Below are 127,934 nucleotides of genomic sequence, written 5' to 3'. Positions count from 1 at the left end.
CAAGATGAGATTTGAGTGGGACACAGCTAAACCGTATCATGTAACCATCACCACAATCAAGATATAGAACTCTTCCATCACCTCCGCAACAGGTGGACCCTTTGTAGTCAACCCCTCCTTACACCCCCAGTCCCTAAAAACCACTGATATGTTTTCTGTTTCTACAGTTTTGCCTTTTCCAGAATGCCATATGAAGGGAACCATGCAATATGTAGCCTTGTCTTTTTTCACTTCACATGACTCATCTGAGAGTCTTCTATGTGGTTTAATATGTCAGTATTTTGTTCCTTCTTCTTCTCCTTTTTTTTTTTTTTTTTTTTTGAGACAGGGTCTCCCTCTGTCACCCAGGGTGGAGTACAGTGGTACAATCTCTCCTCACTGCAACCTCTGCCTCCCGGGTTCATGCGATTCTCATGCCTCAGCTACCTGAGTAGCTGGAATTACAGCCACGTACCACCACGCCCGGCTAATTTTTGTATTTTTAGCAGAGATGGGGTTTTCCCATGTTGGCCAGGCTGGTCTCAAACTCCTGGCTTCAAGTGATCCACCCACTTTGGTCTCCCAAAGTGCTGGAATTCCAGGCGTGAGCCACAGTGCCTGGCCTTGTTTTATTTTTTTTATTTTTTATTTTTATTTTTTGACAGTGTCTTCGTTCTGTCACCCAGGCTGGAGTGCAGTGCTGCAATCATAGCTCACTGCAGCCTTGAACTCCCAGGCTCAAGTGATCCTCCTGCCTCAGCCTCCTGAGTGGCTGGGACTACAGGCATGTGCCACCATGCCCCGCTAATTTTTTACTTTTTTGTAGAGATGGGATCTTGCTATGTTGCCCAGGGTGGTCTCAAACTCCTGGCCAGAATCCATCCTTCTGCCTCAGCCTCCCAAAGTGCTGAGATTACAGGCATGAGCCACCACGCCCGGTCCCAGTAAATTCATTTCAAATGTACCTGACCTATACAGAAAGAACATGACAAAGAGATAGCATTCACTTGCTTTCACTTGGCACTAAGCAAAGTCCACAGGTGTTGTCTTCCAGGGGCAAGGGACAGGATCTGTGCGTATTCTCGCTTGTGATTCATCATATGACTATGTAGCCGTGTCTGGTTTCTCTTTAGGGTGGCATTTGACTTTCAGCAAGCTCCTATTAAACTGTAAATGAACTAAACACAATGCTGCTTCACTTGGCCATCGCTATGTCAGGATCTCTTCATGAAAGACGAACAGCACAGAGTTAGAATTCAAATACTCTACAAGAGGGACAATACTGGGCCGGGTGGTGGCTCACCCCTGTAATCCCAGCACAGTGGGAGGCTGAGGCAGGCAGATCACTTGAGGTCAGGAGTTCCAGACCAGCCTGGACAACACGGTGAAACCCCATCTCTACTAAAAATGCAAAAATCAGCTGGGTGTGGTGGCGGGTGCCTGTAATCCCAGCTACTTGGGAGGCTGAGGCAGGAGAATTGCTTGAACCCGGGAGGCAGAGGTTGCAGTGAGCTGAGATCATGCCCACTGTACTGGATGCCACAGCCATCTTGAAGAAAAAAAAAAAAAATGTGTAGCCCAGGATGCTCAAGGGCGGGGCTTTCTCAACATTCCCACCATCCTCACGGCAAACCCCTGGATCGGAGAGGGATTCTGCTTCTCTTTCCCCTCCTTTTTTGCATTTGAATTTGGATTACAGGGTTTTGTTTCTACCCCTCCCCTAGCAGCAATAGATCTTTGCCCATTCCCTGAGACAGAGGGAATTTACTGCTTTTGCTTGCTTGCTTGCTTTTTTTCTTTCTTTCTCTCTCTCTCTCTTTTTTTTTTTTTCTTAGCAGCAAGTCCTCTGTCGCCCAGACTGGAGTGCACTGGCTTGATCCTGGCTCACTGCAGCCTTCGCCTCCCAGGTTCAAGCAATTCTCCTGCCTCAGCCCCCAAGTAGCTGGGACTATAGGTGTGCACCACCACACCCAGCTAATTGTGTGTGTGTGTGTGTGTGTGTGTGTTCTTTTTTTTTTTTTTTTTCTTTTGAGACGGAGTCTCGCTCTGTCGCCCAGGCTGGAGCGCAGTGGCCGGATCTCAGCTCACTGCAAGCTCCACCTCCCGGGTTTACGCCATTCTCCTGCCTCAGCCTCCCGAGTAGCTGGGACTACAGGCGCCCACCACCTTGCCTGGCTAGTTTTTTTTTTTTTTTTTTTTGTATTTTTTTAGTAGAGACGGGGTTTCACCATGTTAGCCAGGATGGTCTCGATCTCCTGACCTCGTGATCCGCCCGTCTCGGCCTCCCAAAGTGCTGGGATTACAGGCTTGAGCCACCACGCCCGGCCTAATTTTGTGTTTTTGGTAGAGACAGAGTTTCACCACGTTGGCCAGGCTGGTCTCGAATTCCTGGCCTCAGATGATCTGCTTTCCTTGGCCTCCCAAAGTGCTGGGATTACAGCCATGAGCCACCGCACCTGGCCTGCTTTTTTAGAAGAGAAGGGTCCAGAGGAAGCAGGTGGGGTCTGTGCCTGTTCCTAAGCAGCTAGATGCCTACCCCACAGAAAGGTCTCTCTCCAGGCTCTTTGCCAGTCCCCATCTTCCTTGTGAAGTACAGTTTCTAGGGGAGGTTTATTAAAAAGGGCTTATAAATGAGTGTGAATTCCCTTTGTATCTGAGGCCCCCAGCTAGTCCAAACTCACATGCCAACCTATACTTGGCCTTTAAGACTTAATTAAAATTATAGCGGATTTCCTGTTGCCAACTAGTTTGGCAGTAACCTCTTTCTCCTGTGCCCTGCCAAAGGTGAAGGGGTTCTTGTGTTCTGTCTTTGGAGGGGCTTCTCTTGTCTCTCTTTGGCATTGAGGTTACTTGGTTGCCTTGCAACCTCAGCTTTCTGATGGGCTCAACAGAAGTTACAATTTGGTAGATTATGCAGATTTTCTCATTATGATATTGGGAGTGATAGCCTTTGTCGCTTTCTACATTCTAAGCCCATTCCACAAATCTTTATTGAACGCATACTATGTGCCAGGCATTCTAGGTGCTGGGGATAAAGAAGTAGAAAAAACAGGCTGAGCACAGTGGCTCACACCTGTAATCCCAGCACACTAGGAGGCCAAGGTGGGTGGATCACTTGAAGGAGTTTGAGACCAGCCTGACCAACATGGTAAAACCCCATCTCTACTAAAAATACAAAAATTAGCCAGGTGTGGCGGCAGGTGCCTGTAGTTCCAGCTACTCAGGAGACTGAGGCAGGATAATTGCTTGAATCCAGAAGGCAGAGGTTGCAGTGAGCTGAGATTGCACCACTGCACTCCAGCCTGGGTGATAAAGCAAGACTGTTAAAAAAAAAAAAAAAAAGGTAGAAAAAATAGATCTGATTTCAAGAAATTTATATTCAATTGAGGAGAGGCAGATACAAATAGATAGACTATTATATTTTATAATATTAGATGCTAATAAGTTCTATGAAGAACACTTAAGCAACTGACAGATAAGACAACTATAGTGTACTGGCCAGGTGCGGTGGCCCACGCCTGTAATCCCAGCGCTTTGGGAGGCCAAGGTGGGCAGACCACCTGAGGTCAGGAGTTCGAGACCAGTCTGGACAACATGGTGAAACTCCATCTCTACTAAAAATATAAAAATTAGCCAAGTGTGGTGGCACGCGCCTGTAATCCCAGCTACTCAGGAGGATGAGGCAGGAGATTTGCTTGAATCCAGGAGGCAGAGGTTGCAGTGAGCCAGGATCGCACCACTGCACTCCAGTGAGACTCCTTCTCAAAAAAAAAAAAAAAAAAAAAAGAAAAAACAGATTTGATTTCAATATATATCTATATTTTTTGTTTGTTTGTTTTTGAAACAGAGTCTTGCTCTGTCGCCTAGGCTGGAATGCAGTGGTGTGATCTCGGCCCACTGCAACCTCTGCCTCTCAGGTTCAAGTGATTCTCCTGCTTCAGCCTCCTGAGTACTTGGGATTACAGGTGCCCACCACCACGCCTGGCTAATTTTTGTATTTTTAGTAGAGACGGGGTTTCACCATGTTGGTCAGGCTGGTCTCGAACTCCGGACCTCATAATCCACCCACCTCGACTTCCCAAAGTGCTGGGATTACAGGTGTGAGGCACTACACCCAGCCAGAAGCATGTATTTTTGTATTCAATTGAGAGCCAGATACAGAGAGATAGAATATTATATATTATAGTATTAGATGCTAAATTCTATGAAGAACACTTAAGCAACCATAGTGTATAAACGGTACCTCCTACCCCTTCCTCCCCTATTCATGTAGATACTGTCTATAATTTACTGCTTTTTTTTCCCCTCTCCTCAGGGATCTCTATGGTGGAGAACGGGCTAGACTGCCCTACTCTGTTAATATAACTTAGTAAGATTTCAGCTCCAAGTAGTAAATGGGACCGTCATTCCCATTCCCATCAGGAAGGATAGGACTGCTGCTCGTAAACATGCCAGGTATTCTGTATAAGGCCAAACTAGGACCTGGTGGACACAAAGCACAAGTGTTATACTTCGACTCAATACAGGAAGAACTTTCAAACCCTCAGAGCTGCCTGCAAAAGTAATGTACTTTTCTGGAAGGTAATGGATTTCCCTTTCTTGGAAAAGTTGCAGCTTTGGGTTTATAAGTTACATTGTCTGCAAGCTCCCAACTGCCCCGAGGGTATCTAAGCAGACGGGTGGAGTGTACATTTCCTGACTTCTAACAGTAGAAAGGCTCCACCAAAGGCTCTTCAGGACAGCCAGCCCTAGGAAGTTGCTTGCCTGTGCTACTCAGCACTGATTCTTTAATTTCTTTGTACGGATGAATAAACCATGCTTTGTTTTTTTTGAGACAGGGTCTTGCTCTGTCGCCCATGCTGGAGTGCAGTGGTGCGATCTTGGCTCACTGCAGCCTCGACCTTCTGGGCTACAGCGATCCTCCCACCTCAGCCTCCCCAGTAGCTAGGACTACAGGTCCATGCCAGCATGCCTAGCTGATTTTTGCATTTTTTTGTAGAGACGGGGTTTCACCATATTGCCCAGTCTGGTCTTGAACTCCTGAGCTAAAGTGATCCTCCCACCTCAGCCTCCCAAAGTGCTGGGATCATAGGCACGAGCCACTGAGCCTACAAATAAACCATGCTTTTTTTTTTTTTTTTTTTGAGACGGAGTCTTGCTCTGCTGCCCAGGCTGGAGTGCAGTAGCCGGATCTCAGCTCACTGCAAGCTCCGCCTCCTGGGTTTACGCCATTCTCCTGCCTCAGCCTCCCGAGTAGGGGAGACTACAGGCGCCCGCCTCGTCACCCGGCTATTTTTTTTTTTTGTATTTTTTAGTAGAGACGGGGGTTTCACCGTATTAGCCAGGATGGTCTCGATCTCCTGACCTCGTGATCCGCCCGTCTCGGCCTCCCAAAGTGCTGGGATTACAAGCTTGAGCCACCGCGCCCGGCCATAAACCATGCTTTAGATAAGGTAAATGTCTTGACCAAGGCCACAGAGTTAGGAAGCAGATGGCTGAACTGGGATTGAGGCCTAGGTACTGTCTGTGATGCCAAAACGTACTATCCTTCCTCACTATCACCCAACCTCTTTCCAGTGGCTCCACACCCATTGTGGGGACAGAGGCACCTTCTGTTGAGTGTAAACTCTTCTGGCTGGAATTGTTTCCCAGAGAGTAGGGTGCAGCCCCGAGGGCTGGGGTTAGAAGTCAAGCTTCTCATCTGGACTCATTAGTTCTGACTGAGCACTTCTGCCTCAACCCGCACCGCTATCTCTCCATGAACGTGACACAAAAACCCTTGGTTTCAGAAAGCCAGTTTCCAGGCAAAGAAAGCTTTCCACCCAGGGCCTGGAGTGAGCTGAGGGCAAGAACAAAAAGAGTCGGGCGCGGTGGCTCACGTCTGTAATCCCAGCACTTTGCAAGGCCGAGGTGGGTGAATCACCTGAAGTCAGGAGTTAGAGACCAGCCTGGGCAACATGGTGAAACGCCCCTCTCTACTAAAAACGCAAAAATTAGCCGGGCGTGGTGGTGGGCGCCTGTAATCCTACCTACTGGGGAGGCTGAGGCAGGAGAATCGCTTGAACCCGGGAGGCGGAAGTTGCAGGGAGCCGCAATCGTGCCACTGCACTCCAGCCTGGGGGACAGAGCGAGGCTCCGTCTCAAAAAAAAAGAAAAAGGAAGGCGACCAGCTAACGTCCGGCGTCAAGGAGCGGGAGCCCACCATCCGTCTCGTGCCAAAAGATGGCGCGTGGGCCCCTTCCCCTGCCTCTGATATTTCCATGGAAGCAGCCGGTTAGGCGAAATGGCGATCAACCAGACTAAAGGTTAGTGGATCCTATGGCAGTGCGCGTGGCAGCCAGCCACACCCGGGACCGGCTTCGCCCAGAGCTAGGGGCGTGGAGCCGCGCCGCAAATGGCGCGCGAGCCTCCTGCGCACGCGCGTCCAGCGTCCGGGGTCTGGCCAGCCGCGCGGCCGAAGCGAGGGCAGGGAGCGAAAGCGAGCGGCGCCTGCGCCCCGGCGGTGAGCGGGCCCGGTCGTGGGCGGGGCTTGGGGCGGAGCCTGACCGTCACGCGCAGCACCGCCCCCGCGGCCTCGTCGCTCCTGCTGAGGCGGCAACCGCTCTCCGTCGGTTCTTACCGGTTGGCTGGGCCAGCAGCACCCGGCTCTCAGCTGAGGATGGGGGACCCCAGCAAGCAGGACATCTTGACCATCTTCAAGCGCCTCCGCTCGGTGCCCACTAACAAGGTAGCGGCCGTGAGCGAGTGCGGGCCTGCCTGCCATCCCTGCGGGAACCGGCGGGCGGCCCCTGCGGGCGCCAGTGACCGTGGCGTGGGAGGCGGGGTCGGCGCGGCCTGTGACACGTCGCACTGTGGGGCCGCGGCAGCCTGGCCGGGACCGGGCGGGCGGGGCCGGGCAGCTGGGAGGCCCGGGTGGGAGACCGGAGCCCGGGGGTCCTCACGCGGGCCGGGGAGCGTTCCCGGGGGCGACGGCGCGGGCACACCCCCCAGCGAGCTCTTGGGGCGGGGGCGAGCACCGGGGGCTCTGAGCGGGGGCGGGGTCTTCCTCGGGGCCGCTGCGAGGAGGGACTCCCGGCTCAGAAACCCCGGCTGCTGGCGCCGGATACGGGGAAAGCGCGGCTCCCCCCGGCGCCACCCTGGAGCTCGACGCCGCCTGTTGGAGCCGGCTAGGCTCCTCGGGCCTTGAGGTGCCTGCCTCAGTTTCTCTTCTGATAAAGCTGCCGAGTAGTCTCCGCTCTGGCTTCCAGCTTTTGTCGCTTTGGCCAGGGAGGTTCACCACAGCCTCCTCCCTCCCCTCGGCTCTCTTTGGAGATGGGGGTTTTCTTTTTTTTTTTTTTTGTCTCCAGAGACTGTTCTGTCCCTGGAACTTTTACAGCTTTGCGCAGCTGGCTGGAGGTGTTGGGGTGACGCAGGGGGCTAAGGTGACAAGTCGGGTCGGAGAGGGACCTGGAGAGTGCAAAGGGCTGTTGCGTCAGCGTGGACTCTCCCCACCCCTCCGGTGACACGAATTTTGTCTGGTCCCCACTGTCACTTCCGAAGGGAACAGCTGTTACTGAGCATGGTCCTGAACCTCCACATGCTGGCATAGAAAGTGTTATAAGATAAGTGTTTCTGTTGGTTTTAAGTCTTGATGGTACAGGGGAGCCCATATTTTTTCCAGCCTAGGTGAGGAAGGAAACAGTTTATTGGGGGTGATGTCTGATTGGATGTGGGAAAGTTAAGAGAAAGGCTCCAGGAATTCTCCAGTGTCCATTTCTTCACTGTTTTCTTGATTTTCACATTTTTATTTATTTATTTTTTTAGAGACAGGGTCTCACCCCGTCACCCAGGCTGAAGTGAAGTGTCTTGATTCTAGCTCACTGCAGCCTTGACCTACCCAGCCCAGGCCATCCTTTCTTCCCAGCCTCCTGATGAGGCTGAGACCACAGGGCTGCACCACCATGCCCAGCTAATTTTTATTATTAATTATTTATTTATTTTTGTAGAGACAGGGTCTTGCTATGTTGCCCAGGCTGGTCTCAAATTCCTGGGCTCAAGCAGTCCTCCTGCCTCCCCCTGCTTTGGCCTCCCAGAGTGCTAGGATTATAGGCATGAGCTGCCATGCTGGCCTTAATTTTCTTTTTTTATTTTTTTTAATGTTTTAATTTTAATTTTTTTGAGACAGAGGCTTGCTCTGTCGCCCAGGCTGGAGTGCAGTGGTGCGATCTCAGCTCACTGCAACCTCTGCCTCCTGGGTTCAAGCAGTTCGGCCTCAGCCTCCTGAGTCGCCAGAATTAACAGGCATCCACCACTACACCCAGCTACTTTTTGTATTTTTAGTAGAGACAAGGTTTCACCATGTCAGTCAGTCTGGTCTCAAACTCCTGGCCTCAAGTGATCCACCCACCTTGGCTTCCTAAAGTGCTGGGATTACAGGCATGAGCCACCGCGCCCAGCCTTGATTTTTAAATTTATATTGATGGGTTTATGAAGAGTGGGTCCCGTATAACTAGACAAGATTAGGATCTGCGGTTAGCAATGTGTAAACTATATATTTTTTGTCAACTTTATCTCAGAAACATCAACATGTATTCTCTTTGATTTAATTCAAAGATAATTTTAAATAAGAAGTCAATGTCTTTATATCAAGAGGCTTTTGAGAGAGAGGCTCGTATGGTCCAAACTGCTACTTTCTAGGTGTGTCACCCTTGGACAGGTTACTTGACCACTTTGTCTCTTTTTTCATCATCTGAAAATGGGGCATGAACTGGACCTAATTCAGAGGGTTATTGTGAAGATTTAATGGAATAATCCAAGGAAAACGCTTAGAGTAGGAACTTCATATAATAGTCTTCAATAAATGGCAACTGTTTTTATTATGAAGAACACACATATGAAAAAGTTTACATTCTGTAATAAGATTAATAAAAGCAATGATCAGAAATGTTTTCTGGTAATGTTTTCCAGTAATGTGCTATGTTTCTTGGTTGAGACCTTGTATTTTATCAACTGGTTTGAACCCTTACCTAAAAGACAACAATAGCGTTTTAAAATTGGGGTTCTAAAAGAGAGCCCTAAGATACATGAGCCAGGAAAGGTGATCAAAGAAAAACAAGTTGGCTTACTTTTAGAATATGGTATCCAATTTCTTCCTCTCATGTATGATGATTTACTCTGGATGAAAGGTCATGAGGGTCAATTTTCTTTTTCTTTCTTTTTTTTTTTTTTTTGAGACGGTCTAGCTTTGTTGTCCAGTCTGGAGTGCTATGGTGCGATCTTGGCACACTGCACCCTCCTCCTCCCAGGTTCAAGAGATTCTCTTGCATCAGCCTCCTGAGTAGCTGGGACCACAGGCATGTGCCATCAAGCATGGCTAATTTTTGTATTTTTAGTAGAAATGGAGTTTCACCATATTGGCCAAGCTGGCCTCAAACTCCTGACCTCAAGTGATCCGCCTGCCTCAGCCTCCCAAAGTGTTGTGATTACAGGCGCGAGCCACCGCACCTGGCCAAGGGTCAGTTTTCTAGTTTGTGAAATCCTTCTTTGTTGCTTTACCATTCCTTACTTTTATATAGATTGGATTATTCATTCAACAAGTATTCCTCAAGCCCCTATGGTATGCTGGGCACTGTGTAGAGCATTAAAGGTATGTACACTGATGGTGTGTTCCTGTCCTCTGGGAGCTTACAGTCTAGTGGATGGATGAAGGGCAGATGCAGGACAGCAAGCAGGTGGTGTGTTTTCTGCTCTGAAGCACAGTGTGGTGGAGCGGGAAGAGTGGCTCGGGGAACAGACTGCATGGGATCCAGTCCCCACTGTGGACATTTCCACTAAGGAATTACTAAGAAGTGGCCACTTCTTATCTGTCATACTTAATTCAGTAATTCCTTAGTTTTCTCTGAAATGGAGATCAAGATTTACTGCCGCCATCCCACGACCGGAAGGACTCCTCATGCTCTCTGCAGCATGGTGCTTCTGTGGCTTACAGAACAATTTGCCTTTGATGATTTTTTCAAGAGAGTTGTGCTGTGAGGTGGCAACAGTATCCAGGAAGCAGGATGCCAGTGCCTCAAGGAAAAAATGGTCCTTTTCGGCAATGTGTTCGGTAACTGGGGGCTTGGCCCTTGTGTATTACCTCATACAAAAGACTTTTCCAGGGCTTCGTGTTACCAGTTGGCATTGGAGCAGGTGCATCCCAAGGCACAGGGTGCTCTGGGCCCTATTCTCGACATTCACTGTCTCAAACTCACCAACAAGCACAACTTCGTGGACATGGCTGATGCCAAGTTGAAGATTCCTAGCTCTGGATCCAAGTCAGAGAGCCGTCTCCATATCAGCTCATCCAGAAGTGCACCCTTCAGAGGTGGCACCTTGATGAGGTCTTCCTAGAGCCCAAGGATTGCCAACAGGTTCCTATGTTCAAGCTCAGTGGGGAGAATGGCGAAGAAGTGAAAAAGAAGTAGAGACGATCCAAAAGACCCAGCTTTCTTCTAGTCTGGCCTTCCCTCATCTCCACCATGTGCCCACCAGGGGTGATGGCTTGTCTGAGTGACAGACACTCCCTTAAGCCAATTTTCCGGCCACCAGTGGGATGATTGTACATGCTGGCATATGGTAATTTTGGCATAATTCTAACTTGGGCACAACGAATGCTATTGTCATTTTAAAACTGAATCAGAAAGAAACTCTTATTGTAAGATAATTTATGTGAAAGTTCTTTGTGTAAGAAAGCACATGATAAAAAGAATCAGAATTAAGAAAATGTTCATTGATTTAAAAAACAAATAAATAGGCCAGGCGCGGTGGCTCATGCCTGTAATCCCAGCACCTTGGGAGGCTGAGGCGGGTGGATCACCTGAGGTCAGGAGTTCAAGACCAACCTGGCCAACATGATGAAACCCCTTCTCTACAAAAATACAAAAATTAGCTGGGCATGATGGCAAGTGCCTGTAATCCCAGCTATTTGGGAGGCTGAGGCAGGAGAATCGCTTGAACCCGGGAGGCAGACGTTGCAGTGAGCCAGATCACGCCACTGCACTCCAGCCTGGGCGACAGAGAGCAACTCCATCTCACACACACAAAAAATAAAATAAAATAAAATAAAAAATAAATAAAATGGAGATCAAGACTAGCTACATAATTTGTGAAATGTACAAAATGAAAATTCAGGGCCCTTGTTTGAACAGTATTAAGAGTTTCGGGTCGGGCGTGGTGGCTCAAGCCTGTAATCCCAGCACTCTGGGAGGCCGAGACGGGCGGATCACGAGGTCAGGAGATCGAGACCATCCTGGCTAACGTGGTGAAACCACGTCTCTACTAAAAAATACAAAAAAACTAGCCGGGCGAGGTGGCGGGCGCCTGTAGTCCCAGCTACTTGGGAGGCTGAGGCAGGAGAATGGCGTAAACCCGGGAGGCAGAGCTTGCAGTGAGCCGACATCTGGCCACTGCACTCCAGCCTGGGCGACAGAGCCAGACTCCGTCTCAAAAAAAAAAAAGAGTTTCTGCCTACACAGTGGCTCACGCCTATAATCCTAGCACTTTGGGAGCCTGAGGTGGGTGGATCATTTGAGCTCAGGAGTTCGAGACAAGCCTGGGCAACATGGTGAAACCCTGTCTCTACTAAAAATACAAAAAATTAGCCGAGCGTGGTGGCATGTGCCTGTAATCCCAACTAATCGGGTGGCTGAGACAGGAGAGTTGCTTGAACCCAGGAGGTGGAGGTTGCAGTGAACCAAGATCATTCTACTGCACTCAAGCCTGGGCGACAGAGCAAGACCCTATCTAAAAAAAATAATAATTTCAAGATGAGGCTGGGCGTGGTGGCGCCTGTATTCCCAGCACTTTGGGAGGCCGAGGTGGACAAATAGCTTGAGCTCAGGAGTTTGACACCAGCCTGGGCAACATGGTGAAATCCCATCTCTACCAAAAAAAATAAAATTAGCCATGCATGGTGGCGCGTGCCTGTGGTCCCAGCTGCTCAGGAGGCTGAGGTGGGAGGATTGCCTGAGCTCAGGAGGCAGAGGTTGAAGTGAGTCGAGATCATACCATATACTCTAGCATGGGTAACAGCGTGAGACCCTGTCTCAAAAAAAAAAAAAGAATTTCAAGATGAGACAGCAGAGCATTAAGCCAATTACACGCTCTTTTCTTCTAAGTGTGGGGCCCTCTGCGACTGCATAGATCACACACATGACCAGGAAGCTGGCCCCGATGGGGATGACAATAGTACCTTCTACTAGTAACCCTACTAACGAAAGCGTTGTTAGGAAGATGAAATTGGCTAAAGTGCCAACAATAGTGCCTGACTTAAACACTCAATATTAGCTGTTACTATTTGTATACTAATTATTCTCATCATTAGGCAAAACAAATTGTCAGTCAAAAGCTATTTCTTATTCATCACCATAAGAACTGATGTTCTGCTTCAAAAGCCACATCTTGACTTGGGTTTGGGATTGCATATCAAATCAAAGCACAGTCCCTGCTTCCAAAGCATAGCCTCCTGGTATAGCAGGAGGATCAAGGCAGCATTTATGGGAGCCAGACCTGTATTTCTCACCACTTCTGACCTCCACATGTCCCAGTCTCCACTTGTTAGCTCCTCTACCCTTACAAACTGCTCCACCATGTGCATTTATTTGCATTTAGTGAGCACCTGTGTTGTGCCAGGCATGGTGCCAAGTTCAAGTGAATAAGGTAGACGTGGCCCCTCCTCATGGGGCTACATTTTAGCAATCTCTTAGCTTAGGTGATGGGTCAGGAGGATGCCAAAGCTGCCTCCCTCATTAGGAACCTCACTGCTCTCTTCTTGTAGCCAGTCTGGTGACCACCTTAGAAGTGATTCTCAAACTTGGCCCGCTCTGGGCTGTGTACCCAAAATCTCTGCCATCACCTCTACCAAAAACCCTTTGCATCCTGTCCTTGCTTACTAGGAAACAATCTTGTAACCAATTGTCTTGCCCACTGGACTGCTAGACTGTAGGCTCCATGTGGGCAGACTTCCTGAACCACGCTGGTATGTCCACTTGGTATGTGCCAGGTACACTTGACAGTAAGTGCACAGCAACTGATAGTTGAGTGACTAGGTGAGAAATTACACACAGCCTGATGGGGAAGAACAGCATCTTTTGGCAGAGTCTGTCGTGTTGTTTGATGCCCCATAGAAGAGGGTTCCCCTAATGGCCATCACCACAGGGCATTTGAATTTGCATGTCTTCCCCACTTCTCAGTGAGCTCTTTAAAGACTGGCACCAGTAGGGGTTCTCCTAGTATTTGCGCTGCTACTTTTTCATACCTCATCAACTGTCACATGTCTGACATACAGCAGGTGATCAGTAAACACCGAAGTGAATCCCCTGGCCTCTTTTTGTGTCATTTGTCACTCCATCCCCATTATTCAATGTGCCATCAGTGTAAGCGTATCGTGGTGAGGGGCTTTAGAAAACCCACTCGTGTTTCCTCTCTTGTACTGCCCTCAAAAGACCAGAAGCCAGATTTTGCTTGATAATGATAGGTTGGACAGCCTTCATGTAAGTGGTTCTGCCTATAAATTTTTTTTTTTACATTTATTTATTTATTTATTTTTTATAGCAGAGTCTCACTGTTGCTGAGGCTGGAGTGCAGTGGAGTGATCTCAGCTCATTGCATCCTCCGCCTCCCAGGCTTAAGCGATCCTCTCACCTCAAACTCCTGAGTAGCTAGGACTACAGGCGTGTTCCACCACGCCGGCTAATTTTTTTTTATTTTTTTGGTAGAGGCAGGGTTTCGCCATGTTGCCCAGGCTGGTCCCAAACTCCTGAACTCAAGCGATCTACCTGCCTTGGCCTCCCAAAGTGCTAGGATTACAGGTGTCAGCCACTGCACCCAGCCTATGTATCTAATTATCTAATACATTTTTTTTTTCCTGCAGAAAGATTAAAAACAATTCTATTGGAGGATTTTTTTTCCTATTCTGAGTTTAATGAGTTATAAATACTACTTTCCACAACAAGCACTGTGTATTTTATGGGCCCAGCACACTTCCCATGTGTGACTCTGCTCGTTAGCACTGTGTATTTTAAAGTACTTTTATGCTCCTGTTGGTGAAGAATGTTGGGCTTCAGTGTCAATGTTGAAGGGGCAAGTAATAATGTTTGAGCTGGCAATAAGTTTTTAAAGTTTTTCTTTTGATTAACAAATATTTACTGAATGCTTACCATACCATGGGTAAGCCTGTTTTTCAGGCTGTGTGTGAGATTTAAAAGTACACAACTATTCAACAAACACTTATTGTGCATTTACCATGTGCAGGTTCTGTGCTAGTAGACAGGAAAGCAAGGTGACATGACGGGGCCAGACGTGGTGGCTCACACCTGTAATCCTAGCGTTTTGGGAGGCCGAGCGGGCCCAAATTGCTTGAGCCTAGGAGTTCAAGACCAGCTTAGGCAACATAGCAAGACCCCTGTCTCTACAAAAGAAAAAAATTAACTGGGCGTGGTGGCGTACACTTGTCCTAACTGCTTAGGAGGCTGAGGTGGGAGGATGGCTCAAGCTCAAGAGTTCGAGACTGCAGTGAGCTAGGACCGTGCCCCTGCACTCCAGCCTAGGTGACAGAGCCAAGAAAAGCCATAAAGCAGCAAACCAGGGCCATGCCACTGCACTGCAGCCTAGGTGACAGAGCTGAGAAAAGCCATAAAGCAGCAAACTAGGACCGCGCCACTGCACTCCAGCCTTGGTGACAGAGCCAAAGAAAGCCATAAAGCAGCAAACTAGGACCATGCCACTGCACTCCTGCCTAAGTGAGAGCCAGACCTTGTCTCTTAAAAAAAAAAAAAAGCCATAAAGATTGGCGAAAGGGAAAGATTTTACCCCTGTAAGAGCTCTCAGGGCCCTCAGTGGGCAGGGGACATAGTCCTTGGTTATGAACATGCATCTAAGAGTTATCAAAGTGACCTGGACAGAGTGAGGTGGTGGAGGTAGAGAAGGGCACAGCATTTCATAAAGGAATATCTCTCTGTATTAGTTATCTATTGCTGTGTATCAGATCGCCCCCAACTTAGCATATGAAACAACAGATAGTTCTGAGGGTCAGGAATTTGGGGTGACTTAGCTGGCTGCTTCTGACCCAGGGTCTTTCATGAGGCTGCAGTCAAGCTGTTGGCCAGGGCTGAGGTCATCTGGGAGCTTACATGGTGGTTGCAGGCCTCCTCTCCTCGCTGGCAGTTGGACCGAGGGCCTCAGTTCCTCAGCACTTCACCCTCTCCACAAAGCTACCTGAGTGTCCTCAAGACATGGCACCTGGCTTCCCCTACAGCTGGTGATCCAAGGTGGGGGGGGGGGAAGCAGGGGGAGAAAAAAAGGAGGGGGAGAGAAGAAAAAGCCATAGTGTCATTTGTAACCCAGTCTCAAAAATGACATGGTCATTTCTGCCATACACACACATAGACACACAGATCACCTTGGTAAAGTGAGGATGGAGATTACACAGGACGTGAATACCAGGAGGTGGGTTTCATTGGGGCCATCCTGGAGTCTGGCTGCCACAACTTCTTCCTCGGGCTGGGGAGAGAAGAAATCTGTGCAACAGCCTGCCATCTGGTATAGCCGGTGCCAGGAAGGATGGTAGGTCTAGAGTGTTCCCAGGCAGGGCTGCTTCCCTCACTAGCATTCCTTTACATGACTGGCAGGGTCCCTGCTGAGGCTTCAAGGATAAGGCATGTTTGAGATAGTAACAAACCTAAATTATCTTCACTACGTATAGTGTGCGTTTTTAAAATATGTACATGATAGGCCAGGCGCGGTGGCTCACGCCTGTAATCCCAGCTCTTTGGGAGGCCGAGGTATGCGGGTCACGAGGTCAGTAGATTGAGACTATCCTGGCGAACATGGTGAAACTCCGTATCTACTAAGTATACAAAAAATTAGCCAGTTGTGATGGCGGGCGCCTGTAGTCTTAGCTACTCAGGAGGCTGAGGCAGGAGAATGGCATGAACCTGGGAGGCGGAGGTTGCAGTGAGCCGAAATCATGCCACTGCACTCCAGCCTGGGCGGCAGAGCAGGACTCCATCTCAAAAAAATAAATAAATAAATAAAAATAAATAAATAAATATAATAATCTGTAATATACTATATAAATCTTATAGTAAACTGGGCACAGTGGCTCATGCCTGTAATCCCAGCACTATGGGAGGCTGAGGCTGTCACATCACCTGAGGTCAGGAGACCGAGACCAGCCTGGCCAACATGGTAAAACCCCATCTCTACTAAAAATACTAAATTAGTCGGGTATAGTGGCGCGAGCCTGTAGTCCCAGCTACTCCGGAGGCTGAGGCAGGAGAATCAATTGAACCCAGAAAGCAGAGGTTACGGTGAGCCGAGATCGCACCACTGCACTCCAGCCTGGGTGACAGAGCGAGACTGTGTCTCAAAATAAAAAAATACATAATATAGTAATTAACTATACTAATTTATAATTAATAGAATTAATAGAATTATATATAATAATAAAAGAACATGAAATATGAGGCTTTTAAAAAAAACCTAGGTGAGATATTTTCTAATATTACAATCTCAAAGTTTACATTATAAGGCTAAGCAGTTTTCAAGCTAAGTCATTTACTATATCTTATAGGATAATTTATTTGGCTAACATAAGTTAGTAACTGAATTTAGCATTTTTTTTCAGGTGTGTTTTGATTGTGGTGCCAAAAATCCCAGCTGGGCGAGCATAACCTATGGAGTGTTCCTTTGCATTGATTGCTCCGGGTCCCACCGGTCACTTGGTGTTCACTTGAGTTTTATTCGGTAAGTGAATCTTCTCTCGTTGGGGTGAAAGTGATTACATTGTTACATGGGTGGTTTTTTTTTCCCTTTTTTCTTTTCTTTTTTTGAGACAGGGTCTTGCCTTGTCACCTGTCACCTTTGCTGCAGTAGTGCCATCATAGCTCACTGGGCTCAAGCGAACTCAGCCGGTACAAAAAAATAAAAAATGTTGTGGTGTGATGATGTATAACTGTAGTCATCGTTACTTGGGAGGCTGAAGTGGGAGGATCACTTAAGCCCAGGAGTCAAGGCTGCAGTGAACTATGATCATGCTGCTGCATTCCAGCCTGGGCGACAGAGTGAGACCCTGTCTCTTAAAAAAAAAGAAAAGAAAGAAATTTAATTTTCAGTGTTGCCATACAATATTAAAAGGTGAGGCCTTTAAGAAGTGATTGAGCCCTCATGGATGGATTAATCCATTCCTGGATTAATGGGTTATCATGTGAGCGGCTTTATAGGAAGAGGAAGAGAGACCTGAGCTAGCACGCTCAGCTTTCTCACTAGGTGATGGCCTGTGCTGCCTCTGGACTCTGCAGAGTCCAGCCAGCAAGAAGGTTCTCACCAGATGTAGCCCCTTGACCTTGGACTTCTCAGCCTCCTTAACTGTAAGAAATCAACTTCTTTTCTTTATAAATTACGCAGTTTCAGGAATTGTGTTACAAGCAATGGAAAACCGATTTATGACAATTATCTTCTAATAATTCAGCAGTACGAAGTACCGACTCATGGGAGAAGGGGAATCAGGTGCTGTGGGTCTGTCCTATGTCCACCAAAGTGCAGAGTTTATGTCAATGATGAGACGCTCTCCTTGTATCAGGACTTCACTTCCAGCGTAATCTTATAGATCTGGCTTCCAAGGACACTAATATCACAAAGCCTGAGTGAATGATTTTTAGTGGCAGTTTCAAATGTTTATAACATGAAGGTCTTTTTTCTCCTTTTATCTGAAGACTTGGGTTGCATTGGCCCCTGTGGTGAGTAAACCATCTTCTACTTCTGATACTCTACGGCGATAGCCCATATGGGGCCTATGCAAAGCATCAGAAGACACCACCTTTGGACAGACAGTCTGATGGGATAACCCCACAGGCCAGTGGGAGGCTGCACTATTTGTGAAGTGAAATAAATTGAAATAATAAAAGAAATGATGGAAAGATCCCCGGGGCTTGGAAGCCAAGCAAGGCCTGCATGTCAGCTGCCACAGGCCCTTGCCAGGACAGCTTCTGCAGGGCACCCTCAAACAGCCATGGCTTAGTCATTGCTGCGTTCCCCAGACAATCCAGAGATTTCCCTACTGCATCTTTTCTAGGGAAGGAACCAGTTAGGCTGCCCATTTGGAATTGTGGCAAGCAATCTTATATTATGACTTAAGGAATATTGAAATATTGGTACAACGTGATTATTAAGAAGGAGCATTTGTTCCTATAAGGTAAAATCTATTATAATTGTTTGTTTGTTTTTTTGAGACGGAGTCTCGCTCTGTCGCCCAGCCTGGAGTGCAGTGGCCAGATCTCAGCTCACTGCAACCTCTGCCTTCCGGATTCAAGTGATTCTCCTGCCTCAGCCTCCTGAGTAGCTGGGATTACAGGCATGTGCCACCATGTCCGGCTAATTTTTGCATTTTTAGTAGAGACGAGTTTCTCCATGTTGGCCAGGTTGGTCTTGAACTCCTGACCTCAGGTGATCCGCCCACCTCGGCCTCCCAAAGTACTGGGATTACCCCGGCTGAAGCTTGTTTTTAGTGTACTTTGTTTTCCAGATTGATCGTTACCAGTTAACTTACGGTAACCTTCCCTGCCCAGAGCAGGTGAAGACTAGACTCCAATACCTAGTCGCTTCTCTTCCTTCTGTCTTTACTGTGTTCTTTCCCTCCTTCTTTCTGCTAAGTCTTGCCCATTATAATCTGGCTCTTACTTCTGGGTTAAGCCATTCCAGGAAACTGGGTGGTTTTATGATGTGTTCCTCCCTGAGGCAAGGACTGACCTAGAGCCTGAGGGTGGTACAGCAGGATCTGTTTGGGCCATTGCAGGTTTAATCACTGACCTTTTAAAAGTCAGATAAATAGAACTGTATGAATCACTGTGCTTGTAAATGATTCAAAAACAACAATTGAAATTCATGACACAACCTTAGGGCAGGAGTCTAGGATTTGGGCAAGAGAAAGTCAAGGATGAGAAGGTACTCGGTATGGTTTTTGTTATTTTTAAGGCAGAGAAGAGCTATTCTTTAAATTTTTTATTCCTAAAAAAAACTGCGGGGCCGGACACAGTGGCTCACACATGTAATCCCAGCACTTTGGGAGGCCAAGGTGGAAGGATCACTTGAGATTGGGAGTTTTTTTGGTTTTTTTATTTGCTTGTTTTTTTTGTTTTTTGTTTTTTTCTTTTAGACAGTCTCATTCTGTCGCCCAGGCTGGAGTGCAATGGTACGATCTCAGCTCACTGCAACCTCCGCCTCCTGGGTTCAAGCAATTCTCCTGCTTCAGCCTCCCGAGTAGCTGGGGTTACAGGTGTGTGCCAACACGCTCAGCTAATTTTTGTATTTTAGTAGAGACGGGGTTTCACCATGTTGGCCAGGCTGGTCTTGGACTCCTGACCTCATATGATCCACCCGCCTCAGCCTCCCAAAGTGCTGGGTTTACAGGCATGAGCCACCACACCTAGCCGAGCCTGGGAGTTTGAGGCTGTAGTGAGCTATGATCTTACCACTTCACTTCAGTCTGGGTGACAGAACAAAGACCCTGACTCAAAAAAATAAAATAAATAAAAAATAAAAAAACACCACTAGCTAACTGGGAAAAAATCCAAGCAGTCCCAAAACATGAAGTCTCTCCTCTAGAATACTTTTCCCCTCTTCTTCCCCTCCCACTGCCAGACACACACACACACAGACACACACACAGCTTCCTGTGTGGCATGGGTGGTGTGCATGTTTAAATGGAGTTTTTTTCCTTTAACTAGAATTTCAAGTCAATAAATTTACAGAGGAAAAATAATTTATAAGTTATGGCTTTTGGCCGGGCGCGGTGGCTCAAGCCTGTAATCCCAGCACTTTGGGAAGCCGAAACAGGTGGATCATGAGGTCAGGAGATCGAGACCATCCTGGCGAACACGGTGAAACCCTGTCTCTACTAAAAAATACAAAAAACTAGCCGGGTGAGGTGGCGGGCGCCTGTAGTCCCAGCTACTCGGGAGGCTGAGGCAGGAGAATGGCGTGAACCTGGGAGGCGGAGCTTGCAGTGAGCTGAGATCCGGCCACTGCACTGCGGCCTATGTGACGGAGCGAGACTCCGTCTCAAAAAAAAAAAAAAAAAAAAAGTTATGGCTTTTGCCAAGCAAAAGGGGAAAGGCAGATTAACAGTATATGGGGAGGGCAAGCTGCATTGATTGCTGACTGCTCCCACAGTGGACCTGATTGAACTGACCTCTGCCCCTTTTCACCTCCATTGCTGGGATCTCCATATTTCAGTCTGCGCTTCCCCTCTAGCTCTGTTTCTTCTCAAGTTTGCCATTATGTATTTCATGAGCTTATTAAAGGTGAATGGGATCCCTGCATCTATCTTGTTGGCATGGGGTTAGGGACAGGCTTAAATACAACGTAAATAAGAAGATGGACTGCAAAGTTATGTATCAGAGTTGGAAACTAAGTCCTGTGCCCACTTCTGGTTGGAAAATTAGGCAAAGTTTAAAAGAGGTAACGTTTGCGATGAACTTGGAAGGTTTGGTGAGGTTTTGATAATGGAGACAAGGCTGCGCATGGTGGCTTGTGCCTGTAATCCCAGCACTTGGGAGGCCCAGGTGAGAAGATAGCTTGAGCCCAGGAGTTTAAGACCAGCCTGGGCAACATAGTGAGACCTCATCTCTACAACAACAAAAAAAGATAATGGAGACAAGGGAGGGAATATTGAGGTCAGCGCTCGGACCTTCAGATATAGAAGTAGGAAAAAGCGAAATGCCTCGTAGTGAGTTTTTGTATGCATAAGAAAATAAAGAGAAGTGAGAGTGAAAGGAGAGGATCTGTGTCATATTGTGGAGCTCCTTAGCTTCCAGGCTGGAAACTAATACTCACTCCTGAGGCCCTGGACGGGTGAGGCATGCAGGGAGGCTGACTTAGCCTGGGCAGAACAGGAGACAACGTCAGAAAGAGGTGAGGATGCAGGAGCTGGGATGCAGTGGGGGAGGGCAAATCTGAGCTGTCCTTTCCTGGCCTTGGGTGTGTTCCTTACCTCTAAATGTCTTACTTTCCTTCTCTTGAAAGTGAGGGTAAGAATACTAGGACCTGCCATATAGGGTGTTGGCTGGAGCGAGCAAGAGAGTCCCATACAGCATGGCACATAGTGAGCCCTAGAACACATTGATGATGACCAGGGCAGAATCTGGGCTCCTGCTCGGTGGACACTGGGGAGAATCTTTTTATGATGTTAGTGTAGAAAGGGTCTTTAGTAGAGACGCTCTGTCACCCAGTCTGGAGTGCAGTGGTGTGATCTTGGCTCACTGCAACCTCTGCCTCCCAGGTTCATGACCTTATAGAGTTAATCAAACAAGTTATAAACAAAGGGCTGCTGGGAAGTAGTTACTGAGCTTGTCTATAAGTAAAACTCTAGATTAATAGTGGTATGCACTTTGGGAGGCTGAGATGAGGGGATTCCTTGAGGCCAGGAGTTCGAGACTAGCCTGGCCAACATGGCGAAACCACGTCTCTACTAAAATTATGAAAATTAGCCAGGCGTGGTTCCGCACGCCTCTATTCCCAGCTACCTCTGGAGGCTGGGGCACAAGAATTGCTTGAATCCAGAAGGCAGAGGTTACAATGAGCTGAAATCGCATCACTGCACTCTAGCCTGGGCGACAGAGTGAGACTCTGTGTCAAAAAAATAAAAGGTATGGTTCACTGGGCATGGTGGCTCACACCTGTAATCCCAACACTGAGAGGCTGAGGTGGGAGGATTGCTTGAGCTCAGAAGTTCTAGACAAGCTTGGGCAACACAAGACCCTATCTCTAGTAAAAAACAACAAAGAACAAACAAACAAAAGGCCGGACACGGTGGCTCACGCCTGTAATCACAGTACTTTGGGAGGCCAAGGTAGGTGGATCACCTAAGGTCAGGAGTTCAAGACCAATCTGACCAACATGGAGAAACCCTGTCTGCTAAAAATACAAAAATTAACCAGGCGTGGTGACACATGCCTGTTATCCCAGCTACTCGGGAGGCTGGGGCAAGAGAATCGCTTGAACTCAGGAGGTGGAGGTTGCAGTGAGCCAAGATCGTACCATTGCACTCCAGCCTGAGCAACAAGAGCAAAACTCCGTCTCAAAAAAAAAAAAAAAAAAAAAAAAAGCCAGGCATGGTGGCTACCATCTACTTGGGAGGCTGAGACAGGAGGATTTCTTGAGCAATCCTGGTTGAGGCTGCAGTGAGCTGTGATCACACTACTCTATTCCTAGGTGACGGAGTGAGACCCCGTCTCAAAAAAAAGAAATTAGTAAATATAAGGGCAGCACAAAGGAAAGTTTTGGTGCACCTGAAACTTCTTTTCTTTCTTCCTTGCCCGTTTTGTAAAAGGTATTCTACGTATACGCATTCTAAAATAGCCACATTCCTTACGGTTAGTGTAAGGCAAGCTATTACTGAATAACAGCCTCTGCTTTTTGCTCATTTCTGTGGATTCAGTATAAAGATTCTAACATTGTTGCTTTACAGTCGACCCCTTGGTGAATGTACATTGTTGAAGCTGTACTCACTGCCTTGTTTCAGATTTACTTGTTTTACAGTGGAGAGAAGTCAGGCATAAGGTGTGGCAGGGGCAGGAAGTGCTTGTAGCTTTCACTTCAGGAGCATGAAATCTTGTGTTTTCTCTCCCTGCCGGTCGTGATGTTGGGTAGGTCTCTTCTACCTTGTGATGAGAGAATGAGCACCCTCCAAGCTTCTGGTAGGGATCAAACTGGACAAGTAGATCACCGACATGAAAACATCCAAACAGTGCATCTGTTTCGAGTAGAGACGCATTAACAAATTTTAAATCATACCCAACCAAGGATAGGAGGCAAAGGGTTGGTGGTGTTCCTCGGAGGCCGAGGCGGGAGGACCACTTGAGCTCATGAGTTCAATACCAGCCTGGACAACAAAGTCTACAAAAAAACTTACCATGTCCCCGTGCCCTGCATTCCAGGAAGGACGACAGGAGCCAGGGGTTGCTCACACCAGCCATCATCCACTCTGGAGTCCTGGCATCCCAAAAGTGTGGGTCCTTGTTGACACAAACGTAGAATTCTTTAGAATCCTAAAAAGGAAACCTTGTTCTCAAAAGCTCGCTGATTTTGATCCTGGGGATAAAAAAATTAACGTTTAGTAATATTCTTTCCATTTAGATCTACAGAGTTGGATTCTAACTGGTCATGGTTTCAGTTGCGATGCATGCAAGTTGGAGGAAACGCTAATGCAGTAAGTTCATCTCAAACTCATCATTTTCCTTCTTGTTTAAATATTTGTTACGCTATAATAGTAAAGAAGCTCAGGCTAGGTGCAGTGGCTCGTGCCTGTAATCTCAGCCGTTTGGGAAGCTGAGGTGGAGGATCCCTGGAGCCCAGGAGTTCAAGACCACCCTGTGCAACATGGCAAGACCCTCTATTTTTTTTTTTTTTTTTTTTTTTTTTTTTTTTTTTTTTTTTTGAGACGGAGTCTTGCTCTGCTGCCCAGGCTGGAGTGCAGTGGCCGGATCTCAGCTCACTGCAAGCTCCGCCTCCTGGGTTCACGCCATTCTCCTGTCTCAGCCTCCCGAGTAGCTGGGACTACAGGCGCCCGCCTCGTCGCCCGGCTAGTTTTTTGTATTTTTTAGTAGAGACGGGGTTTCACCGTATTAGCCAGGATGGTCTCGATCTCCTGACCTTATGATCCGCCCGTCTCGGCCTCCCAAAGTGCTGGGATTACAGGCTTGAGCCACCGCGCCCGGCCAAGACCCTCTATTTATAAAAAACAAAACAGGTCGGGCGCAGTAGTTCACGCCTGTAACCCCAACACTTTGGGAGGCTGAGGAGGGCGGATCACTTGAGGTCAGGAGTTCGAGACCAGCCTGGCCAACGTGGAGGAACCCCCGTCTCCACTAAAAAAAAACAAAAAAACAAAAAAAAAACAAAAATTAGCCAGGCATGGTGGCACACACCTGTAATCCCAGCTACTCGGGAGGCTGAGATGGGAGAATTGCATGAACCTGGGAGGCAGAGGTTGCAGTGAGCCGAGATCAGACCACTGCACTCCAGCCTGGGTGACAGAGCGAGACTCCACCCCAAAAAACAAACAAAAAGAGTTCAATACTTGCAAGTTTGGGAGGCCCTATGAGATGAAGCAGAGAGCCTGATGGGTTTTGGAGTTGGACAGACCCAGTTGACTTGTTTATTGAAAAATCTGTTAAACACCTAATAAAATGGAAACGTTGGCTACGTGCTGGGGATACAGTGACAGACAAGACAGACAAGATCCCCACTGGGCACAGTGGCTCATGCTTGTCATCCTAGAACTTTGGGAGGCTGAGGCAGGCAGATCACCTTGAGCCCATGAATATAAGACCGGCCTGGACAACATGGCAAAAGCCTGTTTCTACAAAAAATACAAAAATTAGGAAAGCATAGTGGTGCATACCTGTAGTCCCAGCTACTCAGGAGGCTGAGGTGGGAGGATCTCTTGAGCCTGGGAGGTAGAGATTGCAGTGAGCTGAGTTGGTGCCATTGTGCTCCAGCCTGGGTGATAGAGTGAGACCTTGTCTCAAAATACTACGCAGAAATAACCAAGATCCCCTCTTAGAGACAGAGGCAGTCAGAGAGTGATCAAAGAAATATGTTCACAGGAAAATAACAGGCAGTGATAAGTGCTTTAAGAAAATTAAAACAGGAAGCAAGGGTACAGAGAAACTGGAGACTTCTTTATGACAATAGTTTTTTAATAACTGGGGTGACTTTTGTGGTTAGGATGGAATGCTTGTATTTGAATTAATATTTAACTTCTTAACTATAAATTACAAAACCCATTCTTTTTTTTTGAGACGGAGTCTGGCTCTGTTGCCCAACCTGGAGTGCAGTGGCACTGTTTTGGCTCACTGCAACCTCCACCTCCCGGGTTCAAAAGATTCTCCTGCCTCAGCCTCCTGAGTAGCTGGACTATAGGCGCACGTCACAACTCCTGGGTTTTTTGGTATTTTTAGGAGAGACAGGGTTTCATCATGTTGGCCAGACTGGTCTCGAACTCCTGACCTCAAGTGATCCGCCTGCCTTGGCCTCCCAAAGTGCTGGAATTACAGGCGTGAGCCACCGCGCCTGGCCAAAAAACCCATTCTTCATGTCTTTAAATATAGCAAATATTGTGTGTTAATTTCTAAACACAAATATAAATATTGTGTAAGTTCTGTGAAAAAATAACCTTAAAATATTAATTTATAATTTTAAAAGAACTGATTTCCTTAACCCCATTTACAAACCTAATTAAGGATTTTCAAACATTGTAAACTTTATTTACAAATTCAGTATATTTGATTATCTCAAACACTGAACTGGCAGCCTCACAAATCTAGCCAGCCAAATATTGCACAGCACTGGTAGCCTATTTATCAGGACAAAATGGTGTAGATTGAGTAAATGGAATTCCTTTAGGCGTTTCTTATATGCTAAAGAATAAGAAATCAAATTTGTATGCATTTCAAATAAAAATTATGACCAGGCATGGTGGCTCATGCCTGGAATCCAAACACTTTGGGAGGCTGAGGCAAGAGGATCACTTGAGCCTAGGAGTCTAAGACCAGCCTGGGCAATTTAGTGAGACCTCATCTGTACAAAAGACTTAAAAATTAGCAAGGCATAGTGGAACCTGCCTATAGCCTCAGCTACTCAGGAAGCTGAGGTGGGAGGATCACTTGAGCCCAGGAGTTCCAGGCTGCAGTGAGCTGTGATTATGCCATTGCACTCCAGCCTGGGTGACAGAACAAGACCCTGTCTCAAAAAGAAAAAAAAAAATTATATATGTGTGTGTGTGTATCAAATAAAGTCAGAAGTCTATAATAGCAGTTTCAAAAATGCTAGTTTCTCAATCTTTTTTCTTCGTTGTCCCTAAGCATAAAAATCAATTAATTAGATAACTTTCCATTTAAATTGGATCCAATGTTTCCCTAATGAGATAAATTAAATACTAAGGAATACAGTTTTGTCAGGTAGAGGTGATCTTTGGAAGGCCATAAACCATTGTAATAACTAAGATTTTTTTTTTCACTTTTCAAGAAACAATTTTTGCCCCTCTTAATTAAAAAGATATGCCTAGCCAGGCATGGTGGCTCACACCTGTAATCCCAGAACTTCGGGAGGCCGAGGCGGGAGGACCACTTGAGCTCATGAGTTCAATACCAGCCTGGACAACAAGGTCTACAAAAAAAAATTTTTAATTAGCCAGGCATAGTGGTGCATGCCTGTAGTCCCAGCCACTTGGGAGTCTGAGGCAGAAGAATCACTTGAGTCCAGGAGGTTGATGCTACAGTGAACAGTGTTCACCGTGCCACTGCACTCCAGCCTAGGTAATTGAGCAAGACCATCTCAAAAAAAAAAAAAGAAAGAAAGAAAGAAAAAAGTATGCCTTAGATGTTTCAAGCTTATTTTTTGAGATAGAGTCTCACTCCTATTGCCTAGGCTGGAGTGCAGTGGCAAAATCATAGCTCACTGCAGCCTCAACTTCCTGGGCTCAGGTGATTCACTCAGCCTCCCAAGTAGCTGGGACTATAGGCAAGTACCACCAGGCACAGCAAGTTTTTTACATTTTTAGTAGAGACAGGGTTTTGCCATGTTTGCCAGTCTGGTCTTGAACTCCTAGGCTCAAGTGATCTGCCTACTTTGGCCACCCAAAATGCTGGGATTTACAGGCATGAGCTGCCAGGCCTGGCCAGTGTTTCTTATTAAATTTTTATTAATTTTCTGGGTTTTTCTAGAGACGTGGTCTCACTTTGGTTCCCAGGTCGGTCTCAAATTCCTGGCCTCAAGCAATCCTCCTGCTTTGGCTTCCCAGAGTGCTAGGGTTACAGGCATGAGCTACTGTGCCCAGCCTCAAGCATCTTTTTAGAAACTTTTGCCCATTATCATGATGTTCACAAACTTGTTCCTAAACTTAGCCCTGTTGGTTTGACTTACCTGTTCTTATTTCTAAGCCTTCCCAACGTTGCAGAGTCACCCTCCAAACTCCAGAAAGGAGCTTTCGCATCTCAAGCCAGCAGGGGTCAGGGGACATGGGGAGGGAAGGCTCAGATGAGTGGTCATTTCAGTTTACCCAGTGGAGCTCTAAGTTATGGGCTTGGACCCATCCTTTTGTATTTGAATCCTAACTCCGTCCCTTGCTACCCATGTGATCTGGGGCACGTTGTTGAATCTCTCTGTGCTTCATTTTCCCTATCTGTAAAGTGTAGACAGGAGTAGTGACTGTCTGATAGTGTTGCTGTGAGGATTGAATGCGATGATGCCCATGAAGCACTCACGACAGGATCTGGAACATGTGGGTGACCAGTATCATTATCAGTCAAATAAGGTTCATCAAAGGATCGCTTGTATAGGTTTTTAGAAGACCTGTTTTAATTAAGATATGAATTCTATAATTCATGTCTGTACATGGATCCTCATGAAGTGGGTAAAAGCAGTTTCTTTTAATTGTTTAAATACTTGTCTTAACGTCTTACTTATATTGTAGTCTCTGTTAATGACAGAATAGTGTTGAACGAGGTAAATGTTACTGTAGCTCCTCACTAATTTGTCAAAAAATCTGATTTACTGGAATCCATTTTGAGATCGATTGTGGACTGGGCATGGTGGCTCACACTTCTAATCCCAGCACTTTGGGAAGCCAAGGTGAGAGGACTGCTTGAATCCAGGAGTTGGAGGCTGCAGTGAGCCATGATCATGCCACACTACACTCCAGCCTGGGTGACAGAGTCAGACCATCTCAAGAAACAAAGAAAAGGGCCAGGAGCGGTGGCTCACGCCTGTAATCCAGCACTTTGTGAGGCCAAGGCAGGTGGATTCTTTGAGCTCAGGAGTTCAAGACTAGCCTGGACAACATAGCAAGACCCCATCTCTACAAAAAATACAGAAATTAGCCAGGCGTGGTGGCACACACGTGTAGTCCCAGCTACTTGGGAGACTGAGGTGGGATCGCTGGAGCCCAGGAGGTGGAGGTTGCAGTGAACCGAGATGGAGCCACTCCATTCCAGCCTGGGTAATAGAGCAAGACTCTGTCTCAAAAGAAAAAAGAAAAGAAAAGAAATGGATTGCTCATGAATTAAAAGTAGTCCTGAGAAGAAAGCTTCTCCCCAAATAAAGTTCACAATGACAGAGGTGGTTTAATGGACAAATGAGGACTAGTTATTTCATTTTGTAATGCAAGTCTCATAGCTAGTTTTTGTGTGTTTTTTTTTTTTTTTTGAGACGGAATCTCGCTCTGTCGCCCAGGCTGGAGTGCAGTGGCCAGATCTCAGCTCACTGCAAGCTCCGCCTCCCGGATTTACGCCATTCTCCTGCCTCAGCCTCCGGAGTAGCTGGGCCTACAGACGCCCGCCACCTCGCCCGGCTAGTTTTTTGTATTTTTAGTAGAGATGGGGTTTCACAGTGTTAGCCAGGATGGTCTCGATCTCCTGACCTTGTGATCCGCCCGTCTCGGCCTCCCAAAGTGCTGGGATTACAGGCTTGAGCCACCGCGCCCGGCTCATAGCTAGTTTTTGGTTTGTTTTTTGTATGCTTGTTTGTTTGTTTGTTTTCTGAGATGGAGCCTTGCTCTGTTTCCCAGACTGGAGTGCAGTGGCAGGATCTCAGCTCACTACAAGCTCCGCCTCCTGGGTTCACCATTCTCCTGCCTCAGCCTCCCAAGTAGCTGGGATTACAGGCATCTGCCACCATGCTTGGCTAATTTTTTGTATTTTTAGTAGAGGTGGGGTTTCACCGTGTTAGCCAGGATGGTCTTGATCTCCCAACCTCGTCATCCACCTGCCTTGGCCTCCCAAAGTACTGGGATTACAGGCGTAAGCCACCGCACCTGGCCATAACTAGTTTTACCAAAATATTAATCTGCATGCTTTTCTCCGTAGTCTTCCTTTTTTCATCAACATGGGTGTTCCACCAGTGATACCAATGCCAAGTATAACAGTCGCGCTGCTCAGCTTTACAGGGAGAAAATCAAATCGCTTGCCTCTCAAGCAACACGGAAGCATGGCACTGATGTAAGTCACTGGAGGCTGGATTGTCTCCTTTAGATACATGTTCACTTAGTAGAAAAAGTGATTTTTATCCTGAATAGTAAAACTTTTCTACCTGAGTTGTCTTACAGGGAATTAGTGTACAATAGATTCTTACTATTTGAAGTAGTTATGTTCTGTAAATTCATCATGAGTACTGGATTAACGAATACTAAAACATTGCTCCTAGGAGAAATACAGGATTAGGTTCCTATGAGCTCTGGTTTCATTTTTGTCAACTGATCAATACATAACCTTATTTAACATGTGTTTCTATTTAGAGACACCTTTTTAAATATATATTGATGGCTCATGAATGTTGAACTCACAGCCAAGGACTGTAACTCAGCCCTGAATGAAGCTTATTTAATGCCTGGATTTTCTCCGCATGAGGCACATCACAGCCTTCATGTGCTTCAGAACATTAGCTAGCCCTTCAGGACTGCACTTGAGAGTCATCTTAAAAAGTGATATCCTCAATGAAAAGCACGGAAATGTGAAGATCGTAGCACGAAATAAGCTACAGGAAGGACATTTGTTATGAGAACTGAAACAAGAAGGCAGAGTAGTGTGTCCTGTTTACCTCAGCTGAGAACGGGGCTCTCAGGCAACTCGTTTTGCTGCACTATTCTCCAAATGACAGACACCACAAGGACTGAGTTTGGGTTGAAAGTAAATTTTAGCAAGTAGGTAAATTCATAAATATGGAATCCGTGAATAACGAGGATTGATTATCATTGGGAACCTGCGTTTAGATATGAAGTCTTTGATCTTTCCTTTTCAGAAATGGTTTGTGTGTTTGAGGTACTTGACTTCCTCAAGGTTTGCAAGCAAAATTTACTGGATGATAGATTACTAAAGTGCACTCAGAGGTCCTCTGTAGGGATGTTACTGATTTTATAAGAATGGAAAGCACCAATCTTTAGGAAACAGGTCTCTATAAGGGAAATGAAGGGTATCAAATAAAATCCTTTACAGGCCGGATGAAATGCTCAGCCCTGCATTGTGTTTTTTTCTAGCTGTGGCTTGATAGTTGTGTGGTTCCACCTTTGTCTCCTCCACCAAAGGAGGAAGATTTTTTTGCCTCTCACGTTTCTCCTGAGGTATGTATTATGCTTCACCTCATTTTAAAGTGTGCTTCCTCTGACAGTTAACAAAAGGTACATATTTAAAATGTTAGGATACAGGCTATGCTGTTGTAACAAGAAGTCCTGAAACATAACTACTGAAGAGAGAAGTGACATTATCAACAATTCTAAGGTTAGGCTATCTGCCGTTGACTGATGGACTTTGCTGTTCTCAGCGTGTGGCTTCCATCTCAGGGTCTAAAGCAGCTGCTTCAGTTTAAGACTCTCCCAGCTTAAGAGAAGAGTACAAGCATCCTTGAGAGCTAATGCCCTATTCTTTTATTTCTTTCTTTATTTTTGGGGGGACCGAATCTGGCTCTGTTGCCCGAGCTGGAGTGGAGTGGCATGATCTCAGCTCATTACAGCCTCTGCCCCCTGAGTAAGCAATTCTCCAGCCTCAGCCTCCCGAGTAGCTGGAACTACAGGTGTGCACCAACACACCCAGGTAACTTTTTTTTTGAGATGGAGTTTTGCTCTTGTCGCCTAGGCTGGAGTGCAATGGCGTGATCTTGACTCACTGCAATCTCCACCTCCTGGGTTCAAGCAATTCTTTTGCCTCAGCCTCCCGAGTAGCTGGGACTACAGGTGTGTGCCACCATGCCCGGCTAATTTTTGTATTTATAGTAGAGACGAGGTTTCACTATATTGGCCAGGCTGGTCTCGAATTCCTCACCTCAGGTGATCCACCCACCTTGGCCACCCAAAGTTCTGGGATTGTAAGTGTGAGCCACCTTACCCTGCCACAAATGCCCTATTGTTTTACAGAAAAAGTCTAGAGGTAGCTCCCATCCCTTCTGCTTAATGTCCTGTGAGCTGGAATTTAGTTGCATGTCTTATCTAGCTGCCAGGGAGAACTGAGAGTTTATTACTAATACTGTGTCACAGTTCAGTTCAGAGCTCTGAAACTGACAAAAAATGAAGACATTTTTCATAGGGGTTTCATTCTCAGTGCCCCAGTTTTGCTGTTTACATAGTATATATCTCAAAGCTGTTGCATGAGTTAATAGTACTGGTAAAAGTACTTAGTACCTGGCACAAAGTAAGCCTTCAATAAGGGCTCTAAATATCACACTCCTCATCCTTGTGACCTGATAGCAACAGTGACAGCAATCCGTAGTACTCTGTGGCCTCTCCTCGGATCACTTAGATCTAGGGAAAGTAAAGCCTAAAAAGCCACAATATTTACTATTTGGCTCTTTCTTTTCTTTCTTTTTTTTTTTTTGACGGAGTTTTTGCTCTTGCTGCCCAGGCTGGAGTGCAGTGGCACGATCTCAGCTCACTGCAACCTCTGCCTCCCAGGTTCAAGAGATTATCCTGCCTCAGCCTCCCGAGTAGCTGGGATTATAGGCATGCGCCACCACACCTGGCTAATTTTGTGTTTTTAGTAGAGATGGGGTTTCGCCATGTTGGTCAGGCTTGTCTCGAACTCCTGACCTCAGGTGATCCACCAGCTTCAGCCTCCTAAAGTGCTGGGATTATAGGCATGAGCCACCGTGCCCGGCCTACTATTTAGCCCTTTAAGGTAACATGTGCCTACCTCTGTCTTGGAGCATCATATGTTCTGCCAGCTATCCTAGCTTCGCCTAGTCCCATTGGGTAAGGAGCACGATTTGGTGAACTCTTGCTCAATCTATTCTTTAATTTTCTTTCTTTCTTTTTTTTTTTTATTTTGAGATGGAGTCTTGCTCTGTTGCCTAGGCTGGAGTGCACTAGCACAATCTCGGCTCACTGCAACCTCTGCCTGCCAGGTTCAGGTGATTCTCCTGCCTCAGCCTCCCCACACCACCACACCCGGCTAATTTTTTTGTAATTTTAGTGGAGACACGGTTTCACCATATTGACAGGTCTGGTCTCGAACTCCTGACCTCAGATGATCTGCCTGCCTCAGCCTCCCAAAGTGCTGGGATTACAGATGTGAGCCACTGTGCCCAGCTTATTCTTTAATTTTCAATTTAAAACTATGTAAAGTCATACAGGTTGTTAAACCTTGTTTTGTTGTTGTTGTTGTTGTTGTTTTTGCTATTATAATTTGCACATACTTATTAGCATTGTCACAGTCAGTAGTTACCCAAAAAGGTTATCAAGAAAGAGGAGAACAGGCCAGGCATGGTGGCTCATGCTGTAATCTCAGCAGTTTGGGAAGCCAAGGTGGGAGGATAGCTTGAGCCCAGGAGTTTGAGATGAGCCTGGGCAACATAGACCCCTTCTCTACAAAAAATTTAAACTTTAGCTGGATGTGGTGGCACATGCCTGCCGTCTCGGCTACTCAGGAGGCTGAGGTGGAAGCATCACTTGAGCCTTGGAGGTCAGGGACACAGTGAGCCATGATTGTGCCTCTGCACTCCAGCCTGGGCAACAGAGCAAGACCCCATCTCTATAAAAAAAGAAAGCAAGAAAAAAATAGATACGCCTTCCTTTCCATGAACAGGGACTCAGAATGTGGCTGTTTAAATTGTTAGGTTTTTCCTGTGCTTTGATTTGTTTTTTATGGCTGTTTTCTTGCTTTGTCTGCTAATGACTTTTCTCACTTTGTTTCAGTTGAGTGACACAGCATGGGCATCAGCAATAGCAGAGCCATCTTCTTTAACATCAAGGCCTGTGGAAACCACTTTGGGAAATAATGAAGGTGGAGTCCTTATAACTGTCATGTAATACTATTCTATGGTTCAGTGGCATGCTATGAAACTATTAAAAATTGGCCGGGCGCGGTGGCTCAAGCCTGTAATCCCAGCACTTTGGGAGGCCGAGACGGGTGGATCAGGAGGTCAGGAGATCAAGACCATCCTGGCTAACACGGTGAAACCCCGTCTCTATTAAAAAATACAAAAAACTAGCCGAGCGAGGTGGCAGGCGCCTGTAGTCCCAGCTACTAGGGAGGCTGAGGCAGGAGAATGGCGGGAACCTGGGAGGCGGAGCTTGCAGTGAGCTGAGATCCGGCCACTGCACTCCAGCCTGGGCGACAGAGCCAGACTCCGTCTCAAAAAAAAAAAAAAAATTAAGATGGGCCAGGCACAGTGGCTCATGCCTGTACTTCCAGCACTTCGTGAGGCTGAGGTGGAAGGATCACCTGAGCCCAGGAATCGAAGACCAGCATGGGCAACATAGTCCCCATCTCTACCAAAAAAAAAAAAAAAAAAAAAAAAAACCCTGAAACCTAAATAAATTAAAATGTAGATCCTTCTGTCCTTTTTTTTTTTTTTTTTTTTTTTTTTTTGAGACAAAGTCTTGCTCTGTCGCCCAGGCTGGAGTGCAATGGCACGATCTCGGCTCACTGCAACCTCCGCCTCCTGGGTTCAAGCAATTCTCCTGCCTCAGCCTCCCTAGAAGCTGGGATTACAGATGTGCACCCCACGCCTGGTTAATTTTTGCAACATGGTTTCACCATGTTGGTCATGCTGGTCTCGAACTCCTGACCTCAGGTGATCCACCCGCCTTGGCCTTCTAAAGTGTCGGGGTTACAGGCGTGAGCCACCACTCCTGGTCGACCCTTCTGTCTTAACAGGAAGAAATATTCGTAATAGACTGTAAAGTGGGGGAACAATATTACTGAACATGGAATATAATAATCATTTTTGTAAAAAAAGAAAAACATACCAAAAACATCCTGGAAAGCACACAGCAAATTATTAAATAGGGAATGAAGTTACTGAGGATGTTTAGTTCTTGCTTGATACAGTGTTGAAGTATCTGAACTTTTTTTTTTTTTTTTTTGAGATGGAGTCTCGCTCTGTCGCCCAGGCTGGAGTGCAGTGGCGCGATCTCGGCTCACTGCAAGCTCCGCCTCCCGGGTTCCCGCCATTCTCCTGCCTCAGCCTCCCGAGTAGCTGGGACTACAGGCGCCGGCCATCTCACCCGGCTAGTTTTTTTTTTTTGTATTTTTTAGTAGAGATGGGGTTTCACCGTGTTAGCCAGGATGGTCTCGATCTCCTGACCTCGTGATCCACCCGTCTCGGCCTCCCAAAGTGCTGGGATTACAGGCTTGAGCCACCGCGCCCGGCCTGTATCTGAACTTTTATAATGGGTTACTTTTATAATCAAAAAATTTCAATTTTAAAACTTACAAAAACAGTTGATACATAATGATTCACATTTAGTGACTTTCTTATAGGATTACATTTATTGTAAATATATCAGTTGCTTACATATTACAAATCACTTGTGGCATGAGTAATCAGCTCTTTCTCTTTTAAAAGTGCATCCTTTGTTAGGCCAGAATGTTATTGTAAATTAACAACAAAAATGTAACTTTGGACAACTAAACAGTGAGCTCATGGGGTTTGATACCATAAGAAGTGCTGGCTTGTATAAACTGAGCCTTGACCAACTCTAACTATCATAGCATAACAGGAAAGACGAAGCAGTCACCAACCACGGGTTGGGTGATAGTATTGAGAAAATTTCTGGCAAGGATTTTGCTGGAGGGTGGGAGAGTAAGTGGTATTTATCAAGAAAGTAGTCCTAGGAGAGAGAGACACTCAGCTCTATCCCAGAGTGGAGTCATGTTGTAAAGAAAAGGAGTCGCATAGCCAGGCATGGTTGTGCATGCCTGTGATCCCAGCTACTAGGGAGACTGAGGCGGGCAAATCTCTTAAGCCTATGAGTTTGAGGTTGCAGTGAGCTTTCATTGCACCACTGCACTCTCCAGCCTGGGTGACAGAAAGAGACCCTGACTCTAAAAAAAAAAAAATAAGAAAAAGAAAGAAAAGGAGTCACTTCCTTTGTATTGAGTTATAGGTATAAGGGTGGGAATGTCTGAGATTTCCATCAAACAATAGACTGCTGGTTTTTCATTTTACTGGTGTAGGAGTAGGCATATCAGTGAATCGGGATAAGAACATTTCATATCCTAGGTAACAATGGGTTATTTGGTTAATGGAATTTGGACTAGTGTCTGGCATTTTAGAAACAAATAATAAAACAAAGTAGAATTCCTTCTTTACTCTTTTTTTTTTTTTTTTGAGACGGAGTCTTGCTCTGTCGCCCAGGCTGGAGTGCAGTGGCTGGATCTCAGCTCACTGCAAGCTCCGCCTCCCGGACTCCCGCCATTCTCCTGCCTCAGCCTCCTGAGTAGCTGGGACTACAGGCGCCCGCCACCAGGCCCGGCTAGTTTTTTGTAGTTTTTAGTAGAGACGGGGTTTCACTGTGTTAGCCAGGATGGTCTCGATCTCCTGACCTCGTGATCCGCCCGTCTCGGCCTCCCAAAGTGCTGGGATTACAGGCTTGAGCCACCGCGCCTGGCCTCCTTCTTTACTGTTTACACACCAGGCTAAATTCAGGTAGTTCAAAGATTTACTTGAAAATATGATTATCCTAGAAGAAAACCTGGGTAAAGCTTTTTTTATTATCCTGAATTGGGGAATCCCTTCTATGCATATTCAAATCTCATAAAAGGAAAAGGTTAAGAAATCTGATGACATAAAAATGTAACATTTCTGTTCTGAAAAAGTACTTTAAAGTGAAGACAAATGATAAACATTTTGCAATTCATGTGTAGACAAAAGCGGCTTGTTTCCTTACTATGCAAAGAACTCTGATGTGGTGATTTTGTGGATGATTTGCACCCTGTCATTTTTTTTCACATTCTTTTTTTAGGCATATGACCGAAGATGCCTCCAAAGAAGACATTTATACACCTCCGACTGGGGTTTAGTTTTTTGATTTCTTAGCCTTACACTACACTGAAGCCGCAGTGGCCCTTGGGTGTTCCTCTGCCTGTGTTTGCTTTCTATTTTGCTTTTGGCATGGGCTCCCTCTTTATTGGGATTCAGCTTTAAGACCAGCTGGCGAGCACTCCCAGTCACAACTGCATTTGTGTGTTTTTTCTTCCTCATAGCATAGCAAACACCAGTTCTGGAAATTACTGCGTCTGTTAGTTTGCATGCCCACTGTGTGTCCCCTCTGCTGAGCTGTGAGCTCCTCCAGAGAGAGGTTCTTTTTTAAGATGAGAGATCTACCTGAGGCATTGATTGATATACCGTTATCAGAGAGAAGAGAAGAAAGAATTCCCACAATCTCCTAACAAACAGGAACAGTGACTTACGTATCTTTTGTGAAAGTACAAATGATAATTTAACTATTTTTATTATTATAATTTATTAGCATAAAAGGGCTTTGAGGCCAGGCACAGTGGCTATCACCTGTAATCCCAACACTGGATGGCTGAGGCGGGTGGATCACTTGAGGCCAGGGGTTCAAGGCCAGCCTGGCCAACATTGCAGAACCCTATCTCTACTAAAGATACAAAAATTAGCCAGGCATGGTGGTGCATACCTGTAATCCCAGCTACTCGGGAGGCTGAGGCAGGAGAATTCCTTGAACCTGGGAGGCAGAGGTTGCAGTGTGCCGAGTTTGTGCCACTACACTCCAGCCTGGGCAACAGAGCAGGACTCTGAAAAAAAAAAAAAAAAGGCCGAGGACTTTGAGATTGAGGGTTAGCCCCAGGAGATACATGTAATCTCTGAAGTCTGGATGTCTCAGTTTTTTTTTTTTTGAGACGGAGTATTGCTCTGTCACCCAGGCTGGAGTGCAGTGGCACGATCTCGGCTCACTGCAAGCTCCACCTCCCGGGTTCCCGCCATTCTCCTGCCTCAGCCTCCTGAGTAGCTGGGACTACAGGCGCCTGCCACCGCGCCCGGCTAATTTTTTGTATTTTTAGTAGAGAAGTGGTTTCACCATGGTCTCGATCTCCTGACCTTGTGATCCGCCCGTCTCGGCCTCCCAAAGTACTGGGATTACAGGCATGAGCCACCGCGCCCGGCGTCAGTTTTGTTTTAACAGAAACCCCAGTAACTAACACAGAACAAGATGTTGCCCAGGCTGGAGTGCAATGGTGTGATCTCGGCTCACCACAACCTCCACCTCCCAGGTTCAAGCAATTCTCCTGCCTCAGCCTCCCAAGTAGCTGGGATTACAGGCATGCACCACCACACCTGGCTACTTTTTTGTATTTTTAGTAGAGACAGGGTTTCACCATGTTGGCCAGGCTGATCTCGAATCTCGAACTCCTGACCTCAAGTAATCCACCTGCCTTCATTCCTTTTTATAGTTAAATAATATTCTGTTAAATGGCTATATATATTTTTTTTTCTTTTTTTTTTTTGAGGTGGAGTCTCGCTCTGTCGCCCGGACTGGAGTGCAGTGGCCAGATCTCAGCTCACTGCAAGCTCCGCCTCCCGGGTTTACGCCATTCTCCTGCCTCAGCCTCCCGAGTAGCTGGGACTACAGGCGCCCACCACCTCGCCCAGCTAGTTTTTGTATTTTTAGTAGAGACGGGGTTTCACCGTGTTAGCCAGGATGGTCTCGATCTCCTGACCTCGTGATCCGCCCGTCTCGGCCTCCCAAAGTGCTGGGATTACAGGCTTGAGCCACCACGCCCGGCCTTTTCTTTTTTTTTGAGATGGGAGTCACTCTGTTGCTCAGGCTGGAGTGCAGTGGTGCGATCTTGGCTTACTGCAACCTCAGCCTCCCGAGTTCAAGATACTCTCCTGCCTCAGCCTCCCAAGTAGCTGGCATTACAGGCTTGCATCACCATGCCCAGCTAATTTTTTGTTTTGTTTTGTGTTTTTGTTTTTTGAAATGGAGTCTTACTCTGTCACCCAGGCTGGAGGGCAGTGGCATGATCTCAGCTCACTGCATACTTCGTCTTCCGGGTTCAAGCAATTTTCCTGCCCCTAGTAGCTGGGATTACAGGTGTCTGCCACCACACCCAGCTAATTTTTGTATTTTTAGTAGAGACGGGGTTTCACCATGTTGACCAGGCTGGTCTTGAACTCTTGATCTCGTGATCCATCCCCCTCAGCCTCCCAAAGTGCTGGGTCACGCCACCGTGCCCAGCCCTCATCTTTGTATTTTTTAGTGGAGACGGGGTTTCACCATGTTGGTCAGGCTGGTCTCAAACTCCTCACTTCATGTGATCCGCCTGCCTCAACCTCCCAAAGTGCTGGGATTACAGGCATAAGCCACCACGTGCCCAGCCTACACTTTATCTATTTTTAAAGTAATAAATAAAGTTAAAATTAAGTATGGTTGGGCATGGTAGCTCACGCCTATAATACCAGCACTTTGGGAGGCCAAGGTGGGAGATCTCGAACTCCTGACCTCAAGCAGTTGGCCCAACTTGGCCTCCCAAAGTTCTGGGATTACAGGTGTGAGCCACTGTGCCTGGCTTTTAATGAAGGCTGTGTTCACAGAGTTGCTAACCAGGATGACTTTTTAGGTAAAATAGAATAAGCAAGACAGATTTCTGGGCAACTGAAAATTTCGATTTCCATCATTGATGTAATTGGAATTTCCACATATGAGGCTGGGCGCGGTGGCTCACGCCTGTAATCCCAGCACTTTAGGAGGCCGAGGCGGGTGGATCACCTGAGGTCAGGAGTTCAAGACCAGCCTGACCAATATGGAGAAACGCCATCTCTACTAAAAATACAAAATTAACTGGGCATGGTGGTGCATGCCTGTAGTCCCAGCTACTCGAGAGGCTGAGGCAGGAGAATCGCTTGAACCCAGGAGGCGGAGGTTGCGGTGAGCCAAGATTGTGCCATTGCACTCCAGCTTGAGTAAAAATAAATAAATTCCGTCTCCAAAAGAAGGAAAAAAAAAAAAAAAGAATTTCCACATATTAACATACATTGGGTATGTATAGTCCACAGAGGTACTAAGTATCTTATGACAGGTCACATTAAATCACCAGATCATAAGGCAGAATTTTGAATTACATTAGATGAAGAGACCACTAACATTTTTATTCAATAAATCCATTGGATTAAAAATACACTTCTACTTTAATGGACTTTTAAGTCAAAATTCTTAAAACTGTAAAATAGAACATACAGCTAAAAAGGTAGGTGATCATTGACAAAATTGGATAAAATATGTAGCACTGAGCAGGTTGAATTATTATACATTTGAAAGCAAATTAGCTGAGTATATTTTCTGCACTAATAATAATGTTTTGAATTTTCAGGTGGACAAGAGCAAGGACCAAGTGTGGAAGGTCTGAATGTACCATCAAAGGCTGCTTTAGGTAATAAGCTTAAAATCCTACATTCTGATTTAAAGTGTATGACTCATTAAGAAAAAAGTAAATCCTCTTGCATGTGGCCTAGGCGTCTCACCTGATGGAGTAATAGCATCATGACCGAATCCGTTAGTAATATTTTGTTAAGCAAAAGGTGCCATAGATAGATAGATAGATAGATAGATAGATAGATAGATAGATAGGTATCTGTTTTTTATTCATCTCTCAAGCTTCCAACAAAGACACTACATTTTAACCAGCTTGATAATATAAAGTGCGGCATTGTGGCTGAGGGCAGTGGCTTACGCCTGTAATCCTAACGCTTTATGAAGCCAAGGTGGTCAGATTGCTTGAGCCCAGGAGTTCAAGACCTGCTTGGGCAACACGGCGAAACCTTGTCTCTCTAAAAGAAAAAAAAAAGTTAGCTGAGTGTGGTGGCATACACCTGTAGTCCCAGCTACTTGGGAGACTGAGGCAGGAGGATCACTTGAGGCTGGGAGGTTGAGGCTGCAGTGAGCCGTGATCACACCACTGCACTCCAGCCTGGGTGACAAAGAGTGATACCTTGTCTCAAAAAAAAAAAAAAAGCGACAATGCATATTTAGCCAATATGGCTGCTGATGGTTTTGGTTGGTGGGTTTACGTTGGGCTGGCTCACATTACCGAAATAAGCAGTGGTCAGAACATCTACACCATTCCTTTTTACTCAAGAACTCAGCATTTTCTTCTCTTTCTAATTTTATTATAGGTGAACTTAAATTTTTTATTATCAAGGAATTTTAGTTTGTAATTGTTACATATTCCATTGCATTAGTTGGAAAGCAGCTGCTTTGGTAAAAAATAACTAAACTGTTAGAAATGTCCCTGACATTTTCATCATGTATTAGACTCGTCAGAAGTTGGGAGCAGGTGATGTGACTACTACAATACAAATCTAAAAAAAAGTGATGAAAAGGAAAACTCCCACGAGCATCGTTTTCACACTTGAAATGTAATGATGCTATTCTGCACTCACGGCTAAAGATTGTAATCTTTTGCTGTTTGTGGTTTTATGCCGTCTTTTCCTATCAAAGCATGTTCTTATCTTTGTATGAAAAAATTAAGACTTTAATTTTGCTGGGTTTCTTAAACATAATTCTAAAAACAATATATAACCTACAAGTAAAATGTACTTAGAAAATGATTTTTAAAAAACTTTCTCTAAAAGTATTTTTGTGCAATTTGGAAAGTACTGTTATTAAAATAAGAGAATGCTTTATATTTCTTCTTTTTTTGTTTTGTTTTTTAGAGACAGAGTCTCACTCTGTCACCCAGCCTGGAGTACAGTGGCACGATCTCGGCTCACTGCCTCCTCCGCCTCCTGGCGCCTCCTGGGTTCAAGCGATTCTCATGCCTCAGCCTCCCAAGTAGCTGGGATTACAGGTGTGTGCCACCACGCCCAGCAAACTTTTTGTATTTTTAGTGGAGACAAGTTTTCACCATATTGTCCAAGCTGTTCTCAAACTCCTGACCTCAGGTGATCCGGCCGCCTTGGCCTCCCAAAGTGCTGGGATTACAGGCATGAGCCACCATGCCTGGCCGAGAATGCTTTATATTTATTTTGGCTAATGTGATAAAATATATATATAAGCCAAGGTGAAAAAGCACGTCACTGGCTGCTTTAGTTGTATACATAATGCCTAGCTAACTTTATTTTTATTATTGTTATTACTTTTTTGAGATAGAGTCTTGCTTTATTGCCCATGCTGGAGTGCAATGGGTTCTATCACAGTTCACTGCAGCCTGGCCCAAGGGATTCTCCCACCTCAGCCTCCCAAGTAACTGGGACCACAGGTGCATGCCATCACACTGGGCTAATTTTGTTTGTTTGTTTGTAGAGATGGAGTCTCCCTTTGTTGTCCAGGCTGCTAACTTTATATTTTCAAAGAAGTTTTGTGCAGCCATAAAAAAGAATAATCACGTCCGTTGCAGCAACATGGCTGGAGGCCATTATCCTAAATAAACTAATGCAGAAACAGAAAACCAAATATCACATGTTTTCACTTATAAGCAGGAGCTAAATCTTGGGTTCATACGAACATAAAGATGGGAACAGTAGACACTGAGGACTCCAAAGGGAGGGAAGGAGAGAGGGGAGCAAGAGCTGAAACACTTCCTGTTGGATACTGTGCTCACTGTCTGGGTGACGGGATCAAGAGAAGCCCAAACCTCAGCACCACACAATATACCCTTGTAACAAAACTGCACATGTACTCCCTGAATCTAAAATATAAATGGGAAATTATAATGATTTTTAAAGCTTTTGGGATGGGCATGGTAGTTCATACCTATAATCCCAGCACTTTAGAAAGCCAAGGTGGGAGGATCACTTGAGGCCAGGAGTTTGAGACCAGACCAGGCAACATAGTGAGATCCCCCCATCTCTACAAAAAAAAGAAAGCCAAGCATGGTGCCATATGCATGTAGTCCCAGCTACTAGGGAGGCTGAGACAAGAGGATCACTTGAGTACAGGAGTTCAATGCTGCAGTGAGCTCTGATCACACTACTATACTCCAGCCTAGGTAATGGAGTGAGAACAACTCTAAAAGATTGTTAGATTTTTTAAAGTTTTTGAAGAGCAGAGCTTAACAAAAGAGTTGTGGCATGGTGGCTCATACTTATTTTCACACTTTGAGAGGCTGAGGCAGGAGCATCACTTGAGCCCAGGGGTCCAAGACCAGTCTGGGCAACATAGTGAGACCCCCATCTCTTTTAAAAAAAAAAAAAAAAAAAAAGCCAGATGTGGTGGTGCGCACCTGTGATCCTAACTACTCGAGAGGCTGAAGTGGAAGGATCCCTTGATCTGGGAGGTAATGCCACTGCACTCAGCTTAGACGACAGAGTGAGACCCTGTCTCAAAAAAAAAGAGAAAAGGAAAAAAAAGTTGTTGTAATATACTTTTTAAAATGCTCCTGAAGAAAGTACTGAGTGGGGCAAGCTCAGGCTCTGTTTCTCTTCAATGTGCTGTTAAAAAAAAAAAAGGCATTTTTTCTGAGTTTGGAGACTGCATGGAAATACTGAGGACTCCATTTCAACAAAGCTCTGTCAATCTAAAATATGCTCATCAACTTGAGTCTTCTGGATGACAAACTAATGTGAAAAATGTTATCTCTTAAATAATAAAGTGCTGTATGTTAGAATTTTAAAAGACACACTAAAAAAGAAAAATTTCTATTGGTCTGACTTTTTAATTTTTATTTTTTGGCAGAGGTTTCCTCTATCATAAAAAAGAAACCAAATCAAGCTAAAAAAGGCGTGAGTATTATGTACTTTATGTATAAAAATCTGGTAGTTAAGCTTTAAAACTAAAAAGCTGCTTTGTCATTTTAGTTTTATTCTTTTGAACCATCTTGTAATAAATGTGGCTTTGATATAAGGAGTCTGTGTTTTGTTCAAAGAGATTAATGTTATACTTACTGAATTTTTTCTAGAATAATTTAACATTTTTTCTGTCTATGACAAAATTCTGAAAAAATTAACAAAGGTCCCCTGGGAATTTCTCTCCTGCTTGCATAGATCAATAAGCAGTGACATCTTGTGAGGCTTAGAGGGTAGTCGTCTGGTGAGCTTTCAGATACAGCGATGCATTGCAGAGCACCAGCTCTGGAGGCAGGTGCAGGGATTGAATCCTGGCCTTGCCATTTATTGGCTATGTGGTCTTGGCCACATTGCTTAACTTACATGAGCTTTACTTTCCTCAGCCCTCTGTATCCAGGGGTTCTGCATCCTGGGATTCAACCAACTGCAGATCAAAAATATTTGGGGGAAAAAAAAAAAACCACAATAGGCCAGGCGTAGTGACTCACGCCTGTAATCCCAGCACTTTGGGAGGCTGAGGCAGGTGGATCACTTGAGCCCCGGAGTTCAAGACCAGCCTGGGCAACTTGGCGAAATCCTGTCTCTTCAAAAATTACAAAAAGGAGCCGGATTTGGTGGCCTGTGCCTACAGTCCCAGCTACTCGGGATACTATGGTGGGAGGATCGCATTACCCCAGGAAGCAGAGGTTGCAGTGAGCTGAGATTGTGCCACTGTACGCCAGCCTGGTCAACAGTGTGAGACCCTGTCTCAAAAAAAGTAAAATAAAATGAAAAGTAAGAATACAACAGTAAAAACAATACAAATAAAAACACAGAATTAGTAACTATTTTCATAGCATTTACATTATTTAGATATAATAAGTAATGTAGAGATGATTGAAAGTATACTGGAGGGTATGTGTAGGTTAAATGCAGATACTATGCCATTTTATATAAGGGACTTGATCATCGCAGATTTTGTTATCCACAGGGTCCTGAAACCAATCCCCCCATGCTGAGGGACTCCTGAGATAATACTAGCTTCACAGAGTTTTGAGGACTAAGCCAGAGAACAAATATAAAGTGTTTGTGACAGTGCCTGGCAGGTCCTAACCCTTAGGAAATGTTAGCTGTAGTCCCAAAAGCTTTCAAACAGCTCATGTAGACTGTAGTTTTATGTATCTTCTAGCTTGGGGCCAAAAAAGGAAGTTTGGGAGCTCAGAAACTGGCAAATACATGCTTTAATGAAATTGAAAAACAAGCTCAAGCTGCGGATAAAAGGAAGGAGCAGGAAGACCTGGCCAAGGCGGCACCTAAAGAAGAATCAATGTAAGTTTAATTTCATTATATTAATATGTTTGCAGGGAATAAAACTATGAACTCCAAGGTGTGCTTTCCAAATGCCATGTATTTTTGTGTGTCGGGGGAGGGGAGGGTACTGCAAAATTTAGTTTTAAGAAAACTGATATTGCATTGATATCTGGATTGGAAAGGAAAGACGATGGGGCAGCAACACTTTCTGCTGACGCTGTAAGGGCAGGACTGGGGTGGTGTCAGTGAGAAGGGAAAGACAGAGATGCATTGAGGTGTTTACATATGAAACAGGCTTCACATTATTAGCGTTAGGAAAATGCAAATCAAAGCCACAATAAGATACTACCATGTACCCTCTAGGGAAGCTATAATAAAAAAATCAGACAGTAACAAGTGTTGGCTAGGATGTGGAGAAATGTGAACCCTTGTACATTGCTGATGGCAGTGTGAAATGGTGCCACTATTGTGAAAAACAGGTTGGCAGTCCTTCAAAAAGTTAAATGTAAAGTGTTCATGTGACCCAGCAAATCTACTAAGTATATACTCAAGAGAAATTAAACTTACATCTGTGTAACCACACAAAAACTCGTGCATGAATGTTCATAATGGCATTAATCCTAATAGCCAAAAAGTAGAAATAACCTAAATGTCTACCAACTGATAAATGAGAAACAAAATGTGGTGTGTCCATACAATGGACTGTTAGCCACAAAAAGGAATATAGTCCTGATATGTGCCACAACATGGATAAACCTTGAAAAGTTTATGCTAAGAAAGAAGCCAGTCATAAAAGATCATATGACATGATTCTGTCTCTATGCAATGTCTGGATTAGGCAAATCCATAGAGACAGAAAGCAACTTACTGGTTACCAGGGCCCGGGAGGAGGAGAGAATGGAGAGTGGCTGCTAAAGGGTCCAGGCCTGCTTTTTGGACTGCTGAAAATGTTCTGGAGTTAGTGGTGATGGTGGTACAACTTTGTGAATGTGTTAAAACCACTGAATCATGTACTTTAATAGGGTGAGTTTTACAGTATGTGAATTATATCTCCATAATGAAAAAAGTATTTATAATCTGAAGCCCTGTTGGACTCTGTGACTAAATTCTAAATACATGATGGAAGACTATGGCTCTGGTGGTGTCTCCAGAGGTTCTGAGCCTGGATCTTGGAGAGGGAGAAGGAAGAGTTTCAGAGAATGAAGAAGGTGGAATGATCATGTGTGTCGGGGGCCTGCCTGAAGTGGAGGAGTTGGAACGATAATGTGGAGGGCCTTAAAGTCAGGCTGTGGTTGTCCACTTACCTGAGAGTCAGAAACAGCTCCTTCAGCAATGCTGTGATGAAGGGGCATCTCGAGAAAGTGAGTTTGGTAGTGATATCCAGGCCAGGAAGAGGGGAGGAAACTGGAAGCCAGGAAGCCAGTGAAGAGACTGGTTTTCTGTAGACATTTGTAAGGCTCTTGAGAGGTTTTCATTTGTGTTGAAATCAGAAGAGAAAGATGGCCGTCCAGAAACTGACTGTGTACCAAAGATCAGGAGAGAAGAAGGGCGGGGGGTGCATGCCACACAGAAAGGAGAAGTAACCTGGATCCCTGTTTTTTATGCATGTGTTTTTTAATGGTGTTTTCTCTTACTGTCATGTGTATTTTATCTGTTTTAGCTTGAGTTACTGTGGACTGTATGATGAAGAAAATAATACCTATTTTATGAGGTGGTTTTAAGGATTAGTTTAATAGCTTAAATGCTCATTGAAGTGCATCAAACAGTACCTGGCACACAGTAGGTGCTCAATAAATGCAACTACTTTTCATACCATCTTACTGTTCATACTGACTGACAGTTTGCTAAGGTGGAGTTTATAAGGTAAACCCAAATAATTTGAAGTCGATAGTTATTTCTCCTTGTCATTTAACTCACAGAACTTAGGGGGCAGCACTGAACTGTATTTAGGTTGAATATGGTTTGAAATGCTTTGTGTAAAAATTTACATTGACTTGTCGCAGACTTTAATTTCTCTTACTAAGCTAAGTTTTTGATCCTGGCAAAGGGAAAGGTTAGATTTAAGTGTCTCCATGGCTTCTCTTGGTATTTGGGAGTAGGTTCTGTCCAGATTACTCATGTTTGAGGTTTTCCCAGAGCATGTATAAAATCAGGCCCTGATCAGCTCCCTTCCTGCAGGTAAACTGGGTGGAGAAGCTGCAGGTAAGCTGGGTGGAGTGAGGTCTGGTTGTTACTTCTAATATTAACATGCTAATCTTCCTGAAAACAGGAAGCAACAACCAGCCTTCACTTGTATCTTTCATTAGGAGTGTTTAATACATCACAAAAACAAAGATGCAGATCGGAAAATTTATGAATTTAATTTGGGAAGCCAATTTGGCAACTTTCATGGCCTTGTTCAGAACAACCACATAACTATGCCTTAATGACCACCACTGCCACTCAAACCTGTAGAAAGTACAGGTGTTTTATCATTAATACATGAGTGTTATTTTGCAAGTTAGTTTTTTTAATGGCTATAAATAAAGTTATTTCAGCTTAGTAAACTGTCAGAGCAGTGTTGTTTCTTATACTGTCAGAGTGTGAAACTAAACGGCCCATGAGGTGTCCTGGTCTCCTTCTAGCAGTTTCCTAGCCCGTCCTCAGAGGCTCTCTGTGTGCCCACTTGGTAGGAAGGAAGGAAGAGGCAGAGCTGCCTTGAGCTGCTTCGCTTGTTTGATCTGTGTCCTGTAGTCTTCCGTTGAGCCAGTACCCGTAAGCGCTCCTGAAGTGCTGAGAAACGCGTGTTCTGACGTAACTCTGCTGGTTCTTCCAGAGAGATGTTCTCGTAAGCTTGGATATCAAAGTGCATGCTTTTAGTGAGTGACCCAGTCCCACGTCAGATTACCTAGGAAGGAAAACTTTTCCATCTCTTATCTTTCCAGTAGAACCTTTTCATCCCCATGCATCTTCTCCAGAGGAATCTGTTGCTATAATTATATGTATTCATGATTTTAAACAGAGCTATTGTGTTCCTCCAAAAGAAAGAGTAGTATTTATTTGTTAAGGAGTAAAATAGCCATAACCTGTTCTGTAGGAAGAGTAAGGAAAACAAACTGCCACATGAAAACCAAAGAAATCTTGCTTGACTCATTAAAGAAAAGAATTTTCCTAGTAAGAAATTCTGTGCCAGGCACGGTGGCTCACACCTGTAATCCTAGGACTCTTTGAGGCAGAGGCGGGCGGATTGCCTGAGGTCAGGAGTTTGAGACCAGCCTGGCCAACATGGTGAAACCTCGTCTCTACTGAAAATACAAAAATTAGCTGGGTATGGTGGCAGGCACCTGTAATCCCAGCTACTCAGGAGGCTGAGGCAGGAGAATCACTTGAACCTGGTAGGTGGAGGTTGCACCACTGTACTTCAGCCCAGGCGACAGAGTGAGACTGTATCTCAAAAAACAAAGAAATTCTGTTGTCCTTCCCTGTTACTACACAGAAATTTATTTATATTACTAGGAATTTATACAGTGCCTCTTTTGCCAGGAATTCGTGACACTTTACATGTTTTGTAAAGTGGATGATAACTTAGAAATCCTTGTAAGGTAGATAGATTATTTTTCAGGGCCCTGAAATATTGCTGTCTCACTAAAATATGATGCAAACTGCTGTTCTTGCTATATAGGCATAGTTTTTTTAATGAAAAATTAAGTCATTATTGCATTTTTAGAAATCTGAGAACAAGGACAATGTTTTGTACACCTTTTTACCCCTTTGGTATCCTGCTTGTGGCAGATATTTGATTTTAAATGGAAGCGTGGTATATGACTGACTAGTAGTGCTAAAGAGTCTATTAGCTGATGAGTGACTATGCCATTTTAAGCACTCTCAGAAGCCTGATTGCATGGAGATACCCTACAAGAAATTATTTTGTAAATGGAAGGATCCTTTTACAATTAAGTAACAGCCCCTTCTTTGATCTATTCGTAAAGTCAAATTTATACATTTCTTTATCTTAAGATAGACTAGCGAGACTAACCTCATGCTTTGTTATGTAATGTGGAAGTGTAATAAAATATTAATCCAAGTAAGAAATTCTGCTTTTCACTATCCCAAATAGAAGTGATTTGGGTATACATTATGTTATTATACAATAATAGGTAATGTGAACTAAACTTGAACCAGTGGCATAGGTTGAGCAGCGATGAGAAAGGGGCTGTAAGCTCATTCAAATTTTCTTAAACGTCTATTCAAAAAAGGCAGGTAGAAAAAACGCCAACTTGCCTTCTTAATTGTTAATTATGGAAAGAATCATGGAGCTAAAAGTATAAATTACATGTTTAATTTTGCTTGGTATTTTAATGTAAGAACAAAGGATTAAAGCTAAATTAAGGAATATTTGGTTTTTCTGGCAGTGTTTCATCATTACGATTAGCCTATAAGGATCTTGAAATTCAAAGGAAGAAAGATGAAAAGTTGAACATTAGTGGCAAAAAACATGTTGACTCAGACAGACTCGGCATGGGATTTGGAAATTGCAGAAGGTACGTGAGACTGCTTTCTTGAAGTTAGAATTTAAAACAGTGTGCCAATCATTGGTGGATTTTTCTTGGACTGTGTTAGTTTCAATTTTAGAGGGTTTTTTTGTTATTCATTAACTTCTCTAATTATTTTTGCTTTGCTCTGGTATTCACTATAACATGAAAAATTTCAAATTTGGCTCTTTAAAAGAAGGAAAAAGGTCTGGCTCTTCATGAAGCACCTACTGGAGAGGAAGCCATGGACATAACCAATATTTTTCTTTTCTTTTCTTTTCTTTTCTTTCTTTCTTTTTTTTTTTTTTTTTGAGACAGAGTCTCGCTCGAGCCCAGGCTGGAGTGCAGTGGTGCGATCTCGGCTCACTGCAAGCTCCACCTCCCGGGCTCACGCCATTCTCCTGCCTCAGCCTCCCGAGTAGCTGGGACTACAGGCACCCGCCACCATGCCCAGCTAATATTTTGTATTTTTTAGTAGAGACAGGGTTTCACCGTGTAGACCAGGATGGTCTCGATCTCCTGACCTCGTGATCTGCCCATCTCAGCCTCCCAAAGTGCTGGGATTACAGGCGTGAGCCACCGCGCCCAGCCCATAACCAATATTTGTGACTGTATTTTGTGTAGACACAGTCCTCACAAAATTTTAACATTTTTGAAAGCTTGCACCAGAAAAAAACTTTGTTTTATTGCTTGTGTTTTTAACCCTTCTAATAAATTTGTTTTTGTTCAAAATAAAAAGCTTTGTTTATTTTGGTGAAACAAAAGTTTGTGAACTTACTAATATATATATTTTTCTGTTTTCTCAAGTGGTATTTCACATTCAGTGACTTCAGATATGCAGACCATAGAACAGGAAGCACCCATCATGGCAAAACCAAGAAAAAAGTATAACGATGACAGTGACGATTCATATTTTACTTCCAGCTCAAGGTACTCTATGAGAAATCATCATTAAAGTGTCGTTTTGAAAAGCAGTGATTAGTGTGGACTGATTAGTTTATCTGCATTAGGAGACATTACACATCAGTTTACTTCACTGTTTTAAAAGCTTTGACTGAAGCCAAAGGTATTCTGTGGAATAAAAATGAGAGAAACATTTATGAAAGGACCATGTTTGCTCATATTAAAATGTTTGATAATAAAATCAGCAACTGTGAGTTAAAATTAAAGGTAGGAGAGATGTGTTTATTTAAATTATGAAATTGGAGAAAACTGCAAAATCCTGAAGATGTGTGTTGTTTAGTTTTAGTCCAGCAGTTGGAATATTTCACAGCTCTTTCTCAGGGCTTCAGCAGATTTCTGTGCTTCAGAATGCCAGCTTCAGAAAACTCCAATTGGTACAATCGTACATTAAATAAACTCTATGGGTGTGTGTATTTATTAATAAGGAACATGACTGCACCTTGAGGGGATCCCATAGTAAAGCCCAGGTTTCTCTCCTTCAGCACCCACTATCTGGTTGAGACAGAATGCATAACTCTAGTGTGAAGCCGACCGTGGAGATCAGTGCACGGTCAAGTGGCCTGCCAGAGCAAAGAAAACAAGTTTAAACTTGAGTCAGTTCACTTTGTAAGGACCTGCCCAGCCCAGGGAGAGGTCTGCTAAAAAAGTACCAAATGAAACTGTGATTTCACTGGAGAGGGCACAGCTAAGGAACAGAGGGGTAAGAATATGGGCCCAGGGGCCAGATGGCATGGATTTGAATCCTGGCTTTCACTTATGTGTGACCTGGGGCAAGTTATTTAACTTCTTTGTGCTATAGCTTCCTCATCTGTAAATTAGGGACTCTAGTAGTACCTACCTGATAGGGTTGTGCGAGGATCAAATGAGATACTGCGAATACTATAGCACATTTAGAATAGTGCTTGGCTGTTACTATGTTTAGCTGCTATATGATAATGTAGAAGCTCAGTTTAAGAGACGTGTGATTCGGTCTAAATGTTTTTTGTTTGTTTGTTTATGAGATAGAGTGTCACTCTGTCACCCAGGCTGGAGTGCAGTAGCATGATCTTGGCTCACTGCAACCTCCACCTCCCAGGTTCAAGCAATTCTCCTGCCTCAGCCTCCTGAGTAGCTGGGACTACAGGTGTGTGCCACCATACCCGGCTAATTTTTTGTATTTTTAGTAGAGATGGGGTTTTGCCATGTTGGCCAGACTGGTCTCAAACCCCTGACTTCAAGTAATCTACTGGCCTCAGCCTCCCAAAGTGCTGGGATTATAGGCATGAGCCTCCATGACCAGCCTAAATGTTTAATTTACTATTGTTAGGTAGTTAAACTAACCACATTGAGGACCACCTTTGGGTTAGCAGTTCATGAAAACTGAAGGTGTGCCTGTCAGTAATGGGTGGTGCTTACCGGAAGGCTCCCATCACTTACATCTCAGAGGGCATTAGAGTTGTCTGGCAATTTATAGGTTTGAAGCGTTTTCATATGTATAAAAGATAGATATGTGTGTGTTTATATATATATGTGTGTGTGTGTATATATACGTATATGTATATATATACATATACATATACATATACACTTCATATATAGAACAGATATATTACCTAGAATCTAATTGTGAAATTGTATATTTTCCTATCAATGTTTATAGACAAGGAATTGTATAAAGAATAGTATCCTTAAAAAATGTCTCTTAAGTATAGCTCCAAATTATTTCAAGTCCAGGGATTTTACCAAAAAAAAAAAAAAAAAAAAAAAAAAAGGTAGTTTAGTGGTGTTCCATGGTGGTATTTTCAGAGACTTGGGTGGTTTTATATTTGCCTATCCTTTGCAGCTTGTATAATGCATCAAGTTTCACTTTACTCAGAAGTGATACCCAAATCATGCCTTTTAAAGGTTTGTAAATAGATTTTACACAGAATAAAATTAAATGCGTAATTTGATTTGGAAACTGCATGCATGTCAAATCATTTCAGATATGAATATTAAATGATGGACTAAGTCTGGGTCAGAGGAAACACTTGGTAATACAGGTCTGTATTTGCCTGTGTGGCTTCTCACAACATCTTTGATTATTTCACTGCTTATTGGCAACTTCTACAGATGATAGCAAAGAAAGTTTAGGCTAGGCGTGGTGGCTCACACCTCTAATACCAGCACTTTGGGAGGCCAAGGCAGGAGGATCACTCGAGCCCAGGAGTTCAAGACCAGACTGGGAAATATAGTGAGACCTCTTCTTTACAAAAAGTTTCAAAAATATTAGCCAAGCATGGCAGCACATGCCTGTAGTCATAGCTACTTGGGAGGCTGAGGTGGGAGGATCACTTGAACCTGGGAGGTAGAGGTTGCCGTGAGATTAGATTGCACCACTGCACTCCAGCCAGGGCAACAGAGCAAGACTCTGTCTCAAAAAAAAGAGACAATTTAAGTTAAATCAGTACTCTTGCTTGGTAGCCGGGTTGCTAAGAGAACTCTAGGTGAGGTTGCCTAATGGGAACTTCAGAGACCCTCACTGGCTGCAGGTCACTGACAGGCCCCTGTGGGGCCTTTCTGCCTTGTAAGGGCTTCAGGGATCTTTCAGACTTCCCCTCCTTCCAAGGCTTAATCAAAAGGGTTAGCCCTAGAAGCCACTGTTACTATGAAACTGTTACAGTTTGAAACCTGGGAGCAGATGGCATATTTATATAGACCATGCCTCCTGGACGCTTGCCAGAGAGACCTTGGGGTATTGTTTATCACGCCCTGCAGATTGTCTAATAGGAACATAAATGCCTTCTCTAGTCCTCCTTGGTAGGGTGACCACCATTAGTAGAATGAGGGTACTATTAGGTACTTTGGCAACTGAGGTAAAGTAAACGTGGACTCTGAAAGCAAATATATTAGTTCGATGAAGAGCTCTTATTGCTTTCAAATTATTCATTAGCCCATTAGAACTTGAATATTATGAATTATGAAAGAGTTCTGTTTCTGTTAAAAATAAGATAAAACCTGTCCTTGTTTTTTATTATTATTATTATTGAGTTCCATTATTTCCAGGATACAAACAGTATAATTATATATTGAGTACAAGATAATGAAACTAGAAAAATTTGCTCAGCCTTATAAAGCCAGCATGGCCTTCATTAGAATAGACAACTGTCTATAGCTCTAAATCAGAGAGAATGTGATATTAGGATGCTCTTTTTTTTTTTTTGAGACGGAGTCTCGCTCTGTCACCCAGGCTGGAGTGCAGTGGCTGGATCTCAGCTCACTGCAAGCTCCGCCTCCCAGGTTCCTGCCATTCTCCTGCCTCAGCCTCCCGAGTAGCTGAGACTACAGGCGCCTGCCACCTCGCCTGGCTAGTTTTTTGTTTTTTTTTTTTTGTATTGTTAGTAGAGACGGGGTTTCACCAGGTTAGCCAGGATGGTCTCGATCTCCTGACCTCGTGATCCGCCCGTCTCGGCCTCCCAAAGTGCTGGGATTACAGGCTTGAGCCACCGCGCCCGGCCAGGATGCTCTTATCAAGGGATTTTAAGGAATGTTTTCAAGATTGGGTAAAGACAGTGGGAGGGCAAAAATAAAAGTTAAAAAGCATTGAGAGCTACACAGTCAAAGCATTAGAAAGCCAATAAAGATTTAGCGATGAGGAAGGAAAGTCTCTTGGTTTCGAGGCAGGGACTAGAGGCCGTTAGTGGTCCCACTCACCCTATCCTTCCAAGGGTCAGCTGGAGGCCTGGCTGGTGGTCTGTCCGTCCCCTTAGTGAGTTGCCGGTCCTCTTGATGAGTTGCTCCTGCTTAGCATGAGCACAGAGAGTCTCTCATGGGTGACTGGAAGACAGAGAAGGCGCCACCTAGCCCATGCACCGACTGCTGCCTCACAGGCTTATGCTGGTCAGGGGGACCCAAGCCGATGGCTGTCTCTCTCCTTTGACTTCTGAATAGTTCAGTCACTTAAAAGTAATCGGGGCCGGGAGCGGTGGCTCAAGCCTGTAATCCCAGCACTTTGGGAGGCCGAGACGGGCGGATCACGTGGTCAGGAGATCGAGACCATCCTGGCTAACCTGGTGAAACCCCATCTCTACTAAAAAATACAAAAAACTAGCCGGGCGTGGTGGCAGGCGCCTGTAGTCCCACCTACTTGGGAGGCTGAGGCAGGAGAATGGCGTAAACCCGGGAGGCGGAGCTTGCAGTGAGCTGAGATCCGGCCACTGCACTCTAGCCTGGGTGACAGAGCGAGACTCCGTCTCAAAAAAAAAAAAAAAAAGTAATCGGATTCCCCTACATTTCAGGATAAGCACATTGGCTTATAAGAATGAAGAATGTTATTTACTTAGAGTGTTGCTCAATCTACAAAATTTAGTATCACAGAGTCATGAAGAACCTGGAAGTTCACCCTCACCCTGCACCAGTCCAGTGCTGACCCCCCTCTTCCCACAGCAGGGCCATCCAGCCTCTACTGTGCCCTTCCTTCTCCTCAAGGGGGCCATTTGGTCCCAGGGCAGCTCCGTGAGAAACTCTCCCTTTCATTAACACAGCTTCTGAGGCTTCTGCGCTCAAGTCAGCCTCCGTTCCATAAGCCAGTTCACAAGCTTCATGAGGGCAGAAGCTGAATGTGTCTTCTTGCCCTGTGTCTTCCCCTAGCAGAATGCCTGATTCCTCATAGGTGCTTATTAAGTAGTTTTAAAATTCGTCATTGAATTGGTCTTAGTTTTTTTATGGTCCCTTAAAATAAGTCCCTCAAACATGTGAATATCACCTTCCAGGCCAGCACACATCCTACATCTTTTGAACCTTCCTCTGATGTAACTTCCGGTTCCTTCAGTGTCCTGATCTCTCTTCTCTGAAGGGGAATGGGTCATCTCTCTTCCTCCAGGCAGAGCCTGGGTGCAGTACAGATCCACTCATCCACCATGGGGAAAGCCTGGTCGGTTTCTAGCTGAAATCCAGATATACTTTGAACACCGCGTTTTCCTTCCTAAGGAGAAGGTGCTAGTGTCATGAGATTTGTTCTTAATGACCTTCTTACCAGAGAAGGCAGAAGCCACATTTAGAAATTCTACTTTCTTTTTCTTTTTCTTTTTTTTTTTTTTGAGACGGAGTCTCGCTCTGTCGCCAGGGCTGGAGTGCAGTGGCCGGATCTCAGCTCACTGCAAGCTCCGCCTCCCGGGTTCACGCCATTCTCCTGCCTCAGCCTCCCGAGCAGCTGGGACCACAGGCGCCCGCCACCTCGCCTGGCTAGTTTTTTGTATTTTTTAGTAGAGACGGGGTTTCACCGTGTTAGCCAGGATGGCCTCGATCTCGTGACCTCGTGATCCACCCGTCTCGGCCTCCCAAAGTGCTGGGATTACAGGCTTGAGCCACCGCGCCCGGCCCGAAATTCTACTTTCTGTCTATTAAGGATGTAATGTCATACCATCTGCTCCAAACAGCAGGTTTATCAAACTCTGTCCCTTTTTTTGTTTTGTTTTGTTTTCTGCCAAGAAAGAGTAAATTGGTTCTTAGCATTGCCTCACCCAGATCTTGGTTCACTGAGGTCCCTGGCCTCTTTGCTCTTAGGGGTTCTTGCTTTCCTCTTACATTGGCCTTTGGTTACTCGCCCCTCTGACCTATGATCTCCATCTTTTGTGCAACTCCTTATAGCATGGAGCTTGGTGCTCACCTTGTTTCCAGTGTGCTTCCTGTCCTTACTCTCTGGAGAAAGCCTGGATGATGTCTGTTAAGGCCTCTGTGTTCTCTTCTGTCACCCTTCCTTTCCTAAGACCTCCCTGGGATCTGCCTCTCTCCTCTGAACTTCTTGGACTGCCTTCATGAGGTGTGTATATCTGGCCAGACTGCTTTTCCATCCTAAGCTGTTGTGAATTCTGGCATAGCACAGTCACTTTTTGTTTTGAGACAGTATCTCACTTTATCACCGGGTCTGGAGTGCAGTGGCATGATGACGGCTCATCTCAGCCTCAGCCTCCCACGCTCAGGTGATCCTGTCACCCAGGCTGGAGTGCAGTGGCATCATCACAGCTCACTGCAGTCTCGGCCTCCAAGTAGCTGGGACTATAGGTGTACCACCACGCCCCATTAATTGTTTTATTTTAATCCCCAAAGGTGGTCAGGAAACAGTTATTTTATTTGTTTATTTATTTATTTTGCATTTTTTGTTGAGATGGGGCTTTGCCATGTTGCCCAGGCTGGTCTGGAACTCCCAGGCTCAAGCAGTCCACCTGCCTTGGCCTTCCAAAGTGCTGGGATTACAGGTGTGAGAAACCGTGCCTGGCTGGTTGATGGTCCCTTTTTCTCAAGGCTTTGGCACATCCACCTTGCCTGTCAATCGCTCCTGTTCCAGGCAGACCTTGCTGCTCTTGGTCAGAGATTTTTCTCTAATCACACAGGACAAAAGGCCGCCACTGAGTGCTGCTCTCTGAGCAATGCCCTGCTCGGTGATAATTGGTTAATTAAAGTGTAAACTGATCCGAAGACCAGGCTCTCCTGAGATGCTTGCAAATCAGATCAAGTTTACTGCAGGCTCCAGGCTGAAAGAGTATCCGCAGAATGGTCCAGTGATCAATGATCCGTAGCTTTGTATCCAACTCCAGGAGGGGGTTAATTAGCATCATTTACATCATTTTCATTGAATGTACTTAACATGGAAGGGATTGCCAACAAGAAGCTCCCTGTATGGAGTCAGTTCTCTAGGCCCAGCAGTGTTATTTGTGACTGCCTAACCAGGCAGAGTAAGACCTAAAGAGAGTGAAATGTGTAACCTGTGGTGGATAACATTTAAAGATGCCCTGTGTTGTCTGGATAGGCCGGGTAATACTAAGGTAACAAACATCCCCCAGATCTCAAGGGCTGAACACAAGGGCAGTTGATTTCTTTTTCACATAAACTCAGCTGAGAGTGCAGGTGGTTCTCTAGAGTACCTGTCCTCCATGTGTCACTTTGATTGTCCAGACTGATGGAGGTTTTACCTACCTGAGACTGTAGCACCTGGAACACAGTCTCTTCCAGGTAGCTTGGGAAGAGAGGACTGGGCAAGGTTGAACACAGGTACTTGAAAGGCCTTAGAAATGACACACCTCATGTCTGTTCCTGTCTTATTGGCTAGACCTAGTAACGTGACTGCCATTAACTTCAAGGAGGCATCCCCCACATCCGTGGAAGTGAGAGACCCTAGAACGAGTGTCAGCAAGGACCTCCAAAGTCACTGTTGTACTCTTGCTCATACAGGTACTTTGACGAGGCAGTGGAGTTAAGGAGCAGTTCTTTCTCTAGCTGGGATGACAGTTCAGATTCCTACTGGAAAAAAGAGACCAGCAAAGATACTGAAACCATTCTGAAAACCACAGGCTATTCAGACAGGTATGAATGCAAAACTGTGGGGCTGTAGTAGTGAATCCATGCATTTCTGGGAAAAAATTGCTGATAACATGATGACATGAAAACCTTTGTAAGGGGCTGGGCACGGTGGCTCATTCCCGTAATCCCAGCACTTTAAGAGGCCGAGGTCGAAGGATCCCTTGAGCCCAGGAGTACAAGGCTGCAGTGAGCTATGATCATGCCACTGTACTCCAGCCTGGTCAACAGAATAAGACCTTGTCCCCCTCAAAAAAGAAAACCTTTTGAAACCTTTTGTAAGACTAGTGAATAATTTTGTTCTACTATTTCAGGAATATTGTTTTGATTTTTTTTTTTTTTTTGAGACGGAGTCTCACTCTGTTGCCCAGGCTGGAGTACAGTGGTGCAATCTCAGCTTACTGCAGCCTCTGTCTCCCAGGTTCAAGCAATTCTCCTGCCTCAGCCTCCCGAGTAGCTGGGACTACAGGTGCGCACCATCATGCCGGGGTAATTTTTGTGTTTTTAGTAGAGACAGGGTCTCACCATGTTGGACAGGCTGGTCTCAAACTCCTGACCTCAAATGGATCCGCCTGCCTCGGCCTCCCAAAGTGCTGGGATTACAGGTGTGAGCCACCATGCCTGGCCTGTTTTGATTTTAAATTACTGATTCTAAATAGGAGGTGCACATCAGAATCCTCTGTGGACCTTGAAATAAATGTGTGTGTGGAGGCCTCTTCCCTGAAGATTCTGATCCATGGGTCAGGGGTGGCCTAGGCCAGGAAGGTTTCACCTTTTTCCCCAATTTTTTGTTTTTTAGATTGAGTCTCACTCTGTCGCCCAGGCTGGAGTGCAGTGGCGCAATCTCGGCTCACTGCAAGCTCTGCCTCCTGGGTTCACACCATTCTCCTGCCTCAGCCTCCCAAGTAGCTGGGACTACAGGTGCTGGCCACCATGCCTGGCTAATTTTTTTGTATTTTTAGGAGAGATGGGGTTTCGCCATGTTAGCCAGGATGGTCTCAATCTCCTGACCTCATGATCCGCCTGTCTCGGCCTCCCAAAGTGCTGGGATTACAGGCATGAGCCACCTCACCCGGCCTTTTTCCCCCCAATTTTAAGATATTATTTACATATAGTAAAATTCCTCTTTTTAAACTTACAGTTCTGACAAGCACATACATTCATGTAATTACCACCAAAACCAAGGAACAGAACAGTTCCCATCACCTCCAAATTTTCCCCATGCCCTTTGTAGTCCCCCCTCCCCTGCCCCTGGCCCCTGGTCACCCCAGTTCTGTTTTCTGGCCTTACAATTTTGCCTTTCCCGGATGTCATATAAGTGGAGTCATGTAGCAATTGGCCTTCCTACTCTGGTTTAACTTTTCTTAGTACACTTGGTCAAGACTCATTCATTCTTGTGTTCATTCCTCCTAATTGCCAAGTTTATCCATTCACCTACTGAAGGACTGTCTCCAGTTTTTGGTGATTATGAATGAATTTATTTTCCAACCAGAGAACTTCTGAGAGTGCAAAGGGGCACTACTAATATGTTGGGACAACAGGTGTGACTTGAAATTGTCCCAGGTAACTGGGACATTTTATATCCTATACAATGTAGAGAGCAGTGTCCTATGGACATTCCAAACAATGTATTCAGTGTTTACCAGTTGATCCGAAATGTGAAATAACAGACCCCATTTTAAACAGAAATTCCTTCAAATATTGTATTGTTTGGATATTTATTCTTTTTTTTTTTAATTAGAATTTTCAGGCTTTTAAAAATGGCCTAAAATCCTTTTATAAAATTTACTGCTATTGGCATTTTAAAAAATAAAATGAGTATGAAACACATTTGCTTCACCTCAAATTAGTTAACCTAATTTGGCTGTTTTTAATTGCAGACCTACTGCTCGCCGCAAGCCAGATTATGAGCCAGTTGAAAATACAGATGAGGCCCAGAAGAAGTTTGGCAATGTCAAGGCCATTTCATCAGATATGTACTTTGGAAGACAAGCCCAGGCTGATGTAAGGGTCCAGAGAGTTTATTTGGGTGCCGCATAATGCAGGAAAGAAGTGTGGGTGTGGGCATTGGGGAGGAGATCCTGAGTGAGCTAGGTTCAGGCTGCCAGATGCCCTCCAGCCTGAAAGTGCTGGAGTCGGGACTTGAACCCAGGTCTGTGTAACTGATCGTGTGCTTGCTGCCTCAGCAAGAGGAGTGTTTACAAGACAAGGACTTACCTCACAGTTCTCTTATTCCTCTCTCGGTGTTTTGAATAGCCATCCAGTATCTTTTGAATGTATTTCAAACAATTGTTGATGCAGCTGTAATTTACTTAATAACTTTTAAACATAGTGAAATGAAGCACATAGATATGTTTCTTTTTTTTCTTTTTTGAGACGGGGCCTCCCTGTCACCCAGGCTGGAGTGCAGTGGCACAATTTCAGCTGACTGCAACCTCCGCCTCCCAGGTTCAAGGAATTCTCCTGCTTCAGCCTCCCAAGTAGCTGGGACTACAGGCATGCACCACTACACCTGGCTAATTTTTGTATTTTTAGTAGAGATGAGATTTCACCATATTGGCTAGGCTGGTTGGTGTTGAACTCCTGACCTCAGGTGATCTGCCTGCCTTGGCTTCCCAAAGTGCTGGGATTACAGGCGTGAACCACCGTGCCTGGCCAGATATGTTTCTGGGGAGTGCATATATTATGTTCAGGTTGTTGGCTTTTCTCAGAAATGTGAATGAACTCGGCCAGGCACTGTGGCTCACACCTTCATCCTAGCACTTTCGGAGGCTGAGGCAGGTGGATCACTGGAGGCCAGGAGTTCGAGACCAGCCTGGCCAACATGACGAAACTCCGTCTCTACAAAAAATACAAAAATTAGCTGGGTGTGGTGGTGCGCGCCTGTAGTCCAGCTACAGGCTGGACTTGGGAGGCTGAGGCAGAGAATCGCTTGAACCCGGAAGCAGAGATTACAGTGAGCCAAGATCACATCACTGCATTCCAGCCTGGGTGACAGAGTGAGACTCTGTCTCAAAAAAAAAAAAAGAAAGAGGCCGGGCACGGTGGCTCAAGCCTGTAATCCCAGCACTTTGGGAGGCCGAGACAGGTGGATCACGAGGTCAGGAGATCGAGACCATCCTGGCTAACACGGTGAAACCCCGTCTCTACTAAAAATACAAAAACTAGCTGGGCGAGGTGGCGGGCGCCTGTAGTCCCAGCTACTTGGGAGGCTGAGGCAGGAGAATGGCCTAAACCCGGGAGGCGGAGCTTGCAGTGAGCTGAGATCTGGCCACTGCACTCCAGTCCGGGCGACAGAGCGAGACTCCGCCTCAAAAAAAAAAAAAAAAAGAAAGAAATGTTAATGAACTCATCAGAGTGAAGTCTTGCTAAGCTGTAAGACTCAAGTGGAAGTGGGGAGGTTTACGTCTTCCCTTTCATCCTGAATGGCTAGTGTGCCTCTGACTGTTTGGATCATGGTTCCCTAAAATGTGCTGAATGTATTTTGCAGAAGTTCAAACTTCTGCAAGTATAACATTTCACCATCATTTTGAAAGTAGAATTGGGCCGGGCGCAGTGGCTCAAGCCTGTAATCCCAGCGCTTTGGGAGGCCGAGACGGGCGGATCACGAGGTCAGGAGATCGAGACCATCCTGGCTAACACTGTGAAACCCCGTCTCTACTAAAAAATACAAAAAACTAGCCGGGCGAGGTGGCAGGCGCCTGTAGTCCCAGCTACTCGGGAGGCTGAGGCAGGAGAATGACGTGAACCCGGGAGGCGGAGCTTGCAGTGAGCTGAGATCCGGCCATATCTGCCTTGCTTCAAAGTTGACATTCAAGTTCAGTTTTAAAATAGTGTCATGGGGCTTGGAAAAGAGCCTCTTAGAGTGGCCTTTGCTGACCTCTGGCTAGAAGCAGCAGCAGGAGAGATGCTGCTCTCCCTCCCTCCCTCTGACTGCCTCCGCACTGGCTGTCTTGGCTGAGGTGCTGTATGTTGATCGGTTGGCCTGTGACCTGCCTCCCATGCAGAACATGAGCTTTGTGCTGTCCCGCAGGACCCGGCCTTGGCAGTGGCATTCAGTAACTGTTGGAGAGAAAGAGCCTGGGGGGCAAACACTTTGAAATGACAGCTCCTCGGTGATTCTTCTTGTAAAACTGCCCACGATCTTTGGAGCCTAACGTTTCCTTTTCCTTGTCTTCTCTAGTATGAGACCAGGGCCCGCCTAGAGAGGCTGTCGGCGAGTTCCTCCATAAGCTCGGCTGATCTGTTCGAGGAGCAGAGGAAGCAGGCAGCAGGTAGGGGTCACTGAACAAGAGCTGGTCTCTGTCATGTCTATGGTATGAACACATTTCATCTAGATAGGACTGTTTCCTTTTCCAAGATATTTTAGCAACCATTATTTGATGCTCTGATCTCTGCTGTAAGTCAGGTAGAGCAGAAGTTACTATTCCAGGCTTCACATGTGAGGAGACCAAGTCATGAAATTCAAGCATCATCCCCAGCATTGCCTGGCAATCATCCTTCTAAACACTGTCATAGAGGAATTGTTTTCTAGCTGAGTGCGGATGTGCTATGAAATACCACGTGGTATCTTAGCCTTAGAGGTGGACAGCCCTGGGCTCCCATGTGATCCTAACCACCCTCTAGCTGTGAGCCCTTGAGTATGTCATGTCACCTTTAGCCTCAGTCTCCTTCTCCGTAACGTGGGTGGATAAAACTGCCTCACAAGGTTGTCATGAGGCTTAAATGAGAAATATGAAGTGCCACCAAGTGTCTGGCACACAGCAGGCCCCAGGGGTGGGCAGAGGCAGATAGAAGCATGTGGCTCTACCAGCATCTGTCTTCCAGGGAAGACGGAACACAACTCTGGGAGTGAGCAAGCAGAGGGGAATTGCCTGTCTCCTGTATCCCTCTTCAGGGTTCAGACCCCAGTGAAGAGGTGTCTGGTCCTCCCAGGGCTGGGATGACCTAGGATGGGGCAGCCTGGGAGCCCAGTGGTGGGCTTCAGAGTGCCAGCCCCTCTGCTTCGACTTCCATATCCCCCTGACTGAGGGATGCCTTGCAAGAGTACCCTACAAAGACCTCTGCCAAGCCACAGTGGGGAGGAGGGGGCCCTGTGGTTAACATGAAAGGGGCAGCATCCTCTGAGGTCATTTCGGGAACCCATTTGTCAGCAGGAGAGCCAAGGGGAGGGAGGACTCTCAGGAGTCAGGCATTCCAGGCCTGGCACCCTCAGCACCCCTCATTTCTAGGCCTAGAGGAACTGGGTGTGGCTCTAGGTGACCAACCTGGGCAAACACTTGGCCTTACAGCCATAGAGAACAGCTGTTTTCAGAGTCCAAAGAGAAACAGCTCGACAGAGAAGGTCTGAGTGTCAGGGACATTCTGGGTTGCGGTTTGGGAATGTTATAGAGACACACTGTGGCCCTTGGGGTGCAGTGGGCACTGCTAAGTTGCTGTGCTGTGGTGGAGGCAGCACACCTAGCCAGGTGGCACCAAGTGAGCCAAGGGTTGTGCTGGCAGAGAAGCAGGCAGCCCAAGGAGCCAGAGGCCAGGGCGGGAGTGGACAAGCCCCAGCACATTCACTGCCAGTGAGGGTGTGGCGGTGCCTGGGGGTGGGCAGCCAGGGCCACGGCTCCCATGAGCCACTCTCTGGGCAACAGCACACCCTGTGCCTCACCCCAGCCTGGAGCAGAGGGGGCTGGTTTCCTTCAGGCAGTTGCTTGCTGGCTGGGCATTTCCTGGCAGTGAGTCTTGGTGGGGGCAGGTGAGGCTCATTGGCTTGTTTCATCTCCAAACTTTCAGTGTCCCAGCCTTTTGTCAGGGCAACTTCGTTTTGCGACCATCCCTGGCAGAGAGGCACTCCAGCCGCCTTTGGAGGCCTCCAGCAACCCCAGCCTTGCTGCCCCCACAGGTCAGTGCTGGGTCGCCTTGTAGCGGCCCTGGCACAGCCGGCAGGCCAGTCCAGAGACCTGCATTGTTCAGTCCCCCGACTCCCTGCAATGGATGCTTTTGTAATTGAAGTCAGTGGAAGTTTTTCTCTGAAGCATTGTATGTTTAAAAAAAAAAAAAAAAAAAAAAATTGGAGATCAAATGAGAGCAGCCTTTCCAGTTACTGGAACAAAATAGTGGCCAGCCTGTGTTTACCTTCCTGTTCCCTTTCAGAGAACAAAGATCCATTAAATTTTCTTGACCCTGTGTAGGTGCCAAACCAACCCTGATCCCTGGCACCTCGTGGTCATTGTAAGGTGCACCCTGGGGTGAGAGGCCACCCAGAAACCTTCATCCCCCTGCCCCCGCTGGGGTCTCACTGTGTTGCCCAGGCTGGTCTCAAACTCTGGACCTTAAGCAAACCTCCCTCTTCAGCCTCCCAAGAAGCTGGGATTACAGGCACCAGCAACTTTTATTAAATGTTTATTTTTTATTATTTAGAGCATATTTCAACAAAGAGCTTTATGTGTTCTGCCTCCATAAAGCTTGTTTTCTTATAAATTTTTTTTCTTTTATTTTGTCTTTAATACTTTGTTATTGAAGTAAAAGTTTGTTTTAAGAAAACAAGTTCTTTTTTTTTTTTGAGACGGAGTCTCGCTCTGTCACCCAGGCTGGAGTGCAGTGGCCGGATCTCAGCTCACTGCAAGCTCCGCCTCCCAGGTTTACGCCATTCTCCTGCCTCAGCCTCCCGAGTAGCTGGGACTACAGGCGCCTGCCACCTCGCCAGACTAGTTTTTTGTATTTTTTAGTAGAGACTGGGGTGTCACCAGGTTAGCCAGGATGGTCTCGATCTCCTGACCTTGTGATCCGCCCGCCTCGGCCTCCCAAAGTGCTGGGATTACAGGCGTGAGCCACCGCGTCTGGCCAGAAAACAAGTTCTTAAAACTTGTTCTGGGGCCGGGCGCGGTGGCTCACGCCTGTAATCCCAGCACTTTGGGAGGCCGAGGCGGGCGGATCACAAGGTCAGGAGATCGAGACCGCAGTGAAACCCTGTCTCTACTAAAAATACAAAAAATTAGCTGGGCGTGCTGGCGGGTGCCTGTAGTCCCAGCTACTGGGGAGGCTGAGGCAGGAGAATGGCGTGAACCCGAGAGGCGGAGCTTGCAGTGAGCCAAGATCGCGCCACTGCACTCCAGCCTGGGCAACAGAGCGAGACTCCGTCTCAAAAAAAAAAAAAAACTTGTTCTGGGCAAGGCACGGTAACTCACACCTACAGTCCCAACACTTTGGGAGGCCGAGGTAGGTGGATCACCTGAGGTGAGGAGTTCAAGACCAGCCTGGCTAACATGGTGAAACCCCATCCCTTCTAAAACTACAAAAATTAGGCCGGTCACAGTGGCTGACACCTATAATCCCAGCACTTTGGGAGGCCGAGGCGGGTGGATCATGAGGTCAAGAGATCGAGACCAGACTGGCCAACATGGTGAAACCCCATCTCTACTAAAAATACAAAAATTAGCTGGGCGTGGTGGCACGTGCCTGTAGTCCCAGCTACTTGGGAGGCTGAGGCAGGAGAATCACTTGAACCTGGGAGGCGGGGGTTGCAGTGCGCCGAGATCGCGCCACTACACTCCAGCTTGGCGACAGAGCGAGACTCCGTCTCAAAAAAAAAAAAAAAAAAATAGCCAGGCATTGTGGTGGGCGCCTGTAATCCCAGCCGCTCAGGAGGCTGAGGCACAAGAATTGCTTGAACCCTGGAGGGGGAGGTTGCAGTGGCCAAGATTGCACCACTGCACTCCAGCCTGGCAATAGAATGAGATTCTGTTTCCAAAAAAAAAAGAAAGAAAGAAAAAAAGAAAAAAAGACACTATTCTGCGTGGTGCCTCACCTCTGTAATCCAGCACTTTGAGAGGCTGAGGAGGACGCATCGCTTGAGCTCAGGAGTTCCAGACCAGCCTGGGCAACATGGCAAAACCGTGTCTCTACAAAAAATACAGAAATTAGCCAGGCATGGTGGTGCATGCCTGTAGTCCCAGCTACTCCAGAGGCTAAGGTGGGAGGATGACTTGAGGCCAGGAGGCAGAGGTTGCAGTGATCTGAGATCGTGCCACTGCACTCCAGCCTGGGCAATAGAGCCAGGCCTTGTATCGAAAAAAAAAAAAAAAAAAAAAAAAAAAAGGAAGGGAGGGAGGGAGAGAGAGAGAGAGGGACGGAGGGAGGGAGGAAGGAAGGAAAGAAGGGAGGGAGGAAGGAGGGAAGGAGGGAGGGAGCAATTCTGTATTCCTTATCTTAATTTCCAAATGTTCCTGGATATTTCTAGCCCAGGAACCCTGTGGCCGTTCTTACGGGCACTCTATTTCACTGTAGCTGAAGGATTGAGTGGGAAGCACATGTAAGCGCCCGCAGCCAACCTGACCTGGCACAGCAGCAGTCCCTGTGGCCACACCCATGGGACAGGGTCATTGGAACTGGGGGACTGCCATCAACTGGGCACTGCCTCAGGCAGGTGTGAGGCACTCAGACACCAGATGACAGAGTGGAGGCAGCGTGTGAGAGCCAGGATACAGCAAAAAGCTTCAAACCCAGCTGCCCCCTCAGCATGTCTCTTTCCAGAAAGCCAATTCTGATTGTTTGAATGAGAGCACGTCTGCGTGGCAGTGCAGACACCTGCACCCTTCCTTGTGTGCATCGTGGGGTCAAGTGGCAGGCTGTTTGCGGGGTCCCTTGACCACTGTCTCCTTTTCTCCTTGCTCCGGCCCAGGGTCTGGGAGTGTGGCCTGAAAAGCACTGCCCTCAGTCTGCAGTCAGGCAGTCCGGTTTGGTTATTGCCACATGTGCTTGTCAGACAGTATAGCTGTGCAGTGGCATTGCCAACAGAGATTCAGTTAAACCAGAATGGCATGTATTTAGCAAAGTGGCATCTGTTACGCCTATATAAGAAGTAGCCATTGGAGCAATTTGTGTTGTTAAACTCATTGTTTGGCTGGGCACAGTGATACACACCTGTAATCCCAACACTTCAGGAGGCCAAAGTAGGATTGCTTGAGCCCAGGAGTTCCAGACCAGCCTGGAAAACATAGTGGGACCCCCATTTCTATAAAAGATTTAAAAATAAAAAAATTAGCTAGGTGTGATGGTTCACGCCTGTAGTTCCAATTGCTCAGGAGGCTAAGGCAGGAGGATCACTTGAGCCCAAAAGATTGAGGCTGCAGTGAGCCGTGATCACACCACTGTACTCCAACCTGGGCAACAGAGTGAGTCCCTGTCTCAAACAAACAAACAATGCCCAATTTGTTCTTATAATCTCGGAATTACTTTTTCTCTTCATTTGTCTCCACGAAGCAGAGAGATTAGAACATGGTATTCCTTTAAAAATTCTTATTTTGGGCCGGGCACGGTGGCTCACACCTGTAATCCCAGCACTTTGGGAGGCTGAGGCGGGCAAATCATGAGGTCAGGAGATCGAGACTATCCTAGCCAACACGGTGAAACCCCATCTCTACTAAAAATACAAAAAATTAGCTGGGCGTGGTGGCGGGCGCCTGTAGTCCCAGCTACTCGGGAGGTGGAGGCAGGAGAATGGCGTGAACCCGGGAGGCAGAGCTTGCAGTGAACTGAGATTGCGCCACTGCACTCCAGCCTGGGCGACAGAACGAGACTGTCTAAAAAAAAAAAAATTCTTACTTTGAGGAGCCTGGGAGTTGTCCTGGAACCTTCCACCTCCCTCGTCACACCATAGACCCATATGATTGGAGTCTCTCCTGGGTGACCCCAGACCTGAAGCGTGGCCACAACGCCCTGCTTGGTCCTCCTGCTCCGGTCTTGGCTGCTGCTCACCCCTCTCCTCGCTCCTCCCACAGTGATGTTTCGAAACACAGTCATCCGTGCTGAAAATCCTGCCCTCGAGGGCTTGAAGCGCAGCTCCCCACCCAGTACTCACCTCCAGCTCCCCACCCAGTACTCACCTCCAGGACCGTGGTTCCGTTGGCCTCTCCAGCCGCATTTCTCACGATTCACTGCTGTGGCTCGCTCCAGCAGTGTTGAGCCTGTGGAGCCCCCAGCCCAGAATGCTTTTCTCCCCATTCCCCCAGACAGCCCCCCAACCCGTATTTACCCTGGGGGCCTGGTTAGTGCCCCCTGCACCACTCTTGTGCCTTACACCGAGGCCAAGACCATGTGATGACCATCTCCCCAGTGGACCGTCAGTTCTCATTTCTGTGCCCTTGGCACCTGACAGAGCCTGGCAGAGGAAGCCCTCTGCAGGTGTTTGAGGATGAATGGGTGGAGGGAGCTTGCTGAGTCTGAGTGCCTGCCCGCCGGCCAGCATAGGCTGGAACACGCCTCCCACTACCTCCCGTGTCCCATGCCAGGTCCAGGCTGCAGTGGCGATGTGTTCCGCCTCCAGCACAAGCCTTGAGAGCTGTGTGCATGTCGCCATGTTTCTTTCCCTGTCGTAGTAGGCAAGGAAGCTGGACTTGAGAGGTGGCCCCGGCCGGGCGCGGTGGCTCAAGCCTGTAATCCCAGCACTTTGGGAGGCCGAGACGGGCGGATCACAAGGTCAGGAGATCGAGACCATCCTGGTCTACACGGTGAAACCCCGTCTCTACTAAAAAAAAAAAAAAAAAAAACTAGCTGGGCGAGGTGGCAGGTGCCTGTAGTCCCAGCTACTCAGGAGGCTGAGGCGGGAGAATGGCGTGAACCCAGGAGGCGGAGCTTGCAGTGAGCCGAGATCGCGCCACTGCACTCCAGCCTGGGCGACAGAGCGAGACTCCGTCTCAAGAAAAAAAAAAAAAGAGGTGGCCCCGTGGGCTTGGACCGCAAGTGGCTGTGATGTACAGAATCCCCTGCCCACCTGCACTGGGCACAGCGAACATCAGTTGTGGGTGGTTGTTAGCTCAGCATCACCTGTCCTGTCCTGACTCATCCAGGGCATTTGCCGCAACCATGGACCACTGTGTAGCTCAGCGTCCCCTTTGTCTCAGAGAGGGGAGCCGCTGTCTTCTTCCTGGCTGCTCAAGCAGAAACCTGGGAAATATCCTTAATCCGCCTGCCTCCCAGCCTGCCTCGGCGTCAGTCAGTGTGTCTCTTGACACCTGCCTCCTGAGGACGCTCAGCCCATTCCCTCCTGATCCCCACTGCCACTTGCTCAGGCTCAGGTACCACCCCATGTACCTGAACCCCTGCAGCCACCTCCAAGCTGTTCACCTGAGTTTGCTCTGTGTCCTCTCCACATGACACAGGTCACACTTTAGTGGTGTTATCAGTTAATTGTCTGCTTTCCTTAGTAGGTGGTGAACTGTGGAAAAGTGGGTCTGTGGTGGTGTCCTCAGTATGCACTGTGGGTGTTCTGAGAACAGATAGGGAGGAGAGATTCCCTGGGTCAAGACGTTTTTCCTGAGCAGGTGGCTGGAGCTGTCATTTCCTGGAGCTCATTGTGTAACCTGAGCACAGTAGGGCTGTCTTTGACCATGGCCACCTGGCCCCTCCAGCCTGCCCAGACAGCCCTCAGAGGAGACACAGCACCCCAGTCCCATCACTGTGTTGGAATTCCACTCTGTCATTGGTGAAGGCCTACAAGATTTTACACAGTCAGCTGGAGATGGAGCTGGGAGGACCTGCATCTGTGGTAGGCATGAGAACAGTGCTGTGGGCAAATGCAGTGTCTTTTCCAAGGGACACATTGCAGGGTAACTTGTCAGTTCTGTTTTGTTCTCAGAGAGGGACTTGACCAAGGATTTCTGTTTTGTTTTTGTTTTTGAGATGGGGTCTCGCTCTGTCACCCAGGCTGTAGTGGGGTGGCACAATCTTGGCTCACTGCAACCTCCACTTCCCCAGTTCAAGTGATTCTCCTGCCTCAGCCTCCTGAGTAGCTGGGGTTACAGGTGCCCGCCACCATGCCCAGCTAATTTTTTGTGTTTTTAGTAGAGATGGGGTTTCACCATGTTGGCCAGGCTGGTCTTGAACTCCTGACCTCAAGTGATCCACCCACCTCAGCCTCCCAAATTGCTGGGATTACAGGCGTGAGCCACTGTGTCCGGTGGGTTTCTGTTTTGTAAGGAACAGGTGGTGTCATGTGGGGCTTAGGGCATAGCTAGGTGTGGCTACTCCTGAGGACCTGCAGGGTTTGCGTTCAGCTCACTGAGCCCCTGCAGCGTCTTATTACAATTGTGACACAGAAGTTTATGAACCCCTGATGTCAGCTCTGGGACTGTGGTCAGACCTCCTTTATGTGTGATAACCCTGATGAGCTTCACCCACATTGGTAACAATTATGGTGATGTTTATGTCAGGGCAACCAAAACTTAAGCAACAGTAACCCACTAACACCGGTCCTAGCAGAGAGGGTGGAGGTGTGAACTTCTGTACCTGGGAAGACTGGCAGTGGAGCTTGGCTTCTAAGTCACAGACAGCATCAGTGATGTATCCATGTGGCTCACCTCCCGGGGGAGGTAACAAGCTTCCTCCATCCCCCAAGCGAGTGGGAGGGGCAGTCGTAGTCACAGATGGCCGCTGCTTTGCTTCGTCCCTGCCAATAACCCCAGAGCAAGCAAATGGCTCCTCTTGAGGATACGTGCATCCCAGGGAAGGCGCTGATTGGTCAGGCCTGGGTCATGAGCCCATGCCTGTGGACAGGGTAGAAGGGAGAGGTGGTTCCGGGAGGAAGGGAGGAGTACTGTTACCAAAAGAGGGAGGAGGCGATGTGAAGGAGGCCATCCGTGTTGGCCCATCTGCCTTTTGCTGGGTACTTACCTGCCAGGGCTGTGTTAAACACCTTTGAGGAAATGGGCCCAGAGAGAACAAGGAACTAACTTCTCCAGAGGCACATAGCCTGGACGTGGCAGTGCCAGGATTTGAACTCATGGTGGTGTTAAGTCCCCCATACTACATCTTCTCTCATGTGGATTCTCTCATGTGGATCATGGCAGGGCTGCCACTTCAGCCCGAGTCTCCAGCCCACTGCTGGGCTCCTTGTGAGGCAGCAGGAGGGGAGACATCCAGGTTCTCTGAAGCCGTTGAGCACTCTGGGCACAGGGTTTGCTGCAGCCATGGCCATGGCAGTGATGAGCCAGCTTCTGTGTATGTGCAGGGAACTACAGCCTGTCCAACGTGCTGCCCAACGCCCCCGACATGGCGCAATTCAAGCAGGGAGTGAGGTCCGTTGCTGGAAAACTCTCCGTCTTTGCTAATGGAGTCGTGACTTCAATTCAGGTCAGTGGAATGGGGCGGTGCTCACTGGCTATGATGGTAGGTTCAGCAGTTTGAAAATGAGACCTACTTCAATCTTCAACTGCTGGAAAATTCAATTATATATTATTGGATCGGTATGTTTGCTACAGTATAACCCAGGACATTATGAAAACCAGAAATTATGATTTTATATTTAATATTTTCTAATGTACTCTCTGGGAATTGTTAGAGGAATTATCATGACTATTATGTAGTTTTTTTTTCCTAGATTGGAACAGAGAAGTATTAAGAAAATTGAAATTATCTGTAATGCCACATCACAGGGATAACCTCTTAATATTTTGGTATATTTTTAGCTCTAGATTTCTAAGGATATTTTTCTATACATAGATAAAAAGGATATACATATCTTTTAAAATTAAAAAGGGATTATATTGTATATAGGGTTTTATATCTTGCTTTTTCTCTGTGATGTTAGGAGCATTTCCATGTCATCAGAAGTTTTTCTAAAACCACATTCTATCGAGTGAAAACATAAGCCAAGGATGGCACATACTTGCACATGAGTGTCGAGGCCATCTCTGACAATATGAATGGCTCGTTTCTTTGTACCTTCTTGTTTACATCAGGCCATTGAAGAAGGATTCTGTTAATGTAAGACGCTGCTAAAGGAAGTAGGACTGAAACCATGTGGACTCTGGTGCCTCTAAAGGGGGTTCCTGGCCCCAGGCAGATGCTGCTCTGGCTGCAGGTTAAGGAGGGCATGGAGGTGCCTCCCGTTCTGGAGAGTTCCGTTAGCCTCAGGACTCTTAATGTAGCTGTTTTCACACTGTGAATAGCACAGTCTTCCCTTTCGTTTGACTCTGAAGTTAAAATTCACAGAGTTCTTTCATGTCCCTTAGGTCAGCTAAGCCCACATCAGTCTCCAAATAGGTAACATCCGTATTTTATAGATGGTCATCCCCATTTTAGAGATGACTGCCTTTTATATCCCCATTTTACAGGTGAAGGAATTAAGGCACAGGTTAGGTCACTTCTGCAAGATGACCAGCTGAGCCGAAATTTCAGGGCTTCAAACACCAAATGTGTTCCTCTGTCCTCCCCATCACACTTGCTTCCCAGAGGGTTCAGGAAGTAGCCTCCGGCCCACTGAGCATCCTCCCGCCCAGACACTTTGCTCCCTGCCTCCCGGTCCCAGGACTGTGGCCATGGATAGCAGAGACAGGATGTGAATCCTGTTGGCTTCTGAAGCCCACACCTGCCCTCAGCCTTGAAGCTGCAGCAATGGCTGCTTCCAGATGAGCACACCCTCGGGGTGTAGTGTTCATGTCGCATGCCCGACACCGGCTGCAGTGTCACTTTTGCTGATGCTGAATATTCAGGGCGCAGGAGTCAGGGATCGCTGCTGAATGGGCGTAAACTTCCGTTTTTGTTCTCTCTTCAGGATCGCTATGGTTCTTAATACTGAAGTCATGATGTGTATTTCCTGGAGAAATTCCTCTGTAAACGAACCAGGGGCCACACAGCAGGCGGCAGTGAAGACCAGATGGTTCTGCGGATGGTTTTGCTACTTTTTCACGTGGTGTATGTTTCTGATTCTTAATATTTCCTTGGAGAAATCCTGAGTTCTGATGTAGTAGGAGCTCTACTGTGATTTCTGTTTCGTGTTCCTTCCTGCCTCACCCTCCTTTGGCGTCTCCATGTATATCCTTGCTTTATTTTCTTGGAACCTTTGGTTTCAACACTGAGGGCCTGGAGACATCGGCTCCTCCTGTTCCTGAGTCAGGAGCCTTCATGTGGGGGAGGAGGAGAGGTCTCCATGTGACACATGGCTCAGGGCTGCCAGAATCAGCAGGTGCCGGATGGACCTGCAGAAACAACACTCACCACACACATGTCCTTCAAAAGACCAACAGTGGCGGGTGTCTCCTGTGACGGATTGCTTCATTTATGTTTCTGCATAGTAAGGTGACTGCCAAATAATATTTGAAGTCATCTGTCACTTTGTAAATTATTTTCTGTGACCTATAAATTTAAAAATATTTTTCAGTGAGTGCTTTTAACAAATGTAAGCTTCTGCCTTGCCAAGGGGATTAATGTGATCTTGTAAAAGGTGTTGCTGTTTGAATTGATGAGAAATGGAAGAGGAGAACTCCCTAAGGGTGTGTATAAATGGATGTGGTATACAGAATTAACATGGAGTGAGGCAAGAAGATATAGCTACAGAGAATAGTTCCATGTATGGGAGAACAGTCATTGTAATTGGGTAGTTTTGTTAATATTTTTAAACCTTGCTTTTCAAAAATTACAGAATGTGTATAAACGAATAAAAATAATTTAGCTGTGTTTTAGACAGCATTAGAATATATTGTTCAGCACAGTAAAATATATTTGAAATCTGATAAGCCAAAAATGTGGTTTTGAATGAATATTTTGTGAATCTTTCTTAAAAGCTCAAATTTGTAGACTTCTAAATAGAATAAACACTTGCAGCAGATGGCGTTGCCTACATTTTTTCCTGAAAGCTTTGGTAATAAGTCATCGTAAGTCGGAGTTTGTGGTGTAACATTGATGGACATTTGTATTGTGATAACTGTAGATGGACATGGATTTAATGTGCGTTTGGGGCCTGGTGTGCAGTTGTGATGAATTGGGATGTTGTTCGTAGCACAGGAGCAAGGTGGAGTGTCCTGGTTGAAAATGACGTTGGGCCAGGTGTGGCAGCTCACACCTGTAATCCTAGCACTTCGGGAGGCTGGGGCGGGAGGATTGCCTGAGCCCAGGAATTTGAAACCAACCTGGACAACATAGCAAGACCCTGCCTCTACCAAAAAAGAAAAAATTCAGCCGGGTGCAATGGCGTGTGCCTGTAATTCCAACTACTTGGGAGGCTGCAGCAGGAGGATCCCTTGAGCCCAGGAGGTCAAGGCTGCAATGAGCTATGATATCAACACTGCACTGCAGCCTGGATGACAGAGCAAGACCCTGTCCCCCCCCCAAAAAAAAACAGTTGGGAGGGAGAGGATTGACTCCCCACTCCCAGAGCCTTAGTTGAGGGTGCCTGTGATGTGCCTTCCATGCCCCTCCCCACTGCCCCTCCCCTTCCCTGCTGCCCCTCAGTCTCCGCCCTGCCCCTCAGTCTCCCCACCATGCCCCTCCCCGCTGCCCCTCAGTATCCCCCCATGCCCCTCCCCGCTGCCCCTCGGTCTCCGCCCTGCCCCTCAGTCTCCCCTAACCACACACCCACCAAATCCCTACCCCTAGGTGTACTGGGTCTGCCACAGACCCCTACATCTGGGTCCCCAGAGGCCCTGGAGAGGAGCACAGGGAGCCGGGCTTTCACTGTCTTCCTAAGGCTGAAGTCCTACCCCTGGGTTGCTGCTTACCCCAGCCTGGGCCAGCCCGGACACCTGTGGTCCTCCTCTTTGGGTCCCTGGATGTGGAAATAGGCCTCCAGTCGCCCTCAGTTCCCCTGAGGAGAGGGTTGCGGGAGTGGAGGGACTGTGCTGTGTAACCAGGCTTTGGAGGCAGGACACCAACCTGGGCTTGGAGCTCTAGAGAATCATCGACTGGCCTCAGTCCCAGCTCTGCCCAAACCCTGAGGGTCTGGGAGCCTGGCCTGGCCCTCCCTGCTGGTGAGCCTGCTGATGCCAGCCATCTGACACCACACTGATGCCACCTGTGTGCCCTTGCCAAGTGGGCAGGGGCCTCTCCCGCTGGGCAGTGCTCTGCATCCGTGTGGGGCTGGATGAGCAGAGCCCCCTGGAGCCGCCCACCTGTGAACACCATCCCCAGTCTCCTGCTGAAACCCCTTGCAACCACCATGTTCCCTGTCCAGCCACCTGGGCTGCGGGGAACTGGTCTCAGGATGGGAAGGGGCCCGCCTCCAGCTCCACCCTTGGTCTTGGGCTGCAGGGAGGTAGACAGCCTTCCTGGAACCTTTATTGCCTGGTACCATGGGTGGGAGGGAGCCTGGGGGATTCCAGGGTCCAGACCCTGACTCCAGAGCCTGAGGGATCAGGAAGCTCCTGGCAAGCTGTGGCCAGAGTCATGGCCTTGAGCTGAGCACGGCCAAAGAGGGGGCTGGCTGGGGTCTCTGCCGCTCTGACATCGGGCAGTGGACAGGTTACCCAGCCTTGCCCCAGCGTGCCCTGGCAGCCTGCCTCCCAGCCTGAGCCCCTCCCCTGGCTTCTCTGCAATGCTCAGTGACATGCGGGGAGAGCATTCAGCACTGAAGTGTCCTCTGCGCCGATGATACCAGTGTCCCTGTGATGAGGCCCAGCAGCCAGCCAGCGCAGTCACCTCTCTGCCTCCCTGTTGGCGGCCTCTGGACACACTGGGCCCTGAAGGCTCAGGCAGCGGCTCCTCCAGCCACGAGCTCTTCAGTGAGGCTGACTTCATCCCATGCCTCTTGGCCCCACGCCCTTCACCCACCTCATCACCCGAACCAGCCAGCATGGCAATGCCATTGAGGAGGAGGCCCCAGAGCTGGGCCCGCCGGGGCATGTGTTTGTAGACAACTTATAGTACGACTACACTTTCATTCACCTCCATGAGGATCTATGCTATGGGTCTTTCAACGGGCCTGATCTAGACCTGGCAGGGACAGGGGACTGGACACCCCCACTGCGCAGCCGTCCTGCTGCGCCCTCCACTGGCAGCCCCATGCCTGCCACAGGGCCTCCTGCAGCCGAGGAGGAGGGGGTATTGGGACCCTGGTCCGCTAGCCCTTGGCCCAGCCAGGCCAGCCACTCCCCACCCCCACCTTCAGAGCAGACCCCTGGGAACCCTCTGGTCAATTTCCTGCCAGAGGAAGACACCCCCACGGAGGCTCCAGACCTCCGGCTCTCCAGCCCGCCCCGGCCCAGGGTTTCTATGGCAGACGCCTGCCGCCCCTGGAGCCAAAATGACTTCCTGGTCAGCTAGGACAGCCAGAGCCAGCTGCCCCCTCCATGGTGGGACAGGACCAATGAGGTTCCAAGGATGATGAGGAACCCGTGGGCCACGGAGCACCCCACCTGCCCCAGAGGCCCAGCCCCATGCTGCCCTCTGTCCTGTCAACAGCACCTACTCCTCTCCTGGTCCTGACATGGTGGAGCTGTCGACAGGAGGGACTGTAGCCTGGAAGCCAGCTCTGGAGGGTGGCCTGGGGCCTGTGGACAGTGAGCTGAGGCTCCTCCCCTCCTCCCATGGGCATTCTGCCAGAGATTAAGGGCAGGGACAGCCTCCTGGAGCCAGAGACTCCCACCTTCCCAACCCCAGGACCAGGCTCATGGGGCCTGCAGACTGTGGCAGTGCCAGGGACCTTCCTCCCCACAATCCTGATTGGCCTCAGGCACATACCCTGGGTGACTGCCTAGAGACCGGGACCCAAGGACCGGCCTGAGCTCCTCAGCCCTGAGGTGCCCCTGAGCTCTGGGCTTCTGTCCACGCCAGCTTGGGACAACCCCAACAGCAGCAGAGTCCCTGAGGCCCAGCCCCTGGATCCCAGCCTGGCCGAGGCGGAGCCCCAGGGGACCTGCTGGCTGCCAGGAACGCCAGCTGGCGAGCGGGAAGCTGGAGCAAGGCAAGGGGTGTGGGCTGCTGGGTGGGCGGGACGGGACCTTGGTGACTGTTTCCTCATCTGAAAACGAGCAGAGTGGGACACAGGCGCTGTCTATCCTGCCTCCCTCGGGGCGGGAGTTCCTAGGATTAGGGGAAACTGACAGCTGTGGTGGGTGGAGGCTCCATGAGGTGGGAGGAGCATTGCTCCAGCTCAGCCTGGCCAACATGGCAAAACTCTCTCTACAAAAACTACAAAAAGTAGCCGGGCGCGGTGGTGGGCGCCTGTAGTCCCACTTAGGAGGCTGAGGCAGGAGAATCACTCGAACCCAGGAGGCGGAGGTTACAGTGAGCCGAGATCACGCCACTGCACTCCAGCCTGGGTGATAAAACAAGACTCTGTCTCAAAAATAAAAATAAAAATAAAATATAGCTACTAAGCATCTACCTGTGCCAAGCACTATTCTAGGCACAGGATACGGTAGAAAAATGAGAAAGACAAACAGAAAAAAGAAATAAGATCATTCATTCTTCACTCCCCAATATTATAGAACTAGTTCAGGCCTATTAATGAAATAACTTAGGGCTACGAAAATGTAGTGTGCATAGATTAACGCAGGCACGTGATGAGCATTTGGCATTCCGCCACCAAGCTCTGCCGGCAGCACTTGGCAACGAACACGGCTGCTGCACAGGCTCAAAAGAAGCAAGAGAGTCAGTGCTGGGTTAGGGCACGTTCAGCCGGCCATCGTTGCAACAGCTGGAGAGACACTACCTCTGAGCAGCTTTCTGGAGAAACCTCAACCTGTTTCCTGAAAAGGCAAGCCAGGCTGAGCACCTTCAGTAGAGAGTCATTTGTGGGCTAACTTACCATCTATTTGCGCTATAGGAAAAGCAGTCTCTTGAGAGAGGAGAACCTACGACAGGGAAATTTTGCTAGGGACAGGGACTCTGAGTTCTGAGGACTTCCCAGTCCTGGAGATGACTTGCAACTGTGGGTGAGTCATGATGGCTGTTGATATTGATTGCGTGTGCCCTGAGCCTCCTGGCCACCACACCACACAGATTAGCTCTAGTATTGCCGAAACCTACCAGGTAGGTATCTTCTCCCTTCTATTTTTACAGACGGAGAAACAGACACAGTGAAGTCATAGGGCCAACAAGCAGGGGGGCTGGGATTCTTTTTATTTTCTTTGAGACAGAGTCTCCCTCTTGTCGCCCAGACTGGAATGCAATGGGGCGATCTCAGCTCACTGCAACCTCCGCCTCTTGGGATCAAGCGATTCTCCTGCCTCAGCCTCATGGAAAATTATAGCAACGCATTTCTTTGTATTTTAATACTCCCAGGATCTCACTTTGGCAGCAAACCTACTCTGGGTTAGATCCTAGCATCCTTAGCTTTTTTGTGCCATGGATCTCTTTGGTATCTGATAAAGCCTATGACTTTTTTTTTTTTTTTTTTTGATGGAGACTGAGTCTTGCTCTGTTGCCCAGGCTGGGCAATGGTGCGATCTCGGCTCACTGCAACCTCTGCCTCCCGGGTTCAAGCAATTATCCTACCTCAGCCTCCCGTGTAGCTGGGACTACAGGCGCACACCGCCATGTCCAGCTAATTTTTTGTGTTTTAGTAGGGATGGGGTTTCACCATGTTGGCCAGGCTGGTTTTGAACTCCTGAGCTCAGGCAATCCTCCCCATCTCGGTCTCCCAAGTGCTAGGATTACAGGTGTGAGCCACCACACCCAGTCCTTTTTTTTTTTTCGAGACAGAGTCTCGCTCTGTCTCCCAGGCTGGAGTGCAGTGGCACGTTCTCGGCTTACTGCAACCTCTGCCTCCCGAGTTCAAGTGATTCTCCTGCCTCAGCCTCCTGAGTAGCTGGGATTACAGGTGCATGCCACCACCCTGGCTAATTTTTTGTATTTTAGTAGGGATAGAGTTTCACCATGTTGGCCAGGCTGGTCTTAAACACTTGAGCTCAGGCAATCTGCCCACCTCAGCCTCCCAAAGTGCTGGGATTACAGGCATGAGCCACTGTGCCTGGCCTCAGATTTCTTTTTGTGTGTGTGTGTGACAGTCTTGCTGTCACCCAGGCTGGAGTGCAGTGGCACAAATTTGGTTCACTGCAACCTCCGCCTCCTGGGTTCAAGCAACTCTCCTGCCTCAGCCTCCTGAGTAGCTGGGATTACAGGAGCCCACCGCCATGGTGGGCTAATTTTTGTATTTTTAGTAGAGATGGGGTTTCATCATCTTGGCCAAAATGGTCTCGATCTCCTGACCTCGTGATCCACCCACCTCGGCCTCCCAAAGTGCTGGGAATACAGGCGTGAGCCACCGCGCCTGGCCTGGCCTCAGATTTTTATTTTAAGTGCACAAAATAAAATACGGAGAGTGATGGATATAAATCATATAGAAATAGAGTTTATGAAAATATTTGTGATATTACATGATATGTTTTACTGGCACGTTAAATGACAAGATCCAGAGTTGGGTCTAATTACTATAATTTTGAGGTAATGATGAGCAAGAATGGTATCTCAAGATGTCTGCAACAGCTGCAGTTAACAGGAAAATATCTGATTTCTACTGGTAACAAGGTAACAGGTGCTGCTAACACTAATGAGGTTTGATCCCAGCAACATTCACCATGGAAGGAAATGCTGAATTTTAATTAAAGTGCAGGGGGAAAAAAGCAAGATGTAATCTCCCTCCTCCTTGTCTTCCCTGTTTTTGTTTGTTTTATTTTTGTTTTGTTTTGTTTTTTGAGCAAGATTACAGGTCTTGCTCTGTTGCCCAGGCTGGAGTGCAGTGGCACAATCATGGCCCGCAGGAGCCTCAGCCTCCTAAGTAGTTGGAACCACAGGTGTGCACCACCACACCGGACTAATTTACCTTCTTTTTTTATTTTTTTTGAGACGGAGTTTTGCTCTTGTCGCCCAGGCTGGAGTGCAATGGTGCGATCTTGGTTCACTGCAACCTCCGCCTCCCGGATTCAAGCAATTCTCCTGCCTCAGCCTCCCGAGTAGCTGGGATTACAGGTGCCTGCCACCATGCCCGGCTAATTTTTCTATTTTTAGTAGAGATGAGGTTTCACCATGTTGGCCAGGCTTATCTCAAACTCCTGACCTTGGAATCCACCTGCCTCAACCTCCCAAAGTGCTGGGATTACAGGTGTGAGCCACTGTGCCCAGCTTTCTTTTTTTATTTTTTAATAGAAATGGGGTCTGGCCTCCCTCCTGGTACCGACATACCTACTAGCGTGTGACTGACGGCAGTGTCCCTGGCCCCAGCAGAAGGACCGTAGCCAGCCAGTGGGCTCACGCACCTTGGCCTGTTGCTCCAAGGAGCTGCCTATGCTATTCAGCCAAGGGGAGCACAGTACCTGCTGGCCCGGCTGAGCTCTTTCCAGTGAGCCCGCCCACTTCCCCAGCCACTGACTCTCACTCTTCCGCTTTTCCCAGCAGGAAGGGCCCAGCCTCACCTGCAGCCCCCCTGACCAGCTGAGGCTCCCCGCTTAGACTTAGGAGTCTATGGCCACTGGCGTCCGGCTGCCTGCCCTCCCTGCCTCCCCCAGGGTCCCTTCAGACGGTCTTGGGCTTTCTGACCCCTTTTAGCTTCACCCTCTTGGTTCAAAGCAGTGTTCTTTCTCTATCAGGACTGTTGGCTGTTGCGTGGGGCTCTCCAAGGCAAGGGGTGGCCCTGAGCCAGTGGGTTGGAAGACAGGGTGACCAGAGAAGAGGGAAGCCCGAGGGAGCTGAGATCAGTCTGGACTGTGGGTGCGCTGCCTGGGTACTGTGGGTGCGCTGCCTGGGTGCCGTGGGAAAGGCCAGCATGTGTGGGGTGGGGGAGGGCCGCTGCAGCCCCCAGGTGCTACCCGTGAAGCTCTGGCTCCTCCCTCCATCACCTCCCCTTTCGCTTCCAGCCTCTGCTTTCCAGGAACCTTGCCACACCTGCACCTGCGCCCTCCCCTCCCGGGCCCTCCCACCACTGCTGCCGCATGGCTGGTCGTGTGCTGCACTTGCCTTACCGAGCTCTCCTCATTTTTCTCTCTCCCGTTTTCTTTCTGCTTCCCCTCCAACTGCCAGCTAATCGATCGTGGGTCAGACAAGTCCCTCCCCTCCTGAGAGCCCCCGGCCCTTCGACCTCTAAACAGATCCCTCCTTTCCTCAGGGACCTCCCTTTCCAAGCCTGCCTGAACGGTTGTTCTGTGACTTAACAGTGGCTCCCCCAGCCCCAAAGCCAGCTGCCTTCATCTGTGACTTCGTCTGCAGTCATGGTGAGCTGACACATCCAGGTGTGAACATTGGTGAAAACTTGTGCCTCCATGGTACGCCCTACCCTGCTCTATAAATATCTATCAACACTCATCTATAGACATCCCTACACATGGCTGACCGCCTCACCTCTAGCACTGGGAATCCGTCACCGCGCTGTCCTTGTGGAGTCTTGTGGTTCTGGACAGAGAGAAGCAATCAGTGGCCACCCGCTGCAGCTGGAGACCCCAGAACTTGGTGTCTGCCTTCTGCCTCCCATGGCACCAGGAAGGGTGGAGGCAGGTTAGAGAAAAACCATCCGTCCTCCCCCACAGCCATCGGAGCAGGGCTCTGGCTCACAGGTGCCTTCAGAGGTACCATTTCACGTGAGGACGACACGCCCCACTTCACAGGTGGGGAAGCAAAGACCCAGAGGGCCAGGGAGACGGGGAGGCTCCCCAGGTGGGGCTGAGCACCAGCTCCTTAAAGCCGCTCTGCAGCTGGACCAGCTGCTCCTCGTGGTTCTGGGAGAGCACACAGCTGACGGTGGTAAGCTCGGTCTGCGTGGCCTCCAGGGTTTGCATGCGCGCCGTCGCCCGCTCCCCCCAGAGCTCGGCCTTGTGTCCCCCTCCTGCAGCCTCTCCTCCTCCTGCTGCGTCTTCTCCTCCTGCTCCCGCAGCCTCTCCTCCTCCTGCTGCATCTTCTCCTTCTCCTGCAGCCTCTCCTCCTCCTGCTGTGTCTTCTCCTCCTGCTCCCGCAGCCTCTTATCCTGAGGTGCATGCAGAGAGGAGGAGGTAGAGGAGGACTACGGAGACAGGTGCAGCAATCATTAGGATTGGGGGTTGTGTGGGCTGTCAGCTGGCAGAGGGGCACCCAGCCCCTGCTGTGGGAGGAGGCTGGAGGGCTGGGTTGCAGGGACACTGGGCCACAGCCCCGAAGCTCTGACCTCCAGACCCTTCAAGTTAGCAGATGATGCAGGGTCCTCCCCTTTGACAAATATTGTTGACTATGAGAGAAGAGTGTGCGCCTGAGATGTTCTGTGCCCCAGCGTCTAAGCCCTCTGACTTCCTTTCTTCCCCATCAACTGGCAATATTTTCTTTTCTGCCTAACTTGGACCCTGCATCCCATAACCCCTTTGTGCCAACGTCTCTCATGGTTCTTATCTCCCCACCATCCCTCCCTCCCGAGCAACTCTCAGCTGGTGCTTCCGCAGCAGCATAAAATAATACAACCAGCCACGCTGTCCAACTCCTCCCTGTGAACAGCTTCCAGGGAGAAGGCTCAGGGAAGAGGCGACTTCCTCAACACTGCCCAGCAAATCGGCTGGTCCCAGGATCTCCGCTCTCGTGAACCCCTGCCTCGGTTTCTATCACACTTGCCTTCCCCCCGCACTCTCCTCAATTTCTGAGGTACTTCACAAACAAGACCATTGACCTGTTGGGAGAGTTGTCGCACGCTCTCAGTCGATGAGAAAGTCCTAGAGGTGGAAACACGGGTGAAGGGTGCAGGTGGCTCGATGGGAAAGAAGGTCATGAGCAGTGGCTTCCCTGACTCCCTCGGCCTAGAGACAGCTGCCCTGACAGGAGACACTTGGTTTCATCCATGAGATTGAGGCCGGTGTCAACATCATGATTCTGTGTGGGAAGAAACATATGAGATGGTCATTCAATTTCTGGTAACAATCACCCAGGACGGGGTGAGCCAAGCTCCTGAGCTCATTCCAACAATCTTCCATCTCTCCAGACCTCAAGAAAAGCCCAGTCTGAGCCTTACACCAGCCCGGTCCCAGGAGGAGCACTTGGCGCTAGGGAACAAGCTACCTGTGAAAGGAGAGAAGAATCCATAGTAAGTACAGGAGGGCAGTGGGCAGAGGGGGAGGAGGCACAAACCTGAGGTGCTGCCATGCTAGTGAGACTGGCACCAGGGGAAGGGACACTGCCAGGTAACACGTTGTCATCAGATGGCTGTGGAGAAGCAGCATGCTTTTTGGGCATCTGTCATATGACAGAGCAGGGGGTTAGGGGGCCGTGCAGGAGAGAAGGTGCCTCAGTGCCACGGATGCAAGTGATTCTCCTGCCTCAGCCTCCCGAGTAGCTGAGATGACAGGCGCCCGCCACCATGTCTGGCTAATTTTTGTATTTTTAGTAGAGACGGGGTTTCGCCATATTGTCCAGGCTGGTCTTGAACTGACCTTAGGTGATCTGCTCACCTTGGCCTCCCAAAGTGCTGGGAATACAGGAGTGAACCACTGCACCTGGCCTGAGTATGGGTCTTTTTTTTTTTTTTTTTTGAGACAGAGTCTTGCTCTGCCACCCAGGCTGGAGTGCAGTGGCCGGATCTCAGCTCACTGCAAGCTCCGCCTCCCGGGTTTACACCATTCTCTTGCCTCAGCCTCCAGAGTAGCTGGGACTACAGGCGCCCGCCACCTCGCCCGGCTAGTTTTTTGTATTTTTAAGTAGAGACGGGGTTTCACAGTGTTAGCCAGGATGGTCTCGATCTCCTGACCTCGTGATCCGCCCGTCTCGGCCTCCCAAAGTGCTGGGATTACAGGCGTGAGCCACCGCGCCTGTACTTTCTGTATAGCCTGCAGAACCATGAGCCAATTAAAGCTCTTTTCCTTATAAATTACCCAGTCTCAGGTATTTCTTTATAGCAGTTCAATAATTGACGAATACATTTGGGAAGGCTCCATTCCATGACTTTATTATTATTATTTTTTTGAGACGGAGTTTCACTCTTGTTGCCCAAGCTGGAGTGCAGTGGTGCAATCTCGGCTCACTGCAACCTCCGCCTCCTGGGTTCAAGCAATTCTCCTGCCTCAGCCTCCCGAGTAGCTGGGATTACAGGTGCCCACCACCATGCCTGGCTAATTTTTGTATTTTTAGTAGAGATGGGGTTTCACCATGTAGGTCAGGCTGGTCTGGAACTCCCAACCTCAGGTGATGCACCTGCCTCGGCCTCCCAAAGTGCTGGGATTACAGGCGTGAGCCACCGCGCCCGGCCCATTGCATGACTTTTGGCAAAAAAACAGGTTCTGCCCCCGACTAAGGAAGCCAAAAAGAGCAGATATTTGCTCTCCTAGAGTCCTCACAGCTAGAGAAGTGCCACGTGACTCCTATGCACTCCAGCTTGGGTGACAAAGTGAGACTCTGTCTCAAAAAAAAAGAAAAAAAAATCAGAAAATAAAAAATGAGAGTCCATGAAAAGATTAATTCAAATTCATCATTGCCAGGAATTTAAATTGTTCTCCTCCATATAGATTGTTGTGAAAACATGTTACTATTATTTTCCTTTTTTTTCTTTTTCTCTGGTGCGGGAGGAGGGAATAGAAAACCCCTTCTATCCTACCTGTCTCTGTGCATTGACTCACACTCTGCTTTTTGGATCAATTTCTTCGGAAAAAGTTTCTCATAGTGTGTCTTGACTTTTTAAAAAGCTGTGTATTAAAAGCACTTAAACGCGGCCAGGCGAGGTCAGAGGCTGAGGCGGTGGATCATCTGAGGCCAGGAGTTCAAGACCAGCCTGAACAACATGGCAAAACCTTGTCTCTACTAAAAATACCAAAATCAGCCAGTTGTGGTGGCTCACACCTGTAGTTCCAGTTACTTGGGAGGCTGAGGCACAAGAATTTCTTGAACCCAGGAGACAGAAGTTGCAGTGAGCCAAGATCATGCCACTGCATTCCAGTCTAGGTGACGGAGTGAGACTGTGTCTCAAAAAACGAAAACAAAAAAAAGTACTTAAACACACTGACAGATACTGAAGAATGCAGAAAATTGTATGAATGTGAATATCTGCCTTTATACCGTGTACTAGTGGCAGCAAACCCAAACAAAACTGAAATGCTTTGTTTTGCTCACATTTGTTGGGTTTCAGATGTCAATTGGGAACTGCTTTGGCTTGTGTTTGCAGCTTTTCCTCTGTTGCCTCTTCCACCCTTAACTTAATAACAGCGACCCAGTCCTATTAAACCTGGGTTTGGACTCATGCCATGACTGACTTGCTTTGGCTTTTCTAGTGCCATATTTGCCTTGCCTAGAATATCCTGCCTGTCATATCTGATTCCTTCTCTTAAGACCCATACTTCTGCTTCTGGGGAGGCCTCAAGGAGCTTCAAAGCAGAAGGCAGAAGGCAAGTGGGAGTACGAGTCTTCCATGGCAGGCACAGGACCGAGAGAGAGACAGGAAGTGTTATCCACTTTTAAACAGCCAGATCTCGTGAGAACTCACTATCCAGTACCAAGAGGGATGGTACTAATCCATTCATGAGAACTCTGCCCCATGTCCAATGGCCGTCCCCTGAGCCCGACCTCCAACACTGGGGATTACAACAGATCATGAGACTTGGGTGGGGACACAGACCCAATCCACATCACCCAGACAAAATGCTTATTTGTATCATTAACTATAAGGCAGCCATGCATGTGCAGAACCTCATAGAGGTCATGACTAGTCTGAAAGAATGCTTAAGAAATGGCCAGTATATCAGTCAGGATACGATACATTATGCTGCAGTAACAAATGGCTCCAATGTCTCAGCAGCTTACAGAAATGAAGGTTTACTTCTCATTCGTGTCCACTGCAGATGGCCAATATTTTCACATTGGGACCCAAGCTGATGAAGCAGTCTCTAGAACATGACTGATCTCATAGCAGGGAAAAAGAAAAACAAACCAAAAACCCCACAGCAAGTCACATTCTGGCCCTTGAAGCTTCTGCTTAGAAGTGACAAACGGCCGGGCACGGTGGCTCACGCCTGTAATCCCAGCACTTTGGGAGGCCGAGACGGGCAGATCACGAGGTCAGGAGATCGAGACCATCCTGGCTAACACGGTGAAACCCCGTCTCTACTAAAAAATACAAAAAACTAGTCTGGCGAGGTGGCGGGCGCCTGTAGTCCCAGCTACTCGGGAGGCTGAGGCAGGAGAATGGCGTGAACCTGGGAGGCAGGAGCTTGCAGTGAGCTGAGATCCGGCCACTGCACTCCAGCCCGGGCAGCAGAGCGAGACTCCACCTCAAACAAAAAAAAAAAAAAAAAAAGAAGTGACAAACATAACTTCTGCCCATATACTATTGGCTAAAACAAAGTATGTCTCCAACCCTGATTTCTGTGGGGAAGGGAAGTGTGATATTACCCCAGGGATGGGCAATTACTATTTTTGAAAAAGAATAGGAATATTTTGAATAGAATGCTTCGCTAGGTGGGGTGCGGTGGCTCATGTGAGGCGGGCGGATCACCTGAGGTCGGGAGTTCGAGAACAGCCTGACCAACATGAAGAAACCCTGTCTCTACTAAAAATACAAAATTAGCCAGGCTTAGTAGCGCATGCCTGTCATCCCAGCTACTTGGGAGGCTAAGGCAGGAGAATCACTTGAACCCAGGAGGCAGAGGTTGCAGTGAGCCAAGATTGCGCCACTGCACTCCAGCCTGGGCAACAGAGCGAGACTTTGTCTCAAAAGAAATACATAAATAAATATAATAATAAAAAAGAGAAAAGTTAAATAGCACAGATATGTGCAATAATTAAAAATAATAAGACGTGGCCGGGCGCGGTGGCTCAAGCCTGTAATCCCAGCACTTTGGGAGGCCGAGACGGGCGGATCACAAGGTCAGGAGATCGAGACCATCCTGGCTAACACGGTGAAACCCCGTCTCTACTAAAAATACAAAAAACTAGCCGGGCGAAGTGGCGGGCGCCTGTAGTCCCAGCTACTCAGGAGGCTGAGGCAGGAGAATGGCGTAAACCCGGGAAGAGGAGCTTGCAGTGAGCTGAGATCCGGCCACTGCACTCCAGCCTGGGTGACAGAGCGAGACTCCGTCTCAAAAAAACAATAAAATAAATAAATAAATAAATAAATAAATAAATAAATAAATAAATAAATAAAAATAATAAGACGCATTAAAATATATATTCTTCAGAAAAAGACCCTTAACACAGTATCACAGATAGATATTGCTAAGGAACTGAATAATGTAAGTGGCTAGGGGAGACAGAAACTCTCAGAGATGTGTGCCCAGGGGCAACACGGTTCCACATCAGATACGGCTGTTGGGATCCAGATTACAGCATTTTTGGGAGGCTCTGAGCCCTAGTGCCCAGCCCCTTCCTCCAGTGATCCATCAGAAGTAAAAAGAGGAAGGCAGCAATGTAGCAGAAGACAATATATAGGATAAAGTACTCAAAAGCCAGTAAGCACCATCTAGTGGCAAGCGGATAATTTTTCCCATTTTGTATGTGTCGTCAGATTCAAACTGTGTAGGACAATTTGCACTGCTATCAGCAGGGTGTGAGAGTTGCCAATGTTTGTGTTTTTTGTGTTTTTTTCTTTTGTTTTGTTTTGATTTTTGAGATGCAGTTTCACTCTGTCGCTCAGGCTAGAGTGCGGGGGCGCAATCTCGGCTCACTGCAACCTCCGCCTCCCAGGTTCAAGCAATTCTCCTGCCTCAGCCTCCCAAGTAGCTGGGATTACAGGTGCCTGCCATCACACCTGACTAATTTTTACATTTTTAGTAGAGACGGGTTTTCACCATGTCGGGCAGGCTGGTTTCAAACTCCTGACCTCAGGTGATCCTCCCACCTCAGCCTCCCAGAGTGCTGGGATTATAGGTGTGAGTGAGATTATAGGCATGAGCGACCGTGCCTGGCAGAGTTTACAGTGTTCTACCTTGTCACTAAGCTTACTAAGGTCGGACTCACTAAGTTTTCTCATTTTAATGAATACAGCATAGTATTTCTTGTAAACTGATAGTCAGATTTAGAGGCTTGCTGCTGGGCGCAGTGGCTCACACCTGTAATCCCAGCACTTTGGGAGGCTGAGGTGGGTGGTGGATCACCTGAGGTCGGGAGTTCGAGACCAGCCTGACCAACATCAAAATTAGCTGGGTGTGGTGGCACATGCCTGTAATCCCAGCTACTCGGGAGGCTGAAGCAGGAGAATCGCTTGAACCCAGGAAACAGAGGTTGTGGTGAGCTGAAATCGTGCCACTGCACTCCAGCCTGGGCAACAAGAGTAAAATTCTGTCTCAAAAAAAAAAAAAAAAAGATTAGAGGTGTGTTTCTGATTCCATTTTTAAAATGTATTTATTTAGGCCAGGCACGGTGGCTCACGCCTGTAATCCCAGCACTTTGGGAGGCCAAGGCGGGCAGATCACCTGAGAATGGGAGTTCGAGACCAGCCTAACCAACATGGTAAAAACCTCGTCTCTACTAAAAATACAAAAATTCATCAAGCGTGGTGGCAGGTGCCTGTAATCCCAGATACTTGGGCGGCTGAGGCAGAAGAATTGCTTGAATCCGGGAGGCAGAGGTTGTGGCGAGCTGAGATTGTGTTATTGCATTCTAGCGGGCAACAAGAGTGAAAACTCCGTCTCAAAAAAAAAAAAATTGCCGGGCGCGGTGGCTCAAGCCTGTAATCCCAGCACTTTGGGAGGCCGAGACGGGCGGATCACGAGGTCAGGAGATCGAGACCATCCTGGCTAACACGGTGAAACCCCGTCTCTACTAAAAAATACAAAAAAAAAAAACTAGCCGGGCGAGGTGGCGGGCGCCTGTAGTCCCAGCTACTCGGGAGGCTGAGGCAGGAGAATGGCGTGAACCCGGGAGGCGGAGCTTGCAGTGAGCTGAGATCCGGCCACTGCACTCCAGCCCCGGCGACAGAGTGAGACTCCGTCTCAAAAAAAAAAAAAAAAAAAAAAAAAAAAAAAAAAAAAAATTATTTATTTACGTAAGGATATTTTATATATGTATACTCCATTTTTTTTTTTTTTTGAAACATGTCTTGCTCTGTCACCCAGGCTGGAGTCCAATGGTGTGATCTTGGCTCACTGCAAACTCTGCCTCCCAGATTCAAGTGATTCTCCTGCTGCAGCTTCTGAGTCTACAGGCACGCACCACCAGCCCCAGCTAATTTTTTATATTTTTAGTACAGACGGGGGTTTCACCATGCTGGCCAGGCTGGTCTCGAACTCCTGACCTCAGGTGATCCACCTGCCCCGGCCTCCCAAAGTGCCGGGATTACAGACATGAGCCACTGCTTCCAGCCACTTTATATATGTATACTCTATCTTCTATATATTTCCTATGGTACCATATCAAGAGGCACATAATGTCTTGTTATCAATTAATGAAATGTGGTTCAAATGTGGTTGGCCTAATTCATCAATAGATACAGTAATAAGATCTGTCTTTCACCCAGTGGTTTTAGAAACCACTGATGATTGGCCAGGCACGGTGGCTTATGTCTGTAATCCCAGCACTTTAGGAGGCCGAGGCGGGCAGATCACGAGGTCAAGAGATCAAGACCATCCTGGATAACATGGTGAAACCCTGTCTCTACTAAAAATATAAAAATAAGCTAGGTGTTGTGGCATGTGCCTGTAGTCCCAGCTACTTGATAGGCTGAGGCAGGAGAACTGCTTAGAACCCAGGAGGTGGAGGTTGCAGTGAGCCAAGGTGGCACCTCTGTACTCCAGCCTGGCGACAGATTGAGACTCCATCTCAAAAAACAAAACAAAACAAAACAAAAAAAAACAGGTGATTATTACTTAGATTCATCATTTCATAAAGGTTTTGGAAAAAATAGTAATTTTCTAATTTTATTATTCCTTCTGCATTTATTTATTTATTTATTTTGAGATGGAGTTTCACTCTTGTTGCCCAGACTGGAGTGCAATGGCACAATCTCAGCTCACTGCAAACTCTACCTCCTGGGTTCAAGCAATTCTCCTGCCTCAGCCTCCTGAGTAGCTGGGATTACAAGCATGAGCCACCACAACTGGCTTATTTTTGTATTTTTAGTAGAGACGGGATTTGACTATTCTGGCCAGGCTGGTCTCGAACTTCTGACGTCAGGTGATCCACCCACCTTGGCCTCCCAAAGTGCTGGGATTACAGGTGTGAGCCACCGCGCCTGGCCAGGAATTGCTGTTAAAGAAGACGGATTTTCTATTTTGGCTTTAGAAGAAATATGTCATTTTTATGGATAATTTAACTGTTGACTAAAATATAGCATGACCACAACTAGAGTTGAAAAGAATTTCAGAGACAGAGGATTCTGATCCTATCATATAACAAATTCAGGCTCTGGGGCTCAAAGAAGCCAACTAATTAACCTGAAGTCACATAGTTTATGAGAAACAAGCTTGCCTTTAACTATAATTGGCATTGTAGTCAATGTATAAAACTTATGGAGAACATTATCCAGAAAACTGGGAGGTATAACATTCATCTTCATAACAATCCCACTACATTTAAATGATACAGGAAGTTGAATGCATTGCATTAAAGTCAAGGTACTGAGCCAGGCATGGTGGCTCACGCCAGTAATCTCAACACTTTGGGAGGCCAAGGCAGGTGGATCACTTGAGGTCAGGAGTTCAAGACCATCCTGGCCAACATGGCAAAACCCAGTCTCTACTAAAATCACAAAAATTAGCTGGGTGTGGTGGTGTATACCTGTAGTCCCAGCTACTTGGGAGGCTGAGGCAGGAGAACGGTTTGAACTCAGGAGGCAGAGGTTGCAGTGAGCCAATATTGCACCACTGCACTCCAGCGTGGGGCACAGAGTGAGACTGTCTCAAAAAATAATAATAAAATAAAAATAAAAATAAATGATACAGGAAGTGGAATGCATTGCAGCAAAGTCAAGGTATTGGGCCGGGCGCAGTGGCTCACACCTATAATCCCAACCTTTGCCTGAGTTCTTGTCCTGTGTCCAGGAAGAATGAGGCACACAGACAAGTGGAGGATAAGCAAGACAAAGAAAAGCTTTATTGAATCTTAGGACAGCTCGGAGGAGACCCACAGTGGGCAGCTCCTCTCTGTAGGCAGGTCATCTCCAGTGTTCAGTTCTCTGTAGAGAGGAGGCCCCGGAGGCCCTGGAGTGGGTGGCTCCACTCTGCAGGCAGGTCCCTGTTGACTTCCCAGCTCTCAGCAGAGAGGGTAGCTCCTCTGCAGCTGGTCATCCAGTCTCCGATTGCTTCTCCATCCTCTGCCTTGCTCTGGTTGAGCCTGGGGTGCTCTGGTTGAGCCTGGGGTGTCAGAGAGGAGGAAATGCATGCCGACTGGTGCATGGGCACCCAGAAAAGGTACCACAAGTCCCCACTCTGGTCTGTGGATCTGGCAGCCCGGCCTTCAGCCTTCAGGCCCTCCCTGGTCTGAAAGTGGGGTCTTATCGGGTACCCGCCGGCTTCTGCCCAGGAATCTGCCTCCCACTGCCATTCATGGCCCCTGCTCAGCCCAACTTTGCTCTGAGGTCAGAGTGGGTGTTGACAGCCAACAGCTGGGAGAAGCCAGGCAGTGGGGGCAGGGGGGCCTTCCCAGGCCCCCAAGAGTGGAGGGATGCCTGAAGCTGCAGCCACAGTTTGGGTGGCGGCCGTGGCACCCAGGAGAGCAGGGCTCCTACCTGCTTGCCCTGGAAGACCACAAGAAGGCTCAGATCTGCAGTTACAACTTGGGTGGCTGCAGAAGTTGCAGGCTTCCAACTCGGAAGGGGCAGGGCTCCTGCCAGCTCCATGGAGTGTGTAGCCCTGGTGGCACCTCCCTGCTGCAGCAGTGGCAGGCTGTCTGGAGCGGCTGCTGCCACAAACTGGAGGAATGAGTAATATATTAAGAAGGCCGTTTTTGAACAGAAGTATATTTTTTCATTATAATAGAAACATTTGAGAATTGTTATTTCTAAAATTTCTAGTCTGAAACTATAATATAAATTAGAAAATATTTAGATAAATTCATCGATAGTTGAACAGTGATTGACCTTTTTTTTTTTTTTTTTTTTTTTAAAAAACGGAGTTTCCCTCTTGTTGCCCAGGCTGGAGTGCAATGGCACAACCTTGGTTCATTGCAACCTCCACCTCCTGGGTTCAGGCAATGCTCCTGCCTCAGCCTCCCAAGTAGCTGGGATTACAGGCATATGCCACGATGCCTGGCTAATTTTGTATTTTCAGTAGAGATGGGGTTTTTCCGTGTTGGTGAGGCTGTTCTCGAACTCCTGACCTCAGGTGATCCACCGCTTTGGCCTCCCAAAGTGCTGGGATTACAGGCATGAGCCACCACGCCCGACCCAATGATTGACTTTTAAAGTTGAGGTTAAATCAATATAATTATTTCACTGAGTAACGCTTTTCCACGAACTGGATTCATTGTAAATTTTAGACAGCCTAATAATCTGATCCCAAACTATTATATTCTGTTGTCCTTACATTCACTCATTCAACAAATATTTGAGTGCTTACCAGAAAATCTAAAAAATCTAGTCTTTTTTTTTTTTTTGAGACGGAGTCTCGCTGTCGCCCGGGCTGGAGTGCAGTGGGGCGATCTCCGCTCACTGCAAGCTCCGCCTCCCGGGTTCACGCCATTCTCCCGCCTCAGCCTCCCGAGTAGCTGGGACTACAGGCACCCACCACCTCGCCCGGCTAATTTTCTGTATTTTTAGTACAGACAGGGTTTCATCGCATTAGCCAGGATGGTCTGGATCTCCTGACCTCGTGATCCGCCCACCTTGGCCTCCCAAAGTGTTGGGATTATAGGCGTGAGCCACCGCGCCCGGCCTCTAGTCATTTTTTTTAATAAACAATCTTCTATTAGCAATTTCATATTCTACATAGCAAGTTCAGAATTTTATGATGCCTGAAATTAGAAACAAATACAGAGAGTATTAACCCTTGGATATTGTGGAGACAAATATGTTTGATGAATGACCTTGGAGGCCCGGAAATGAGAATGGCTAGAACTGGGGATTCCAGCAGGGGCGGCAGCGGCAACAGCCACGCCCGAGGGCTGCAGAGGGAGGCAGCGGCAGAAGCGGGTGCCCGCTGGGCCTGGGCCGCCCTCCCCAGGGTCCCCCCACCTCCGGGCTCCCTGCCTCGTGGTGTTGTGTCTGGGCAGACTTGTCTTCACCACACCACAGCAGCAGGACTGTGTAGTGGACACAGACGGTGCCTGCTGGTGTCTGCCCGGTTCCCCGCTGCTGCCAGGCAATGCCAGCAGGAGTAGATAAGTGTGTGACAGAGGCTGGAGTCAGCCCTGCGGGGGGTGGGGGAGACAGGGGATGGGCATAGCTGCCCCGGGCTTCCCTCCCAGGGGAGGGGCTGTTCTCCAGACCTTGTCCTTCCACAGGACCCGAGGCCTCTGCCTGGGTGGGGCCACCGGAGGCTCTGTTGTCACCTGTGGTGTCCTGTCCTCCAGATCCTTGTAGAGCTGGGCTTAGGGTGCAGGCTGCAGGGACGGAGGCTGCAGGGATGGAGAGCAGGACCACATGAGGGCTTGGCGGTCCAGGAGGCCTTCTGAGGGCAGGACCCTGGGGTTGCATTTTGGGGAGAGGCTGCCACAATAGAGCAGGAGGAGCAGGGATGGGGGTGGCAGTGTGTGCAAAGGCCCGGCTTTGGGGGTAGGGCTGTTGTTTAGCCAGCTGGAGTGCCTAGATGAGATGAGAGGGGCGGGAGGGCCTCTGCTGGTGGTCTGGGGATGGAGATCGGCTAAGCCAAGCCAGGAGACTGGAGTTTTCCTACAATTGTAGGGCCCTGTGCCCACTCCCACCTCTGCTTCACTCTCAGCCCCACCGAGGCCTCTCCAGTGGATCTCACAGGCTGCCCCCACTCGCCCCATTCTCCTGTCCCATTTCTAGCCTCAGGTAGCCTGTGCCTGGAGAGGGGAGGGGAGGGGAGGGAAGGGGAGGGAACAGGAAGGGAGATGAGGGGAGACTAGGAGAAGGGATGGGAGGGGAGGGGAGGGAAGATGTGCAGGTCAGTCTCCGGGAGGGGAGGGGAGGGGAGGGAAAGGGAGGGGAAGGGAAGGGAGATGAGGGGAGACTAGGAGAAGGGAGGGGAGGGGAGGGGAGGGGAAGATGTGCAGGTCAGTCTCCGGGAGGGGAGGGGAGGGGAGGGGGATGAGGGGAGGGGGATGAGGGGAGACTAGGAGAAGGGAGGAGGAGGGGGATGTGGGGAGACTAGGAGAAGGGAGGGGAGGGGAGGGGAGGAGAAGATGTGCAGGTCAGTCTCCGGGAGGGGAGGGGAGGGGAGGGGGATGAGGGGAGGGGGATGAGGGGAGACTAGGAGAAGGGAGGAGGAGGGGGATGTGGGGAGACTAGGAGAAGGGAGGGGAGGGGAAGATGTGCAGGTTAGTCTCCGGGAGGGGAGGGGAGGGAAGATGTGCAGGTCAGTCTCCGGGAGGGGACGCTGCTTTGACAAGATCCCACAGACTGGAGCTTCAGTAACAGACTTTTATTTTCTCACAGTTCTGGAGGCTGCAGTCCAAGATGAAGGCGCCATCACGGTTGGTTTCTGGTGAGGCTTCTCTTCCTGGCTTGTAGGTGGCCCCCCTCCCACATGGCCTTTCCTGTGTGTATGCAGAGGGGAAGAGAGAGCTCTCCGGTATCTCTTCCTCTTCCTGTGGGAAGGGCCCCCCCTGTGGCCTTCTAAACACCTTATCGCCAATAGAGTCACTCAGGGAATTCCATCTTCAACATAGGAGTATTGAAGATGGGGTTGATGATGTCACAGTCCCATCTGTAGCAGTGTCCGTAGGAAATTCCCACACTGGGGCCAGGCGCGGTGGCTCACACCTGTAATCCAGCACTTTGGAAGGCTGGGGCAGGCGGATCGCTTGAGCCCAGGGGTTCAAGACCAGCCTGGGCAACATAGTGAGACCTTGTCTCTACAAAAAATGCAAACATTAGCTGGGCGTGGTGGCACGTGCCGGTGGTCCCAGCTACATGGGAGGCTGAGGCAGGAGAATCCCTTGAGCTCAGAAAGGCAGAGGTTGCAATGAGCTGTGATTGTGCCATTGCACTCCAGCCTGGGCAACAGAGTGAGACCCTGTCTCAGGAAAAAAAACGTCAACAAACTTCCCACACTGAGAGAGCCTGCTCCAGGCTGGGGCATGGACTCAGCCGGTTGCTGTGTGGTCATTTGCTCTTCCAGAAACCCTCCCAGCAGATTATGTTCCCATTTCACACGGAGGGTGAGTGCAAGGCAGCCCTAGGTGGCTCCCTCTAACTCCGAATGTGCGAACATGGGTTTCCCCAGCACCGTCCAACCCCAGGCTCACTGGGACACCTTCCCGAGCTTTCCATCTGATGCTTTTAGGGCCCAGCAGCCACAGGTGTCTCAGGGAGGACGCTGGGCCCAGTGCTGGACCCTGCTGGGCAGGCTCCCTCAGCCGCAGGGCGGGTGGCCGGTCCCATCTGGTGGGCCCATTCCTCCTGCCTGAGTGCACGGATGTGTGTGTGTGTGAGTTTAGTGTGTGTTCTTGGCCCATTCATCCTTCAGCTTTTGTGTTTTATTATGTAATCACTTTTCATGAGTGCTTCGTATATGAAAGATGTTAGTTAATATTTGTTTAACAAAACACATTTTGCATCTATTGATTAAAAAAGAAAATGGTGATAACGACCATCCAAGGACCCGGTGGAAACCGGTGAAGGCTGGACTGAGGGCTCAGGCAGTGGTGCGTGGAAAAGGTGCTTATTATACTTTTGTTCTTGAGATGAAGCCAGTGAGGGCTAGGGGATGTTTCTGAACCTCTGCGCCAAGAGGAATCAGGTCAGCAAAGAGAGAGGAGTGGGAGATGGGGGTGTGTCTTACACGCACAGCCTTTCCCAGGAACAAATTCTCTCTTAAATTGCAACATTAGGAAATTACCTCAGAGCTGGGCACGGTGACTCACGCCTGTAATCCCAGCACTTTGGGAGGCCGAGGCAGGGGGGGTTGCTTGAGCTCAGGAGTTTGAGACCAGCCTGGGCCACATGGCAAAACCCCGTCTCTACTAAAAATACAAAAATTAGCCAGGCATGGTGGTGGGCGCCTGTAATCCCAGCTACTCGGGAGACTGAGGCATGAGAATCGCTTGAACCCGGGAGGCAGAGGTTGCAGTGAGCTGAGATCGTGCCACTTACTATACTCTAGCCTGGGTGATGGAGTGAAACTCTGTCTCAAAAAAATAAAGATAAAAATTGCAACCCTCCCCAGGTGAGCGTGGTAACTCCTGCCTGTAATCCCAGAACTTTGGGAAGCCAAGGCGGGAGGATCCCTTAAGCCCAGAAGTCTAAGGCCAGCCCGGACAACATAGTAAGACTCCATCTCTACAAAAAACATGGGAAAAAAATTAGCTGGGCATGGGAGTGTGCACCTATAGTCCCAACTACTTGGGAGGCTGAAGCCAGATGATTGCTTGAGCCTGGGAGGCTGAGACTGCAGAGAGCTGTGATTGTAATTCTGCACTCCAGCCCGGGCAAGAGGGTGAGACTCTGTCTCAAAAACAAATAATTGCGACCGTCCCCCATGCAGCTGCTGCTTGGCTCGGGAAGGAGCTGACTCTCCCCACTGATCCTGGAACGTCCTGCTCTCCATGATTACGTGGGCTCAGAGACCATTGTTTGCACTGCGTCCTGGGATGGATTTACACAGGACCACGTGCCTTCTGCTCCCTTCCACTCCCGCCCGCGTTCCCTGTTTGTGGTTCTTATCATTCTGCTTGCCTGAGTCATTGGTCTTGCCAAAAACAAGAGCACAGTGGAGGTCACACCAGCTGCAGCCCAGCATGGACAGACGGATGACGGCAGCCAGACATCAGGGGCTCCTCTGCTTCCCTCTGCCCGGCACCTGTGCTGGTCCCACCAGGGCGGCTGTGGTCCTGCAGGGGTGCTGGGCAGAGAGGGTGCCGCCCAGCCAGGCTGTGAACCCACCTGTGCCCTGTGCCCGGAGGCCCACTCCTGGGCTGTGGGGGCCCCGCTCGCTCCCACACCAGACATGACCTCTCCCACAAGCTCTCACTTCCTCTCTGCTGCCCTGTGGCTGTCCTCCTTGTCACACAGTTGGCTGCCCTTGTCTGCACCACGACGCCCTGCCTGGGAAGGCCCCTGTTTGTCCAGGCACCCAGGGCTAGAGCCAAGTGCAAGGCATCACTGCCTGGATGCCTGAGTCCAGAGGACGCTCCCATGGGACCCGTGTCCCTCAAACGGAACCCTGCAGCTCAGCACTCCAGCTGCGTCCCCTGTCACCTCCTCACCTCACCCCAGGCCCACCCAGCCCCTGCGGCCCCCACCAAGCTGCTGAGGCCACTCTCACGGCCTTCACCTTCCACCGGCAGCCAGTGAGCCTGCAGACCCCCGGTCCCCGACTCCTGAGCATCCCAAGCCCATGGTCTCCACGTGACTTGAGCCACACCCCCCCGGGCTAGCAGCCCCGAGGGTCCCTTCCTCCTGCCACAGGGGCTCCTACCTCTCCGCAGGGCAGACCCTCCCGGGTGAACTGAACCCTCAGAATGGCCCAGGGGGCCCTGTCCACCCTGCCGCCCCCCACCCTCTTCCCCTCGAGGCCTGGGGCAGCCAGGCTCTATGACCTTTCCAAGGGTTTGCTGGAAGGAGCCTGGGTTTGGGAGTCACCTCTGGAGGCGAACAGGCTCGTGGGCCATGACAGTTCCCTCGCTTCCCCCCTCACACAGAGGACAGCAGCATCCACCGGGTCACCTGTGCGAGAGTTGGAGTCACTGGAAACGCAGGGCTCAGGGTGCCCAGCACACAGTGAGCCAGCTGCCACGGGCCGCAGCCTGGTGGGCATGGTCGGCCCCTCAGAGCAAGCGGCTGAGGCACTGCCTGTGCTTGTGAGGTGCTCAAGTCACACCCCAGTAAACAGTGGGGGAGGGCGCTGCCTCCACCCCACCCTCATCTATTCAGATTCTCACGCCCTCACCCATCACCATCAGCCGGCGCCCCAGCCCTCCCAGTTCCCTGAATGACGTCACCTCTCAGGCCTCTGCCCTGCCACTGGCCAGGTCACTTGGACTGTGGAGGGGAGGGTCCGACAGGCCTGAGCCTGACCCTGTGCCCCTCTCTAGCTGCAGCCCCGCATGCCTGAGGGTGGCTGGAGGGGCCTGGTGCCTGCTGAGTGGGTTTCCTTTCCGGAAGTTCTGCAAGTGAGTTGCTTTCTGAGTCCATGCTGGTGGTTGGTGGGATCTGGTTTCTGTGGCTGTGGGACTGAAGTCCCTGGTCCCTGGCTGGCTGGCAGCCAGGGCCCAGCATTAGCAAGTAGAGGCCTGTCTCTGTCCTTGCCCATGGGCCCCTGTCTCGGAGCTGGCAGCAGCCTGTCCAGTCCTCACACTTGGAAACTCTCTGGCTTCCCATTCAGCCTGGTCTCTCTTCTGCTTCCAACTGGCAAAAGCCCTTCTCTGCTCTTACCGCTCGTGGGACTGGACCGGACCCACTATCCCAGCCATGTCTAGGATAATCTCCCTCCCTGTTTTAAGGTTCGTACTCTTAATTACATTTGCAAATTTCCTTTTGTCTTGTAACATAACATCTTCCCAGCTACCAGGGATCAGGGCTGGGATATCTTTGGGGCCACTTCGCCTTCCACCAGACCCTGGTCTGCCCCCTCAGCTGCCCTCTGTACAGCCTTGTAACATCCTTTTCCAATAATCCAAGCAACTGAAAACACCCACAGTTAGTGACATCAGCAATCCTCCCAGGAAAACCATCCAGCTGGTGCCTCCTTACACGAGTCCCACAAGGATGAACCCTGCACGTGGCACAAGGTGTCTAAGCCACTGTTTGCTGCCCCTTTCTCAAATAGGAGCAGGTGGCTGGGTGCGGTGGCTCATGCCTATGATCCCAGGACTTTGGGAGGCTGAGGCAGGCAGATCGCTTGAGGTCAGGAGTTCGAGCCCAGCCTGGCCAACATGGTGAACCCTTGTCTCCACTAAAAAGGGGGAAAAAATTAGCCGGGCGTGGTGGCATGCCCCTGTAGTCCCAGCTACTCAGGAGGCTGAGGCAGGAGAATGGCGGGAACCCGGGAGGCAGAGCTTGCAGTGAGCTGAGATCCGCCCACCGCACTCCAGCTTGGGTGACAGAGGGAGACTCCGTCTCAAAAAAAAAAAAAAAAAAAGGAGGGTGGGCATGAGCAAAACGAGGGGCAGCCACATAGAGGAAGATGGGGCCCAAGCAGCAGGAGCCAACTGAGAGGAGAGAGTGGGTGCCAGATGACAGAGGCCGGGGCACCAGGCCACAGGGGATGGTCAGGAGGCTCCCGGAGGAAATTTCCGATGTGTCTGAACACGTGCAGAGGCGGCTTACACAGCGGAAGGAGAGTGCAGAGGTGAAGTCACAGTTCCAGGAAGAAGGGAAGAAGCTGGGGCCCAGGCGGCCTGGGAACCAGGTGACCTCCAGGGAAAACGAAGAACCCAAGGCTGCCGCACGGCTCAGCGAGAGCTGCACCCGCATAGTAACGTAGATGCTGAATGTGTCTCAGCAAAATGATGTCGGGGGTGGGGACCGTTGGGAGGTTCTGTGTGTGAGAGGGAATTAAACCCTTCACCTCCAGGGTGGAGAATCAGGAGACCCTGTCCAACACTGAGAAGTTGAGAAGTGTCCATCTAAGCACATTCTAGGGTAGAGATGGGGTCTTGCTGTGTTGCCCACAGTGGTCGCCAACTCCTGGGCTCAAGAGATCCTCCTGCCTCAGCCCCCTAAAGTGCTGGGATGATAGACATGAGCCCCCATGCCCGGCCTAAGTACTTTATTACTTTTTTATTTATTTGTGTGTATTTATTTATTTATTTTTGAGATGGAGTCGCACTCTGTCACCCAGGCTGGAGTGCAGTGGCTCGATCTCAGCCCACTGCAAACTCTGCATCCTGGGTTCAAGCTATTCTCATGCCTCAGCCTCCCAAGTTGCTGGGATTACAGGTGTGTGGCACCATGCCCAGCTAATTTTTGTATTTTTGGTAGAGATGGGGTTTCACCATGTTGGCCAAGCTGGTCTCGAACTCCTGACCACTGCACCCGGCCTTTTTTATTTATTTTTTGAGATGGAGTCGCACTCTGTTGCCCAGGCTGGAGTACAGTGGCGAGGTGGCAGTGCCCAGGCTGGAGTAGTGAGATCTCGGCTCACTGCAACCTCTGCCTCCCTGGCTCAAGCGATACTCCCACCTCAGCCTCCCAAGTAGCTGGGATTACAAGCATTCCCGCCTGGGTCTGGCGGGAATTTTTGTATTTTTAGTAGAGATGGGGTTTCACCATGTTGGCCAGGCTGGTCTCGAACTCCTGATCTCAAGTGATCCGCCCACCTCAGTCAGTCTGCCAAATGCTGGGATGACAGGTGTAAGCCACCACGTCCGGCCTCCTAAGCACATTATTTAAGGATAAAAAGGCAGACACGAAAAAGACTGACCTGAAACATAAACACTGGGAAAATAAACACAAGGGCATGGGAGCCTTGTGGACGCACAATCGGGTGGGAAGGGGCGGGGACTGTTTTTGTAACGAAAGCATAAACCACTTGCGTCCTCAAGTCACACACATGGGTCTTTGGTTGACAGAGAGAATGGGGTGGGAGGAGACCGCACACAAGAGTCCCACCCGGGAGGGGCTGGGCCTTGTAGGGGACACAGGGAAGGATCCCTGGGCTCCACTTGGGGTATGGGCAGGGTGAGGGAGCCCCTTCCTCCATGGGGAAGGGAGGAAATTCCACCGCAGGGATGCAGGAGCCAGAGCCAGAGAGCAGCAACCCCACCCCTGGTACAGTGGGAACTCAGGGGTGGAGAGGAGGGATGGCAGCGGGGCCAGTGCTGCCTCTCTGCTGGCTGGGACTCCCCACGCCCAGCTGTCGGTCCCACGGATACGCTATCTTCTGTGGCACATTGCTTCAAGACTCTGGATCATTGCTTGTCTTCCTGCGGATGACAGGAAGAAAGATGAAAGCATGAGTGAGATGGCACTTTATAAGGGGTCAGAGAAGGGCCTCTCTGAGGAGCGACATTGAGGCAGAGACTCGGGACCTGAGGCACGTGAATAACGGGGCTCCCAGCTATTAAGGAGCCAGCTCGCGGTCACACAAGGATGACCTCCTTGCCCACCCAGGCTCTACCTTGACCAATCCAGAAGCCATGGGGCCTCTGCGTGACTCCCTGCTCTTCTCCCAGGCTGGGGACTGGGGCACTGGCTCGGACCACGGGCCACTGTTTCTTAGAGTCTCCAACCAGAACCGAGCTCTTCAGGGGACCTGGATGACGTACTGTTTGGGTGGTTGTGTTTGGGGTGTGATGCAGCCATCCTGAAAAGCCCCAGCCTGTCAGCTCTGATCCGCTTCCCTGGGGTTCACCTCCCACTTCCATGGCAGAACTTCTTTCTGCCCTTTCCCGCGGACTGGGGGGATCTGAGTGCCTCCCCCCACGTTTCATAAACTGAAGCTGGAGAAGATAGGGCTTATCTGGGGTCAAAAGGAGCCCAGGTCCTCGGCTTTTGCGGGGAAACTTGTTCTGGGGGCTGGGTGAGCCTGGCCAGGTTATATGGGCATCAGGGATAAAGTGCAAGAGAGGAGTTTGGGGTCCTCCCATGAGTGATCAGAGGCCCTTGGGGACTTGGGTAGGAGCATCAGAGAGTGGGACATGCCAGAGCCTTTCTCTGCCTTCAGAAGGAAGATGAGTGAGGAGGTGCGAGGGGAAGAGGAGACTGAACAGAGAAAGAAATTTGAGAGTAGAGCTCTGGAGAGACAGGCAGGTGCCGATGGAGGAGCTGGCCCGTTGGGCGGTGGGGTGGGTGGGTGGGTGTAACACGGTTCTCCCCACATCTGTCCAGAAAACCTTCCAAAAAGTCCCATTTCTTTGCAGAGTAGATAATAAGAGCAGCTCCCAGGCACCCCTGTGTATTTACCAAGCTTTACAGAGCACCAGCCATGACTGGTCCAGTCCATCCTCACAGCTGCTCTGTGGCACAGGTACATTATTCCTTGCTTTCATAAATGGGGAAACTGAGGCACAGGAAGGTGCCAAGGTCAAGCACTGGAAGGTGGCTTGACTCGGGGCTCACTCCCACCTCCCCACCTGCCCTGTGTCTCTGGGGTGTAGGGAGTGAGTCCTGCAGCCAGGTGTGGGGGCAGGGGGCGGGGTCCGGTCACAGGGTTGATGGGGTTTATCAGCTCATGGACAGTACCCAACTGCATCGTGGATTGAATCAGGCCCTGGGCTCTGAGTCAAAGCAAACCCTTCCAGTGATTGCCAATGAGGTGGCAACGGAGCCCACATGATCCTGAGGGCCTGGCATGCCCTCCGTCGCCCAGGGAAGCCAGCCACAGCCTGCAGGGCCACCTCCGGACGAGACACCGCTGGAGATGTGTGGCATTCTCAGGGCCTCTTTGCAGAGAAAAACAGGAAACTATGATTACAAAATTAGGCATAAAAGTGAATATTAAGAGTAAATAGGGCCAGGCATGGTGGCGCACACCTGTAATCCCAGCACTTTGGGAGGCCAAGGCGGGCAGACCACCTGAGGTCGGGAGTATGAGACCAGCCTGGACAACATGGTGAAACCCTCTCTCTACTAAAAATACAAAAATTAGCTGGGCATGGTGGTGCGTGCCTGTAATCCCAGCTACTCAGGAGGCAGGAGAATCGCTTGAACCCAGGGGGCAGAGGTTGCAGTGAGCCAAGATGGTACCACTGCACTCTAGCCTGGGCGACAGAGTGAGACTCCATCTCAAAAAAAAAAAAAAAAAAAAAAAAAAAAAGTAGGTCACACACAGTGGCTCACAACTGTAATCCCAGCACTTCGGGAATCTGAAGTGGGAGGATCACTTGAGCCCAGGAGTCCAAGACCAGCTTGGGCAACAGAGCGAGACCCCATCTCTATTTTTAAAAAGTAAATAAATCACAACAAACTGCAAAAAATGTAAAAAGTCAATAAGCAGCATAAGCATAATAAGATCCAATAAATTTTTTTTTTTTTTTGAGACGGAGTCTCACTCTGTTGCCCGGGCTGGAGTGCAGTGGCCGGATCTCAGCTCACTGCAAGCTCCGCCTCCCAGGTTTACGCCATTCTCCCGCCTCAGCCTCCCAAGTAGCTGGGACTACAGGCGCCTGCCACCTCGCCCGGCTAGTTTTTTTTTATGTTTTAGTAGAAACGGGGTTTCACCGTGTTAGCCAGGATGGTCTCGATCTCCTGACCTCGTGATCCACCCGTCTCGGCCTCCCAAAGTGCTGGGATTACAGGCTTGAGCCACCACACCCAGCCACAAGATCCAATAAATTAACATAATATTTCTCTTAGAGAACTGCCTGATGCACCCCTGAAGTACTTTGTGCTTTTATGTTTGTTTATTTGTTTGAGACAGAGTCTCGGTCTGTAGTGCAGCAGCATGATCTCGGCTCACTGCAACCTCCACCTCCCGAGTTCAAGCAATTCTCCTGCCTCAGCCTCCCGAGTAGCTAGGATTACAGGTGCTCGCCACCACGACCGGCTAATTTTTGTATTTTTAGTAGAGACGGGCTTTCACCATGTTGGCCAGGCTGGGCTCGAACTCCTGACCTCAGGTGATCCACCCACCTCGGCCTCCCAAAGTGCTGGGATTACAGGCGTGAGCCAATGCGCCCAGCCAGTACTTTGTATTTTACGTTTCTCCCCTAAATACTCTCAGATCATCTTTTGAAAAGACAACCAGTTTTGTAATATCATTTTCCACTGAAAGAACAGAATAATTCAGCCTTTCGCTAGCATGGTTGGCTAAAAATTATTATTGGTCCGAAGGTAGCAAGTTATCTCAATCAATTCTTCACAGTCAGTTACAGATCCAACTTCTTCCCCCTTCTCACTACTACACTTGACTAGTCTTTAAAAACCAACAAAAGAAAAATGGCTGGGCATGGTGGCTCATGCCTGTAATCCTAGCACTTTGGGAGGCCGAGGTGGGCGGATCATTTGAGGTCAGAGGTTCAAGACCAGGCTGACCAACATGGTGAAACCCTGGTTCTACTAAAAATACAAAAAAATTAGCCAGGCATGGTGGTGCATGCCTGTAATTCCAGCTACTGTGGAGGCTGAGGCAGGAGAATCACTTGAATCCAGGAGGTGGAGGTTGCAATGAGCCAAGATCACACCACTGCACTCCAGCCTGGGTGACAGAGCAAGACTCTGTCCCCCCACCGCCAAAAAAAAAGAAAGAAAATTATCATTATTGTTTTTTAAACATTGCATCAGTATTTTCTTCTTTTTTTCTTCTTTTTTTTGACGGAGAAAGTGTCTAACTATGTTGCCCAGCCTGGTTTCAAACTCCTGGGTTCAAACAATCCTCCTGCCTCAGCCTCCTAAAAGTGTGGGATTACAGGCGTGAGCCACTGCACCTGGCCATTGTATCAGTATTTTATCCCTCCCTCCCTTTCTCCCTTCCTTCCTTCCTCCCTTCCTTTTTCTCATTCTCTCCCTGTCACTCAGGCTGGAGTACAATGGTGCGATCTCGGCTCACTGCAACCTCCACTTCCCAGGTTCAAGCCATTCTCCTGCCTCAGCCTCCAGAGTAGCTGGGATTATAGGTTCACGCCACCACGCCTGGCTAATTTTCATATTTTTAGCAGAGACGAGATTTTGCCATGTTGGCCAGGCTGGTCTCGAACTCCTGACCTCAGGTGATCCGCCTGCCTCGGCCTCCCAAAGTGCTGGGATTACAGGCTTGAGGCACCTGGCCAAGATGGTGAAACCTTGTCTCTATTAAAAACACCAAAAATGTAGCCGAGCGTGGTGGCAACGCGCCTGTAATCCCAGCTACTCGGGAGGCTGAGGCACAAGAATCACTTGAATCTGAGAGGCAGAGGCTGCAGTGAGCCGAGACTGCACCACTTCACTCCAGCCTGGGTGACAGAATGAGACTGCAGCTCAGACAACAAACAAACAAACAAAACACAAGGAAGCCTGGGGCTCTGGCATCTATGGGGACTCACAGTCACAAAGTCCCAGCAGCCCCCGCAAGGGCCACGCCAGTGTCAGGAGAGTCACTGGGAACTTCTGCACCAAGCCCCACAGTGTGACTGGGGGGGGGGGGGGGGGGACTGGGCCGGGCAGGAGGTGGCCAGGGGAGCAGCTGGGGGAGCAGTTGGGAGCGCAGCCTCTCTAGGAAACTGTGGAGGCCCAGCAGCCTCCCCACTCTTCAGCTTCCTTTGCTGATGATGCTAATACTAGAAAAGGAAGTGAGAGGCAGTGAGCTGTCCCTGAGAACAAAACCGCATTATCAGGGTGTGGCTGAGGTGGCCTTGGGTGGCACTGAGCAGGCTCAGGCCTAGAGACTGGTCCCCACCCATCAACATCTCAGAGACAGCGGGACCAGTGTTTGAGGCTGCACACCTGCATCCTTTTCCACAGGGAGGGCTTGGCCACAGCAGGCCACCCAGGAGCCACCTGGGGAACCCTCACAGGCCCCGGCTTTCAGAAGATTCATTCAGAGGCAGGAAGGGCCTGGAGATCTGAGGTGAGGGCCCCACCCTGTCCCATTCATGAGGAGGCAGGGCATTGCCTAAGTGGCCTCCTCCCATCGGAAACAAAATCCTCGGCAAAAACACCAACCTTCTCACCTCTCAGGAACCAGGAGTTTGGCCCGAGTGAGGGCCCAAGCAACTACTATGTGGGGTCCAAGACATGGGTGGGACTGACTCCAGCTGCATTTGACCCCAACAGAAGTAAACACCACAGCCCCAGGGGTGCAGGTGGTTCCCTCCAACCACAGGCCTTCCCCAGTCAAAAGTTACGGCCCTAGACATTGGGAGCAGGGCTGGGCCTCAGATCAGAGAAGGTCCCAGTGTCCCCAGAAACACTGCACAGTCCCTCTGGGCGAGGCCTCCCAAATTCCCCCAGTGTTGGGTGTGAGGGGAATAGAGACCCCCAGGTACGTACCTGTTTGCAGAAAAACAAGTGACTACTTCTGGGGGACTCTGGACTTGGTTTTGTGGGGTTTATTTTTATTTTTATTATTTTATTTTTATTTATTTATTTTTTTTGAGACGGAGTCTTGGCCTGTCACCCAGGCTGGAGTGCAGTGGCCGGATCTCAGCTCACTGCAAGCTCCGCCTCCCGGGTTCCCGCCATTCTCCTGCCTCAGCCTCCTGAGTAGCTGGGACTACAGGCGCCCGCCACCTCGCCTGGCTAGTTTTTTTTTTTTTGTATTTTTTAGTAGAGACAGGGTTTCACCGTGTTCGCCAGGATGGTCTCGATCTCCTGACCTCGTGACCCGCCTGCCTCGGCCTCCCAAAGTGCTGGGATTAGAGGCTTGAGCCACCGCGCCCGGCCTATTTTTATTTTTTTTTGAGACAGAGTCTCACTCTGTTGCCCAGGCTGGAGTGCAGTGGCGCGATCTTGGCTCACTGCAACCTCCGCCTCCCCGGTTCAAGTGATTCTCCCACCTCAGCCTCCCAAGTAGCTGGGATTACAAGCATTCCCCGCTGTGTCTGGCTAATTTTTGTATTTTTGGTAGAGATGGGGTTTCACCATGCTGACCAGGCATGGATTGCAGACATGAGCCACTGCCCCCAGCCCATGGTTTTGTGGTGTTGTGAAGCTAAATTCCTCCACATCGAAAGAGGAGATAATTTTAACATGAGTTTGGAGGGGAAGAAAAAAACTTAAACATTTTTGGCCAGGCGAGGTGGCTCACGCCTGTAATCCCAGCACTTTGGGAGGCTGAGGCCGGTGGATCACTTGAGGTCTAGAGTTCAAGACCAGCCTTGCCAACAATGGTAAAACCCCATCTCTACTAAAAATACAAAAATTAGCTGGGCGTGATGGCAGGCGCCTGTAATCCCAGCTACTCAGTTTGAGACCAGTGGTCCGGTGTGGATAAGGGGGTACAGCAGGGGAGCTTAGAGTAAGTAAGAAAAGAAATTGGGACCAGGCGCAGTGGCTCACGTCTGTAATCCCAGCACTTTGGGAGGCCGAGGTGGGTGGATCATCTGAGGTCGGGAGTTTGAGACCAGCCTGACCAACAAGGAGAAACCCCGTCTCTAATAAAAATACAAAACTAGCCATGCTTGTGATCCCAGCTACTTGGGAGGCTGAGGCAAGAGAATCACTTGTACCCGGGAGGCGGAGGTTGCGGTGAGCCAACATCTTGCCATTGCACTCCACCCTGGGCAACAAGAATGAAACTCCGTCTCAAAAAAAAAAAAAAGATGAAGAAGAAGAAATTGGAGAAACTGAGCTGGGTGGCGTCCAGCCTCGTGAATCTCTCACAAAACCAGTATTACTCACCAAACCTTTTGACGTGTTTTGTTTTGTCTATGGGAGTGGGGAAGAAGATGGGAGAAATGCTGAGGGCGACCTACAGGTGGTCAAGGAGGCAGACGCTGCCATGGGGGTCTTGCTAGACTCAGTGCCGCTGCACAGGGAAACTGTCGCCAAGGGTGGGCAGGGATGCAGCCTCGGAGACAGCCCCAAGCAGCACCGCTAACACCCACGACACCCGCTCCCCACCTCCTGGCTTCCTCCTCTTCCACTCTAGACGGCTTTCTAGCAGGGGAGCAGGGATGCCAGCCCTTCCAGCTCCCTCTCCCTGAGCCACTGAGCCCTTACTCGAGGTTAACTAAAATCCCAGGAAAGGACTCTTGATTGGCACTGGTCAGGGCCTGCCCCCTGACCAATTAAGAGTGGCCAAGTGGTGATGTCACATAACAATGGTTGCTCCTGGGGGTGTCCCACAGTTGGGGGGCAGGTTGGGGAGGTGTGGGGAGGGTTCAGGACAGGCAGAATAGCAGAGGGAGGAGCCCACTGCCCAAGGGACTTTGCATCTCTGCACCCTGCAAAATATATTTATCCTCAACTCACAGATGAGACGGCCATGGCCAGAGAGGGTCTGTGATGACAGCTGCTGAATGGAGGAGTCATGGGTGCCAGTGCTCGGACTCACCTCCTGCACCACTGCCTGGCCTTGGATCCTGTCTCTTCTAGGTGCTCACATCTTCTTGCAGGATTTTTTTTTTTTTTTTTTTTTTTTTTTTTTTTTGAGACGGACTTTCGCTCTTGTCGCCCAGGCTGGATTGTAATGACTGGATCTTGGCTCACTGCAACCTCCACCTCCCGGGTTCAAGTGATTCTCCTGCCTCAGCCTCCCAAGTAGCTGGGATTACAGGCGCACGCCACCACGCCCGGCTAATTTTTTTGTCTTTTTAGTAGAGACGGTTTCGCCATGTTGGCCAGGTCGGTCTCAAACTCCTGACCTCAGGTGACCCTCCCTCCTTGGCCTCTCCAAGTGCTGGAATTACAGGTGTGAGCCACTGTGCCTGGCCTGTCCTTGCCAGATCTTAAGGCCTTGAAGGCAGAAACCACGCTGGATCTTTTCTCCCATCCCCAGAGTTCGTTTCTCCAGGCTGGATCTGGATAGTCCCTGGCTGCTACCAAGGGGTCCTCCGAGGAGTCTGCAGTGATGGAGAGAGAGCCACAAACCCACCTGTCACCTGAATTTCCCAAACGTGCCATGTCAGAGTGGTCCTGATGATTCACAGAAATCTCTCCATGTTATTTTATTTATTCATTTTTTGTTTTGTCTTTAGAGACATATTTCACTCTGTCACCCAGGCTAGAGAGCAGTGGTGTGATAATAGCTCACTGCAGCCTCGAACTCCTGGGCTCAAGTAATCCTCCCAACTCAGCCTTCAGAGTAGCTGAGACTACAGGTGGGCAATCATCACACCCGGCTTTTTAGATTTTTTTGTAGAGACAGGGTCTCATTATGTTGCCCAGGCTGGTCTCGATCTCCTGGCCTCAAGTGATCCTCCCACCTCCCAAAGTGCTGGAATTACAAGCGTAAGCCCCACCTAGCCCCATGTTCTTAACAATCTTAACATCCTCAGGGTCTGGGCATGAGCCCCAGGACTGCGCCAGCCAGCTCACCTCGGCTGCGGTGTTGGCATCTGATTTGCTGATTAGAGTCTCCATGTGTTAAATTTGCATTTCGCTTGTTATTATAGTATTAGGTTTTATTCCCAATACTCAGAGCTAGAATATATGTCTCAAAGTGATTCAGGAGGCAGGCAGGAGTCATGTGGATCCCGCCACGTGGACAATCTTGTAAACATAAACAAGGGGCAGGGGAGTCATGCAAATGCAGAGAGGGTCCCGCGCCAGCTACTCTGCAGTTGCAGCTGGAAAGAGCAAGCAGGCAGGACAGCCAGGAGCCCTCAGGGACTGACTGGCCCCCACCTAACCCCAGCTCCTGGCAGTGGCTGTGATGCAGCTGTGAGTGTAGAAGAGGCCAAGAGCTCTTTTTTTTTTTTTTTTTTTTTTTTTTTAATCTTGAGACAGAGTCTCGCTCTGTCACCCAGGCTGGAGTGCAATGGTGCAATCTCGGCTCACTGCAACCTCTGCCTCCCGGGTTCAAGTGATTCTCCTGCCTCAGCCTCCTGAGTAGCTGGGATTACATGCATATGCCACCACGCCTGGGTAATTTTTGTATTTTTAGTATAGATGGGGTTTCACCATGTTGGTCAGACTGGTCTCAAACTCCTGACCTCGTAATCTGCCTGCGTTGGCCTCCCAAATGTTGATATTACAGGTGTGAGACACCACGCCTAGCCGGGATCTCTTTTTCGAAGTGGGCACTTGTATTCTCTAAGTCCATAGGGTTTTTTTTTACAGAACAAGCAAAAAATAATTATTTGCAGCAGAAAACTGATTAATTTTTGACACTAAAGGCAGAGATGTTCAAACTATGGACACCATTCAATGTCCCCTTCCCTCTAGCAAGAAAAGTGAAACAGGTCACACTGTGCTGAGAAGGCAGGAAAACCTGCTTGTTGTGACGAATTATGTACCTCCAGATCCACTGGCTGAAACCCTAACTCACAGTACCTCAGAATGGGACCGTATTTGGAGAGAGGGTAAAGGGGTATTTAAGTTCAAATAAGATCATATGGGTGGGTATTTAAGTTGGTTTTTTTTTTTTTTGTTTTTTTTTTTTGAGACGGAGTCTTGCTCCGTCGCCCAGGCTGGAGTGCAGTGGCGCAATCTCGGCTCACTGCAAGCTCCACCTCCCGGGTTTACGCCATTCTCCTGCCTCAGCCTCCCGAGTAGCTGGGACTACAGGCGCCTGCCATCTCGCCCTGGCTAGTTTTTTGTATTTTTTAGTAGAGACGGAGTTTCACCGTGTTAGCCAGGATGGTCTCCATCTCCTGACCTCGTGATCCACCCGTCTCGGCCTCCCAAAGTGCTGGGATTACAGGCTTGAGCCACCGCGCCCGGCCGGTATTTAAGTTTTTTAAAAAGGCCATACTATCCTTATGAGAAGAGATTAGGCTGGGCATGGGAGCCTTACTCCCGTAGTCCCAGCACTTTGGGAGGCCAAGGCAGGCAGATCACTTGAGCCCAGGAGTTCAAGACCAGCCTGGGCAACATGGCAAGACCTCATCTCTACAAAAATATACGAAAATTAGGGCTCGGCATGGTGGCTTATGCCTGTAATACCAGCACTTTGGGAGGCCAAGGCAGGTAGATCACCTGAGGTCAAGAGTTTGAGACCAGCTTGGCCAACATGGTGAATCCCCATCTCTACTAAAAATATAAAAATTAGCCGGGCATTGTAACGGGTGCCTGTAGTCCAGCTAGTCAGGAGGCTGAGGCACAAGAATCGCTTGAACCTGGGAGGCAGAAGTTGCAGTGAGCCAAGATTGCACCACTGTACTCCAGCCTGTGAGACTCTATCTCAAAAAAGGGGGAAAAAAAAAATTAGCTGGTCACTGTGGCGTGTGCCTGAAGTCCCTGCTACTAGAGGAGCCAAGGTGGGAGCAGCTGAGCCTGGGAGGTCCAGGCTGCAGTGAGTCAAGATTGCACCACTGCACTCCAGCCTGGGTGACAAAACGAGAATCTGCCCCCGCAAAAAAAGGAGAGATGAGGACATAAACACACACAGAGGGAAGACAGCATGAAGACCCGGGAAGGAGAAGGTGGCCACCCACAAGCCAAGGATAGAGGCCTCAGAAGACACCAACCCCACTGACACCTTGATCTTAGACTTCCGGCCTCTAGAGTTGTGAGAAAATAAATTTCTATCGTCACAGTGGTGCACACCTGTAGTCCCAGCTACTCAGGAGACTGAGGCAGGAGGATCACTTGAGTCCAGGAGTTTGAGGCTGGAGGCTCTATGATCACACCTGTGAATACCCGCACTGCCTTCCACCTCTGGCAGAACAGTAAGACTCTGTCTCTAAAAAAAAATTAAAGTAAACTGGCCAGGCGCGATGGCTCACACTGTAGCAGGATGAGCCGCAGACAAAACTCCTCAGACACCGGATTAAAGAAAGAAGAGGTTTTTTATTTGGCCGGGAGCGTCAGCAGACTTGCGTCTTAAGAGCTGAGCTCCCCGAGAAAGAAATACTTGGCCTTTTTAAAGGCTTACAACTTTAAGGGGTCCACGTGAAAGGGTCGTGATAAATCGAGCAAGCGTGGGAAACGTGACTGGGGGTACATGCATCAGCTAACAAAAAGTTTTACAATGCTTTTTTCATACAGTGTCTGGAATTTACAGATAACACAAGTAGTTTAGGCCAGGGGTTGATGTTATTATTATTACTTTGTTTAACTCCTAGGGCCGGGTGATGGTGCCAAGGTTGTCTGGCTATTTATCTTACTTTTGTTTTTCTCTCTTTCCTCCTGTCTTGTGAACTAGGCAAGGTGGGGGGAGGAGAGCAGCCGGAGTAGTGGTGGTCTCCTTCCTTAACACCTGTAACCCCAGCACTTTGGGAGGCCAAGGCGGGCGGATCATGAGGGCAGGAGATCGAGACCATCCTGGCTAACATGGCAAAACCCTGTCTCTACTAAAAATACAAAAAATTAGCCGGGTGAGGTGGTGGGCGCCTGTAGTCCCAGCTACTCGGGAGACTGAGGCAGGAGAATGGCGTGAACCCGGGAGGCGGAGCTTGCAGTGAGCCAAGATTGTGCCACTGCTACTCCAGCCTGGGTGACAGAGTCCGTCTCAAAAAATAAAAATAAAAAAAAAAGTAAACTGTTGTTTAATCTACCCAGTCTGTGTTATTTTCTTACGTCAGCCCAAGCTCACTCATACAGTGCCCCAGAGTTCATGTCAGATATTATGTTCAGAAAGTATGATGTTCTATTAGCAAATTTTTTTTTTGAGACAGGGTCTTGCTATGTTGCCCAGGCTGGTCTCGAACTCCTGGGCGTAAGCAATCCTCCTGCTTCAGCTTCCTAAAGTGCTGGGATTTGCCAGGTGCGGTGGCTTACGCCTGTAATCCCGGCACTTTGGGAGGTTGAGGTGGGTGGATCACCTGAGGTCAGGAGTTCGAGACCAGCCTGGTCAACATAGTGAAACCCCATCTCTACTAAAAATAAAAAAAAAAATTAGCTGGCCATGGTGGTGGGACAGGCACCTATATTACTAGCTACTTGTAAGGCTGAGGCAGGGGGATCGCTTGAACCCGGGAGGCGGAGGTTGAGATCGCACCACTGCACTCCAGCCTAGGCAACAGCACAAGACTCCATTGCAAAAAAAGATTAAAAAAAAAAAAGAAAGTCATCAGTCCAAAGTGCTGGGATTACAGCTGTGAGACACAGAACCCAGCCCAATGACTCGTCAACATTTTGACAGTTGGACAAAGCTACCGATGTCTCGGCTCTCAGCCCCTGTGCAGAGCAGGAGCAAGGGACGAAGGTTTCATGACTTTGTTCTGCTTGTCACTGAGCACCCAGGCTCAGGGAAGGGCTGTGTGTGTGTGTGTATGTGTGTGTGTGTGTGTGTGTGTGTGTGTATCCAGGGCCCTGCAAATCAGGAGCCCAGGCCATCTGGCCCCTCCAGCACGAGTGCTGCTTCTCGATTTAACCAGGCTAAGGATCAAGTCAATGATTTAATTTTTTTTTTTCTTATTTTTGAGACAGAGTTTCGCTCTTGTCACCCAGGCTGGAGTGCAAGGGCGAGATCTTGGCTCACTGCAACCTCCAGCTCCTAGGTTCAAGTGATTCTCCTGCCTCAGCCTCCCGCGTAGCTGGGATTACAGGTGCCCACCACCACGCCCAGCTAATTTTTGTATGTTGTTTTTTTGTTTGTTGGTTGGTTGGTTGGTTTTGAGACGGAGTTTTGTTCTGTCACCAGGTTGCGGTGCAGTGACGCGATCTCGGCTCACTGCAACCTCCAACTACCCGGTTCAAGAGATTCTCCGTCTCAGCCTCCCGAGTAGCTGGGATTACAGGCACACACCACCACGTCCAGCTAATTCTTTGTAATTTTAGTAGAGACACGGTTTCACCATGTTGGCCAGGATGGTCTTGATCTCCTGACTGCGTGATACAGCCGCCTCGGCCTCCCAGAGTGCTGGGATTACAGGTGTGAGCCACTGCACCTGGCCTTCTTTTTGTATTTTTAGTAGAGATGGGGTTTCGCCATGTTGGCCAGGCTGGTCTTGAACTCCTGACCTCAGGTGATCCACCTGCCTCAGCCTCCCAGGGTGCTGGGATGACAGGCGTGAACCATCACGCCTGGCCAATGATGTATTTTTAGCTACATCTAAATGCTGTGCCAGAGAAAGAACCTTCTCCAAAGCCAGATGTCACCAGAGAGAGGCTTAAAACTCAGCTAGCCAGGGACAGGCCCAGGTCGAGAGGGTGGCGTGCTGCTGGTGTGTCGCCAGGACCACACCATGGGCAGCCTCCTGAGGAAACATCACCAGTTTCTGAGGCCAGGTTTGGCCCAAACACCCAGAAGGGTCCCATCTTAGCCTATGTGGGCAGGTGTGACAAATACCCCAGGACCAGAAGAGGCTTCTAAACAACAGACACTTCACTCTCAAAGTTCTAGAGGCCGGAAAGTCGAGAAGTCAAGGCAGTGGCAGATTATGTGTCCTGTTCAGAGTGAGTCATTCTATTTATTAATTTATTTTTAGGCTAGGCACAGTGGCTCACGCCTGTAATCCCAGCACTTTGGGAGGCCTAGGCAGATCACCTGAGGTTGGGAGTTCGAGACCAGCCTGACCAACATGAAGAAACCCATCTCTACTAAAAATACAAAATTAGCCAGGCGTGGTGGTACATGCCTGTAATCCCAGCTACCCGGGAGGCTGAGGCAGGAGAATCACTTGAACCCGCAAGGCAGAGGTTGCAGTGAGCCAAAATCATGCTATTGCACTCCAGCCTGGGCAAGAGCGAAACTCCATCTCAAAAGAAAGAAACAAAAACAAAAATTAGCGGGGCATGGTGGTAGGCGTGTGGAATACCAGCTACTCAGGAGGCTGAGACATGAGAATCACTTGAACCCAGGAGGCAGAGGGGCAGTGAGCCGAGATTACGCACCACTGTACTCCAGCCTGGGTGACAGAGCAAGACTCCATCTCAAAAAAAAAAAAAAAAAAATTAGCTGGGCATGGTGGCATACGCCTGTAATTCCAGCTACTCAGGAGGCTGAGGTGAGAGAATCACTTGAACCCAGGAGGTGGAGGTTTCTGTGAGCCAAGATCACTCCATTGCACTCCAGCCTGGGTGAGCGAGCAAGTCTCCTTCTCAAAATAAAATAAAAAATAAAAAATATTTTTAGAGACGGGGTCTTGCTCTGTCCAGAGTGGCAGAAACAGAAACTTTCCTGGGCCTTCCTGTAGCAGGCAGCTGTCAGGGCCTGGGGGACACAGAATGTCTCCCTGGAATTCCCCCTGAACCCCAAAGGTACTTTGATAACAGCTGGGTCCACCCCTTTGACTTCTTCCTCGCTCTTAGAAAAGTCCTCCGTCGGCGGAGCTTGCAGTGAGCTGAGATCCGGCCACTGCACTCCAGCCTGGGCGACAGAACGAGACTCCGTCTCAAAAAAAAAAAAAAAAAAAAACACAAAAGTCCTCCGTCAGGACCAGGCACGGTGCCTCACGCCTGCAATCCCAGCACTTTGGGAGGCCCAAGTGGCAGATCACTTGAGCCCAGGAGTTCAAGACCAGCCTGAGTAACATAGTAAGACCACGAAAAATCAAAAAAATTAGCCGGGCGTGGTGGCATGTGCCTGTAGTCCCAGCTCCTTGGAAGGCTGAGGTGGAAAGATCACCTGAGCCCGGGAGGTTGAGGCTGCAGTGAGCTGTGATCACAACACTGCACTCTAGCCAGGGCAACAGAGGAAGACCCTGTCTCAAAAAAATATGTAAAGAAAAGAAAAGAAAAAAAAAACCCCAAAAATCCCCTGTCAGTCCAGAACCCCCAAGCCATGAGTCACACAGCTGTGGCTGATTTTTAATCTGCTGGTCTTGTGCGTTTGCAGAGGGACTCTGCCAGAATTGGAGTAATTTGGTTAAGGCCGAAGCTGAGTGGACACAGACAGCTTGTCCTGTGTCCTGGGAGGGTGGCAGGAGGAGGCCACAAGTTCCCAGAACCACAGCCCTCACAGATGGAGGGGGATTGGGAGAGACCCCCTCCCTGCACAGCCCCCAGTAACCAGTGCGTCACCCCAAGCCTGGGAGGGAAGGATGATTCCTCTTCCTAGTTTACAGGTGAGAAAACCGAGGCTCTGAGCGGCCCACGGTCTCACAGAGAATGAGCAGCTGAAAGCTGCTAACCAGGCCTGTTGGAGCCCACAGCCTCGTCTGCCTCTTGGGACAGGTGCTGCCACTGAACGAGGTGGCTGAGCTGATCCGGGGTGCCCTCTCCCCAATACCCCTTTCCCATGGGTCCCTCGCATGCCTGGAAGCTCTTCCAGAGGCAGCCTTTGGAGTCTGGCAAAGGATCTGTCCAGGTCACTTCCTGGGGACTTGCCTTAGCTGACCCCCTAGCTGGACAGCAGGGAGGGGGCCTGGGAAATAGTCGAGGAGGAGGACCACGGGGTTGGGGGAGGCTTCATGGCCTCCGCCCCTCACCTCACTTCCCCTTCCAGCCTGGCCCTGGCCTTTCTGCCCCTCCTTCTGCTCCGCATGGGCACCCAGGGACAGATGTGGCCTGTTAGTGCTATCCCAGAGCTGTGGGCGATGCCTGTCACCTGTGTCCATGACTCAAGGGACAATTCAAAGTCCTCTCTCAGCTCCCAAAAGGCTGACCCCACCCTGGGCAGCACGGTCCTTTGTCCTGCTTTCCTGGGGGAACCACTTGTATGTTGATTTGGGGACTTGTCCTAGCTCCAGAGTGTTTTGCTTTATTTTAAATAACAGGTCAAGGCAGCTTGAACGGGGGCGTGAGAGGAAGTCAGAGGCAATCCCAGGGCAGCAGCCCTGCAGGGCGGCCCTCCACCCTGAGGTCTCCCACAGACTGGCTAGGTTTCAGAGCCATCTGAGGACACGGCTGGGACAGGCCCCCACCCCACATCACCTGGCCTTGCACTGTGTTTCAGGATCTGGGGTGGGGGTTTTCCATGGGCGGATAAGATGTCTCACAGTTTCCTAACAGAAAACGTGGGGTGTGGAGGCCTCCTTCGGGTCCCAGTCCACTGGGGTTAAGAAGAAGGGCTTGAGGCCAGGTGCAGTGGTTCATGCTTATAATCCCAGCACTTTGGGAGGCCAAGGCGGGCAGATCATTTGAGGTCAGGAGTTCTAGACCAGCCTGACTAACATGGTGAAACCATGTCTCTACCAAAATTACAAAAAAAAAAATTAGCCAGGTGTGGCCAGGCGTAGTGGCTCACACCTGTAATACCAGCACTTTGGGAGGCAGAGGCAGGCGGATCATGCGTTCAAGAGGTCAAGACCAGCACGGCCAATATGGTAAAACCCCGTCTCTACTAAAAATACAAAAATTAGCAGGGCGTAGCTGGGCACAGTGGCTCACGCCTGTAATCCCAGCACTTTGGGAGGCTGAGGCGGGTGGATCACTTGAGGTCAGGGGTTCAAGACCAGCCTAGCCAACATGGTGAAACCCCGTCTCTACTAAATATACAAAAATTAGCTGGGCTCGGTGCTGTGTGCCTGTAATCCCAGCTACTCAGGAGGCTGAGGCCGGAGAATCACTTGAACACGGGAGGCGGAGTTTGCAGTGAGCCAAGATCGTGCCACTGTACTCCAGCCTGGGCAACAGAGTGAGACTCCATCACACAAACACACACAAACACACACACACGATTAGCCAAGCATGGTGGCAGGCGCCTGTAATCCCAACTACTAGGGAGGTTGAGGCAGGAGAATTGCTTGAACCCAGGAGGTGGAGATTGCAGTAAGCGGAGATCACGCCACTGCACTCCAGCCTGGGCAACAGAGGGAGACTGTCTTAAAAGAAAAAAAAAAAAAAGAAGAAGAAAGGCTTGGCCCTTGGCTTCCACACAGAGCCCTGGGGTCCCAGCACCCTGCTCCCCAGGCCTACCCTGGACCCCAAAGCCTGCAGCCCCACTGCCTCCCAGGCCATGCGGCCCAGGCCCCAAGTCCTCGCCTATGAATGGAGATAGCACCCTGCCCACCTGGCCACTCAGGGAGAGGGCAAAACGACCTGGTCATCACACTCCCCCAGTGTCACCTTCCTGGTTTCCCCTCCCAGAGACTCTTCCACTCATTGAACGAACACAGAGGCCTTGGCCTTGGCAGGGAGCCAGTCACTGTGGGTGGGCAGCCATCACTGGGAGCAGGGCAGGAGGGGGCACAGGGGTCGCTGAGCAGAGTGGCAAGGGGCCGCTCTGGGCAACTGGCTGAAATCAGCAGTCATTGGCCATGGGCCTACACCCTCGAGAGGCCTGGCCAGGTCTGTGCCACCCTCTGATGGGGGCAGTCGGGCACCTGGAGAGATCACCCCAGTGAGACAGACACACTGGGACACATTCCCCTTCCCAAAGAGAAACGACAAGCTATCTCGAGAGACGGGCTGGATGCAACACGGGCAGGAACACAGACGGGGCAGGAACCCGGGCCCGATGTTCACCACTGGCCCTTGCCTGAGGCCACCTCTACATACGGGACCCAAACGTGATAACCACGGTGAAGGCTTGGGGTCGCCCTTGAGCTATACAAGAAGATCCTGTTTCATCTTAAGAACGCCTAGGCCAAGGCTGGGCACAGAGGCTCACGCCTGTAATCCCAGCAGTTTGGGAGGCCTAGGTGGGCGGATCACCTGAATTCAGGAGTTCGAGACCAGCCTGGGCAACATGATGAAACACCGTCTCTACTAAAATACGAAAATGAGCCGGGCATGGTGGTGTGCACCTGTAATCCCAGCTCCTCTGGAGGATGAGTCAGGAGAATCATTTGAACCTGGGAAGTGGAAGCTGCAGTGAGCCGAGTTTGTGCCACTGCACTCCAGCCTGGGTGACAGAGTGAGACTCCATCAAAAAAACAAAAAACAAAAAGAAAAACCCTCAACTCTATGAGGTCCACACTGTAAGGAAGTTCAGAAGCAGCAAAGGCTTTGCTGAGTATTGGGAACCTACCCTGGGCAATAAGCTCGGGCATGCCTGGGAAGGAGCTGTGCCCAGCAATGATGGGTTTTTGTTTTTTTTTTAAGGCATGCGCCACCATGCCCGGCTAATTTTGTATTTGTAGTAGAGACAAGGGTTCTCCATGTTGGCCAGGCTGGTCTTGAACTCCTGACCTCGGGTGATCCACCCGCCTCGGCCTCCCAAAATGCTGGTATTACAGGCGTGAGCCACCGCACCCGGCCAGTGATGCTTAGTTTTTCCGCCAGTGGTGAGGCTGGGAACACAGGGACCATAGGAGTGGGAGCAGCCAGCCTGAGGATGGACAGCAGTACAGGGGCACCCCCACCTGGCATGGGAGGTTAAGAGCCAGCCACCAGGCCTACATGGCTGGGCAGGGTGCATCCTTAGCTGCCAGGAGAGGGTGTTGCCCCTGGGGAGGCCACAGAATGTCCTCTTCGAGTCCCTCAGCCTGCATCCTGCAGGCTGCAAAGCGCAGTCGCCTGGAGCGGCCGGTGCTGACTGGGATGCTAAGCAAGCGCTGACTGGGATGCTAACCAAGCGCTTCTCATTGCTGGGGGGCATCTCTCTTTCCCATCCCAACAAAGAGGCCAGGCCTTTGGCTCTCTTGTCTCAGGGAAAGCAGACAGAGCAGGCAACTAGATCATAGCCTCCCTGGCCAGCACCCACACACCCTGGAGTGACAGAAACTGGAGCTCCCTGAGAGGATTAGGCTGGGGCAAGCAGGAGGGCAGTGGGTTAGAGGCAGGTGCAGGTGGACGGGAGGGGTTGGCAGCCTCCCCACCTAAGCCTGGGAAGGGATGAGGCCCCTCCTAGCCTCAGATGGCAGGACCCTGGGATCTTGCAGGTGGCTGCAGGGGAGGCCACGATAGCCAAACCCTGGAGACAGGAGTCCCAGGAAACTGTCCTTATAAAATTTACAAAATTAAACAGGGTCCGGGTACAGTGGCTCATGCATGTCATCCCAGCACTTTGGGAGGCTGAGGCAGGCAGATCACTTGAGATTAGGCATTTGAGACCAGCCTGGTCAACATGGCGAAACCCTGTCTCTACTAAAAACACAAAAATTAGCTGGCTGTGGTGATGGGCACCTTTACAGGCGCCGCAGCTACTCGGGAGGCTGAGGAAGGAGAATTACTTGAACAGAGAAGCGGAGGTTGCAGTGAACTGAGATTGCACCACTGCACTCCAAGCTGGGCGACAAGAGCGAGACTCCATCTCAAAAAAAAAAAAAAAAAAAAAAAACAAGTAATCAGGGAAGAGGAGGGAAAAACGGAAACAAGCCAAGCTTACAAGCTACTCAGCATGAGTTGTGAGGGCAGCCTGCTCTCTGACAGCTGCCTCACAGCCATGCAGTGCCTGTGGCCTCAGAATCACACAGACCCTGTCGCAGGATGATAACACCCCTTAACTGCTCTGTAGATAGCCACTTGTACATCATGAAACGTTAACTTTTGCATTTGAGATATTCTTTTAGGTCCTGCATCCGGATGAAACTACTGACGCCAGCTAGTCTGAAAGATCCCACAAAGAAATGACTCACGGGGCCGGGCGCGGTGGCTCAAGCCTGTAATCCCAGCACTTTGGGAGGCCGAGGCGGGCGGATCACGAGGTCAGGAGATCGAGACTATCCTGGCTAACACGGTGAAACCCCGTCTCTACTAAAAAAATACAAAAAACTAGCCGGGCGAGGTGGCGGGCGCCTGTAGTCCCAGCTACTGCGGAGGCTGAGGCAGGAGAATGGCGTAAACCCGGGAGGCGGAGTTTGCAGTGAGCTGAGATCTGGCCACTGCACTCCAGCCTGGGTGACAGAGTGAGACTCCTTCTCAAAAAAAAAAAAAAAAAAGAAAAAGAAATGACTCACGGGAAAAAAAAAAAAAAAAAAGCCGTTTCCACATCCTGATGAATTCATCTCCGTGCCCCCACCAATCAACAACTCCAGTTTTCCAACCCCTTGACTTCTTTATAGGATCCCCGTAAAAGCCTCAGCCCGGATCTCCTCCAGAGGTGGATTTGAGGTCTCCTCCCAATTCCTCGCTCTGTGCTCTGCAATCATTAAACTCTTTCTTTGCTGCAAACCCTGCTGTCTCAGAGTCCTGGTCTGCTACTGAGCAACAGGCATGCAAACATGTCAGTCCTATGACACCAGCCTTAGCCAAACACTAGGCCCAGGAAAGTCACACCCTAGAGGTCTAGACAAGAAGAGTGTCAGCAGGGACCATTTTGTATTGTACACCACAGGCCCAGCTACTTTTTGTACTTTTAGTAGAAACAGGGTTTCACCATGTTGGCCAGGCTGGTCTCTGGTCTCGAGCCCCTGACCTCAGGTGACCCACCCACCTTAGCCTCCCAAAGTGCTGGGATTACAGGCCCGGAAGTTCCTGTTAATGAGTATAATAAAATCTTTACATCTTGTTTTTTGGAAAATGCTATCTTTCAGCTTTGTTCTTAAAAGACTGTTTTCCTTGGGACACATTACAAATTAATATTTTATCCTCACATTTTGGAAACATTATTCCACTGTCTTCCAGCTTCCATTGTCATTGAAATCCTCCCTATTGTCCTCTACTAGGTTTGGTGTTTTTTGTTTGTTTGTTTGTTTTTTTAATTGTCCAGGCGCAGTGGCTCATGCCTGTAATCCCAGCACTTTGGGAGGCCGAGGCGGGTGGATTGCGAGGTCTGGAGTTTGAAACCTGCCTGGCCAACATGGTGAAACCCGTCTGTACTAAAAAATACAAAAATTAGCCGGGCGTGGTGGTGTGTACCTGTAATCCCAGCTACTTGGGAGACTGAGGCAGGAGAATTGCTTGAACCTGGGAGGTGGAGGTTGCAGTGAGACGAGATCACACCACTGCACTCTAGCCTGGGTGACAGAGCAAGACTCCATCTCAAGACTCCAGCTATGGTGGCTCATGCCTGTAATCCCAACACTTTGGGAGGCCGAGGCTAGCAGATTGCTTCAGTTCAGGAATTCAAGGCCAGCCTGGGCAACATGGTAAAACCCCGTTGTCACCGGTGGAGGTTCTTGGCATCTTGAACAAAGAATTGGACAAAATGCACAAACAAAGCAAGGAAGGAATAAAGGGATTTATTGAGAATGAAAATACACTCTGCAGTGTGGGAGCTGTCCTGAGCATAGGGGCTCAAGGGCCCCGTTACAGAATCTTTGGGAATTTAAATACCCTCTAAAAGATTCCATTGGTTACTTAGGGTATGCCCTATGTAAATGAAGAGGATAGCCAGGCGCGGTGGCTCAAGCCTGTAATCCCAGCACTTTGGGAGGCCGAGACGGGCGGATCACAAGGTCAGGAGATCGAGACCATCCTGGCTAACATGGTGAAACCCCGTCTCTACTAAAAAATACAAAAAACTAGCCGGGCGAGGTGGCGGGTGCCTGTAGTCCCAGCTACTCGGGAGGCTGAGGCCGGAGAATGGCGTAAACCTGGGAAGCGGAGCTTGCAGTGAGCTGAGATCCGGCCACTGCACTCCAGCCCGGGCAACAGAGCGAGACTCCGACTCAAAAAAAAAAAAAAAAAAGAAGAGGATGAAGTAAAGTTACAAGGTTATTTACTTGGCCTATGCCCTGTGGAGAGGATATTTCCTGTCATAGTTGAAGTGTGAATTGGCCTTACGTGCCCTGCCTCCAGACCCTATTTTCCTGCCTCACTGTCTCTACTAAAAATACAAAAGAATTAGTCAGGCGTGGTGACACGTGCCTGTAGTCCCAGCTACTGGGGAGGCTGAAGTGGGAGGATTGCTTGAGCCCCAGAGGCAGAGGCTGCAGTAAGTGGAAATCATGCCACTGTACTCCAGCCTGGGCGACAGAGCCTGTCTCAAAATAAAACGTCTCCCGTTCATCTCGCTGCCACGATCTGCGGCTTTCCAAAAGCATACCTAGGTTTAGGTTATTTTTATTTATCCTGCTCAATATACATTGTGATTCTATGTTTATAGATTCCTGACTTGCACCATTTCTAGAAAATTCTCAGTCATTAGCTTTTTTTTTTTTTTTTTTTTTGAGAGACAGAGTCTCACTCTGTCTCCAGGCTGGAGTACAGTGGTGAGATCTCCGTTCATCGCAACCTCTGCCTCCTGGGTTCAGGCAATCCTCCTGCCTCAGCCTCCCGAGTAGCTGGGACTATAGGTACCTGCCACCACGCCAGCTAATTTTTGTATTTTTAGTAGAGATGGGGTTTCACCATCTTGGCCAGGCTGGTCTCGAAGTCCTGACCTTGTGATCCGCCCGCCTCAGCCTCCCAAAGTGCTGAGATTACAGGCAAGAGCCACCACCCCCAGCAGCTTTTTTTGAGAGGGAGTTTAGCTCCTGTTGCCTAGGGTTCAAGCGATTCTCCTGCCTCAACCTCCCAAGTAGCTGGGATTACAGGCATGTGTCACTACACTGGCTAATTCGGGTTTTTTATTTTTTATTTTTTTGAGATGGTGTCTCCCTCTGTTACCCAGGCTGGAGTGCAGCAGTGTGATCTCAGCCCACTGCAACCTCTACCTCCCGGGTTCGAGCAATTCTCCTGCCCCAGCCTCCCAAGTAGCTGGGATTACAGACACCCGCTACCATACTAGCTAATTTTTGTATTTTTGGTAGAGCTGGGGTTTCACCATGTTGGCCAGGCTGGTCTCGAACTCCTGACCTCAGGCAATCCCCGCCTGCCTCTGCCTGCCAAAGTGCTGGTATTACAAGTGTGAGCCACCATGCCTGGCCATTAGCTCTTTATTTGCTGCCTCTCCTCCCCTCCCCTCCTGGGACTCAAGATTAGACTCTGTGAATGTCCCCTGGTGGGTGGTGGGCAGGTCTAGACAAACCTGCCCCCAAAGTCTGAGGAAGCTAAGAGGCTGAAAAAAGAGGCTGACAAATCTGGCTTCTCAGGAAAAAACATTTAATAGGGCCTTATGAACAGAAGCCATGTCTGTGTCTAAGGCAGCGAGACAAGACAGTGGATCCCCACACTCTCACTCCCAGACTCATAGCCTGGGAAAGAGTGAGTCAGAAGAGCGAGCAGGACACTTGAAGTATGATAACATTAAGGTTGTTTGACCTTAGGGCAGGATTTACAGTAAGTGTGTGCTCTTACACAAGGAACAATAGAGAAACTGGAAATCTTTCTGTTTTTGAGTCGAAGTCTCATTTTGTCACCCGGGCTGGAGTGCAGTGACACGATCTCGGCTCACTGCAACCTCTGCCACCAGGTTTCAAGGGATTCTCCTGCCTCAGCCTCCTGAGTAGCAGGCACAGGCCACCACGCCCGACTTATTTTTGTATTTTTAGTACAGACGGGGCCGGGCGCGGTAGCTCATGCCTGTAATCCCAGCACTTTGGGAGGCCGAGGTGGGCGGATCACTTGAGGTCAGGAGTTTGAGATCAGCCTGGCAAACATGGTGAAACCCCATCTCTCCTAAAAGTACAAAAATTAGCCGGGCATGGTGGTGTGCGCCTGTAATCCCACCTGCTCAGGAGGCTGAGGCAGGAGAATCGCCTGAATCTGGGAGACGGGGGTTGCAGTGAGCCGAGATGGTGCCACTGCACTCCAGTCTGTGTGATGGAGAGACTCCGTCTCAAAAAAGAAATAAAATAGTAGAGACGGTTTCGCCATGTTGCCCAGGCTGATGTCCAACTCCTGACCTCAGGTGATCCACCCGCCTCGGCCTCCCAAATTAAAGGTTCTCCTATGGGTTCCAAACCCGAGAGCCAACAGACAACACGAGGCAATGCAGCGCAAACACGCTGTTATAATTAGCGATTGGATGCAGGCAGGCTGAGGCCTAAAATGGCGTCAGCACCAAGTGAGGACAGGGCAAGGGTTTTCGTCTCCTGTAAACAGGAAGCGCCCCAGTCTGACGTCACTGCTACCTAGTACCCGGACGGCCTCCCTCTAGCTCTTCAGCGGGTGTGTCTTCCGGCCAGCGTAAGTGTCTTCCGGACACGGTAGGTGTTTTCCGGCTGGCTCTCTTCCTGCTTCTGCCATCTTGCTGGCGCAGGCTGCTGCCACAGGTAGTCTTGCGCCTTGGGACTGGGCCTGAGAAGGGAGGAGTTACTCATCCCTTCAAGCTTTCAGGTCCCGGGGAGAATCACCAAAGTGCTGGGATTACAGGGCTGAGCCACCGCGCCTGACCAAACTGGAAATTATTCAGAGGCCTCCCTGAACTGGGATTATTCAGAAGTCAACATGGCGGATTAGCGTCCAAGATGGAGCTGCTTTGGCAGCCTCGGCAGCCTCGACCTCCCCAGCTCAAGCGAGCCTCCCACTGGAACTACAGGCATGCACCACCGTGCCCGTCTAATTTTTTATTTTATGTTTTAATTTTATTTATTTATTTTGAGATGGAGTCTCGCTCTGTTGCCCAGGCTGTAGTGCAGTGGCGCGATGTGGGCTCACTGCAACCTCCGCCTCCCTAGTTCAAGCAATTCTGCCTCAGCCTCCGAAGTAGTTGGGACTACAGGTACCCGCCACCACGCCCCGCTAATTTTTTGTATTTTAGTATAGATGGGGTTTCACCATGTTGGTCAGGATGGTCTCGATCTCCTGACCTCGTGATCCACCCGCCTTGGCCTCCCAAAGTGCTGGGATTACAGGCGTGAGTCACCGTGCCCGGCCTTTATTTTTTAATTTTTTTTTTTTTTAGAGACAAAGTGTCACTATGTTGCTCAGGCTAGTCTCAAACTTCTGGCCTCAAGTGATCCTCCCGCCCGGCCTCCCAAAGTGGGGGGATTACAGGCGTCAGCCAGGGCGCCCAGCCTCTGTGTCTCTTTATTGCTATTAACATTTCATCCTCTTTCCTACTCTACGTCCTCCCCTCCACTTCCTGGCTTCCCTCTCACGCTCCAGGCCTTGCCAAGGCCCCACCCGGCCTCCAGGGATGTTCCAAGGACCAGCCTGCCAGGCTGAAGTGAGTGTTCTCTGGGTTCAGCTGAGATCAGCTGGAATCTCCCCCAAAGCAAATTTCCTAGGTAACTTAAGGGCAAACAGAGGCCAAACAATGGAAAGAATAGAGGCCTCCAGAGGGGGAGGCCAAAGGGGCCGCCATGGGCTGTCCCCCGGGCTGAGCCTGAGCTCTGCTCCAAATGCCTGCCCTCCTCCCCACCAGAGTCCTCTTGCCTCAGGCTCGGAAGATCAATCACTAGGAGGCCCCCAGGTGCTTTCTCCCCACCCCCACCCACTGCTGATCCCCTGGCAGGGGGAGATGAGAAGGCGCAGGTTGGGGGCAGGGCTGGAATCCCCCTAAGCCACAGACTAAACTGAAAAATGAAGTGTCTGTCCTCTGGGGCTGGGGGTTGGAACCCATGACAGAGGGTGCTCAGTCCCCCAGCCCAGCCCAAGTCCAGTCTGAATGTCCCCTGCCCCAGGCCCTCACAGATTTTCAATCTCCTGCCACCCAGGATGGCCAGCCACTGCTGGGCCTGTAGGGTCCTCCCGGGACCCTAGGAGAGAGGATGCTCTGACCCACACAGCACTTCGCTACCCAGGACTTGCAGGAGCCCCTACCCAGAGCGCGAGAGCCAGCAGACCCAGGGCGACCAGTCCGAGTCCAGACCTTGTACCGAGCTGATTGGCTCAAGGAGAACCAATCAGAGCCCAGAGTTGGGATTTTGCAAAGGAGATGCAGAAGAGAACTTTTGTCTTCCCAGTGCCGCGGAGAGCCAGCCTGTCAAGAAGAGAGATAAGGAGTGGACAGGAAGAGAGTGGTGGAGGCACTGGGGCACTAGCTTTGGGGTATTCCTGCTTGTCCCAATTTTCGGTTTGGAATCTTCCCAACTCCACAAGCCAGTGAATCCTCTTTGTGTCTGAGTGAATGTTGAAGTGGATTTCTGAAATTTGCAACTAAGAGGATCCTGATTCTCTAAGTTGCAAGGATGTTTACACCTTGAAACAAACAAACAGGAAAAACCTGGGCCCTGTCACCCTGGGCTCCAGGCCATGCGAGCTTCTCAGGAGAGTGGTCTACACCTGCTATCTCCTTCCGAGGTCTGGTCTCTCCATGCTGCCCACTGAAACCACCCCTACCACTACCCCCACAAGGAGGCCAAAGACCTACGTGTCCCCGAGCCTGAGAGACACACTCAGTCATCATCTTCCTAAACCCTGCCAGGGCCTGATGCTGCCCGATACTCTCCTCCCCCTCAAGACTCTGTCCTGGCCTCTCATGCCTTCTTTTTCTCTCCTCCTCTGGGGGCCTCGCAGGCCAATCACAGCCACCTAAATCCTTGTCACTGGCCCAGGCCTCTGCCTGGAGGTTGCTCAAGACACCTTAGTACGACATGCCAAAATCAAACTCACCCTCTTTCCCCGCACTCTCCTACCTCCCGGCCTTTATACAAGCTGTTCCCTCTGCCCGGTGTGCCCTCTCCACCCTGACCCCCTATATAAACCAATTGCCTTTCCAGCTTCCGGACTCCCTGGCATCAGCCCACACCCTGCAAAACTTCTTGCCCAAGCTGGAGGAGCCAGGTAGGAGGAGGGTCTTAGTTGTGACGTCCCCACTGAAGGAAATCAAAATATCACACCCCAAAATATGGCTCCCTGCTATAATGAGCATTTGAATTAAAAACCCGTAGGCAGGCCGGGCGCGGTGGCTCACGCCTGTAATCCCAGCACTTTTGGGAGGCCGAGACGGGCGGATCACGAGGTCAGGAGATCGAGACCATCCCAGCTAACACGGTGAAACCCCGTCTCTACTAAAACTACAAAAAAAGAAAAAAGCCGGGCGTGGTGGCGGGCGCCTATAGTCCCAGTTACACGGGAGGCTGAGGCAGGAGAATGGCGTGAACCCAGGGGGCGGAGCTTGCAGTGAGATTGCCCCACTGCACTCCAGCCTGGGCGACAGAGCGAGACTCGGTCTCAAAAAAAAAAATAAATAAATAAATGAAATTAACAACCCTGAGAGATCGGCAATGCAGGAAGAGACTTTTCCCCAGTCTACCTAAAGGTGGGACTCACCCGCCAAGGAGAACAGCTGTTCTTTTTGTCACGCGCGTCCGTGTGTGAAGAGACCACCAAACAGGCTTTTGTGTGAGCGACAAGGCTATTTATTTCATATTTCACCTGGGTGCAGGCTGGCTGAGTCTGAAAAGAAAGTCAGCAAAGGGTGGTGGGATTGTCGTTGGTTCTCATCGGTTTTGGGATAGGCGGTGGAGTTAGGAGCAATGTTTTGCGGGCAGGGGGTGGATCTCACAAAGTACATTCTCAAAGGTGGGGAGAATTACAAAGAACCTTCTCAAGGGTGGGGAGATTACAAAGAACCTTCTTAAGGGTGGGGAGATTACAAAGTACCTGGATCAGTTAGGGTGGGGCAGAAACAAATCACAATGGTGGAATGTCATCGGTTAAGGCTATTTTCACTTCTTTTGTGGCTCTCCAGTTGCTTCAGGCCATCTGGATGTCTACGTGCAGGTCACAGGGGATATGATGGCTTAGCTTGGGCTCAGAGGCCTGGCACTTTTCCCTCCCTGTTATGTCATTATCCAAAAATGCAGCCACACCTGAACAAATTCTTTTTTCTTTTTCTCTTTTTTTTTTTTAAGACAGAGTCTCACTCTGTCGCCCAGGCTGGAGTGCAGTGATGCGATCTCAGCCCACTGCAACCTCCACCTCCCGGGCTCAAGCGATTCTCCTGCCTCAGCCTCCTGAGTAGCTGGGATTACAGGCTTGAGCCACCTCTCCCACCCCCTGAACACATTCTTTCCAAGACAATGACTGTCTCCAGGGGTTGTTTAAATTCCAAAGAGAATGATTTAGAAATTAATCTCTGAGGCCGGGTGCCTCACGCCTATAATCCCAGCACTTTGGGAGGCTGAGGTGGGCGGATCACGAGGTCGGGAGATCTCCTGGCGAGACCATCCTGGCCAACATGGTGAAACTCTCTCTACTAATATGCTTAAAAAAAAAAAAAAAAAGGCCGGGCGCGGTGGCTCAAGCCTGTAATCCCAGCACTTTGGGAGGCCGAGACGGGCGGATCACGAGGTCAGGAGGTCAAGACCATCCTGGCTAATACGGTGAAACCCCGTCTCTACTAAAAATACAAAAACTAGCCGGGCGAGGTGGCGGGCGCCTGTAGTCCCAGCTATTCGGGAGCCTGAGGCAGGAGAATGGCGTAAACCCGGGAGGCGGAGCTTGCAGTGAGCTGAGATCTGGCCACTGCACTCCAGACCGGGCGACAGAGCGAGACTCCGCCTCAAAAAAAAAAAAAAAAAAAAAAAAAAGTAATATCCGTTCCCCTTTTAATCCTTCTCCCTGGCAGTCATTCATTGCCCCACAGCAGAATTCCTCTCTTCCCCTCCCTTCCCCTGTTTTACCAGGATCTAAGCCCCCATTCTTTCTGCAACCTCAAGATGGTTTGGAAGTTTCTGTGCCACACTGGGAGGTTGGGTCTTCATTGTGAAGGCTCCCGTGTATGCACCCCCTCATAAACCTGTGTGCCTTTTGTGCTGTGAATCACTCTGCCTCACATCAGTGATTACAGCTCTTGACCCCGCAACTCCCCTAACTCCAATCCCTTCATCCGCTGGCCACCTGCTTCAAGGGTTGAACTAAGCTCAAGTGAGGACTAGACCCTGAATGTTTCATGTGAGGAGCCTGGTCAGGTTTAAGAGACCAAAAAGGGGGTTGAAACTGTTAACAGGAAAGGGGTCCCGATCCAGACACAAGAGAGGGCTCTTGGATCTCCCGGAAGAAAGAATTCAGGGCGAGTCCATAAAGTGAAAGCAAATTTATTAAGAAAGGAAAGGAGCTGAGCACAACGGCTCATGCCTGTAATCCCTGCACTTGGGGAGGCTGTGGCTGGAGGATCACTTGAGGTCAGGAGTTAGAGAGCAGCCTGGCGAACATGGTGAAACTGCGTCTCTAGTAAAAATACAAAAATGAGCCGGGCATGGTGATGCACGCTTGTAATCCCAGCTACTCAGGAGGCTGAGGCAGGAGAATTGCTTGAACCTGGGAGGCAGAGGTTACAGTGAGCTGAGATCTCTCCACTGCACCCTAGCCTGGGGCAACAGAGTGAGACTCCTCAAGAGAAAAAAAAAGTAAAGGAATAAAGAATGGCTGCTCCATAGAGCAGCCCCGAGGGCTGCTGGTTGTCCTTTTTTTTTTTTTTTTTTTTTTTTTTTTGAGACAGAGTTTTGCTCTTGTTGCACAGGCTGGAGTACAATGGCGTGATTTCGGATCACCGCAACCTCCGCCTCCCAGGTTCAAGCCTCAGCCTCCCTAGTAGCTGGGATTACAGGCATGTGCCACCACGCCCGGCTAATTTTGTATTTTTAGCAGAGATGGGGGTTTCTCCATGTTGGTCAGGCTGGTCTCGAACTCCTGACCTCAGTTGATCCATCTGCCTTGGACTCCCAAAGTGCTGGGATTACAGGCATGAGCCACCATGCCCAGCCTGGTTGCCCATTTTT

General features: G+C 49.1%; 2 protein-coding genes across 9 annotated transcripts; one reads left to right on the top strand and one right to left on the bottom strand.

Moving 5' to 3' along the window:
- Positions 1 to 6,435: 6,435 nt before the first annotated feature.
- On the top strand, positions 6,436 to 72,183 carry ARFGAP3 (ADP ribosylation factor GTPase activating protein 3). The gene is made up of 16 exons (XM_010371756.2): positions 6,436 to 6,706; positions 16,622 to 16,740; positions 23,128 to 23,200; positions 28,857 to 28,988; positions 30,023 to 30,106; positions 32,669 to 32,756; positions 39,096 to 39,155; positions 42,398 to 42,444; positions 43,676 to 43,815; positions 48,189 to 48,317; positions 49,116 to 49,238; positions 56,460 to 56,591; positions 58,466 to 58,589; positions 60,769 to 60,859; positions 69,583 to 69,704; positions 71,128 to 72,183. The coding sequence occupies exons 1-16, from the start codon at positions 6,638 to 6,640 to the stop codon at positions 71,143 to 71,145; spliced, it is 1,551 nt and encodes a 516-aa protein (XP_010370058.1). The 5' UTR covers positions 6,436 to 6,637; the 3' UTR covers positions 71,146 to 72,183.
- Positions 72,184 to 89,216: 17,033 nt separating this feature from the next.
- Positions 89,217 to 96,320, bottom strand: LOC115892622. 8 transcript variants are annotated; one of them, XR_004052481.1, is made up of 7 exons: positions 95,854 to 96,171; positions 94,948 to 95,102; positions 92,705 to 92,807; positions 91,575 to 91,703; positions 90,972 to 91,100; positions 89,878 to 90,060; positions 89,217 to 89,503 (listed from the first exon to the last, which is right to left on the bottom strand). XR_004052481.1 is itself a non-coding variant. In XM_030913903.1 (7 exons), the coding sequence occupies exons 2-7, from the start codon at positions 95,880 to 95,882 to the stop codon at positions 89,403 to 89,405; spliced, it is 711 nt and encodes a 236-aa protein (XP_030769763.1). In that variant the 5' UTR covers positions 95,883 to 95,937; positions 96,213 to 96,320; the 3' UTR covers positions 89,217 to 89,402. The 8 variants fall into 8 exon arrangements, 7 of the variants coding, with proteins under 7 accessions (XP_030769763.1, XP_030769764.1, XP_030769760.1 ...); XM_030913903.1 differs by lacking the exon at positions 90,972 to 91,100 and adding an exon at positions 96,213 to 96,320 and having other exon boundaries at positions 94,948 to 95,113; positions 95,854 to 95,937; XM_030913904.1 differs by lacking the exon at positions 90,972 to 91,100 and adding an exon at positions 96,213 to 96,320 and having other exon boundaries at positions 95,854 to 95,937.
- Between the last annotated feature and the right edge of the window lie 31,614 nt (positions 96,321 to 127,934).

Source organism: Rhinopithecus roxellana, chromosome 13 (assembly GCF_007565055.1).
Source record: "Rhinopithecus roxellana isolate Shanxi Qingling chromosome 13, ASM756505v1, whole genome shotgun sequence".
NCBI classification, from domain to species: Eukaryota; Metazoa; Chordata; class Mammalia; order Primates; family Cercopithecidae; genus Rhinopithecus; species Rhinopithecus roxellana.
Note: the sequence above shows the minus strand (reverse complement) of the source record. Positions and strands in the feature narration are given on the sequence as shown.

Excerpts from the sequence above, each read along its gene's own strand:
- ARFGAP3 (XM_010371756.2), top strand. The coding sequence starts at position 6,638 with ATGGGGGACCCCAGCAAGCAGGACATCTTGACCATCTTCAAGCGCCTC. Across the intron at positions 56,592-58,465 it reads ACCACAGGCTATTCAGACAG|ACCTACTGCTCGCCGCAAGC; the intron begins GTATGAATGCAA and ends TTTTAATTGCAG. Across the intron at positions 58,590-60,768 it reads GAAGACAAGCCCAGGCTGAT|TATGAGACCAGGGCCCGCCT; the intron begins GTAAGGGTCCAG and ends TGTCTTCTCTAG.
- LOC115892622 (XM_030913900.1), bottom strand. The coding sequence starts at position 96,028 with ATGCCCACCAGGCTGCGGCCCGTGGCAGCTGGCTCACTGTGTGCTGGG. Across the intron at positions 91,704-92,704 it reads GGACTGCAGCCTCCAGAACT|CCTCCGTCCCTGCAGCCTGC; the intron begins GTGAGAAAATAA and ends CCATCCCTGCAG. Across the intron at positions 90,061-91,574 it reads GGGTCCTGTGGAAGGACAAG|TTTGTGGCAGCAGCCGCTCC; the intron begins GTCTGGAGAACA and ends TCATTCCTCCAG.